This window comes from Amblyomma mixtum, chromosome 3 (assembly GCF_055824585.1).
Source record: "Amblyomma mixtum isolate Tamu chromosome 3, ASM5582458v1, whole genome shotgun sequence".
NCBI lineage: Eukaryota > Metazoa > Arthropoda > Arachnida > Ixodida > Ixodidae > Amblyomma > Amblyomma mixtum.
Genome location: NC_143014.1, coordinates 208,602,357 through 208,746,535, shown reverse-complemented (window position 1 = coordinate 208,746,535; position 144,179 = coordinate 208,602,357). Strand labels below are relative to the sequence as shown.

General features: G+C 45.9%; 4 protein-coding genes, 1 long non-coding RNA gene and 1 pseudogene across 6 annotated transcripts; 3 read left to right on the top strand and 3 right to left on the bottom strand.

Moving 5' to 3' along the window:
* The first annotated feature begins 35,417 nt into the window (after positions 1 to 35,417).
* Positions 35,418 to 37,921, top strand: LOC149353485 (uncharacterized). The gene is made up of 3 exons (XM_089575826.1): positions 35,418 to 35,585; positions 36,587 to 36,686; positions 37,017 to 37,921. Exons 1-3 carry the CDS (start codon positions 35,433 to 35,435, stop codon positions 37,919 to 37,921), a joined length of 1,158 nt encoding a protein of 385 aa, XP_089431952.1. The 5' UTR covers positions 35,418 to 35,432.
* Positions 37,922 to 38,376: 455 nt separating this feature from the next.
* Positions 38,377 to 39,241, bottom strand: LOC149353484 (uncharacterized). The gene has a single exon (XM_089577356.1). It carries the CDS (start codon positions 39,163 to 39,165, stop codon positions 38,377 to 38,379), a length of 789 nt encoding a protein of 262 aa, XP_089433482.1. The 5' UTR covers positions 39,166 to 39,241.
* Positions 39,242 to 51,799: 12,558 nt separating this feature from the next.
* On the top strand, positions 51,800 to 74,616 carry LOC149353483 (uncharacterized). Of its 2 annotated transcripts, XM_089582592.1 has the most exons (8): positions 51,800 to 51,897; positions 55,213 to 55,249; positions 62,437 to 62,517; positions 66,718 to 66,780; positions 67,568 to 67,651; positions 73,448 to 73,637; positions 73,705 to 73,890; positions 73,958 to 74,616. In XM_089582592.1, exons 6-8 carry the CDS (start codon positions 73,581 to 73,583, stop codon positions 74,123 to 74,125), a joined length of 411 nt encoding a protein of 136 aa, XP_089438718.1. In that variant the 5' UTR covers positions 51,800 to 51,897; positions 55,213 to 55,249; positions 62,437 to 62,517; positions 66,718 to 66,780; positions 67,568 to 67,651; positions 73,448 to 73,580; the 3' UTR covers positions 74,126 to 74,616. The 2 variants fall into 2 exon arrangements, with proteins under 2 accessions (XP_089438718.1, XP_089438719.1); XM_089582593.1 differs by lacking the exon at positions 62,437 to 62,517.
* A 1,035-nt stretch (positions 74,617 to 75,651) lies between these two features.
* LOC149353482 (uncharacterized) lies at positions 75,652 to 85,279 on the top strand (annotated as a pseudogene).
* Positions 85,280 to 91,203: 5,924 nt separating this feature from the next.
* LOC149353481 (uncharacterized) lies at positions 91,204 to 92,496 on the bottom strand. The gene is made up of 5 exons (XM_089577355.1): positions 92,442 to 92,496; positions 92,308 to 92,382; positions 92,185 to 92,247; positions 92,048 to 92,122; positions 91,204 to 91,752 (listed from the first exon to the last, which is right to left on the bottom strand). Exons 1-5 carry the CDS (start codon positions 92,442 to 92,444, stop codon positions 91,579 to 91,581), a joined length of 390 nt encoding a protein of 129 aa, XP_089433481.1. The 5' UTR covers positions 92,445 to 92,496; the 3' UTR covers positions 91,204 to 91,578.
* A 5,493-nt stretch (positions 92,497 to 97,989) lies between these two features.
* LOC149353480 (uncharacterized) lies at positions 97,990 to 98,317 on the bottom strand. Its single transcript, XR_016289586.1, has 3 exons — positions 98,251 to 98,317; positions 98,117 to 98,191; positions 97,990 to 98,056 (listed from the first exon to the last, which is right to left on the bottom strand). It is a non-coding gene; the product is annotated as an uncharacterized LOC149353480 (long non-coding RNA).
* Between the last annotated feature and the right edge of the window lie 45,862 nt (positions 98,318 to 144,179).

Below are 144,179 nucleotides of genomic sequence, written 5' to 3'. Positions count from 1 at the left end.
ATTTCTATTGACAACTCCTGCTTACAACGATGAGGCACTAAAGGCTTCCGCCTTAATAGTGCGAACGTGACGGGCTATATTACCTTGCGCTACTGTCTACCGGTGCATCAAAGGTTATCTCCATCAAGCAAGAAGATTCTCGAGGCTGCGCGGAACAACTTCCTGCGGATATGCGTTCGCATCCCAAAGGGTTCCTCTAGGAACAGTAGCGGAAGCAGGCTGTCTCCCGCTACATGTGATTGCCGCCCAGTAAGGTATGCACACCCACCTCCGCCATGTCATCCAAGGGAAGAAGCACTGCCTGCACCGTGTCCACCTAACTCACTGACACTCTAGCTTTGTCCAAGCTGTGGAGCTCCTGCCCCTCCCCAATATTAATCAGTCGCAGAAACTGCTGTCTCTCTCCTTTCCCCCCTGGACACTCTCGCCTCTAAAGGTGAAGCAGTTAATTCCAGGTGGGAATGCAAAGAGCCGCATGCCACAGGCAGCGCTTCTGCAAGCTACTCTAGCCTACTTAGCCGAGGAATATATACAACGCATACCCACATCTTAACCGACAGTTCAACTACTCAAGAAACCTCTTCCTGTGGCCTTTATGTGCCGTCAGCAAGCCATGTCCTTTCTTACCGGCTCCAGTGGAAGACATCTTCTACGACAGCTGAGCTTCACGGCATTAAAGAGGCTGTTTCCTATATCCTGCGCCGAATCCCCGGCCGATGGTTTATCTTTACGGACTCCAAAGAATCTATGCAGATCTTGTCCAACCTGCCTAAGAACAAAAATCATCAGACTATTTTCCTTGACATCGGGTATCTACATCATTTAACTGTTGTTGCAGGCCACTGCATAACATTTCAGTGGATACCAACATTGCGGCATTCTGGCCAATGAAAAAGCAGATGAAGCAGCCAGTGAAATCTGGATGGGTCCCAAATGGCTAAGAGATTTGCTTCCCAAGAAAGATATCGGCTCTGGAACTTGCCGACACATCACTACCAATTTCTGTACTCAGACAACACACATCTCAGATCAAGACTCCCACCCAAAATTCCTCGCCATCTGGAAACACTTTATCCCCGACTTCACCTTAACACTGCATTTGCGAACGGCTTGAGATATCGTTGCGGCCAAATGAACAGTCCGCTTTGCGACAACTGCGGCTCGATCGAAACCGTGGAACATAACCTGCTTGAGTGTCCTGCATATGCTGACGAGCCTGCGCACTATGAACATTGTATGGAGAAGCTCCCTACAATGCCTCTAACAAAGGACAGTGTTTTATGTCCCATAGCAAAATCGTGGTTTGAGCTAGTTGGTACATCTTCACAACTTCATCTTTCACACTTTCACCTTTCACAACTTCTGTCTTTGTTCCTCGTCGCAGCACTGGTGAAGTTGTGAAGATGTCCCATAGCCTGCCCTAGGCAACAGAGACATGAAATGAACTTTTGGTTTGCATATTTAAAAGACACTGAACATCTTTGCAAGCTTTAGTTTCACCTTGCATGTTATCCTCAACCATTCTTCACGCAGTGGACTTTGTTAGCTCATATGTCGGACTATGCATTTCTTCATTTCATATGTAACATCATTACTCGCCGATGGGCCTTAGCACGCATTTAATGGCCGCATTTTATCTTCTCCCCTTTTTGTTTTATTTAACCTTTTCCGCACCGCTCTCTTCCCGCCTTTATCTCCCAGATTCCCGCAGACTAGCATGCCAGCGATTTTTAGTTCAGTTCAGTTCAGTTTGTTAGAGCCGAGACTAGCTCGTCAGTTACGTTGAAACTCTGAAAGCAGCTGTACAGGCGATAACAAAAATTAAGCGGCGCCTAAGCAATTCTCACGATCTCTAAATGCGAGAGGAAGTTTAACTGGCTCCCTGTCGCAGAGGACACCTCAGTCACGCTGTGAGTAGGCGGTGGCGTCCAACTACAAATAAACGCAGTTGTGCATCTTTCGTTTTCGCAAAACCAGCGCAAGGCTCAGTTACACTGTTGAAGGAAAGGCGCATAACTGGCTCCCTGGCTCAGTGGACACCTCAGTCAGACTTTAAGGTACGTGACGGTGTGGACGCCGGCGGCCTATTGCTCCACGAGGGGTGATAACGTTATTTGTGTGCCACGTTTCAGCGACGGGTTTTTGCTGACGGCGGGGCTCTCGAACAATACGCCAAGTAATGTTCTCGAATTTAAAAAAAGATGACTGGACGGTTACCACTAGTAACGCGAGATTCAGCGGCCGCTGTTAAGGTGTTTATGCTGGGGTATAGAATATGAGAGCGACTGAATATCTGTATAGTTCTAGAGCGCTATTTTTAGTTTTCCACACATGCTACTCTTTGACTAGCTGTCCTCTCCAGTCCGATGCTCTACAGGCGTGCGGCGCACCCGATGACCCTCTCTTCGGGCAGCGCGTTTTGCAGCATCTGCAGTAGATGGCCCGGGCTAGATTCCTCCGCTGTCGCCCTACTCTCTGTCCTCCTTCCACGGTAACCACCCACCGGATGGTTTCCGTGCTAACCACCTTCCGGTAACGCATCTGTATGCCCTCGCCATACCCTCTTCTTTCAACGGTAGCCTTCCTCCTCCTCCATCCAGGGCAAGTACGATCTGGGTGGTTCCGTGGCAGACTACCCCTCCCACTTCCGCTTTCGCGTTACGCTTTTGCCGTACCCAACTCCTTCCAGGGTAACCATCTTACGGTTTGGGATTCCTCAGCACTCGTGATACCCTCCGCCTTCAACGGTAGTCACCTTCCGGGTGGTTTCGGTGCTATCCAACCCCCAGTTACGCAATCCTCCGCTCTCACCATACCCTCCTCCTCCTTCCACAATATCCACACTCCGCGTGGCTCCCACGGCTGCGCACTCACCGGCTACGCCGACGACTACTACGACGCGGAACAGAGGAACGGGCGCATGAAGGCTGAGCACCATGTACGCGAAGGCAACAGCGGCAAGCGACCAGCGGCGCCGCCGCGCGAACCTTGTCGCTTGCCTCGTCGCCCCGACCGGCACCCATAGAAAATTTCGCCCGTCGCTCAAAAGCACCTCCCCTCCTCCCCTTCCCCTCGTGAATAGCCAATCAGTCCCCACTGGCTGTTTCCCATTTCTGGATTCCCCCGAGATCTGTCTTCGCCTCAACAAGCGAGCGCGTCCTTTCGGTCATCGTCGCCTTAGAGAAAATATTTGCTTTCCTGTAGCGATGAGGCAGACCCGCAACATTAAAACAATGGAAGCCATCTGCTTGTTGGTTACGGAGGGCTAACAACATTAGGGGCGGGCTACGAGCGCGCGCACTGCAGGAAGAGAAGCGTGTCGAGCGGCGGGTACCGGCGCTCGATCCACTTTGTCGCTACGCACAAGCTGCATACATATACGCACAGAATCACCCGCGGTGCACATTCTCCACATGCGTATCATAGTTTGCTCACTTACAAGCAGAGTGTGGTCACAATTTACGGGAGCGTTTTCACTAAGCCAGAGCCCGCAGGCACCGAACGCAGGCACACCTCCCCCGTGAATCCGTTACGTCTTCGCCTCCGCAAGCCAGCCGGCTGACGCTACACCGCCGCCGCAGAGAAAATGTTTCTTTTTCTCCGGCTATGAGGCACACCCGAAAAATTGTAAGAGAGAACAGAGAAGAGGGAACGGGCGTGTTTAAGCTCGAGTGCGCAAGCACTGTGGCCGCTGAGCACGTCGCTGGCGCCCGCCGCCAGCGAACGACGGCGGTCGTCGCCGCGCCGCCTCGACGTGTGGCTCTCTTTTTCGCGCACATGGAGCTCAATCTCAAGAGGTGTAGCAAAAGGCAACGCAACACACACATGACCTCATTGCGGGTGCCACATTCCGTCCGCCCATGGGCGAGTTTATGTAGGTGTCTTCCTAACTTCAGACTAACCACCTCAGTTTCCAGCGCTTCTATTTTGTCCATTTTAACGGTAGATAGTGGTGAGAGAAAGATAACACTGAAATATTTTGTGCTGAACAATGAATACAGCAGTGTACAAAATTTTTAATGCATTTAACGTGGCCGCGATGCAAATTAAATGTATTCCAGGACAGGATGCATGTTTAAATTTACCGCTCGAATAGTCACGTGTACACGAGCCAGGCTCCGCACTTTTCTCGCATGAAATCAAGAATGCACACACCCAGACAGCAAGCATGGATTTGTTGTTATGCTTTACGAGCAGTTCTACGCGACTTGACTCACGCACACTGCCGACGGTACTTTCTGCACGTTTTTTTGACAGTCGGTAATGTGGACCCCCTGTAAAATGCACGCCAGCGCAGCCTTTGGCCGAGTCACATAAATGTAGCCTGGAGACTATGGAGGCGTATTGTCCTGTTCTGAATATTTTCGGCGCTGTTTAATGTGGCGAAGCGTAACAACGATGCACGCTGAAGCAAACGCCTAAGCGTCGCCAGCTGAGTCCACGTAAGGAGCTGCTGTCTGTTGGGGGCTGAATACGCCACTCTTAAAACGTGTGCTTGCTGCTAGGATGTGTCGATTCCTGTATACAAAGCACGAAATTGCGCTGGATGTGAGTTGTCTAGGCGGCGATATTCGAGTTATAATTAATATAATCGCGGCCACCACAGGTGATTGTGCGAGCCACCAGCGACAGCAGTTCGTAACCACTTGCACGCTATGAACATTAAGCGACAGGATCAGCTGATTTTACGTGCGCATGCACGCGGGTCGCTGGAACGAACATCACCTATTGCTACACCATGTTCACAAACAAAGGGTACAGTCACAGACGATGGAGGTATCGGCGGGGGCACCTTTGTCTGGTACAGTTTTCTATTCGCCTCAAAAGTAACGCGGAGCAGTGCCGCCAACATAGTTTTGCAAATTTGCATGATTACAGATTGCCTCGACGCTTCTTTACGGGGGAATTTCTTGTGGAGACATGGAATGAAGCAGGTATGCGACAGCTTCAAATTTTGCGCAGCCGGCACAAAGCGCAGTGCTAGAGAGATGTGAAGGAAGAACGACGCTTTGCGTTTTTGAATGCTATAGCGCCACGAGCGCACAGGCCTTAGAGTACTGCATGCGCTGCTTTCGTTAGAAACGCTCATTTCTTAACGGTCGTCTGCTGACTGCCCAGCCAATCCGCGCGGAGCCATCACTTTTTTCCCGCCACGGAGAGCGAGACAACGAAAGAAACAAGCAAAACATCTCCACCGAGATCACGCCACTTTCCTTCTCTCTGAAAGGAGAGCGAGAAGGGAAGCTGAGCAAGGGCACCGGGAGGAGGGGGTAAAGAAGGGAGGGTTGGAGTTACTACCGTATTTATGCGTTTGTTCTTTTTAAGGCGAAAGCCTTTAATGCCTCATACTGTCGTTAGCAGACGCGTCGGCAGCCGTGTCGACAGACGCGTCGGCATGCAGATTCGTCCGCCTTACGGCGTCACTGCTTAAAAGGCTCAAGGTTCCAGCATGAATAAAGGCGCATCTAGTGAATGCATAGGCTTCATAAATAAAATAAAAGGAGTAAAATCAAGAAAAGGGAAATAAAAATAAGAAAATAAACAAAAATAAAAACGGAATAAAAATAAGATGTGGAAATAAAAATAAAAAACAATTAATTAAGAAAAGGAGCAAAAATAAATAAAAAACAAAATATGAAAAATAAAAAGTAAATAAAAACAAACAGTGGCCAGGAAACGCTTTCGCCTTGCAGCACTTTAGAGAGCCAAAGTGCCCCCTAAATTTTTTTGGCTCACTTGCCACTGAGTCGCTTTCCTCTCCCACTAACCGCATACAATTTAAAATTTCAAAGCCAGTCAAATTTGAATTGTTTCCAACCGCCGTTTTCATTCCGCGCTTTGCACTCTCCGTTTGTTCTACGTTGTTGTGAGATGAACTCTCCACGACGCACTTACTAATTACGCGTACTGGCTCAATTCCGGTGGTTAACGTCGTAAGGAGCTCGAAGTTTTGTTGCGGGTAGATCGCGTTTTGCATGCACGCAGCTGGTATTCTTTCGAGAAGCACGTGTCCCCGGTGGCACCCTGCAGTAACTTGATCGTCACGGAGAAAGTATAAAACGAATTGCTGGCATTGGGAATCACGGTTGAAGCTGTGAGGCGCTCACTCTTCGGCCCATCTGGCTACAAATTTCACTGAGTGTAAGCTACTGTTTAGGCGCGGATGGTGTCGCAGCGATTCGCCCTACCAGCCACGTTTCATACCGCCACGTATCATTCTTATTCTCGAGTCTCGGCGAGTCGCAGGACGAAAATATGGCCAGGCGTAAACAAAGTGCAGGAAGGTGCCAGTCACGGTACTTGAGATTTGTCACTACGATATATATATATGCCTGTGTTCACTTTGGTTGTATGGCGAACAAAATTTTGGGCGCGCACTTGACTTGCGCAAACATGCACACTGCTTTGACAGCGTTGACTGCTGTGTACGAAACAGTCTAGAACTTGAATTTCATTATCGTAGCGTAGCAATTCTCAAAGACTGAACGTGTTCTCTTCCCCACTGCGAAACTGCTGTGGAAAGAAAGTTTTACCCTGGTGCATGAAAATTCATACAACCACCTCGTAGGCCCGCGGCGGTGGGTCACCCGGACGAGCCTATACTTTCACTGCAGGTGAGCGGCGGAGGGGAGTCGGGGTGCGCGGCTCGTGGCTTCTTCGAGATGTCGGTTTTCGCCATGGCTACAGTGCAAAACTTCTCTGTGTCCTAAATGTCCAGTTTCTGAGAAAGCGCTCCGTAATCTCTGCTCGACGTGCGGCACAATGTGTTAATACAAAAACGCTCCTGAAGAAACTGCGGCGGTGCGAGCTTTTCACGCGATATCCGATTTCTGGTTTAACAAGCAAGTTCGCAAAAAGACCTATGCACTCGTACTCCATGCAGTGTCGTCCAGATGAACGCTTTCACAGTATTAATAAAAAGACCCACGGTTGCTGCGCGCCGAGAGCGCTAACATCAATGGCAATTTGCCACTTCTTTTGTCGCGTCTTCGATATTTACTGCCGAAACGTTCTTTGCGCGTTGTACGGCTTTTGCCATCGCTCAGCGGCACAAAAGCTATCTCCACAGTACGCGATGATGGTTCAATTCGCTTAACTTTTAACAAAACAAGAGACAAAGCAACAACAGTTAAGCGCTTTGAACCATTATGAACAACCTTACTAGGCTCAATTCTCGACGACCGTCGAAGGTGGACACTTCACAGTGGGAATTCATGACGCGCAGCCGTAATTTCCACCAGCGGATGACTGTTTTCGAGAATTCCCATAGCGCAATATGTTCATGCATACAGCCCACGAGCCCCATGAGAAAACTGAGCATGCCCGTCATTCAACCCTAACACACAGCTTCATTAAAGACGTGAACGTACCTCTGTGCAAGGGGAGTGCAATCTTCACTGTTTCCGCCGTTGTTCTCCTTCGTCTCCATTACGCGACGCCGGAGTGTCTCCTCTCTATACTCCTCTCCTTCTGGAGAGCGCCTGCGCGCGGCATCAGAATTCAGGGTTGCCAGACGGCTCCGACCTCAGGTAGCCAAATTGGCCTCCGTAGTACAGTGAACTACAATATTTTCCAGTGGCGCGACCGCGCCTCTCAGCCTGACGCACGCCGTGTCCCCTGCAGCGGCGGCGCTGCGATCGACCACCCTCCCTTGAACGCTCGGCTCGCCTCCGCAGCGTGCGATGCCAGCACATGAGACTGGAAAGCCTGCTTCGTTATTTAGCTGCGCGTTTAACGTAGTTTTGTTTTGCGCTTGCTATATGTCTTTAATATTTGAAGATATTTGGCATATGCGGATGTTTACTGAATTGAGTGTACAATGTCGACTGTAAACGTTTTTTTTATGAGCTAAGTATTAAAAATGTCGCAGTTCCGACATATTTCGACACTAAATTTCGCAAAGTAACAGTTATTCGTGGGACCATTTCTCACGGGATATACGCGATTAAAATTATATATATATATATATATATATATATATATATATATATATATATATATATATATATATATATATATATATATATATATATATATATATACACCGTTTCCATTATGAACCAAGACACAAATTCACCTAATATTAGGTGTGTATAACTAATGATTCCATGCTGATACGAGAATACACTTCAGTCCACACACATGGTATACACCATAAAAGCGATTGACGCAAAAAACAGTCGAAAAACTGCTTAATACGATTTTAATGCAGGTGTTCGTAATTTTCACTGAGGTCAACTTGAAAGCTCCAATGCATGAAGCAAACAGTCTACAAATATAGCTAATTTAATCTGCTTAGCTTGAGGTGCTGCGCTGCCTTTCGCTTCGACAGCATGTTTGACTTGTTCAGTCCTTTGATAAAGAAATGAAGCCGCGTAGTAATATAAAAACTCACTATGCGAGGAGTGATACTCTCAGCATGTGCATTGCATACCACTTTTAAAGGAGCAGCACAATGAATCATGTGTAATATGTCCATGACACTTTATGAATGAACTTTGCGCGCACTAAAGCAATTCGTAAAAATGTCCTCCAGCCTTGTGATAAAACGGAACAGTTCAACCGAGGGGTAGAGTAAGCCTCCTTCGTCAATATGTTTAACAAATTCTGCAGCATGCATGCGGCGCCCTTGCTCTGCTGGCAATAAGAGGCAATCGATACATGCAGGACATTTTGTCGGTAGCATGCACTTTTTTGCCACGTACCCAGAGATGTGATAGATCAACCTTGAGTCACTTCTTTGGATGTTATAGTCATGTTGCACAGCTGCACTGCCACATGAAACCGACGGTCCCTCTTTTTCGGAGCAAACCTTCACTTTCTCCATCAGTTGCTGCTTTGCAGTTTCCTCTTTGTCCCCCGCGTCAAGAAGAGAGCTTAATATGTCGCTCTTTGCATTTCCACCTGCAACGCTGTGTGCCAAGTTGTAATAAGAGAGGCAGTGAACAGTGATAACAAACTGTTGTGGTTATAGTGACCTAGAATAGTATTCTAGTTCACTATAGTTGTGGTGTTGGATGGGAGTTGCAGCCAGATGAAAGCCTTACCAATCCAAAGAAGTTCTCCACTTTGTCCTGGCTCAGTCGTGATGTCAACAGGTAGCTGTAGCCAACTTGGTCGTGCAAGTACTGAAGGAGCTCAAGAGTACTTGTTAGCGTGACTCTTAGGCCTTCCGCGGTAGATTCGCTCAGAAATTTTTTTTTATCAGCGTGGCGCTCCCAGGTGTCCAAGAAACCTAGGGTTTCCTTTATTAACTTCAAACCATCAGAAGCAGGCCTGAGGGCTTCAGCTGTATACCTGCCAGTCATCACAGCAATCAAGGACTTCATTCTTATGAAAAACTTTTCTGTAGCTTCAAGTTTAACGCAGCTCTGCTCTAGCTGAGTGCGGTAAACAAAAAGGCTCGCAAAGGATCATGCCCTAAAAATTGGAATGCATAACTTGCCCGCATTTTTTCGAAATTGTTGGGGCTGATGTGCACGGTAGTTATGCCAGGCATTGCTTTCATTGTTACAGCATTTCTGTCCAGTTCGAAAGCTTTTCGAGCAAATTGCATTGAAACCGTTCCATCGGGGGTGTCAAAAGTTGTGACAATAAGCCTGTTTCGAATATTTTTGACAAGGTGTGGGAAATCAGAAAAAAAAAAATATAAGAAACGGCTGCTGTCAACAGGATGCGGTTTCTCGTGCAATGCAACCACACTGAACGAAAAGCCAGCGCACAACTGAAGCGCCGTCGGGCGTGCTCTGAACCGCCGCCGCCGGCCGCCTTCAAGGGTGGGCGACAACAGCGCCGCCGCTTCAGGAGACACACTCGGTGACGCGCGTAGCAAGGCGCTGCCCCCTCCGCTCGCTTCACTGGAAAATATTCTAGTTCACTGTATCCGTAGTAGCCCAAACGTAGCCAAAATCGAAATTTTTGCGTAGCCCAAAAGTAGCCAAAAATATTTGTTTTTTTGACGACATTTCTTAAGTATATTGAATTGATTTTCGGCAAGAATATTTACGTATTAGATTTCTTCCCGCAGATGATGTCTGAGGGGGTGCGCACGGCGTGTTCTTTCCGTTGTTACGTTTCGCATCCGTCATGCGTGCTAACCAGTGCGGCTAACAGATGCGCTAACTAGGTCCCAAAGGTGGGGCCGCAGTTCCACTTTGCAGGCGCGGCAGTAGGCCATGTCACCTGAGGCGGGTGACGCCAGCCAGTCTGCACGCGGAAAAGGGCGGCGCTAAAAAACGCAATTGCAGCTCTAGTTTAGGAATATTTCACCTTTTAAATGTTGGCGCGCAGATTAGACACATCGACAGTGAAAATATCTTACTGTATACTCACGCAGCCTCACATTTAAATTTTATGCTTTAAGAGAAAGGTTCTCACTGATAGCGTCACCTCAAAGCATCGAGCATGCGCCTTCTTGAAGCTACATTCTACGATATGCATGAGCTCAGAATAAATCAAGGATATATGCCATTAGATGATAATATATGCCGATTTTATCTTCAGTCTAACAGCACGTTCACAATAATGAGAAAAACAATTACCCTTGAATTGCGGCTCCTTTTTCCATTTCTTTTTGTAGTTCCGGATGTACATCGCCACTTGCCCAACCGCAGCCGAAGCGGACGCCCAAACCAATAGGCCACGTCTATGGTTAACGGTTAACACGTGAGGATCACGAAACCAGGCAACAGAAGCGAAATAGTAGCATTTAATGCTTACGCATTCGCACCACGTAGGGACTCTTAATGTTTTCTCTCTATTCTGGTACCATGGTTGTCATGGTCACCCGCGGTGCACCGTCAATGGGAGAACGCTCACATGTGCAGACGGCAACAGTCTACATTCGGTGGCGCGCGCGCGCGCGCGGGTGGCGTTAGTGCCGTGAAGTGTTTCTTTCCGGGGGGCAACTTTCACGTAGTGTCCACTCTTTATAAAAGAAAGCGAAAGGCCATGATCCTTTGTAGTGGACGCGCTCAATTTCTTTAACCTAGCTTCTATAGCCTGCATTTTGATTCTAGCATGCCTTTTATTTCTGTCCCTGTATAATTGTAACAGAGCGCATTATAACTACTTTAACTTTTTTTTTCACGCATGAAAAAGATGTAGCCCAAAAGTAGCCACATAGCCAAAACGAAATTTCTGACGCCAACTCGGGCAACAAGTAGCCCAATTTGGCTATTAATAGCCCAATCTGGCAACCCTGCATCATCACCGTGCCAAGGGTACAGTGAACTAGAATATTCTAGTTCACTGTACCAAGCATAGAGTTTCTTACTACTACCTAGAGGGAAAGCTGGCGGCGCTGCACTTCAGCCAACATGGACGCTCAAAGCATCATGGGGCGGTGAGCTACTTGTTGCGGCACAGTCGTAGTTTTTCGGGAACACAGAGTGGCAGTACTAACGCGTTTCATTCCGAAAACGTAGTTCGTGTGTGCGCAGACGACTTTCGCGCGAACGCAGTGTGCAAAAGCCATAGTAGTGAAGACGCGACGACACACGACGCCAATAAAAGGTTTTACTCTTCCGAAATGCCATTAAAAAACCTCTTAAAGTATCTAAACAACATTTTTTTTTAAAACATATTTACTTTTAAAAGTGCGCCTGTTAATTACGAAATATTAGTATTTTTAGTGTTCATCACTTGGCCAATAGGAAAGCTAGTCATGTCTTGTTTTAGGCAAACTTTGCACTTAAATGCTTTTCTGCTCGTTTGTTGCAATCATTAGACAAGATATTGAATGTTAGGACGTTTGTAGCTATCAAAAAGCTTTATTTTTTTATTATTTTTTGGCCAAAAGTTACAGTTCCGCAACAAGTAGCTCACCGCCCCATGATGCTTTGAGCGCCCATGGTGGCTGAGGTGGTCACGTGGGGTCTCCATGGAAACTCCCATAGACTGCTTGCCAGCTTTCCCTCTAGGTAATAGTAAGAAACTCTATGGTACCAAGGGAGCGACACTCTCTGATAGAGCTACAGTGTTCTAGAAGATAGAGCCAATGGGGACTTTTTTTTCGAAGGCGATGGTGGCGGCACCTGGGAGAGGCGGTAAACACAGTCAATCCGAAAATCCAATATGGCGGCGCGCGTTTAGGCGGCTGGTTGCGGCCAGTTGCTCGCGCGTTCCTGGTGCTGGCGGCGGCTAGCTCGATCCAAGCTTTGTAAATACTGGTGATTAACTGCTCCCGCGCTGCATTCACGCTTGATTTCCGAAGTACTTACGGAATCTGCTCCCTCGCTTTTGTATTTCGATGGGTCTGTTGATGTAGCATGGTGTATGGTAGTGAGCAGCGCGACTGCTTAGCAGTAGAGTTACTGTAAATGCTACCTTTGGTATCATATACAGTAACTCTACTTAGCAGCTGCTTGGGGCGCTCGCTCGAGAACGAAAAGCGTAAATGGTTTTGTACAAAGAACAATTTATTAAAAGAACATCAGCAGTGACAAACTATATTCAAAAAGTGATTTTAGGCATCAGTGGCATTGCAGCATCAGTAACAGGCATCCTAAAAATCAAAATTAAAAAAACGCCATTATGTAAACCTAGAAGACATGACCGCACAGAGAATATATAGAGGACAAAAAAAAATGTTTCAAGGTAGGTACAGTATACATAATCAAATGCTACATAATTGAATATAGGTGTGTACACGACTTTGTAAGAGATTCAGGTAATTAGCAGGGAAGCAAAACATCTGACATGTATTGAACTGCATCACTCTGTGGCTATGAATAAACACACGCAGATAAAGGCAGCGAAAATTTTCTACCTTTGACTCGTGCAGAAGAAATCACAGTGCATTGGGCTAGGGACAACATAATATGCTGCAGTGCTAGTGCTTAGTATAAAGACTCCAAGAAAAGCTCACTGTATGACTCGACATGACGCCAATGACGCTGCTGCAGCATAGAGAAGTATATTTATGTTTCTCTATGGCTGCACTGCGAATGTCGCCGACGTCGCCGTTTTCACTTGCGCGGCTGTCCGGGCGTCGTCTGCTTGTCGTCTGCTGCCGCGTTACCCGCGCATCTTCGCAACTAATTTCTTTGATATCTTATTTTTAATACCCTATGGCTGGTTATAATTTAGTTCATAAGCACGTTTTTGTTATTGATAGGGGTCGAAAAAATTCACTTTTATTAAGATTAACTACAGCCGCGTTTACCGCCGATACCAGGATCGCGGTATAGTGTACTAGAATATGGGGTCGCGGCAATCGTTTCGGCCCAGGCGGCACCCTTGGCGCGGACGCGCAACTTGCAACATGTCACAGCTAGCCACCATACCACAGCCTTGGCCGTGCTGTCTGCGCATGCTCCGAGGCTCGATGCTGGTGGGCGCTCTCGGCGGCCCGCGCCTCAGAGTAGCCGCAGACGATGCTCGCGTTTAGGAGCCTCCGGAAGCCATATCCTTGCGCCTGCCGCAAAAATCTCTTGCGCGGGACGACGAAGACAACGCAGTTCCTTAGTGCGCTTCTAGAGAGGTATACCGATGCCCGGAAATAGAAATTGGTTTTTGAGAAAAAGAGAGGGCGCAGTAAGAAAAAAAATCACGGTTTTTGAGGAAAAGAAATGACGCAAAAAATGGGCAACTGTCTCACTTTTGGTGCACACCTCATCTGCGCCGTGAGTGAGGGGAGGAAGTGGGAGTGGAAAAAGAAAGAGGAAAAGAAGTACCGTAGTGGAGGTCTCCGGGATAATTTCGACCACCTGCGGGGAGATATTTATCGCGCTCTGACATTGCACAGCACACGGGCGCTTTTTGCGCTTCGCCCCCATCGAAACGCTGCCGCCACGGTCTGGTTCGAACCCGGGTGCTCCGACTCGGGAACCGAGCGCTCTAATCACTGAGCCACAGCGACGCATGCAGCAAATGTCTTCTCGTTGGACACGAAGCCGCACCGTGAAAGAACGGATGAAGGTGGGAATGAAAGAAGGAGATAAAGAGGAACTTAGTGGAGGGATCCGAAATAGTTTAGACCACCTGGGGATGTTTAACTTGCACTGACATTGCACAGCACACGAGTGCATTTTGCGTTTCGCCTTCGTCGAAACGCGGTCATCTCGGTGGAGAGAGAGAGAGGGAAAAACTTTATTATGGCAAGTGTGTTAGACCCCCCTTGGGTCCCTGGACCACCGCACGGTCTCACTCTACGTTGGAACGTTCATGTGGTGTTTGTTCACGACGTCGGCACCCCGAAGCACCGCAGCAAGCTGCGATGGCGGGTCCAGAGACGAGAGCACGACCTCCCAGTCCTCCCAACTTGATAACGCGGGCTGTCCCTGCGGATCCTCTGGTGACGCCTCCAGACCCGCTCTCTCTCATCCCCTCAGCTGCTATCTCTCTACTGTGGCACCTCCCCTGCATGCACCCTGTGCGGCGACCCTCACGCCACACTCTCCCACATCCTTTTCGGCTACCCTGCTGATCCTCCCCCGCAGGGACAGCCCGCGTTATCTCGGTGGACACCTGAACCACCCCGTACACGAAGGGAGGAAGTCGGAGTGAAAGAAGAAAGACGAAGAGGGGCCGTAATGAAGAAAATGAAAAATGTATTTGAGGAAAGGAAATTGCGCAGTAATTCTCTCACATATCTCGGTGGACACCAGTCATCCGTTTGTAGAGGAAAGGAGGAAGTGGGAGTGAAAGAAGAAAGAGGAAGGGGGGCCGTAATGAAGAAAATGAAAATGTATTTGAGGAAAGGAAATTACGCAGTAACTGTCTCACATATCTGGGTGGACACCCTTCATCCGTTTGTAGAGGTAGGGAGGAAGTGGGAGTGAAAGAAGAAAGAGAAAGAGGAGCCGTAGTGAAGAAAATGAAAACTGTATTTGAGGAAAGGAAATTACGCAGTAACTGTCTCACATTCGCTCCTTGCGCATGCGCAGCTGGGGCTCTCCGGGGCTCCGCGAAATCGCTCACACCTAGCGTAGTATTGCTTCCGCAACAAAAACGCCCGTATGCAGTGCGATGTTAATCACCATAAACCAAACTATTATAGGCCGCGTGTAGGCTACGTTATAGACGGCTCCAGGCTTTCAGTCTCAGCTTGCGCAGAAAGCAGCGGGGGCGAAATCGGGCCTACTCAAGAGCAGTCTTGCATGGGTGCGGGTGGTTTCACTCTTCGAATTTAGAGCCGGCGCACAAACGGTCTCGGCGCCTCGTAGGAGCTGCGCTGTTATCTGTTTCAGGCTAAATCCCCTCAATAAACTTTGAGGGGCTTTATTTCAGCTTAAAGTTGCTGTTGCCAGTGCGGTCACGTGATTAGCGCCGCCATGGATGGTCCACTCGCTCTAGTAGCCGACGGGGCGCAGTGCATTCGAGGTGGTTGGCCGGTGTGTTTTACTAATTAGCGCGTTCAATATCGCGTCTATATGTCGGCGGGCGCGCGTGTGTCTGTGGGTGCGTGTGTGCGCACGTGCGCGTATGTGTGTCTGTGTGTGCGCGCACGCGTGCATGTGTGTGCGTGTCTGTATGAGTACGTGCCTGTGCGTTCGTGTCTGTGTGTGTGTGCGTGTGTGTGTGTCTGCGTGCGCGCGAGTGTGTGTTTGTGTGCGTGCGTGTTTGTGTGACTGCGTGCGCGCGAGTGTGTATGTGTCTGAGTGCGCTCGCGAGTGTACGCGTGTGCGCCTGTATGCGCATGCGCGCGTGTGTGCATATCTGGGTGCGTGTGACAGCTATAGATGTTTTCGAAGACGTTGCTTTACGAGATTCTTTTCCCTTCTGGTCATCGATATTGGTTACTGAGGTTTAAATAAAAAAATCTAGAGTTTAACGTCCCGAAGCGACACGTTAGCTATGAGGGGTGTGAGAGGTGTGAGCTATTTCGCGGGGCCCCGGAGAGTCCCAACTGCGCATGCGCAAGGAGCGAGTGTGAGACAGTTACTGCGCAATTTCCTTTCCTCAAACACAATTTTCATTTTCTTCATTACGGCCCCTCTTTCTCTTTCTTCTTTCACTCCGACTTCCTCCCTTCGTGTACCGGGCGGTTCAGGTGTCCACTGAGATGACAGAGAATTACTGCGCTATTTCCTTTCCTCAAAGAGCGCTGCGTCCAAAAGGCAAGGCATCACGCCGAACGGGTAGTGGCGTTCCGTGGACTCCCTGGCAGCGCTACTACACGCTGTCGTGTTCCACTCCTAAAGGCGAAGCTTAAGCGTCATTAATTAGCAGTTAATTAGTATTTAGGCATTCATCTATAATTAGCCATTGGTTAGTAATTTGTCATTACTTAGTAATTAGTACTCAAATATGTGTGACGTCATCCAGTGGTGACGTGAGCAGTGCCACAGAGGCGAAGTGGTGCCGAAAACGCTTTCGCCTCTACGCACTTTAGACAGTCAAAGTGCCCCCTGCGATTGCTGCGCCGTTGCTTCCGCAATTCTACTTGGGATGGCCATTGGTCAAACCAAAGCCATTTTTTTGTATTTCGCCTTCATCGAAATACGGCTACAACGCATCCGCACGCTGAGACGCACGCTAACAACCCAAACGCTCACCTCGACTTCGTTTCTTTTGCCGACAGGATGCGTCGCTCACCATCTCCTCCGCAGCCTGTAAGGAGTTGCGAAAGGAATTCATCGGGGGTGTTATGATTGTACTTCTGGCCACGTGGGCCCGAGCAAGCAGCAACCGAGAACGACTGACAAGGCCGACAACCTCGCGACGGCGGCAGACCAGTGTAGTGCTTGTGATGCCCCCTCCCCCTAGCCTAAGTGGATTAAGGTGACCACGGCGGCAGCGGCGAAGGCCGAAGATGCGAAGGGGGCTGGCGAGGGCATTGACAGCGGAAACAGCAGCGGAAGCAGTGGCTTCAGGTGGCCGAGTCTACCCATGGGTCGCCGAACGATGGAGTAGTGCAAGGTCAAGCTGTTGCTTTTAATTGAAAGACGGCTGTGTCCTCGACAGATGTCTCGTGTTTAGGACATCCGGCTGGGAAGCACGAGGACGTTCGTTCACCTGCTGGTAGACTGCGCGAGATTCATTTAAAGCAGTGTTTGATTACTCAGCATCTACCCCTTCCCATCGACCGAGCTGCGGAACAGCCCAGCACCGCCCCTGCCGTGGGTAGTAACGCCGGCGTCCACATCTGCCCGTGCGATTGGACATCGTTCTTCGAACTTTATTCCCCAGTCAGGGATCTGGGGAATCCGAACCCTATTTAACTCTGCTGTGAGTGTGGCCGAGACAGACGCCTGTTAACTCCCGTTGACTCCAGTTGGCGAAGATGTTTCGTTCCACTGAGAGTCACTCTCAGTCGCTCTTTTGTAAATAATGTAAATAATTGTATAAAGTTTTCTTTGCCTGCCTTCTAACCAAGTCTCCCATCCTCCTTGTCTCATCACCGGTCAGGCCATGCTGCCCGGGTCGCAACAGGGGCCACCTGGCCGTACAGCTAGAGCGTTGGCCCGCGCGTCGACCTTGGGGTCGCCCAACTACCTCCCACAAGCGTCTGCCCGCTAACTGACCACAAGGAGGGAAGAACAGGCGGCAGGAAACAGCAAGCGTAAAGGGAACATTTTCTACGCATCTCACTTCCAAGTGAATGAATTTAACAAACGTTTTGCTATATCCCACTCCTATGAACGCAGCCTGCCCCCTTTGAAGTTTCAGGGTCCCGAAAGCATGCATTTGCGATCCTCTCACGAAAGCGTTACAGTACAAGCCTGCTTCTTGCGTTGTCCGCGCACAGCTGGGGACTCGAGAAAATGAGAGGCTGCGCAGCTGTCGTACGAGGCAATCGTAAACCCGCATCTCATCTAAGCTCTCAATCATGAATACTTTCTTTGGTTATTTTTTGCGCAAAAACGATGAACAAGGCGGTCGTAAGGGAGACTGTCTTCGCCTAGCAGGCGACGTGATAGACGCACTGGACCATTTCTGCCAACCACCGCCCAACGCCGCCCGCGGACTGCGGTACTTCCAGAGTTCCAGTGACTTTATTTCGGGCAGTAGGCATCACAACTTCGTTCATTGCGAATTCGCAGGTCTTCTGGTATAGTGTGCGACATCTAGTAGTGATAGCTTTGTTTCAACTAAACAGTTCTCGACCTGCTCTTCAACCATTTGACGGTTCCCACGGGAGGAACTCTTTGTGCTTGATGATAGAGGAACATCGCCCCCGAGATCGACGCTGTGTTCAGCACGCGCGTCTGTGTTCGCAGGGGCCGGCGAGTTGTTCCGTAACGGGCGGAACCAATCTCGTTTATAGTATAGCGATGCATTTTTGAGCCATCGCTTACTCGAATTCTTCGACTGGGTGACCAGAATCTTCAGGACCGAGGCATTTCCAGCTCACTATTTGTCACCGAAATAGGCACGCATCAAATCAGCCAGCGCGGAGAACGACTAGGGCAACGGAGAAGATCCCTGATTACCAGAGTTGAGAGCGCAGCTCTGTGCGTGTTAAGGCCGTTGATGGCCGCTGAAGCGGAGTGAGAAACCAAGCCTAGCAGGTGGTAGCTATGAGCCGCACGCGGACGCGTCCTTGCGGCCGTGCGCACGGGCCGAACAAAGGAATGCATGAACGCATCCGCATGGGCGGACCCAGTTGGTCTACTTCAACTTTTGGGCGCACGACCGGATGGCCGCATCGCAGCTATTGGCTGCTGTCCCATGACGTGCCAGGCCCCACGTTCTCAATTTTACCTGTGCAAGATGGCTGCTCGTGAAGCGGAGTGAGAAGCCACGTAGGTGGAAACTATGCCGAGAAACTTAAAATATTGGCCGCGTGTATTACAAATGCTGATTGCGACATCGAACTACGCCGTGTGCAACAGCGGCGAGAAACAGCTTCCCTCAAGTTGTTTTGTCGCCGTCTACACTGAGTTGACTGAGCGGCCTTCAAACCTGCGCTAAAGTCTACGCAAGACGTACGTACACAGTGCCGGTGTCGCGAAGTGTTTATTTCGAGCCGTTTGTGATTGTTGCAAGAGCACTACATTCGCGCGAGAAGCTTTACGAACAGCAGCAAGAGGCAGCTCCCCATGGCGAATTTCCTGTGCATGCAGCAAGCTTCACAGCACAGCACAGTGACAAGTGCGAGTGTAGTGAAAATAATTACGGTTGCAACGAGTGTTTTTTCAACAGTTAGTAAAATCACCTGAAATTATATATTATGTTTGAAAAGCTCACCCCGCACGCCTTGCTTTCCGATTGTTGAGAAGAACTTCGAGCTGTACAGCTGATCGTGGTTCATGTGTGTACTGTGTTTGAGAACTGCCGTGAGTGCGTTGCGACGAAATGAACTTCGAGCTCTACAGCTAGTCGCATTCGTTGCAGCGGTCGCAGTGATCGCTAGCGCAAGTATTCGTTCCAGTTGCGACGTAGCCATCACCGGTATTGATCGTGGTTCCGTTTACTGTGTTTGAGAACCGCTGTGAGTGCGACGTGACCTTTCTGAAAGCTGCGTTTTGCTTATGTCAAACGATCTCAGCTGCACGGGCGTCGAACAGTTTTCTGCCGGGACTACAGAAGCTTCGCCATGGACCATTGTGTGGCACTGTACTCGATAAAGTGCGTTTTGCGACTATGGGTGGCCGGATTACTATGGTGTGCCGGCGGTACTGTGTAATCTTTGCGAAAATATCGGTGTGCGTGGAAACTGTCACTACTGGGTCGTCCTTTTTTTTTAATTTCCGGCTGGCTATGCCGGCCTATACCTGCGATAAATATTTGTGCGACATTGAATGAATCCAACTTCCCCTGCATGTAGGACTGAGTCAAAACAGCAGTGCTATGTTTGAGTTTTGACAGTTATCACCAGATCAGGAACTCTTAAGTACGACCAAAAACCATTGGCGCAACACAGCATGCATGCTTTGAACAAGTTTTTCCCCGGAAAAATGTCGAAGAAGGAAAACCCAACAGGGCGATTTCCCAGACCGAGCTGGGTCCACTCTGAGTGGGCTGAGGTCTCATGATGGCAAAGCACAAAGCCGGAAACGCCATGGTACCTATTGCACCGCTGGGTACCAGGAGACACCGAAGTGCCTCCCACGGCCTTGGCGAATGCACAGCCATGAGGCCAAACGTTGTTGGGAGGGGGTCCTGACACCCCTTCGTAGTAGGGAGCGTCAGAGCCCCTCCTCCCCCCTCCCTTTATCGGGATGGCCCCCTAAGCGGCCGAGCATCTGGCCGGAGAACATCTGTAGCCATCGGTGGGTTCCCGTCGGTGGCACTTCGGGCACTTAGACCAGGTCGGATGGTCCGAGACTTGCGGACCTCCTGGAATAGGCTTGAGAGTGTTCCGAGCGTTGAAATTCCACACGAAGGGCCAGGTGCCTGGACGGGGAGTTCGCTCGTTCCTATCTCATTGGTAGATACCCAACGACGCCCATGGCAGGCGCTTCCCGAGGCCTTGGCGGACGCTCCACGCTGATGCCGTCCATGGTAGTGATTATCGTACAGCTGCATGCAGCTGCCATTGAAGCGGACGGTGGCTTGCGCGACAATGGTTTCCGCGCGGTGTGATAACCAGCAAAGAGACTCAAGTTATTCCGCTCGTCGAGGAGAACGGTGCCTGACTGGAGCTCGACTGATATGGAGCGCCACTGGGGCCTTGTTATTAGGGCTCCACAGGCGACGAAGGAGGAAGCGCGCCCTCGCCGCCACCTCGTACCTCTCGACGGACCCGTCACCGGCGTCTCTTTAGACCAATAAAGTTATAACAACAGCAGTACTTGACACCAGGTATGTTATCTAGGAAGCAAACAGTTGCACGCAGCATGATGCACGTTGTTGTAAAAACCAAGTAACATATGATTAGGCGCGCGTACACTTCAATCGCGTTTTCGCGCAAGCTCCAGCGACATGCACTTGCATCGAGGCTGGTTCATAGTAACACTTCACTTTGACGTTGTTCTTGAAAATTATTCACGTGGTGCCGTTCAAGTGGGCGGCACAAAGCTGGCTGCAAATTGCTGGTGATGCCAAGGCTAGCGCACGACCAGGGCTGCACTCGACCAATCGTTTTGGAAGCAGCCAGCGCAGAGTTGCACTTGAACTGCCAGAACTGACGCTGCACGCTCGAGGCATTTATGCGGCACAGCCGCAGAACATTACAGAACTCGTACAGAGAGTGCAGGCGAATCGAACGGACCTCACATTCGTGTTTTCGGCAACTAAGATTGCATAATGAAGGGAGCGGAGCGATTTGGCGCTAGGGCTATATAGATACCAAGGGCAAGCCGACACGACGCGCTCCTTTGTACCGTTTCCTTCATCGTCAAGCGTTGCTCGCCGACAGTGCGGTCCTCACTCCTGTTTTCAGCGAGAGAGATCGCTCGGCAAGGCGGTGAAATAATTTCTTGTTGGACTTGTTTTCGCGTCCAGGCAAGGCAGTTCATCGTTCGCTCGCGTTAGCGAAGCTCTCTCGGGTGCTGCCTCGGAATTTGCAGCGTGACAGCGAGCGAATGAGCAACGGCGCGCTCACGACCCATGCGCCACAAGACACCCAACGCTCGAACCACGATCGATTCACGCGACAGTTGTGGTCATAATGTACAGGCTGCTTCACTTTGCCCGGACGGCGTCAAGGTTGCACGTGAGGTTGAAAGGAACGCGGACAAAGCAAAATTTGAGGGAGTTTAGAAAAGATCGTACATGATTGGACTAGGGCTACGGCGCGTCATGATTTTATTTATTTATTTATTTACTGCGATGAGCCCCACTAACCGCCGCGGTAGCTTTGTGGTTATGGTACTCGGCTGCTGACCCGAAAGACGCGGGTTCGCTCCTTGCCGCGGCGTTCGCATTTTGATGCATGCAGAATGCTGGGGGCCCGTGTACTGTACGATATCTGTGCACGTTAAACAACCTCAGGTGGTCGAACTTATCTGGAGCCTTCCAATACGGCAGTGGCGCACTCCTTTTAGCAGTGGCGAACTCAGAGTAGGGAAATAGAAAAGATCAATAAACGGAATAACAAAAAGTCAATTAAAAGGAGGTAGACATGGAAATAAATGATAGAAACATTTAACGGTGAAAATGTTACAGTATCAGTGGGCACAGGAGGTTTACCTTTAAAATTTTAAGTCCTGATGAAATAATCAGGACCGCATGGTGCTATAATCCCACAAGGTTCGTGCAATGGTACTCGTTTTGAACGGCGACACGTCAAACACTCCCCGTCCAGCTCGAAACAGAAGCTTCTGGACCACGTGGCTGCCCGTGGCGACCGGCGTGCAAAGCACCAAAAGCGCCGAGGGACGGCGACCAATACGCGAAAGCAGCCAGAGAGGCTACATGCGCTGTATGCGCGCTGCTGTGCCCGGAAAACACAAGCGGGCGAAGACGGCGGTACGCGCACCAACCAAGGGCAGGATACCGCGAGCCTAATCCCACCTATTGCTTACAACAGCTTTAGCTTCAACCTCCTAAACCTCACTGAATGCGGCTGTCATCATCGAGGAGCAATCCTAGAACTTCCATGCAATGCAATGCACTTCATTCTAACACCAACTGTCGACGACGAGAGTGGACGCAAATTTTTAAATTCCTCGCCCCAGATGCGCCCACAGCCTGACTGTTTTTACTCTCCTCAGAGCACTCAAAAGGTCACTCTCTTGAAGGAGCTGACGCAGGCACAGAAAACACAATTTCCAGATGCCGGACAACCTGGCTCATCATATTACGCATGTCTGCAGACTTCCCCTGCATAATTTGTAATATGCGTTCACTTGCGACCGGACCCTGTCGCGCATCAGCGTTGGGAGAAGAACGAGTTGCGCTGAAAGCCTGCTGATGTCAAAATCTGCAGCGTGTGCTCCTAAAAGCTCATTTAGGTTGTTTGTCGCGAAGTTTCGACCTTCAGCAGCGTCAGTCAAAATGCGCTCGAGGCTAATCAGCTAATCGGTTGCTTTTGAGTTCGTTCGTCCGCTGCCACAGGACATCAGATGAGGTGTCAGACCGCAGCCCTAGCGTGCGACAGCGGTGGGATGTCGCAGGCGAGCCCCATGTAACAACCGGTATAAGTCTACGTTTGGTATGTCTATGTGCTTAGACCGAAGCGGCGAGCACCGCCGATCGGGCGCACCGCATCAGCTATCGGGAAAAATCCAGGGGGGGGGGCAGCGCCCCCCCCTACCCCTGGAAAAAAGTTGGGGGGGGGGGGCGGCCGCCCCCCGTGCCCCTCCCCCCCCCTCAGGTTCCGGAGTCCCTGATGGAGATGCGCTCTCCATGCGGGATTTGATCCCCAGCGAGCGATATATACTCTGCGTGTCGAAGTGTGATAGCGGAAATTTCAATGAGAAATGACACAATTACCGCAGGACACTACGCTCTGAAGTTACCGCAAGTATATAGGGCCCAACGCTTGCTGAATCTTCCGATGCTTACAGTCTTGCCGGGCTTGCCGTTAGTATATATCTCAATCATGCAGTCACGTCAAGAAACTCTCGGCACTACCTCCACGCAAGGCACGATGCAAGCCGAATCGCCTAATTCAGAACTATATAACATTCAGAAATTCAGAGTCACTCAGTGTTTGTGGACCTTAAACATGTTTCTCGTCCACGTTATATTTCGTCTCCATTGGCCAGTTGCTTTCTTTTTCATGAAATTAAGGCTAAAATAAGAAATCAAATAAAATTTTGCATTTTGAAGGAAAATGCAGGAGCTGAAGGGAAACACCGCCCGCGACGGCTGGGTGCAGCGTCGTCTGCTTCAGAGAACAAGCAGACGCCAGCAGCCGCTACTACGCGGGCTCGTTCCCGCACGCTTCCGTCTGAGGAACAGTCCTTATTGATCGCTCAGAGATGAATGGCTCGGCACACGTACTCTTTACGTGCACTAGAATTCGAAAACAGTGAGAAAGATCGCACGCTGCCAAGATTTTTTTTTTCTTTTTTTTGAAGCTGTGACACTCTTCTACGATGACGTTGATGCTGGCGCGGCGGCGCGCCGAGTTCGAATTTTGATGGTGTATCGCGCTGCCCGTGGCGCCATAGAGAAACATACTTACGTTTCTCTATGGTGGCGCCGCTCAGTACACGACTGCAGCTACACTGTTCTAGAAGGGGGCGCAGTTACATCGGAGCTCAAGATGGCGTGCGAGCGTGGAGGTTTTTTCCGTCCTTCAAGCGTACGACGAAGATGCTGGTGGTCGACGATGGCCCTCGGAGAAAGCTGAAGGTGGCTGAGTGTATATAGTCTACGAGGTCTGAAAACCGCCATCACTGCCTGCATCTCCTTCAGGTAACTCTCACTTTCAGGTAACTCTCACTTTTCAATGTGTACTTATTAGGTGATAATTCATTAACGCGCCGCGTTTCTGTTAGGTTATGTATATTCACCGAGGCTATTCAAAAGCGCTTTTAAACACTTTCTGAAAGTTGTTAGTTGCCTTCTCATTGCTCAGACGTTAAACTGACTTAACGCGAGTCAGGTTGGAAGCTGATTATAAACACCTGACAAATCACAGGAAGGAGCCAAAGAAGGCGCGCTTGCTTGCTTCGTTTCCGGCGTATTGTACGCTGATTGTGAAACTAAATGATTATAACTGACGCAAGGTCACCACAGTATGCGCATAACCTCGCAGGGACTGTTGTTTCTTTCCACCAAAGTTTCATTACTGTCGCAAAGGCTTGAGCACGGCGTGCATGGTTTCGTTTTTTTCGGTGGCGTCTTAGGGCCTAACCCCATGCGGAAGGATTGAGACAAATCGGGCCACAAGTGTTGACATGTGGCCCAAGGAATGAGACGATGCCACCTTGAACAGCCAGATGTCAACAGTTGCGGCCCGATTTGTCTCAGTACGGCCGTAACTCAGGGCCGCATGGGGTTACAGTACAGCCGTAACTCAGGGCCACATGGGGTTAGTCCCAAAGACGCCACCAAAAAAAAACGAAACCATGCACGCCAGTGCGTTAAATCCTTGTGGCTCCGCGTACACCGCAAGTACATGATTATATACAAAGAATTCAATTTTTATCTGCGGGAATTTAAAAAAATTCCTGTGAGCAAACTACTGGCCTATTCGAGAGCAAACTTCGCTCACGGGGTAGCATATTATGGTCTACGTTATTTGAGATGCAATTAAACGTCGGTACTTGCCTGCATTTCCTGAAATTAAGAAGAAACTGCTGTCAACTGCGAGTAAAGCTGTCGCAGACGCGGGCCAAGCAGCTGGTTTGACAGGGCGCGCCATCTGCCGGAAGGCGAGGCAAACGACGTCCCGGCTCGTCTGCTCGTCGAATATCGCCTTCCGGCAGATGGCGCGCCCTTTCAAACCACCCAGGTAGCACAGAAGCATTGCGATAATGTTACATTTTTGTTACGCTGAAATGTTATTTCAATGTCCTTAATGTCCTTTTTTTCTAATGTTTCTGTAATCTTACATATAAATGTTCGAATAACTTTCCCAAACATTAATGAAACATGTAAACAACATAAATTGAACTTTCTCGAAAATGGTGAAGCAGCCCCGCACAAGCATGCATGCAGGCCTGCCAGTGGTGACGGCACACAACTTGCAACACTTTGCAAGAACCAATAACAAGAGCAACACTACACTACAACACAGCAACTCGTATTCACTCACCTCCAAACGGATATCATGCCGCCGAGCTTATATACTCGCTACTGCGGGATGTCCCAAGAGTGACAGTGGGGAATGGGTAATAACTAAAGTTTTGTGACAAAATAACGGGGCTCTTCATGTAATCTATGGCGAGTACTACCCAAGAGATGTGGTTACAAGGTACTGTTAGTTGAAAAACATCTTTACTCTTAGAACAGTGAGAAAATGTCTGGAAATCCGTGCTCGAAATATATTTGCAATGTTGTTTTATAGTTGCGACTCTAACATTATAATAAAATTTAGAAGATTATATTAAAACAACGTTTGTTTAGAATGTGAAAGTAACGTTTCCTACGTAAGTTAAAACGTTATATGTTAATTTTCAATGTTAATGTAAAGTTACTATGCAACATGTAACATTACTCCAACTTACATAACATTTTTATAACACTATTCTAATGTTCGGTGCTACCTGGGCAGCTGCTCGGCTCGCGTATAGCTCTCGTCTGCGAAAGCTTTGCTCGCAGTTGACAGCAGTTTCTTCTTAATTTCAGGAAATGCAGGCAAGTACCGACGTTTAATTACATCTCAAATAACGTAGACCATAATATGCTATCCCATGAGCGAAGTTTGCTCTCGATTAGGCCAGTAGTTTGCTCACAAGAATTTTTTTAATTCCCGCAGATAAAAACGGAATTCTCTGTATATGTAATCATGCTCTTAAAATGTACGCGGAGAATATTTGGAAAGTGAAATTTGCCCTTATAACACAAAAATGAAGCAGCAAATGCCCCTTTACAAGAGGCCCTGCAGCAATTATATTATTGTTATGACGTGGTTAGTACTGCCCTTGCTCAGCTAGCTGCAACGGTATTAATCGCAGCATCATGGTTTTGTCTTTGAGGGGCATTTACCGCTTCGTTCAATGTGGGTGAATGTGGGTGTTTGGGTACTTGTAGTAATGTGGTAGAACTTTATTTATTTACTTATTTATGCATGTTACCCTCGAAGGTTGACACGAGCGAGAATAGTTGGGTGGCGGGAGTGGGGCTGTATGCTCTGTAGGCACGATATTCTATGGAATTGTTCCTCACAATTACCAAAAACGAAAATTCAACAGCGAGAGCTTTGTGCCATTGCTTCATGCGTTGAGTTGTATTGGCAAGAGAGCCTGTTGCAAGGTGCATTATTGTCACCACACGTCATTGCAACGAAACTGCTAGGTAATATTTTTGGCTTGACCGTGCAGATTTCTGCGCACGCAGCCACCACTCTATGCCTCCCCATGGTGGGGCCTCGCTGCCTTCAAAAAATTAACAATCAGTGATTTTTAGGAGCGGATTTGTAGCTGGCTTTGGAGATGGCAGATGAAAATCAAGGGGAAGGGGAGGGACCATTTCATTTGCGCAAGGCATTTCTTAAACTTTCTTTGTAGAAAAATGGGGCTCCTCATGGTTTTCTCATAAAATATCTCACTAAGAGACATGAGGAAATACAAGAAAAAAAAAAGAAAGTGCCTGGGTGTTTCACATGCTTCTGCTGGGACTTCTCTTTTATTATGTTTGGCAATAATGCACACGAATACTGTTTTTTTTTTGCTTGTATTTTATTTTTTACATACTTTCCACTGATGTCTATTTCAAAAGTTTAAAAAAGTATCAATCCCTTCTTTGATTTTTGGGCTGTTCAACATGTGTTTAAGAGCCCAAAAAGCAAAGAGAATGGGATCGTTTTCAGTAGTGGACTGCTGCGGTAAAAAGAACCAATTTAGCTCATGGTAGTTGCACATGTGTCTTGCAAAAAGTAATGAGCAGAAAACATTTCTCTTATTTGGAACCATGACACACCATTTAAAAATATGAGGCATGATTGATTTGATATGCATGTGGCTATTAACAGAGTGTAATGGAATTTAGTGTGAAAGATTTGTTTTAGGTTTGAAATAAGTTGAATATGTTTTCATACATGATTTCATACATGCAATTCCCCACACACCAGCCCGACAGTATGGTGGTGCATGTCCGTGGTTGCATAGGGTAGAAGGATGCTTGTCACTCAGTGGTAGCCAAATTCTCCCCTTTTCCTCGACTCTGCAAACACGTAGTTGGCAGGTGCATTGATTCATTTTTCACTCCTCTTCAGGGCGCACTCGTGTTGCATATTTACTGTGTTGTTGAGGTCAGAGTGTGCACTTGACATTTGTTGCTCTGCTATGGAAAAAACAAATGTGGTGTATGCACCACTCAGTAGTGTGCTTTATAAGCAAAAAGTAGAGATTAATTCTGGTGATGAATTAGTACTTTCTGCACATTAGAAATTTAGCATAATCTCAGCACCACCGTAGAGACGTATGGAAATGTGGCGCTGCACAACTACCAAACTCATTGTTTTTTTTTCAATAAGCAGTTCACACCAATGAAACACCTCCCTAGGATCAAAGTTGATAACTCCACCTATACAATAAGATACGCATTTCTTTTATTGGTCTGCTTGTATACATAGTTTGGAGCCAAAACAGGAAATTTGGTCACTTTTGCATTTCTTGGTTATTTTATAAGCATTTATTGTTGGGCTAGTGAGCATGCATTTAATGTGGTGTGCAGTGCTAGGAAACCAGACAGACAATGATAAATGGAGCAAATTTTCTTTGTACCGCACACTCCTGTCCCATCCCTTGTGTTGTTTGTTTTCCTGGTGCCGCACACTGTCATAACTTTGCATTTTTGCCAGGAAGATATGCCTGAATATCAGGGACCAAATTTAGTTTTTCAGCATAATGATGTCTTGCAGAGGCTGCCGAATACTTAAAAAGAAAATAAACTTTGGAATGGTGATTTTTATTTCCCAATTCTAAACTGAGCAGCAATTTGATCTTTTAGAATAAGTAATAAAGAGAATTAGTGACAATGTTATATTTACACAGTATTGCTGAGCTTATGGCATGATCCTCCTCTAGTGACCGATATGTTGTACCCGGTTTGCAACTTTTCTCAAGTCATCCTTTTTTTTACATTGCGCAGAGCTCCTAGACAGAGATTGCGAAGAGTATGTTGACCTCATGGACTATGTCGACCTCATGGAACAACAGCCTTGTCAGGTACTTCATCATGCTTGAAGAGGCTTTTGCTCGGGTTGTGGAGCAGCTTACTGGCACAACGATCACAACAAAGGAGGTATGTTAATGCGTGCGGTCCTTGCTATTTTTTGCCGCACTGTGCAGTAGAAGGGACGTTTAGAACGGCCAGTAGTACCCTTACCAAGGCAATGCATAGTTGACTAATGTTGCACCAATGCATTAAAAGTAATGTGTGTTGTTTTATATTTGTACAATATCCTATTCTATCATGATGCTGTAGTGACTCATGGTGTCTTGATTAAATCATAGTTGAATATTCTAAAAAACAATGACAAGGTGAGCAAATCGGGGTCCCACATGTGTGAGTCTCAGCAAAGATGAAAAAAAAATGCTAAAATTAAACGCTGTAATAGCAAGCACTGGGCTATCAACTGCATTCTGTGTTCCAGGAAAAAGATTTTCTAAATTTATATTAATTGTGACCAAGAAGTAAATGTAACATAATTACTACAACGATAATCACAGTGAAGAGTGGTTTATCAATTTTTCATTATCATTATAGCTTTTGAGTTCTGCCATACATATTAAATGCCTCTTCTGGAATGATAACCACAATTGTTAGTCTCTGCCTGATATGTTGGATCCACTCTGTTTCACTTTGTGTGCCCTTTATGCTCTTGCAGCTTCAGGAAGTGGTGCACAGGGTGTCGAACCAGAATTTTTTGGGGTTTGGTTCGGGCTCACGCCTTTTGGGTACAGTTCCGGGTTTGGCTCTGGAGCAACATTCCGTTCCGGTTCGAACCGGTTCCAGCTGGTTCAAATGGGTTCAAACGATACAAAATTCTGAATGTTGGTCTTAAGTCAAAGTTATTATGCTGTTTACTTTTGTGTATGATAAAAGTATATAAAATAAAAACTGCAAAATTTGCTCAATGCGGAATGTTTTGTCTTTACCTAGATTAATTTACTGTATGCTGCAAAAAGGTATAAATTTATGGCAAGAGCTGCGAAATCAAATGAACTAAAAATTAGTGTACATCAACTATGTATACGCTATAAAATCTATCTGATAAGGTACATAAGGAGAAAAGCTGATGCATTTTGCATCTGCAATACCTTTTAGTTTCAGGAATGTAGGAGACCCCGCCGTGCGAGTAATAGGTCTCTCCTGAAGCTCGTGTCACTCGGGAATTCCTCCTGTGCCAATATAGTGCTCTACTATAGCGCAGAGTACTTAAGCGGACCCCGTCAGGACCACCGCATGCGCCCACTATGACAGGAAGATGTCCTGGATCGGCAGACATATACAGGCAAGACATCTTTCCGTCACACCAAAATAAACTTGCCAGTCCTTCCCAGCTTACCAAACATGTATTATTTACTTCACCTGTTCTACATCCCCTTTGTACCTCGCGTTATGTATCTCGACCACCTATGGCTCAGTTTCTTGAAAACACAGCTAATCGCAGCTTTTCACTAGTACAGTGCAAAATTAAGGTATTGACCTATGCTGTGTTGTCGCCATCTCTTGCTATGATAAAAAGAATATGATAAAAAAAGCAGGCTTGGATTGGTTAGGAGCACTTCATATCTGTGCGGACACAAATTTGTGACACCTTTGAGATGTTGCGTTGACTCTTTTGCAAGTGCTGCATTGCGCAAGGAAGAACACAAATGCGAAACATCATTTTTTTACTTTTCTGGTGCACTATCAAAGGCAGCCTATGCGTGGCAGAATTTTTTGTTACTTTGATAGAGTCTGGTGAATCTCATCATCATCATCAGCCTGACTACGCCCACTGCAGGGCAAAGGCCTCTTCCATGCCTCTCCAATTAACCCTGTCCTTTGCCAGTTGTGGCCACTGTATCCCCACAAACTTAATCATATTTGCCCACCTAACTTTCTGCCGCCCCATGCTACGCTTACCTTCTCTTGAAATCCTCTCCGTTATCCTTAAAGACCAGTGGTTATCTTGCCTTCACATTACATGCCCTGCCCAAGCCCACTTCTTCCTCTTGATTTCGACTCATTAACCTGCATTTGTTCCCTCACCCACTCTGCCTGTTTCCGATCTCTTAACATTACACCGATCATTTTTCTTTCCATAGCCCGTTGCGTTGTCCTTAACTTAGGCTGAGCCCTTTTCGTTAGGCGGCAGGTTTCTGCCAGTACCGGTAGGATACAAGTTTTGTATACTGTTCTTTTGAGGGATATTGGTAAACTCCCATTCATGATCTGAGAGAACCTGCCATATGCACTCCACCCCATTCTTATTCTTCGAGCTGTTTCCTCTCATGATCCGGATCAGCAGTCACTACCTCCCCTAAGTAGACGTATTCCCTTACTACTTCCAGCACCTCGCTACCAATTGCAAACTGCTCTTCCCTATGCCCTGCTGTTTAGACCCACTGTTCTGCTATGTCTGTCTAACTCATTGATCATGCTTTGCAGTTCATGTCCTGAGTGACTTAGTATGGCAATATCATCAGCGAATCGCAGATTACTCAGGTATTCTTCCTTAACTCTTATCCCCAACTGTTCCCAATTCAGGCCTTGGAATACCTCCTGTAAATAGGCGGTGAATAGCATTGGCGAGGTCATGTCTCTCTGCCTGACACCCTTCCTTTTCTGGAATTTTATTGCTGACTTTATGACGGACTATGGTAGCTGTGCAGCTGTTATAGATATCTTCCAATATTTGCACATATAGCACTTTTCTTCACCCTTATTCCGCAATGCCTGCATGATAGCTGAGGTTTCCTCTGAGTCAAATGTTTTCTCGTAATCATACATTACTATATACAGGGGTTGATTATATTCTGCGCATTTCTCTATCACCTGATTGATAGTTTGAATGTGGTCTATTGTCGAGTATCCTTTACGAATGCCTGCCTTATCATTTAGTTGACTGAAGTCTAAAGTTGTGCTGACTTCATTAGCAATTTGTAGGCAACGGACAGTAAGCTGATCGGTCTGTAATTTCTGAAGTCCTTGACATCTCCTTTCTTATGAATTAAGATAATGTTAGCGTTCTTCCAGCGTCTGGTAAGCTCGAGGTCACAAGGCATTGCGTATACAGGGTGGCTAGTTCTTCTAACACAATCTGCACTGCGTCCTTCAACAAATCAGCTGTTCCTCAGCAGCTGCTTCCCCCTTTCCATTGCTTTTAAGATTTTCTGCTGAACCTGTCGGGCACTTTTTGTCAGCGAACTTGCTTCAGGATTTTTATTTTTAAAACCCGCAAACACCGCTTCCTGGTAGCAGTGCTTATTTGATGACTAAATGCTAATCTGTCTTTTCTATACATAGTCGTGAGATAATTTTGTGTTGATAAATTCCATTTCCTCAGTCTTCACTTTTCCTTCGAATATCTATACAGCCTTTCCAGAGAGCTGCTGACAAAGGTTCTGATCGGTCATTACTTCATCTACCCATATAACTGCAGCCTTACGGAGCCTTTCTTGACGCCGGAGTATTAAAGTGAGTTCAGCGGATGTAGGAGGCCACAAATCGGACGTGGACCTTAAGCGTTAGGACGTGCCTTTGAGCCAAAAGGATGTTTTTGCCGTGATCAGTGCACTGCTATATAAGCAAGCAATGAGAAACCATTGAACAACGCAATTATTTGTGTTGTGTTGTGATACGCTATGTTTATTTGGGACATAGCTTACTTCAGCAGTCTTGGACATTGAGATCCCGCCTCACACTATAAATTTCTGCCTGTGATGGAAAACCCCAGAGTTGTGTGTGATATTTTCCTGTTAATAGACATTTTTAGTGTACTGGAGACATAGTAACATAGAGGTGTACCGGTTTACCGGAGAGAGAGAGGGAGAGAAAAACTTTATGGAGGCTTGTGGTTTTAGACCCCCCTTTGGTCCCTGGACCACCGCACAGTCCCACTCCATGTCGAAATGTTCGTTTGGCATTTGTTCATGATGTCGGCACCCCGAATCCCCACAGCAAGCTGCGATGTTGGGTCCACAGACGAGAGCACAACCTCCCAGTCCTCCCAACTTGATACCGGACGCCTCCTGTGCACGCTCAGTGGCATGGCTGGGGCCAGGCCGAGTCACAGAGCGTGCGCAGCCGGCATCTGGTAAACTGGTGTATGTCTCTGCTAACACGTCTCCGGTACACTAAAAACGTCTAATAAGGCTATTTTGCGTTTCAGGAAGCCGCACAATAGATCAACACGCACAATCGCCACGTTCAGCGAGGTCACTGTTCTGAGAGCAGTGCATTTTAGCTCGGAATGTATAGGCTGCGCACATTCAACCTCCTGACTGATTGCCCTTTCTTGACGTGTGTGCCTTGTGGAATTTTCATGTGTGGGCGGAGTAAGGGAGTGATGGTGGCGTGAGGCCCTATGCCAAGATCGCTGAACTCGACCCAGTCAAGTAAGGTATGAGGAGGTAAGGGAGGTTCCTGATATTCCATACGACAACAATAAAAAAAATTACCGACGATTACGTTACTTCCTAATGCGAAATTTGAGCGCAGCAAATAAGCTGTTTCACCTTTTCGATAGATTGAGGCAAAGAAATCGAGCAAAACATGTATGCGCTATCACAGAATTTTTTTTTTATTTTTCACACGTATTCGCAATTTCGGCTCGGGCGGTGCACATATACAGATCCGCCGCCACCGATCTGGCTCTCTGATTGCCACCGCACAGGGGTTGCATTGGAGGAGGAGCGAAGAAAGGAATTAAGTTCGAGCCGGCGCTTTGACAACCGGAGACTCGCAGGAAGAGGGGGGAGGGGGGCGGCGTGTACACCCAGCGGCAAACGATGGGGGCAGAAGCGCGCGCAGCAAGCGGACAACACGATAAAGGGAGGAGGGAAGAGATAGCAGCGACTGACTGATGCCGCTGACGCCGATAGCGCTGGGGGGATGAAAGGGGGGCGGAGCTGGTTACGAGGCCGACGCCGACGACGACGCGAAACCCAGGAACGGACGCCAAAGAGCTGCGCTCTAAAAGAATCTTCGAAAATGGCCAACTAGGCTAAGGCATCAATAAACGAAGCTTCTCTGTTGCGCCGCCAGTGGCTCGAATTCTACTCGGGGTTAGAGTGTGGCAGTTGTTAACTGCATCCGCCTGTGCGTGTGCACACGCGTGCACAATCTTGTGGGCACACATCCGGGCACTTACTGTTAAAAATTTACAGATGGTGGTGATTGTCGGCAATGCGAAGTTCAAGTGCAACTCTTCACATGTTCCCTGCGGTTACGTGTGTGGGATCTTCCCATAGGTTCTTCCCTTGGCAGCCTTCCAGGTGGAGTTTATTTTGCTATGCTACTTAGACCACTAGTCATGCCAACCACGCTGACTACGACAAGGAACGCAGGAACGGGCGCATAAGAGCTGCGCTCTAAAATGCATCTTCACCCCCCTTCACCCCTCCTTCCGCATCCACCTGCAGTCAATACAGCTGAGGTGGATTGCTGTGAACGCTTCACGTATACTGCCGCCGAAGTGTTCTACGAAAGAACGCCAACAAGCGTAAGCCTCTCGTCTCGGATGCAAACAACCCAAAGTAAGGGTTCTCGCTCAGCTTCCACCCTCGCAATTCGATCACGCTTCTACGTGGCACTCGCAATAAAGACTTACTACGTCAGCTGCTATTGGGCGCGAGGACATACCGTGGCGCCACCTCTCGGCTGCTCGCGCCTGACGCACTAAGTGGGATAACGCGCGTTGAACTGCTACTGTGTGACGCTTTCCCAGGTAGTTTGGCTGTGCGCTAATAGTTTATTTATTCATTTAATAAATGCACTTGGGTCTGGACCTGTTTAGGCTCAATTTGAGGCATCAGGCCCACTCACTCGGCAACAACAAAACACGTTACCGTGTGAGCGAGCTGCTGAAGTGGCAGCGATCGTGCAACGACCACCGTTGTTGATGCTATGGAGCGAACTGAAGGTGCCACACCAGTAAGAGGTAAGCGGTCACTGAATATCGGTAATAAGATTTCTCTGTGACAGGTGCCGAGCGCTTTCAGGCAGTGCCGGCGGAAGCGGCGTCGTTCGACTGCTCCCTAGAACTTTGTACAGCAGTCGGGTTGGGCAGTTGGAGACGACGCGGATAAATATTTAAATTTCAGTGTTCTGTCACGCCGCGCATTCTTGCGCACTGACCGCGACGGTATTGCCATTCGAGCTTCGGGCGAGTGTTTGTTTATCCCGCGCAGGGTAATTTTGCTGACTCTTTCCTCATGAGGTCACAGTCTGTAATGTTCTAGTTTGTGTTTATTGGCTTGCTCGGCCATTCGAAATTATCACTCCAGTTGAGGCGCGTGCGTGTTATTTTTTGTCACGCTGCAAAATCTTTTATTTCGTTTCAGTGAAACTTCCATTGTCAAGCATCAATGACTTCATTGAGAAGAAATTTGAGACCTCCCGGCTTTTGATAGAAGGAGAGGCTGTCTATGACGCAAAGCACGTAGTGGTGTGCAGCGTGAAGCTTTGCAAAGACGATGAAGTCACATTTGTTGGGCTTATCCTTCAGACCTCCGCTGTCAACAAAGACCCTCACGAGCTGGAGATAGAAATAAAAGGAAGGACAGTGACTGCTGCATCTTGCACTTGCAAAGCAGGGTATGATACTAACATTGGTTTCATGATTGGAATATAACTGTTGTAGTTTATCTTTTGCTCTGCAGGCACTTTTCTGTGAATTAAACTGTACATATTACTACACAAATATTATGAAACATTGTAACATGTAAGCTGCATCTACTGCTGAAACAAGTGAGAACATTATAATATCAGATGTGTTTGGTAAGGCATGATATGCGTTCTTTATTTTTTATAGCCAGCACAAGTGCAAGCACATGGTTGCTCTGCTGCTGCACATTCATCATGCAGAGACCTTCGACCTCATGTCATCTACTGATTTGCCTCAGCAATGGGGAAAAGATCAGAAAGCCGTTGTGAAAGGAAAATATGCACCAAGGAAGATAGTGGACCTACACTGTACCAAAAAGGTAAGTCATGATGCATGTGCATCAAATTGAAATAAGAGGAGGATAGAGTATCACAAAATATTATTATGTTAGCATATGTATTATGATTAGCAATGACTGCACTTAGACCTGTAGCAATGCTAGGTGTTTGTTGTGGTGCAAGTTTGGTTTTGGTCGAAACATACACGAAATTTGTAGCAGAAAAATAACGTGCATAGTTTGTCATCCTTATTTTGCTCATGAACTAGGATACAGCGAGGCAGAGTACTTTCAGGTTTATGTACCTTTCATAAGAGAAGACAGTAGTTTGCTGCTGTTTCATTTGATTATGAATACAGTGGCACAGGTGTTTGCACTCGTGTACTTCTATGTGTGAATGCCTCTCCTGCAGCATACTAACTTCGATGCATGCTTCAGTTTAGTCAAAGTTACAAACCTTTTGTGACAGTGACTCTTTTCATGATTTCAAATGCTTGCTCTGTTCATAATACTGGTGTGAGATAAGTGCTGTGAACAATCACTGAGGTCAATGTTCTTTACAGTTTTTGAGTGCACTTTGCACAGAGTGCATCGAGACTAACAAGCCATAGCTGTTATCGAAGTTGTTTGTCCACCACAGCTGGAATATTTAATTTAATACAGCCAAACAATATAATAGATAGTTTTTAATTATTGCTGAGAGGATGCATGTGTTAAGCAAAGAGAAACAGCATCAAAATAAAAAAATTACTTGGAAACATTGCTTGGCATACTCGCAAAAATATTATCTGCATTTTTATGTGAAAAGTTCTCATTTCGAGCATGACTAAGACCACTACAGCCTCTTCCAATGCACCTCGAGAACTTCTGGACTACTGATCAAGTTAAGGCGCACTAAGTTTGTTGAAAGTAGCCGTGCAACAGCATCAGAGCTGTACTAAGTTCAGTTTTCAACATCATAATGAGGATTAAAAAGTGCCATGAAATAAAAATGCTATTAGTGTGCTCAGGAAAGTAGGCTGATTGAACCTTTTGTGTTTCAGGCTAAACGAGACAATATCAAGGTGCCTGATGGCAACATCCTGAAGAGGCTGCTTCAAGAATTGCCATACAACTGCGTAGCACTCCGCCACAGTGAAGACAGTAAGTGGATATATTTTTATAGTTTTATTTGATGTAAACTGCTTTGTGACTTAGCACCTCATTATAGCATGTCAATTGAAAGGTACCAATACCAATAATTACCAAGCTTTTTTACTGCATGTAAACAGTTTCGTATAGTGCACTGCCACTGTTTGTATTTGTTATTTGAACCAGTTGTTTAGTTACGCATAAATAAATAGTTTCAGGAAAACTTAGATGCTACAGTATGCATCTCTGTTTAGAGAGCAACACAACCAAACGCAAAAAATGCACAGAAATTTATTTTTTGTTTCAGAGCACACCAATAAATTTGTATTTCTTTCATTTCAGGAAGTCACTGTGAACTGTCCAGTAAAGGTTTAGGCAGCAAGAATGTGGATCCATCATGCACTGACACAGCACCACTGGTACCCACACAGACAATCACATCCACTGTTGATAGTGTTACAAGTTCAAGAAGCCCAGGAAATCTCGGTGTGAAAAACCCACCAGCACTTGTTGAAGCTGTCAGGAAGGCCATTGAAGCCGGAGCACACTCAACAGAAGAAATTTACAGCCACCTCCAACAGCAATACACAAACACAGAAATTGACATGGTAAATAATTTAACAAAGACTCAAGCAAATTCTCCACACTGGCTGATGTACAGGAGAGGAATGGTGACAGCATCAGTTGCCTATTCTGTATACACACGAGTGCACACACTCCGGACAAGGATGGGCCCACACGATGTGCGACCTCTTTTGAAAGTTTTATTGCGAGAAACCTCAGTGCAGACACCTGCAATGGCAAGAGGCACTCTGCTAGAAGAAACGGCAAAGATGGCCTATTTAGCTGCAAGTCAGCATCAAAATGTAAATGTCCAACAGTGTGGACTTTTAATTTCAGACCAGCATCCATGCATTGGTGCCAGTCCAGATGGGCTAGTCACATGCGACTGCTGCACTCCAAGAGTGCTGGAAGTGAAGTGCCCCATAAGCTTAGAAAAATTTAAAGCAAAAGAATTAACAAGAGAAGGCGTAAGCTTCTGCCTGAAAAAGACCAGCAAGTACTTCTGTCAAGTGCAGGTACAGATGGGATTGGCAAGGGTGACTAGTGCTGATGTTTTTGTGTTCCAAGACAACGAAAACTTGTTGTTTCCTGTAGAGTTCAACAGTTCTTTTTTCAATGATGTTGTGGAGAGGGGTGTTGGCTTTTTCAAGTCCTATGTGTTGCCTTACCTTGCAACTCAATGACAACTGGTGTCTACCATTCATTCATTTTTACTGTGCCAATGGTTGGCAATAAAGAGTGTGTTCATGCATTTCAAACTTTGATGTTACTGAGACTGTGAAAACTCAACTTGCACACTTAGTTTCATGCTGTTTGCCGCATAATTATTTTTTGACATAAAGAAGAAAAAAGCATGAACAGAATGAAAACACTAAAAGATTACAGGAAAACAGTTCGGTCAAGAGAAGCAAGCCACCTAAAGCACATATGTAAAGGAAGTAACAAACTTGAAGTAGATGATGAAAACTGGTGATAAGAACATATAAACAGAAGGGCAAACACAATGTACAACTCACTCAAGAAAATGTAGAAAAATTCCCACCACTTCGTTCAAGCAAACAAAAAAAGGAACCGTAGGAAACACAATCCAAAGAAGAAACTGTGCTGAAATATATTGTCCATGCACTTTGGTAGTCTTCTACTGTACTAAATACTTGTCACTGCTGAAGATAGGCTTCGAGAGATTCACTATTCCTGCAATGACTTTGATAATGTCGTCAATATAAGCAAAAAGCTCGGTGCCCAAGTTCCCCGTCAAAATCTTAAACACTTTCATGCGCTGAATTGCACGTTCAACATGAACCCGAGCTGCTGCAATGCTTTGATTTTTTTCAGCTTCATGCTTTGTAAGTTGGTTTCTCTTGCGTAGGAAAGGTGGACGCACCATTGTGATGTTGTGCTCAAGGCAGAGTTTGTCTATTAAGAACCCTTTATCCACCATAACGCTATCAATTGAAGGTAGAAATCTTTCTAGAATCTTGCTCTCCTTTGTTATATGGGAGTCAGATGCTCGGCCACCATAAGCTTCACTTATGTAACTAATGTGACCTCCCGGTGTCTCACAAACTAAAACCTTAGCTGTGTACACACCCTTGTACCAGCTATACGTTAACAGCTGGGACTCCATATCCTTCGGCCTCTGAATCGGTATCTCCGTACAGTCTAGCACAGCTCTGACACTTGAATACTCCTTGAAGTACACCGTCAAGTTATCAACAACAGCTTCCTTGCTCGGCCAAAAGACTGCATTTTTCATTATTGCAGCCAAGACTACCACACTGGCCTTGAAGATCTCTGATGCCGTGGTGCGATGAATGCCAAAAAGCACACCAAGCAGTGCGAATGACATGTTGTAATGAAGCTTGATGAGGGTTAATAGCACCGCATCTTCGTTTGATAAGCAAAATCGTTTTGCTTGCATCAGCATCCGGCTGTCAGTATAAATATCGCATATGTTATAGAACAGCTGGAAGCAGGGAATCCCAGTTAAGATGTTCAGATCTTTTTCTCCCTGGATGTTTGCCGTGCTCAGTGGTGGTTGTTTTCGTGCAGCATCGAGCGTGTCGACTTGCACGCCAATCTCCTTCTTTATGGCATGAAGCTCGGCAGGGATATCTGAAGCAAATAATGTACATTTATTTTTGTAGTCAGCAAATGCAATATATATATAGATAATCCTGCTGACAATGATACCTTGATTGCCACCTGGACCGGGATTGATATCTGCGTTGAACCCTGAGTCAGGTGCACTGTCTTCAATTTCTCCTGAGCAAGATGTACTTGCTTCAATTTCTTGTTCGCATACAGGCAACGGTACCAGCTTCTCTTTAGGGAAAATGTTGCTGAACGGCCTATCTTCTGAAAATGAAATATGAGCTTCAGATATGCGTTTCTCCCACAGTGGTACTGCAAACTTCTATCTGCATAAAAGCAAATAATTAAAACAGTTAGCCACAGCCTTTGCTATGCAAGTAGGTATAAATTCTCCACCCTTGCTGCACGCACTGCAATATCAGCCTTAATTCCACTCTAATGAAATTCTTGACTAACAAATGAAGAAGCTTGCAGTTGATACTTAGGTGATCAGGTGAACGGCACCTGGTCTTTGTATTTTATTAACGTTGGCCGTTTAAAGCTCGGCCTCTGTTTGCATAGCACATTTGTGGAAACAAATTTTAGCTTAGCAATGATGTACACTGATTTTCAGAACAGATGCATGTTGAAATTTAGCCAAGCCGTTTTAAAATGCGTTCGTACATGTTCGTCACGCGCGTGCAAGTGGCACAAAATGTAAACAATGATACGAGCACCATTAGCAGATACTGGTTCTAGCACTTGTAAGAAAAGATAACATCAGCAAGCCTACGAGCGCCAAAATAACAAATGAGCTTAATCATGGAAGTTACACGCCACCGGCAAGCATTAGTTCGCTTTAATGAGTCTCGCGGCACAATGAATACATTCATTCATCAAATACACGCCAGTTCAACACCACGTTACCAAAAGCTCCCCGCACAAAGGCGCAGCAAGCAAAAAAAGTATTATTTGAGACACAAAGTAATACCTACTTGCAAACACGTAACTATGCTACGCATGCAGTGCTATGCGCGAAATTAAAACTGCGTAATCGCGCCCGACGCTGCCATGCACATTCAGCTTACCTCGGCCCTGTACCCTGTTTCGGCGACGCCGAGCAGACGGCTGGCGATCCAAAGGCCGAACAGGCAGGTTCTGGGATGGCACTGCTTCGCGTAGAAGCCAACGCCTTTTCCACCCTGTCAACAAACATCCTTCGTTGACTCCACAAGTGATACGTGCGCGGACGCAAATACGCGCCGCAACTTTGGCCGCTACTCACCGAACAGTTTAGCGCCAACTCCATAGACGAAATCTTGTTCGCTGAAATGCTTGCTGCACACACGAGAATGGGCACTCGCACCTTTTCCCATTCGCAGCTTGACTAACCAAGCTTCTCGCAGCTTTCTGTCCTTCGGGTAGAAGTGGAAGCTTACGCCTGGTTCCGCCGCGTAAGTCCGGCATTGAGGCACAGAGCAGTAAGCGACCATGGCAAAAGCTTAAATAAACTGTAGCAGTACCAGCGACGACACACGATTAAAGTGCGCAGTGCTGGCACTCACTAAAAACGAAAAATGCAGATGACAACAAGACTGTTAGCATTTAAAACGCACAAAATTCAGGCGAGCGTCCGCTTCAGCAACAGCAAGAGGAGACCCGTGATCCCACTTGCTACGCAAAAGCGACGCTAGCGCCATTCCCTCCAGTGGTGGCGCTCGCGCCCAATAGACGAGGGTGGCGCTGGTGAACTCTCTAGGTTCGGTTATACTACACATAAGTGCCACCGAAAGTAGATGATTGGACAGCTGTCACCTTAACTCAGTTGGTAGAGCACAGGACGCGAAATTCAGAGGTCTTTGGTTTGGATCCCACCGGCGGCTGTGCTAATGAATTATCTTTAAAAATAATTACATACCGCAAATTAATTTTTAAAAATACTTTGCCTAGGTTCCTTGGCTTCAGTGACTGCTGGCTTCCATCATGTGCAGCAGCGAGAGGCAGATATCAGCCGCTGGTCAGAAAATTCAAGATCCAGCAGTCAGAGAACAGCGTGATGAACCTGCCTGCTAGGGAGTGGCATTTTTGATGCGGACGCTTTACTTGGCTATGCTTCCTGTTTCATGTCAGATGAAAGTAGATGCAAAACATGTCCGCAGGACTTGCGTTGTTCGATAAAAAGTTGGGTCTAAAAGAATGATTTTATGAGATATAGGATGACAAAATGTTGCTGCACGCTGAATTTTGTTAATGTGAAGTTATCTATTCATTAATTAGAGGCAAAAAAAAGTCAATTATCCGTTCAAATATCCATGGACGTTGACATGGTGGTTGCCAAACAGCCTTGGACATTGAAATTGGGGGGAATATGCAACCAAGCCGGATGAAGGTTTGAAATGATTAAAGGGTGATTAATCAATGTTAATTAAGCAAGCAAAAAAGGTATGGTATATTTGGAGTAATTAGAGGTGAAAAGTCAATTAGCTGGTAAAATAGCCACGAATGTCGATATAGTGGGAGGACGTCAAGAACAACCTCAGAGGTCGAAATAGTATAAAATGAAAAAAAAAAGGTTAAAAGAGCAAACCAGGTTAAAAATGTTTTAATTGTTGTAAAAGTAAAAAAGGAAATCTTAAGTGTCCAGAGAGTGAAGCGAGAGAAGCAAAGAGCACTAAGTGAACCAGAGAGAGGCAAACAGTCCCAAGTGAAGCAAAGAGGCAACAAATGTGGAAGAGGCATCAATGCTTTTGCATTTCCCCAATGCGGGTCGCCGCAGTGATCTCAACGTTTTTTTTTTATGAGCTGAATAATTTCAGCACATCGGCATAGCACAAAATCATTTCTTCACAGATACATTTAATTGAAGTAAGATCTTTCTTGGCATAATCATTATTGCAAGCCAGCCAGCGCATGTATTTCTGCATTGCATTTCTGTGTAATCACTATTTATTTTTTTCTAAGTATCTCTACCGCTGCTATAAGCCAACATTTCCTTGCTTATTTCCGTCGCATGCAACAAAGAATGTTCAGATTCTTTAAAAAAAACAAACAAATGTATACGTCCTTTATTTTGTAATAGTATTAATATCTGAGGTTTACTGGTCAAAGCGACGTGGAGTCTATCAGGAACGCTGTAGTGTGGAGGACTCCAGATTAACCTAGACTAGCTGGGGTTCCTGAAAGTGCGCTGACATCACACAGCACACGCACGCTTTTACATTTCGGCCCCATCGAAATGCATTCTTGCCACCGGCATCGAACCCACGACGTTGGCATCAGCAGCCGAGCACCAAAGCCACTAAGCCATCATGAGGGATCTTATTCAATAAACGCGGTCTGAGGCAAGGAATGCCTCCCAAAGCGCATGTTGCACACCGTGGTTGGGTCGTTGCACCTATGTTTCGCATATTTATAGTACACAGCTCAAAAAAAGGGAAGCCATTCTCACTCGGTGCTTTATGAGTTAGAGCGGCGCTAACAATGCGCTTACAGCTTACGTAAGCATCAATCTGGCTCAGAGTGCTTTATAATTACCGAAAGCACAATGCAGAAGTGCCAGTTAGCTTTCTTCCCAGACACCAGACTTCCTTCAGTCAGTTTTGTCGCCTAGACTGGATCCCATTTTGGCACTGCCTAGTGCAGACAGCTTTCGGTGGGTAAATCTTCATGCTGGCACATGTCGGTTTCTCTGAAAAAAAAAAATGCCTTGTTGGCAAAAAGTGCTGCTGAACCGAGTCCCGAACCGGTTCAGAACGATTATTGTGAATCATTCCAGTCTGGGTTCATTTCCAAAACAACGAAAAAATTTGGGTTCGGTTCGGTTCCGGTTCTGGGCAAAAATCATCTTCGGTTTCGGCTTCAGGTTTGGTTCCGGTTTAACACCCTGGTGATGCATAAAAAGTGAAGAAAACACAATGCCTAAAAGGTGCATGAGTGTTTTCTTTGCAGCGTGGCAACCAAGAGCCCCACGCTTTCCATGTCAGACTGCCTTCATTTTGAACATATAAGTGTTTGCAGATATTAAACCAGCCAAACTTCTCTTCAATAGTGGGCTCTGTTAAAATTACATTTACATGATTTTAAAGCCGACATTTAAATTTTTGGCACTTACTCCATAGTATGTTTGGAGAGTGTTCACACTTCTTCAAAGGAGGTACAAACTAGACTTAGTCATATCTCATACCAAGCTATGCGCCCTGTGTTGAATGCCTGGCACATCAAGAAACTAACACAGGTGTTGAAATTCCTTGTTGCTTGTTTAGATAATTCATTGTCCTAGCAGATGAGTAGAGATTGGGAAACTGCTTGTGGCTACAGCAGATGCCAAAGCTACTGAGCAAATCTCAATAGTCTGATGTCTCACAAGTCATCAGAGCTTAAGACGTCAGAGCTAAAGCTACAGAACTTATGAACCAAGTCTGATGAAAGCCAAGGAAGTGTGAATAAAAGGAAGTTCGCTTCAAGCTCTAACCAATCATAACCCATCTCTGGTGATGTTATTTTGCAGGCAAGCAATGAAAAACTGTAACCACCGCATTAGCTGCCACATTTGCGATAGTCCCACAAAAAACTAACTCTGTGTTAAAAGTACTCTGAAGACAGCATGCGTGTTTGTCTTAAATTGAAGATCCTTTAGTGGTAGTATCAGTTTTTCAGCCTCACGAGGTTCATGCCAGGCAAATTTAACAGAGAAATGTGGTCCTGAATAGTACATTGCCATACATGGTCATTTTCTGCATGACAGTGTGGCATGCCCAAACACAATCTTCTCCTAATGTTTCTTAAATATTGCATCTTTCGATGTGATGTTCGGTAGAACTGGAAGCGAGCAGAAGGAACTCTAGACTTGTGTAGCATTGCAATTGGTGCTCATTTCCTTTTGCACATGTTTTACTCCCACATTAACTGCACCACTGTGGCATAAGCCAAAATAATCACTTGCTGCTGTTTGAATATCTTTTTCAGGCAGGTACATCAAGTTCACCTAGCCCTGTGACATCTAGTCCTATCCTTATGACACCTAGTGCACTTAGCCCTGTAGACTTGTCTTTGGAAGAGCCTGTCAACTTCATCTTCACAGTGAGGTAAATCAGGGGCATTATAATAGGGAGGAAATATCTGCTTTGGCATGAAATTAATTTGCAGTGGATGATTTTCATTTTTTTGTTTTTCAGAGTGGTTATTTGTAAGCTGCAATGTGAAGCAGACATTCAGATATGTTACTCTGCTTGGATTATGAAATTTATTGATTTTATTTCGGAAGGGCCCACATAATTAGGTTTCTAAGCAGTATTTCAGTAATTTATATGCAGTGCTGAGGCCTAGGGAAAAGTGAGGGGTGGCAGGAACAGTGAAAATTGTTAATAATTTTCTTCAGAAGCTGAAGAGAAGGCTGTTTTTTGATAATGCAACCCATGAAGGGCTTTATACTAAGTGGATGTATGAATTCCTCACGATCGTATCATCTGGAGGACAAAAAGCTAGGCATTTGGTTTGAATTTGTCATTTTCTAGCAGCGCTGAAGATGACAGACCAAGAAAGGGACAAGATAACGCAGCGCTGGCTAATAACTGAATCCTTTATTTAGAAAGATTGGTTTATTGTTTATAAGGGTTTAACGTCCCAAAGTGACTCAGGCTATGAGGGACGCTGTAGTGAAGGGCTCCAGAAATTTCGACCACCTGGGTTCTTAACATGCACTGGCATCACACAGTACACAGGCCTCTAGAATTTCGCCTCCATTGAAATTTGACCACCACGGCCAGGACCGATCTCGCGTCTTTCGGGTCAGCAGCCGAGTGCCTAACCACTGAGCCACCACTGTGGCCTATTTTAAAAGAACTGTTTTTATATAAAGGCTACAGGTGAAAAAAAGAGGATAAGCGATAAGCACTCACAGAAGTTAAAAAGATGACAATAAAAAGGTTGAAATGGATACCAGTGTGACATTAGTACTTGCCCTAGTCCTTCAAGCAAACACGAAGTGAAGATGGCAGACAAAATGCACAGTCGGAGTCAATCAGTTATGCCTTGCAAGCACAGATTTGAGGGCTGCTCTCTCATTTTTATGCAGGTTCACTGGAGCCTTTGCCATACACACTTCCCCATCTTCCAGGATAAAAAATGCTTCTACCACTTCTAGTGACACTTGGTTCCAACTTCTGTATAGTATACGCATGTCTTTCAAATCTTATTGTCAACCCTGCAGTCCCAGCATTGCAGAACGTGATTAGAGCAAGGCAGTTTGCCCAGGGAATGCAGGTGTTCTTTTACGTGTGTATTCACACATCTTCCAGTATGGCATAAGTATATCTTACCAAAGGAAAGAGGAATTTTATAGACTACTCCTTCCCTGCATGGCAAAACTCCATGACGAATACTGCTTTCACTGCTGGTATCATCCATATTCCTCAATTGCTTGAGTGATGGACATATTCTTTTCACCTTATCTTCTGCTTTGAAAATGACTTCAACCTCGTACCTATCGCCAATCTTCTTAAATGGTGTGAAACCCCATGAACATGTGCAATGGCAGAAGATAAGCTGAACAGGATAGTTTTCAGCTTATCAGCAATTGGCTAAGCAATATAGATGACAACACCAGGAGCAGGTGCAGTTCTGCAGTGACATTCTGCAGCACCGTAGTCAGCCAGATTTGAAAGTTACACGGATACTATACAGAAGTCTGAACAATGTGTCTTGTAAAATGGGGTAAGCATTTTATTTCCTGGAAGATTGGAAAGCGTGTATGGCAAAGGCTTCAGTGAACCTGGATAAAAATTAGAGTGCAGCCCTACAATCTGTGCTTGCAAGGCAAAACTGATTGACACCGACTGTGCATAATGCCTGCCATCTTCACTTTGTGTTTTGCTTGAAGGCTGGGGCAAGTACAAATTTCACACTGGTATCTGTTTAACCCTACTTATTATCATCTTTCTAACTTCTAGGAGTGTTCGTTGCTTATGCTGTTTTCTAACTGCAGCCTATAAAACATTTTTCTGAAGAAAGATTCAGTTATTAGTCAGTGCTATGTTGTCTTGCCCCCTTCTTGGTCTGTCATCTTTCGTGCTGTTACAGTATGGCAGATTGCATGATGCCTTCCAAGAAATTGATTCTCTCTCTTCTCCATTGTTTGTTTTTCACACCATCCCACCATGATTATCATACCAAGACACCTGTTTGTACAGAACAATTTCGACACTGGCATTTTAAAAGGGATGTCACTTCCTTTTGATGTGAAATCTGTTCGAGTCCACAGTGCTCCTATATTCAGTTAATGGGACATTGGGAACCCTAGGTCATTAGCAGAAAGGCGTCACTATTTTTTGAGCAATGGTGTAATTGTTCACGAAGTGTTTCATTCTTTATCCCTGTATGTTTGCATAGCTTTAGTTCTCAATTCAGATAACTTTTTCTCTGGGTAAGATGGGGAGGAGGGGAGTTTTTTATTTTTAAATTAGGATATACCAATTGCCTCTCTTTAGCCAAGAAGATGATGATGGGAAAAATTTTGCCCTCCCGGAGTTCAGCTTCTTGCATGAAGGACAAGACAGCCCCATTGGTCCCTATGAACCAAGAAGAATTATTCATGCAGTGTACCAAGAGATGTTAAAGCACACATAGTAAGCGTGATTGTGTTGTGCTTGTTATTATTCCGTTAACCATTCAGTATTTCAATATGTATGTTCTATTACTCATTTACTTTATTGTGAACCACATTTTGCAGGTACCCTTCACAACAGTTTTTTTCAGGAACTAAGATGTTCACTTGTGCAACACCACCCACACCTGACTGACACTTGTAGTAGTAGGTATGTGAGTATTTTGCTGCAGCTTTTAAGCGATTTTGTTCTCATGGGATACAAGCTATTGGCAGGGCAGCCTTCTGTTTCAAGTACTAGACATCTAATTGCGGGAAATGTTGTGAAGATAGTATGGTGGCAGTGTGCGACCATTGTACAAAATGAAGGCTACTATTAAGTAGAAAACAGTTGTGCACGAGGAGCAATAGGTAATTTCTTTAGACTTCCTTGAAGAAATGTTTGCCAGTTTCATTCAGTGTACTATTAGTAATGCATGTTTCATGCAGTACTGAGGCTTACTATGCAATAGTAAAGTTGCAGGGTGGATGAATCAGTAGCTTTTTTGGGATGCAGGAAAAAAAGGGGCACTGATGAGCACTTGCCTTTGTTTTTTCTTCAGTCATTGTATATTATAGTTTTTTCAACATCACAGTTTGTACAGCAATACATGTTAAACCCACTCATAACAAACCTTGTCATGTGGATTGAGTTCATTGTATCCGAGGTTCGTAGTGAGTGGACTTGGCTTTTCATAGTCAAAAATTGAATGTTGGACAGTGTATTTTATCTACACCTGGTTATTCAAACTGAACCCAATTACGGCGGTTTAGAAGCTATCCTGTGCAGTCACATGCTGCTCGCTGATACCCTTGCTAACAAGCTGGTTTAGGGATGCAATATAACTACCGTATAAATGCGTGTAAGGGCTGCACCCATGTATGGGCCGCACCCCGTTTTCCCAGAGGAAATGTTTAAAAAAAATAAATCCCTGTAAGGGCCGCACCCCAACTTTACATGACCCAGGCGGGAATAGCCTTCTAAATGCACGCGCGCGGCCTCCGCGATTAGCTCTGGCTCCGAGCAACAGTGTGCTTGATCGCGGAGGCCACGTACATGCACAGGAGCTTACAAGTGCCGTCAATGGATGACGCTTGAGGCAGCACTCATCATCGTCATTGTCAACTTTTTTTTTCTCCCACGACCATGGAGGAAAGAACACTAGGAGAGAGTGCGCTCAGTGGCGCTCAGCCTCTGCAAGCCACCCTCCTCTGACGCCCCTGCCGAGGGCCCTTTTGCGCACTGACTCTTGGGAAATAGGCCCTCGTCCACAGTTACCAGACTGCCAACCAGCGGTGCTTTTTAGTGAACGTGCGTGTTCCGATGTAGCGCAGAAGCGCAGCGCCTGTGTTGCAGCTTTGGCGGAATGCGTACCGAGCTCGAGGTTGTCTGAAGGCTCCGCGTCTCAACACTTCTGTTGATTACACTCTTGAGTTTTTGGGTGCACTGCAGAAAACGGCAGGTAAGCTTTTCATCAAAAAGTGCGGCCGCGCCCTCGTCACTGTTCAACTGTGGTTCATAAAGAGAATGGAGAGGAATTCCTTTCGTCGTTATACACACATACGGAGCGTTTATTTCAGCGCATGCTATAAGCGGAGAACTAGAGAGTAGGCGAGGAAAACGAGCCTCTAAAAAGGGCGCAGTGGCTTCCAGAGCGCTCACAGCGGACGGACGTGTTTAACGAGCACTCCGGAGCGCTGCGCAAGATTCTATTTCTCGGACAGGTGGACTTCGGCCCTCCCATGGGCCCGCCGTTCTCTGCTATTCTCGAGACACAAGTCGCACCGAATGCGCTCGCGCACATACGCGGTTCCGACGTGAAATGCAGCGGTGAAGTATTTCTCTTTCTCGCTGTCGAGAGAGAGTGCCTGCGGCTTTACGTCTGCCCTTGCGCGGGGTCTCCCGGCCACTGCGCACAGTCACTTACAAAAAGTAAACTGTTACATAGCCGCCCGCACGTAGCGCCCCGTCTCAGACTAATCGCGCGCGCGGGGCACACTGCACTAGCGGCCGGGTTTGGGCGCCCGGCCGCGTATACCGTCCGAGGTAGCACCCACGGAGCGTTCGTGTCACGCGTACACTACATGGCGAAGAGCAAGCGGGAAGTCAAGCCCGCCTGCTCGATGAACGCACGGAGGCTCACCATTGTTATGTCACGGGTGCGCGCAATTCCGCGCGGCCACAGGAGCGCTTCGAGACTGTCCAGAATGATTCCTAGGGCCCTGTAGGGAGAGACCATCTCGCGACGCGGCTCTGCAGAAGCGTCACAGCGAAGGAGCATGTGCTCCAATGTCTCCACTGCGCCGCAGTCAGCGCACGCGTCGCTCGGGGGTGGTGGCCGCTGCGGCGAGCGAGCAGTTTGCGCTCACCACGGAGCCGTCAGTGAACACAGGCAGATGGTCGAGCAGTTGCTCGTAGAGCGAGAGAGCGAAACCGAAACCGAAATCCGGCTAAGAGCTACCGCTGCCTTGTCACGTGAGGGCCTATTTCCCATGATGCTTCCCATTATATTTTTTATGACTAGGCTTCAAGATTGTGACGTCATGCTCCCTCCTAGTTTTTTTCATCCTCCATGCCCACGACCTCCCGCTATGCACATCGCCATCAGTATTGCCAGCTCCGACCTTTTGCGGTGTGTTAGCGCGTTCACCGTAGTCGTAGTAGTGGTGGTTGTGGCTTTCTCGGGCAGCTCCCATCGAGTGTTGCAGTTTTAGCACGATGGGCAAGCACCTTAATAGCTACACGGCTGGGAGTTAGCTCTTGAACATGGCAAGCGCGCTGTGGGCAGGAAATTTGACTTGGGCGAGGAGTGCATCCGATGATGGTGCAACCAAAAGGATGCACTAAGAAACGCAAGCTGCAAAAAGTGTGCTTTCCGAGGCAAGCCATGCGAGTTTCCCGAACTGGAAGAAGTGCTGCTCTGCTATGTGATGGAAGTGCGGAACAACAGCTACGTGTTGACTGTGGACATGCTGCGTGGCTTCTTTTGGGATTAGCGTGCACCAGAGCACAGCACCTGCTCGAGTTAAAATACTCCTCGAGTTATGATTGAACCTAGGGTAAATGTTGCTCATTCCCTGATTGGTGCGATTTTACTTTAAAAAAAACTTTTTCGCACATCACTTGTATGGACTGCATCCCGAATATTGGCCCTCGAATCTAGAAAAAAAAGAGTGCGGCCCTTACACGCATTTGTACGGTAATTGCAGTGGAAAGCGCTCATAGTAGGCGGTAGGCCAGCCTCCTCATCATCATCCTCAGCAGATTCCTGACATGCGCGAGTTCTCAAATTGGGATAAAATGTTTGAGTGCATGCCTTTCCGATGTCGGTGTTGTCACCCACATCAATGAAATCATCCCAGGCGACGTATGGCCAGGCTAGCAGCGCATTAGCGATGCGTTGCCACAGATCCACATGCAACCAATTACACAGTGTACGACAGCGTCCTTCATCATTCCTGGGTAAATAAGTGCAGCCTTACGGAAGCAAGTACGTCTTGATGCACTCACCAGTCAGTTTCATGGGATTTTTTTTCATTTCACGGCAGCAAGCAGAAAAGTTCGAACTAGGATGTTACGACGCTAGTTTGGTCTATCGCTATCAGTATGTATGCGGTGGTGACGCGCCGCCGACAGGACACCTTGAGCACACGAATTTTGCTTCTTTCAAGTGGAGAGTATGGTCACTGCAGTGAGAAAAAGCAGGACGTGGTGTACTGCATGGTTGTCGAGCACGAGAAGGCCCTTCCTATTTTTTTTCTTTGTCACGTCATTCTCAAACTCAACGAGCCACTTGACAAACAACCCAGTGGGCGCTGGAACTCACTTGGACATCCTGAACGTCCACAGGGCATCCATGAGAGTTCTAATGTCCATTGGGAAGTCACCTGTCATCCTCCTGCCCTCTCTAAATTTACGCCTAGTGGCACGATTGTTCAATAAAAATGTCTCGCGTCACTCAGCTGAATTAAGATACGCACACCTACTAGAAAAATACTTTGATTCTTTTTCTTCCGGGAAACTGCCGTTCTAGGAAAGTTACTTAAGCGATTGATATTCAGAACATGTGATTTCATGCAGCCAAGAACATTTGTGTTGTAACATGTACTGATTGCGTGGTTCGCGGCTGAAGTGCTGAAGTGCTGAACCAAACAATTAATCGTTAGTAACAGAAAGGGTATGGTTATTTTGTACGTAAAACACATTGTATCAATACAATCTCAGTCAGGAGAAATGGAAGGTTAACGCTTCGAGTGTGTCCCGTGCGTCGGTGCTGGCTTAGCAATGCAATAGGAATTCACTGACTGAGCACTGGAAAATATCATATAAACCTAAGTATGACAGAATAGAGAAAACAATTGTGACTACGACAAAGAAAAACAAACAAGGTTCTGCACATTCCTGGGAAAATAAGTATATAATGACACACTCAGCGTACGCGCATTGATATATGTGCCAATTTGTTTTAATGTCGGCTGAAAAATAAGATATACAAATCGTTTTTAATTTCTCTCGCCCTCAACATGTCTCTGTGTGTCCTATTAGCCCCTAACATGAAAAGCATAGAGTTTTAACCTGTTTAACAAAGAACGATGTAGCGAAACAGCTTTCTCTTAATTTGTGGTTTCGGTTTTTACGCCACCCGCGCCGCCGCCGCCGCCGCCGAGGTAATCCATAGAGTTAATACAATCAAAGTAATCTAGTAACGTTGATCAGGCACCTAAAGTACAGTGGCCACTGTACCTAAAGTAGCGCCCATGTGGTAGCGCCGATGGCGCCGCCGCCGCCGACTAAAAACGACCACCACGCCGCCGCCGGTCGAAACCGGCACGGCGCACACCTCCCTCTCCGCATCGTGTGTCGGTTCACCATGAGCGTTGTCAGCGTCCGTGCGGGTTTTCTCGGGCTGTCAAGGGCCGTCAATCGCAAGCATCTCCGGTTGCGCGGTAAGTGCGAATGAAAATATACTCTTTTCTGTGTGCCTAAACTAGGTATCGAACAACGTACGCTTATATAAAAGACTGTAAGCCGGTAATTACGGAAATGCGGGTTGCGGATCGCGTGCTGCTTTCGAAACCATGCGTGGTGCGAAAGTGAAACTATACAGCACTCACTCCAAGGGCTCCGAGCGCTTTCCCGAGCATCTCTGTGCATGGTTGTGAAAGTGAAGTGAGCATCGCCGTGGTTAGGATGTCCATGATTACGCGGGCTTCCCTACATGCGCATCGGCGTCGGTCGTGAGTCATGGTATGCTGTTGATGAGTGGTGGGGTTTTCCAGAGCAACACATCTGTTCAGGCACGTTGCAGCTTAAGGCTCCCGACTGAAAGCGTGTACGGGCGCCTTTCGTTTCGTTTTCATTTCGCCTAACGGAAAACGGAGATGCTCCCGCCGCGGCCTCGATCGAACCCAAGTACGACTCGATGCTCAGCAGCCGAACGGTATGGCCAGAGCCCCGCAGCGAGTGAAACTTCTTGCCTGCCTGGAGTGAACTGAAAATTGATTTTTACGTAAGGGAAGCCGTCGCTGTGGCTCAGTGGTTGTGGTGCTCGGCTGCTGACCCGAAAGATGCAGGTTCAATCCTGGCTGCGGCGGTCGCATGTCGATGGAGGCGAAGTGCTAGAGGCCCATGTGCTGTGCGATGTCAGTGCACATTAAAGAACCCCGGGTGGTCGAAATTATCCGGAGTCCTTCACTAAAGCGTCCCTCATAACCTGAGTCGCTTTGGGACGTTAAACACCATAAACCATTTTTAAGTAAGGGAAGGAGAGCTGCAGACATATTTGGCTATATTTAGTACTTTTCAGTTCTAATTTATTTATTTATATTTAGAGCACAGTGCAGGCCCAGGGAAGGGCCCTGGCCGGAGGTGCACTATGAGAGCAACGACAAAAAAAAAGTACAGAGCAAGGTGTGAACAAAAATAGCAATTCAATGAACAGCCTGTTTTACGGCATCAGTGTCAAAGCATGATCATAGTGGTTGCTGATTTTCATTTAGTTAAATTTTGGAGATGCTTGTTCTGGCAAAGTAAGATGTTATTGATTCAGTGTGCCTGTTCCATGTTGACCTGGACTTTACCGTTTTAAGGTACAAATTGGGAGCCGTTGAAAATTTCTTATCTTTTAGTAGAAAGAAAAATTTTAACCTTTGTGTTCTGCTCCAAGCTGCAACAGATTGTATATTGTGTGGAAGCATTAGGGTAGATGGTGAGTCAGTGGTTTGATATTTAGAAAATATAAACCAAACACCTTTGCACTGAATTCTTTCTAGCACAATAATGTTAGTCTTTGTGTGAGCTAGGATCCCAAACAGTGCATGTATACTCAAGTTTTGGTCTAATCATGGTTATTTGCAAAATGTTTAACATTAGGAGGAGCTTGTTTTAACTTATGTCTAAGAAAACAGATTATGAAAGGAAGAAAAGCATACGGTGTCAGTATGTTTATTCCAGCTAACTGACTTCTGAAAGGTGCCGGGTGGGAAGATAAAATGAAAAGGAATGAGTGATCCACATAAGTACTGTCTTGTCAGCATTTAGTCTCATCCCCCATTCAATGCACCATTCACTAATATTTGAACTGAATTGAAGAAAGTTTATTTTCCAGACATACAGGAAATGGGTCTCGGGCAAAAAGCTACAAGGGTAGCTTGAGAGATGATCAAGGCCCGGTAAAGGCAGAGCAGCAGAACATGTGCACGTTCAAGGCAAACATACGTATAGAGAATGAAATTATGTAGTATGAAAACCATCAAAAATAGGAGAAATACTTGTGCATATTAAACAAACAAATTAAAATGAAGACAGTAAATAACGGTCAACGATCGTCAAGCAGTATGCAGGCAACGTGGCTGAGCCTAAAACATAGTGAGTACTCATGACAAAGCTCGCCTAGGCAAAGAACAGAAAGACTGCGGCATTGATGAAATATAACTGAAAGTCCTTAATGGAGGTGGTAAATACGTTTGGGTTGTTTATGCTGTGATGACTTAGTGTGTATGGCAAAATCAAAGGAAGGCTCTGGTTTCTGTATAATGCCCTCGTTCGAGGAGCATCCCATATGTAGGATAGGCCCACCGATTTTTATTGTGTTCTCTATTTCTCGTAATTATTTTTCTGCTTTGTCTATGTGCTCATGGATCAATTATTTCAATCAACATGTGTATTGTGCATTGTAGGGCCTGGTCATACAAGCCAACTTAAAGGCTTTGGTTTGTGAAAATAAAATTATTATTATTATTATAAAATGAGTGCAGCTCCTATTGTTTTTAAAAAGTGCAGCGGGGTATTAATAATTTGGGGTGCTTCTGAGTTCATTGAGGGTGCGAATTTCCATGTCCCTGGCATGGCTGCCCTTGAAATCAGCCCATGAATGACTTCGGCAAAACCAAATATGATATGATAGCATTGTGGCGAAGGGTTGTTCTTTGACCTGCCTTTCCTAAATTCTTGTTATGCAGTTTAGATTTTTTTATTATTGTACTGATGGCCTTCTCCTGTGACATAATTTCCCAGATGATTTATGATCATTCTATTAAAGGGTTAAAGACACCTCAATATTTCTAGTGTATTTTTGCTTTCGAATGATGCGCAAGACATTAGTACACCTGGACCACCTCATGAAATTAGCCTACGCTCAGTAACTAACTGTAGTTTCAGCTTCAGCAGTCTAAACACTGTTGCGATATAAAAAGATATATAAAGCGATATATAAGCGCTCGTGGTGTCTTCTTATTCTATGTGTCCTGTCTATGTTTTTTGCGCTGTTACTTCGAGATGGATCACCAACAAGCCCAAGCTGCTGTTCTGGATAAAGAGAGAGCACCAGATTGCATGCGGCTCACAAGAACTGCAATATAATAGCTCTTTGTTCACTTGCTGCCATTTCAGCTTCTGGAGAAGTTTAGCATAGGAGTTTTATAGATCTTTTCATGACCCTTGGGTAAACCAGTTTTCTGCGATGTGGGGAAGCTTAATAGTACTCATTTCCTTCTTGCCCATGATTTGCTGATTCTTGACAAAGAACAGACTGTTTCCTCGTATCATTTTCTCAGTGCTTCAAGACATACAGCATTATGAAATGAACCTAAAGTAACCACTATGCATTGCTTTATTCAGTGTCTCACAGCACAGCTTACCATCTTCTAATTTTGTTTTCTTTGACTGCTAATCATGTGACCTTTCATGCGACTTATGAGTTTTCATTACTAGATGTAACTCACTGCTTCACAAGTAAGAAACATTTTACTATGGTCTTGCAGCAACGACGTCCCTTTTGCAGCCTGGTGAATGACTTAGGTAAGCTAAATGCTGTCCACCATTTCAATAGATGAGGGAATGTGGGCTGTTTCAATTTTTGCAAGCACATGCATATAACAAGTCAGCATTCCCTGTGGCAGTGCATTGCTAACTCTTCTGGAAAATATTTAGCATAGAGAAGTTCCTTCCTGCTTGACGTTGTTGAGAGCTCAGGCTGGTAAAACAAGCTAGTGCAGCCTGCTGTGAAGAATTGAGTGCAAATCTCAGACATCAAATAGCATTGCACTCTAGTAGCAGTGTTTCTGTGCCCACAGGTGGAAGTGAGCCAGGGCATGAAATTGAGAATTAAAGTGCGTCTTCTCTAGATGGGCCTGTCAGAAACTCTGAACATAGAGCTAACAGTGCTATGAGTGGCATGACTGCTGACTGTGATGTCTCACAAGATGCGCGTCTACAGAAGCAGACACCAGCAAGTCCAACAGACATTGAAGCACAGTTGCAAGTGTGTGCAGTGAGACATAGCATCACAAGACCTGCAGTTGACTCAGCTGCTTCAGATATTGTGCACCTATTTTCCAGAACTGCCAAAAACATGCCGTTCTCTCATTCATACCCCTTGTGGGGTGCCAACTGCGAAAAATGACAAATGGAGACTATGTGCATTTTGGTATTGTTGGTGGCATTGATCGTGTCTTGGAAGTGTGGTCACCTCTTGATGATTGTGTTGGTGCACTTTCTATTTCACTTATGGTTGATGGCCTGTCTTTGTTTAAAAGCAGTAGTTAGCAAGTTTGGGCACTTCTGGCTCAACTTCATCATCTGACCCACTCACAGCTTGATTCAATTTTTGCTGTAGGCATTTTCTGTGGAGCTTCTCTTGACGAGTACTTGGAACCTTTTGTCACAGATATGAAACCGTTGCTGGATAATGGGTGCTTCCACAAGGGGAAACATTATGAGATCACTGTAAAAGCATTTGTTTGTGATGCGCCTGCAAAAGCATTTGTGAAAGCTACGAAACAGTTTTCTGGTTGTTACGGGTGCGACAGATGCTGCTCAAAGGAAACATATCTTGGTGTATCACATATCAGAACATTGATAGCCCTCTGATAACAGATGATTCTTTCAGGCAACAAGCCCAAAGTGAGCATCACACGGGATTGTCACCACTAACCACACTTGGTTTGGAAATGGTTTCAGGCTTCCCATTGGACTACATGCATGTGCCTTGGGGTATTATGAAAGCTGGTTGCCTATTCGGTTGTTGGTCCTTGTAAGGCCCGTCTTTTTGCAACAAATTTCAAATTTGCTGTCTGCATTTCGGGCTTGCGTACCAAGAGACTTCTCACACAAGCGTCAGGAACTTCAGTGTTTTGAGCGATGGAAAGCCACAGAGTGCAGGCTGTTCCTGCTATATTTTGGGCCAGTTGTGCTGAAGAAGGTGTTAACACCCCCCGTATGCAAACATTTTTTTGTGTTTACATGCCCCCATTGCCATTTTGTGCTGTCCTTCTATGTTTGGTTGTATAGAGTATGCAAAGAAGTTGCTCCGAAGATTTGTTTTGCAATGCAAAGAAATTTATGGTGCAGAATCTCTCGTGTACAATGTTCATGCCCTAATCCATCTGGCTGATGACTGAAAAAAATTTGCGACACTTGATAGCTTTAGTTGCTTTGCCGTTGAAAATTATCTCAAAGAACGGAAGCAGTCAGTGAAGTCTAGCCGCAAACCATTAGAGCAGTTATATCTTAGTATCACAGAAAAGGATAGCGCTCTTTGCAATAAACATGTGATGCAAAATCAAGCACCAACTGCTGGTGTTCTTGAAGCTTCAAGACATGAGAAAGGCCCACTTTTGTCATATGCTAACTGGAAGCAGTTTGACAGGGCCATTTGTAACAACAACATTGGGACAAACAAACGTCCTGATAACTGTGTGTTGCTCACGAAAAACAGCATTGTAGTGGTGACCAACTTTTTGGAATTAGGATCAAAAACTTTGGTCATGGGGAAGCTGTGAAAAATCGAGGGTAATGTCTACATGCAACCTTGCAGGTCATCGCTTCTGTCTGTTTTTTGTGTCTCAGAGTCAGAAACTTGACGTGTTCTCATTTGAAGTCATCATATGCAAGGGAATGCTGTTACTCAGTAAAACTAAGTGTTTGTTCCCATGTTTCATCTGCTGTATGGGTACTGAATGCGTAAAGCTCTGTTTCCTAAAAATGAGGCTAACAATACAAACAGTTTGAAGCAAATAGAAAAGACAAGCTGAAAGCATGATGCTATGAAGCCTAGCCCTTTGTTGATTACTGAGTTGTCACAAGTTGTAACCTTCAACTCCCTTTGCAGTAAACCTTCCTTTGTTGAGGTTTGCTGCATTGTGATTCTTGGAGTAGTTTGATTCTTCACTGTAAGCTTGGGCTGTAGGATGCAGTTCACTATAGCAGAACTGATGTACGACCACACCTTTTAAAATAAATATGCATGTCCTGACAAGCCGCTGGAAAAAACAAGTTTCTGCATAATTGGGAGGAATTATTGTGCTTTGTTGAATCACTCATTTACTTCCAAACCAATGTGATCAAGATGGGTTGCACTGTATTGCTAAATATAAAAAATAATAAACTTGAGTACCATCATTTCAGCATGCATAAAGCATTCCGTAATGTTTTACATACAGATATACAAAACAAAGCTGCTTGGAACAGTTTAAGTGCTTGTAATCTATTATTGCATAATCACAGAGTATTGCATAACCTCCAAATTCACATAAGTGTCCTTCATAAATGGGCACTTTGTGTTCACTTTTTGTGGTGTTCAACAGGCCCTCAGAATTACTTGTATTGCTTGCCTGAGACCAAATTTTTCTTAAATTCTTTAAGGCTTCATTTGTGTGGGTGACGTTGATTGGTTCCTCAGAAATGTCTTAGTTGTAGACATGAATAAAAAATTAAGAACATACCTAATTCCTAAGTATCTACAGTAGAAAAGCAACATTTTTTCTGTAGCAAAATAACTTGGAATCACTGTACCTCCAAATTTAGTTTGAAGGTAAAGGATAACGGGGTCATGAAATTTGGGGAATCAAATGTTCGCAACCTTTTTGTCAACTAGTGGCCACATAGGAAGTTGTTTACTTTGGCTTGTAGCAAACCAAAGCACAATGACTGCATTATAGTGAGTGCAGTTATGCTGCATGTGTGAGGAAGCCAGCAGCAGCATTCAGGGATTGGCTTGAGGGGTGCTGCAACTAAACAGAGCACCAGCCCATGCTTGTTACTTGCGTGTTGAAATCTTATGAAAGTGCACCCTTGTAAGTTTGTTCTTCACTTCATACCTACCATCTTTCTGATCTGATATTGAAGGAAAACTGTGGCAGAGGGGTACCCTATGAAAGTTGTCTTAATATTATAGCAACTTTGGGATTCGATCATTTTGTGTTGATGGCCACATTTTATATCTTAGAGCTTAGATTTTTAAGTGAACAGTTCTAAATATACTGAGTCAAATAATGAATAAGCAACTTCCAAACCTCTCGCCCTTCTCATGAGTAAAGGAACAACAGCAGTAAACATACTACGTACAGTATTGTTCTTTATTGTGCTAAATGTACCACTGCAATACTGCTTTGGATGTAGTTCTATTTTATGCATATCTGCATTTGTGTATGAATTCACAAACTAGTGTGTTTTGTCGCAATGCTTAATGTGGTAAGTGGTTAATTTCTGATGAGCCATATTCGCATTACGGGTATCATATAATGGCATCTCTAAATGAAGGCAGTACTTGTGTCGTCCCCGACCATTGGGTTATAAGAAGGAGACAGTGGGCCTTTGGCCACTGCCAACTTCCAAAATAGATCCTGGTACAAAGACTAAGCCAACAACTGTATTTTGTTGAGTAAATTTAACAAGGAGCAACAAGCTTTCTTGAGTATCCTTGAAAATATTTCAAACTTTGTTTTACAGTGCTCTAGGAAATTCTCTGATTAGATGCTGTGGAAATTTTTATCACTATGGTCTTGGTCACTTGTAAAGAGATTAAACCTGAAAGGAAATAAAATATGCATGCCTTGAGATGTCACGCAAAACAGGGCTAATCAGCATTGCTCAGGAACAAGTGCTAAATGTTGCAGGTCACTTAAACTAGCAACACTTGCTAAACATGAATTGTCAACCAGACTTGATTGAGTGTTATAGCATGCATAAAAGCAAGTGAGTTTTAAAACTACTTGATAAGAGAACTTGCTGTTTAAATCTTCAGATGGTTTCCAAAGAGCACATAATGTTTTGAAGACATTTTGCATCACAAGAACGAAAAAAGGGTTGTGTATGCATATTAGCCTTTATTACCTCTGTTTACGCAAGAATCAGCAGTATTATGCCCCAATACAAGGTGTTCTCAGTGGCAGTGAACTGATGGCAAAGTCAGATATCACCGGACTCTTAACAGTAGTTCAGTTCATTTGATATTGGCAGTCATAGTTCAGCAGCGGGCCACGTGACATGTTGGCACTTTATTATGGGCCCATTTTTCTGCCTGAGTCAGTGATCTTCTCTACTTTTTATGTTCTCAATCCACACAAAAGATTGCTATCGAGGCTACTATAGACCCAATGCTACTACTTTTAATTGGCCAGTACATATAGACAAGTTAAGGCATGAGCTAGCATCAAAGAAACTGCTGCCATGCGCTGAAACCAAACACGTCTCTGCATGATTGTCTTGGCTGTGTGTAGTGCCCAGCTTTGGCACATACGCAGTGTAAAGCTTATGTACAAATTGAAGTTCCATAAGGTTGAGTGTTTAAATTTAACAATAAACATTACCGTATTAATATCATTAATGAGCAGCTGTACATGGTGTAGTCATATGATGAATGAACAAATTTATTTCAGGAAAAGGACAGGCTGAGGGCAGTGATAGAAAGGCTAAACTGACTTTCGTGGTGTGTGCCATGTAAGAATTGTCAATTGCTCACCAACAGTAGGAAGCTTAACTCCTTTTCAACCAAACGGCAGTTAATAATGCCTGTGTAAAAGGGTTAACATACTGTGATTTTTAAGTCACAGGAGCTTGCTTTTTTTTTTTGTGGAACAATGCCCTGTAGCGTGCTTGCTTGAGCGTAACCCTTCATGTTAGTCATGGCTTTTTTAGTCTTCTGGTATTACAATTTGTATGTTTATATCCTGTTTTTCTTCAGTTATTTGTGCGTACCACCATGCTGCTATGTTGCTAGGTTCCAACCTATTAAAGCACTGGCTAGTTGAGATCTTGACTAATGGTTTGATTTTGTGCCTATGCTTTTTTGTGGGGATTTAAAATTTAAATATGATGACGTCTTGTTAAAAAGTGTTCTTTGCTTGTCGTATTGAGGATGTGTGTGCAAACCACAATACTCATCCATGTTACACATAACATAGCATGGCGTTGTTTATTTGTCGTATACTTATTCATTGAATGTTAAACTTCCCAGCAAACCAAAAACCTCTCTGAGACGTCTAGCTAGACATCTCTGAGAGGTTTTTGGTTTGCTGGGATGCTCCGATGGTCAGTGTAAAATTAAGTTTCTGTGTGACAGCAGCACAAAATCTGATGCATAAAGGTAAATGCCATTGCTGTATGTCTTTTAGTGCTGCATGTAATAAACTGGCTGACTGCTCTTGTCTTCCTCTTACATTGTGTGCTTTGTCAAGTGTTGTGTGCTGTACAGCCGTGTATTCACTATGCACCTCAGTAATTTGTTACTTGCTACATGCTAATCAGTGCCATTTCTCTCTGCAGACTCCTATGAAAGGGCGCAGGAGCTGCTGCCATGTGCTATTGAAATGTCCCATCTTGAATCTGAGGACTCAGAAAATGAGAGGCACCGAAGACAGATGCGAAAGAGGGTGGTGCTTTCTTCAGATAGTGATAAGATGACATCATTCCATGCAAAGAAAAGACCGTTCAAAGGACTTCACTGCAAAGGAAGAATACTTGGTCACCATGTAAACACCATTACAAAAACTTTGAGCCATTGCAGAGCTGTAAGCTCATTGCTTTATGCATATCTGTTAGAATTTTTCAAGGTGTAAACATAATTTTTGTGCCACACAAGCTGGCAAGTTTGTGTTATTTCCTTTGTATTTCTACTGCACTGCTGTCAACATTGAGCTTATGCTGCTGACAACCATTGGATGAAAAGTTTTTCAGGTGTAGTTCATGCACACTATTTGTTTGTAGGAAATTAACACAAGGGGGCACGAAGATTCAACTTTTTATCTGTTTTTTAGCACTTATTCACGGCAACTAGGAGCACAAATGTTGCCTCCATGGACTAGATTGTGGCTTGTAGCACTAGCGTTGCTTTATGTCAGGTACTCTTTAGGTGGGGGTGCATGTATATTGAAGAGCTTTTAGAAATTATGCAAGCTAGAACAGTTATGTTTTCACATCAAATTTCTGATCGTCTGGTCATTTTTTTTGTTTTAGAAGTTGTGTGCAACCTGCATTTTTTTATGGAACAAATCGTTTGAACAGTTGTTATGATTGGACAACTACATATTCATTGTCCTTTTTGCCTTCCTTGTATGTCCCTCTCTCTATACACAATCTCATTAGAGTATCGTAAAGTTTTGTCCATTTCCTCCTTTTCCGTTGTGCCTTCTAAAAGGACACTGAGGAGAAATTGACGTTCGTCTGTATCAATGGACTTCCTCATTCTAATGACAAAGAAGCTACTTTCACTGCAAAAGATGCTCTCATTAGCTAGAAAAAGCCAGAAAATGAAATGCAGGTATCTCTGATGTTAGTGACTTTCACTAGCAAACTGCTGTGAAGTCAATGCAGTTCTTTTTGGTGCAGCTCTTGAGGTTAGGTCTCACTGCCATTCACTTCGAAGAGGTGATTATAGGATCCCTTTCATTACTGACATTGCAATTGAATAAAGTGGCAGGAAAAAGATGTTTTATTTTTTAATCCAATTCTCTGGACAGTAACTGCATCTTTTGCTGCTGAATGATCATCAAGGTATAGCTAAAGAGCAGAATTTATTGTGCGAAGAACAGAAATTGGATGGAGTTTTAATAGATATATTCTTTTACTTTCTTTGAATTATGCCTTGTAAGACTTAGTCTAAGGCAAGGTGCACAAGTGGGTTGCACTCGTAAAGATTCTTTACCTCATTCTCTTCCAGTGTGCCTAATGTGTCGCGTATGTCCACTCTGTTTTTTTTTAAATTTCAGAGACCACTTTACCGGAGGCAAACTATAGGGGTATCACAGCACCAACTTCTACCAGGTCTCGTGTTGTGCATGCAGTGCAAGGTATTTTAGAGGGACACTTACAAGGCTGTGCATTATTCATTTCAAAAATGGATTTATCATTTTGAAATTTAACCATACTGTGATTGATGAGTTTGCTTGCTAAAGGGGTACTTAGTGAAACCACATCATCAGTTTTCTCTTTTGAGGGGTGAACAACTGAACATATTGTAGCTGTCTTTATAGATCTAAGTTTTTTTTTCTGTACTAGATGCTTTTTGGTACTATTCCAGAAAGCACAGCAACTGGAAGACTGACAAATGCATTGAATCGTAGTTTGTGGGTCATTTCTCAAAAAGCACAAAAACCTGAAATTTGTCATAGTTCTATTGATGGCATCCCCACTATCCATTGAGCTTATACGTCCACAGTGTTGAAAAGGTGTGCAAATACCATAGTGTAGATGGACCATTCTGGTTGGATATAAATGATGCTGTCCGCTAAGGTTTGAACCATATCGCTTAATATAGAGGTGGAGGGCAAAAACTGGTGCTGCGGTGTTGCAAGCAAACAAAGTTGATCCCTGCCCACTGATGGAGATGAATGTCCTCAGATAGTGGATGCAGCAATTGCTGGCTCTGAAGGTCTGCCAGGCATTGTTTAATTTGTAGAGAGCATTGTGCTGCGTAATATGCTGCGACTGCTGTACTCTACATCTGCCTTTATATAACCCCTTCAGCGGCGGTGTGTACAATTGTACACATCAAATTTGGCGCCGCGTGGCGCTCCCGCCCTTGTTTCAAACGGGATGGTACATCACGTGGGCATGTAAACATGCCTCCTAAGTGGTCAACTATCGCCATCTAGTTTTTTCGCACCAAAGCTGAAGCCCAAGCAAACATTGAAAATGGACGCCACCGCCTTTTACAGAGCAGGGCGTCAGTGCGTTGCAATTCTTTTTCTTTTTTCGCTTGTAAATTGTATTTAGAAGAATGGTGTTTTTATTAGCGTAATATATAAGGTTTGGGCTTTTCACGTGCAAAATGTTTTTGCAGCATGTGTTAAAGATGGCTGTGTGCCGCAGAGTGAAAGATGCGTGTGTACTATTGTACACATGGCGCCTCAAGGCCGCCTCACCTGATAACGCTGTTTCTGCTTTTTATTTCGTTTCTAAGTGGTAATGGAGAGCTTATGCACATCTTTTATGTATTAAGGGTCTCAGAGAGCACTCAGTATTTATTTATTTATTTATTTATTTATACATACTGCAGCGCAATTATATGCGCTATGGCAGGAGTGGGAAAAAAAACAAAATACTAAAGGTAACAAAATACAACAATATGTACAAAGTGAGCACAATGAAGTTCAAAACACACAAAAAGTAACAAACAAAAAAGGAACTGTTAATGGCACGGTCGGAATATTCAGGTATTATGTGTCTTCCATGGCAGTTATAAAACTTTGAACTGGAGATGAACGAATGGATCCAGGTAAAGAATTCCAGGCTTCTATTGAACGGGGAAAAAAACTGAATTTGAACAAATTAGTACGTGCAAAATGCGGTATTAAATTTAGCAAAATACGGTATTAAATGCCGTCAAAAAGCATCTACTACGTCCACTCAAGCTCTTTTGGGCAGAATAGCCGATGGAAACATCTCGGATGGGGACTTCTCAGACGATGAATTCGAAGAATCTGCCGAAATTGTGGTAAGTTTTGCCACTACACAAAAGCAGTTTTAAAATTTACTTCATGATTATTTCTATCACTCTTTTATTTTATTATAGCCTGCTTCAAACGGAGATCCTGTGCTAGTCTACCACAACATCAGTAGCAGTGACGATGAAGAGAATGTGCCTCCATCGCCAACGAAAAGAAAGAAAATCGTGGTCAAGTGGATTAAGAAGAAATTCTCACCAGTGGATACTGAGGGCAAGCTCATTCCTAACAGAGGATCAGCTGTCCTTGAGCCGCTTGAGTACTTTATGAAGTACTTCCCAGAGAAAATTTTTGATGACCTGGCACATTCAGTTGTGATGCGGCTCGTGGAGGCGCTCCCACATGGTCTCAACATGAGATGCTACATGGACAATTATTTTTCTTCGGTGCCGCTTTTCCGAGAGCTGCAATTGCTTGGGATTTTGGCCTCTGGTACGATCAAGGCGAACAGACTTCTAGGTTGTGAGCTCAAGAGTGAAAAGGAGTTGAAAAACGAGGGGCGCGGAAGCTACGACTTCAGGATTGCTGAAGAAGAAGACGTAGTGATTGTTCGCAGGCACGACAATGGCCCAGTCAACATGGTCTCTACATTAGTTGGAATAGGCAACATCACCAAGGCGAAGAGGTGGAGTGAAGCAGCAAAAAAACATGTTGAGATCGACTGTCCGCAGGTAATCGCCCAGTACAATCAATTTATGGGTGGCGTGGACAAGCTCGACTTTTTGATGTCCTTGTACCCCCGCCATTCAAAGACAAAGAAATGGCCAGTGAGAGTAATCGTCCACTTCATCTCCTTCTCCATCTGCAACAGTTGGCTTGAGTACATTCGCGATGCTAATGCAGAGGGACTTCTCAAAAGGGAAGTGAAGGATGTAATGGGGTTTCAGTCAGACATTGCACCGAGCTTGATTGCAAGCAACAGAACAGCACCTAACAGGAGGGGAAGACCAAGCACGAGCACAGCAAAGCCTGCCCAAAAATCACATGTCGGCACACCTCTGCCGACAAACTCCACAAGATTTAAAGGGAACAACCACTGGCCCATTCACATCAACGCCAACTTTCCGAAAAGGTGCTGAAACACGGGCTGTCTGTCAAAGTCTCGAATCTGCTGTTGTAAATGCGGAGTTTTCCTCTGCCTGAGTGCCACCAAGGACTGCTACTATGAATTTCATCACAAAATGTAGGAACCATCCAAGTAGGCAAGCTGAGAGGTATTGGAAATGCACTCTTAAGTACTTGAAAAAAGTTAACAGTACCTTAAAATGATTGTTTCTTGAGTAAGTGGACATAGACATATTTCGCGGCATAGAGGCGCCATGTGTACAATCGTACACAGCAAAAAAATTTTTGATCGCTCAATAAACATGTTGTTTTTTCATATTACTCAGTTCGGATCGTTATTTAGAGGCAATATGTGAAGGAATCGCAATTTTCTTTCGTGTTTATCTTAATTCGCGCCCGAAGGGGATAAGCAACATTCCTCGTCCCTTAACCCCAGCGCAGCGTGGAAAACCGGTACATTTTCCTCGTTAACCTCTCCCCTTTTTCATCTCCCTGTGACTCTCTCCATCCTCTTGGTGAGGAAGATGGCCTAAATATATGCGCAGTATGCCTGCGTAACTTCCATCTTAGATGGGACTAGGCTGCAGCTCGACAAGCAATATTTCTCTATCCCTCCAAGAAGTAAATAATATTTTATGTGCCCTGTTTTCTTGAGTATTTGTTTAGTGCTTTTCTTTAGGATGTGCAGTATTCTAAAAAAACATGACCATTTTGATACCTAAAACTTTGGAAACTTGCAATGCTGTTTTTTTTTTTGCTAATTCTAGATATTGATTTTATGTCCAGTTGCTCTCAATGGCATGCTCTTTTTCTTTCTTGCAGCTGGTGTACTACAGCTCAGAATGTTTGCAAAAATGCCCTCAGTAATCTTGTTCTCAAACTAGGATACACTACCTGAAGTAACTCCCTTGACTGACTCAGTCAAGGCTACAAGACTGAAGCCATCAGTCACTGAAACCAAGGAGCATAGGGGATGTTCTTTCCATCCCTTCCTTTGTCTACTCCACCAAGGCTACTAATTCCTCTCCATAACAGCAGAAAGAAACAGAGCATTATATTGCAAAAATGGGAGATATGGTTCCACAGTACAACTGAGGCCATATGAGGACCACCCCACAATGGTATGGCCCCCTGAAGTTCCAGAGCTTTGAAGGCCCGAGGGTGAAAGATCTGATCACCATCCAGAGATTTGATACTGCAAGTGGGCTGTAAGTAGCCTGCTGTGCCTCTCAAGACCAAACATAATTGACACCTTTGACAAAGACTGTAGATTGAGTTTTACCATGAGCCAGTTTCCTAGGATGACCAGTTCGGTACAGAAAGGGACCTTTTGTATCTGCCATTTTTGAAGGCTTGTGCTTTGCATCTAAGTAGTTAATGTGGGTGTCCTTAATTCGAGAATTTGAGTAGCCTGACATGATATTATAAAGGCCTGATGTATATTGGAATAGTGATAATTTTTCTTTTATTTTTACTTAGGTGATCACCTTCATGCTGGTCGCTGATTTGACAACACATTCAGGGATAACAGTTCTTCAAAGAGTAAGTTCTACGTATGCATATTTATTTGTTGAAACAACTGTGAAACCGTAAAGGAACAGGCACAGGGTCATCCACAACTAAGGTGAACACGTGAGAGAGGTTGGCCGTGCTCTTCACAGTGCCAGCGTGCCCTACCATATAGAGCATCAAAGCAAAGTGGTACCGGGGCAAAGGGATTTGGATGTGTTGCATCACGTTGTCTGTTTTTTCACTTCATTGGGCATCCGCAATGGACTCACTGCCATTGTGAAGAGCAGCACAGCCTTGGACTTGCATGTTCACCCTAAATATGGACAAGTTATAGTAGTGTATTTGACAGTTCATGGTTCTGCTGCAAATTTAGTAATGCCACATTTCAGTAAAGTCATAGTTGCTGAGAGTATTACTTAATTTAGCTTGCTAACAGTGGAAAGAGCATTGCAGTGTCCTGAACCTTTATGCTCCTTGCAAAGTTGGGTGTTTGTCTAGAGTTTTAAGCTTGGCATGAGACCACATAATTGTAGCAATCGGCAGTCAAGGACTTATCACAGCGTACAGAGCAAACATGTGCTGAACAAATTACTGCCATTTGCTCCTCCTGTGTAGCCTCTTACTTTGCAGCATGATGCATCAATTGAGGTTGTGTGCTGCAGAGAGTTCTGCATCACCTCAGCACAAAGTACAGTAGAACCCCTCTATAGTAACATGACTCAGACCAGCGAAACTCTTTACTATATGAGGGTCTTTACTACATCAGTCCGGCAGAGTGCATTGGGCTGAGCTGACGCATTTTACTCTACCTGTCTAGATTGATGAGATTTGAAGCTGCCTGCTGCAGACGCACGTGACCTGAGTGGAACCTTCAAGCAAAGGCAGACGCTACGACATCCAGGTATGGAATTGACTTGAAGCAAATGAATCTTGATAAGCTGCAAAAGTGGTCTTGTTGAACTTGTGATTCTAGAAAATCAAAGCTGGCCAGTGCAAAAACTGATACTGGCAATGCGGGTAGTCTGGACGATCACTTGTTGACTGATATCATGGCTAAGCTTGACGTCATCCTAAGCCGCATTGATATCATTGAAAAAAAGCAGGAAGAACAACTGGCGAAGCCCAAGGCAGCTAACAGTAAGCTTGAAGCGCAAGCATTAACAATCCAAGGAATAGAGACATCCCTTGAAATGCTCTCATCCAAATACAATGACATTTTAGAAACTCTTGAATCTGAGGGAACTGAAATAAAAGAACTGAAGAAAATGACCACTGATCTAGAAGAACAATTGATAGCAAAGTGTGCTCGCCTCTCGATGGTGGAACAAGATGTGAACAGGCTGGAATTACTCCAGGCAAAATAACCTGGAAATATACGGTGTCAAGGATAATGGTCATGAAGACCTAAGAGCAGTTTTGCAGTCTATAGCTGAGAAACTTACACTTTCTATACCAATTGATAAGGACACTGAGGCAGTACACAAAATTGAAATCAAATCCAGGATTGCAGATCCATTCCTAGTGCGATTTGCCAAGAGAGAACAGATAAATGGATTGAGAAAAGAACCAACTAAGGGAAGAAGATATTTTCATTAATGAAAATCTTACCACATGCATAAAGAAGCTGCTCTGGATGGCCAAACAAAAGGCGAGAGAGAAAAATACCGCTTCGTTTGGGTTTGCAATGGGTGGATATTTGTGAGAAAGCAAGAAGGTGATTCCGTGATCCAAATCGACAATGAAGAAGCCTTAACCAAATTGTTATGAAATGGCTGACAGCTTTAACTTTGTAAGTGAATGGGAGAAGAGGAAGGGTGAATGGGTGAATGGAATGTCAAGTGATGTCCTTGAACTAACATACGTCAATGTAAGGAGTTTAAAGAAAAATTGGGACACACTACAGGTACACTTGCAAAGAGCTCTGCCATCCCTGCAGGCTTATCCTGATGGAGGTTAATATTAGCGAACCTGAAAGCTTGCAGTTCTCATTTATGGGCTTTCAGTCATTTTCATTATGTAGAAAAAACAAAGAGGTGGCGGTATACTCATGTTTGTAAATAATGATTGGATATGCGAACAGGTGCACGCTGATTTTGTTGAAGCAGAAGTGATTGCTCTAAATGTTACAAAAGGTGCAGATGAATTCTTAGTAAATGTTAGAATATAATAGACCGCCCAAATAAAAACATAGTAACTTTTTTAGAAGACCTTTGAGCTTCGTTTGTGTCCAAGGATCAAAACAAGTTATTCTAGCTGAGCTTGTAACTTTAATTTAGATATCTGTAACGTAAACAAATGGGAGTATCAGAATACCTGACCTTACTAGCAAGATTTGGACTGGAAAATAAAATTCAAAGTTATACATGTGAAGAAATTTTAGAATCATTTAACACAAAGTTGTACTGAACACATCAGTACAAAATTGTGTATAGGCAGTTCTTTTGGGTGTGTAATTAAGAAAAAAGTAGCAGACCATTTATTGTGGCCTTGGCCATTTTGAGAGATCTTGATCAATCCGGCCAACAATTCCAGGAGAAGTTAATTTTCAACAAAGCTTATGTCGATAAACAAATCAGGTCTTTTTACTGGGACAGGCTCACATGTGCTGATCATTTACACTGCTATGAGTTATTGGTGCAGAGTTTTGCTGGTATATGCCGCAACTCCCAAAGGAAAATTAAGCTAAAAAGAAGAAACCCCCCCAGTCCCTGGATTGACAAAGGAATTCTTGAACTCTGCTACATTAAAAGCAAACTTCAGAAAAAGCTCCAGGAGAAGCCAGCTGATAAGAGTACTGTTGTGTATGTATAAGGGGTGCTACCAATCATTCATCTCATCTGTATATAACGGACAGTGAGTGGAATAAAAGGGTGTTCCCGATACCCTGTCTATGTAGCCTCGTCTGGAGGTTTCGGCACATCGAGCCACAAGTACAAAAAAAGAATTTCGAAAAATTAGAAATAAAATAACAGTGAAAATAAAAGTAGCTAAAAAACGTTACCACCTACAGAAATTCTCTGCACCTCGCTACGGTTCTAGGAAGATCATCTAGATGTACAATTGATGATGCAATAAAACAAGGTTTCCCGAATGTTGAAAGCAAGAAACTGGCTGAAGACATACATTTCATTGACTCTGTGACGAAATTACTTGCACCTAATACTTTGTGTGGTGCTCACAGCACAACAAATAACTCAAATGTTCATTCTGCTTACCTGCCTCCTATCTCAGAAACTTAACTGTCGAATATAGTTAAGACGTTAAAAGTCACGAAATTGCCTTGCTACGATGGCATTAGAATGAGAGATGTTGTTGTTCATTTTGATAAACTAAAAGTAGTGTTGCTTCACGTCATCAACGAAATCTTAAAAACAGGCCACCATCATCATCGTCACCACCAGCCCGGCTACGCCCACTGCAGGGCAAAGGCCTCTCCCATATCTCTCCAATTAACCCGGTCCTTCGCCAGTTGTGGCCACCGTATCCCTGCGAATTTCTTAAGCTCATCCGCCCGCCTAACTTTCTGCCGCCCCCTGCTGCGCTTGCCTTCTCTTGGAATTCACTCCGTTACCTTTAAGGACCAGCAGTTATCTTGCCTTCGCATTACATGCCTTGCCCAAGCCCACTTTTTGCTCTTGATTTCGAATAGGATGTCATTAACCTGTGTTTGTTCCCTCAACCACTCTGCCCACTTCCGATCCCTTAGTGTTACACCTATCATTTTTCTTTCCATAGCTCGCTGCGTTGTCCTTAACTTAAGCTGAACCCGCTTTGTTAGCCTCCACTTTTCTGCCCCATAGGTGAGTACCGGTAAGATACAGCTGTTGTATACTTTTCTCTTGAGGGATATTGGTAAACTGCCATTCATGATCTGAGAGAACCTGCCATATGTGCTCCACCCCATTCTTATTCTTCTAGTTATTTCCCTCTCATGATCCGGATCAGCGGTCACTACCTGCCCTAAGTAGACGTACTCCCTTACCGTTTCCAGCACCTCTCTATGAATTGTGAACTGCTGTTCCCTCAGTGCGAGACTGTTGAACATTACTTTGGTTTTCTGCATATTAATTTTTGGCCCCACCGTTCTTCTCTGCCTCTCTAACTCGGTGATCATGCTTTGCAGTTCATGTCCTGAGTGACTTAGCAAGGCAATGTCATCAGCGAATCACAGATTACTTAGGTATTCTTCATTAATTCTTATCCTCAACTGTTCCTGATTTGGGCCCTGGAATACCTCCTGTAAATACGCAATGAATAGCATTGGTGAGATCGTGTCTCCCTGCCTGACACCTTCTGGAATTTTATTGCTGACTTTGTGGAGGACTATGGTAGCTGTGCGATCGTGGGATCTAAGATATGGTCTTACTATTTACGGTTCCACATCCACATAGAAATTAAATGTAGTAAATAGTGTTTTAAGAAAAATTACATGCAGCCTGTCATATGGTACACAGTTTCATAGTGAACATCTATTATTTAGCATGAATTGATTTAATATGCTATTCATGGAAAACATTATGCAACATTTATGCAAACATTATTTCTCATGTTCCTTCAAAGTGGAAAACATAAAATCACGACCCTTACGCCGCATAGAGAAATTTATTATTCCACATGTGTACACTAACTATGGAAAGAGAACCCGTGCATTTTATGTACCTTCATGTTTCAACAAATTTGAAATCGATAACACACTCACCTCTGTTCGAAAAATTAAGGCATTTATACGGTCATTTGTGCAATCAAATGAATGACACCATGTTCTTTTTAAACACTGCCCTTGTTAGACAATTCATTGGGTAAAGTGCTCTTGCTTTATATGTAGTGCTGAAAAGATAATTCAGTTGCAAAACTGCCCTGTCTGTTTTTTTTATGTGTTATGATGAAAATACTATCTTCTTCATGCACTATGCTATGTCCTAATACGTTGTTTCGAGCCTCGCTGCTTTGCGACATGCATGTGTTCCATATCTTAATCTGTGTTATTTCTGTTTCAACATTTATGTGCTTTTTATATTATGTTTTTTTTGTGGATGTCTTTGTCCTGATGCAGTCGGGCTGTACTGCCCAGCCAAGCTCACAAGCATCAATGCTTAACCGGGCTGGTTATTATTATGTACACTTGCCCGGAAATAAACTACTGATATTTTTATTGTTATTATGAGTTTTTGGTGATGGCATGTGTCTCTGAGGATGCTGTGCGGTAATTGGCTACTTACTAAACACAATGTTGCTTTATAAAATAAACACCCACAAATACCTTCCATCCTACGCTTATTGTCCCTTTATGTGATAATTATTTGTTTTAATTTATCACATTTCATGTTACCACATTTTGATTTTGTTTACATCTTGAGGAAGGACTGCATTTGCACAAATGCAATGTGGCTACGTATACAACACGAGTTTGATTTCATTTGAAAACAGAAGTTTTGCATAAGCATGACATCATTTTCCGCAGCCTCAGCATCATTTAAGTGGCAATAGTTAAACATGCGACACAGTTGAGGCGGTACCGCTCGCGCAGTGCCGCCGCGCCTCCGCTTCTTGCTGCCGCTTTCCTGTGCTGCGAATGTTTGCCCTTTCCTTCCCTTCCCTACTCTTCACTACATTTTTACTGTCTTTCCTTTCTCAGCGACCCGTGCCTCCTCCTTTCTGCGTTTTTAGCCAGCTTTACTTTTTTTTTTTCCTGCATGCTGTGCACTTTGCCTCCCGGCCCTGAGGCATAAAGTTAATATCCCCAAGGACTTCCACAAGTTTGCTTCTCCTTGTAGCTTTTGAGCTTTGTGGTGAAGCTATCTCAAAAAAAAAACATCGTTTTATCGTTTTTGGTACGCATTTATCACCGAATGTCGGCCTCACACGCAACGCATTGTCATTCCATGGTAGGTACATCACCACGTCCAGACGCTCTTTACTATAGCCATCTGTTTGAAAAAAAAATCTTTTCTTTAATTGAAAAAAATGTACAGTCTTCCATGATAGGTGAAATGGGACTGCAGTTCCACTTTACTATATGAGTTTGCTATAATGGGTTCTACTGTGTTTATGCATATTGCAGCAGTTAACTTTTTGTGAAGTATTACAAGTGCTAATGCAAAATATTCCCTTATTCTCTTCTTTTTCATTGGTAGCGATTTCAACACTCTTGGAACAGAAACTCCATTGCATCACCCAGCAATTTCTCGGGGAGAAATTCAAATACGCTAAAATTTTATAGCTTAGAACTACTGACGATTTGGGTTCAATAGGTTCTAGTGTAATTTGCTCAAGTCTTGAAATACATGCATTATATTCTTAATATAGTACACCTCCGTACCATAGCCTTTTGTGTATATGTGATTTAAGATTTATGACATGTGCTTTCGAGGAAGTATGCATTCTGTGGCATTTATTGAATATACACTACTTTCACTGTTCTAAATTCAAGCAATAATATGTTCTTATTTTCTCTCTATTTTATTCAGCTAACTCTCGTATGGCTATGTAAACAAGCTGCCTAAGCAAGTGTAATAACTGGGAACTCCACCACGTTTTGAGCTGTTCAATGAAAACTGGATGTAGGCAAAAGGAACACAATTTTGTATCTGTACTTGCGCAGTCTTCATCAAACAAGAATGTGAATGGTCTACAGAATTACTTGTGAACACCTGTTTGTGTGTTTAGAATTACTCATGAACGCCTGTTTGCCTTTCAGCTTCTGAGAAGTACTTTGATAACCAGATGTGCACCTTACAGGAATTGAAAACTGTGAGGACATTCATGTCATCCTCGCAAAGTGAGCACTACTATCTGCCCGATGCTGCCCTACGTTGCCAGCAGCTACAGCAATGGAGCTTCTGTGGCTTGACGAGTACCTGTCGGAAGGCAGCAACCTCAAAAAGCTGGTAAGCCACATAGGATGAAAATTGATTGCTTGGGTCTAAGCATTTGTATGCACTGTGCTTTCTTTAGGTGCAGTGGTTCACAAGATTCAGGGGGACGGACATGCAAGATTGTGTGGGGACTCTCCTGCAGCTCCTGCTGACCAAGGAAGCAGCACTTGGGTGCAGTTGGAAAGGTTCACAGGGCCAGAAGCTCGCATTTGAGCAGCTGCGACTTGACGAGTACCTGTCGGAAGGCAGCAACCTCGAAAAGCTGGTAAGCCACATAGGATGAAAATTGATTGCTTGGGTCTAAGCATTTGTATGCACTGTGCTTTCTTTAGGTGCAGTACTTCACAAGGTTTAGGAGGACGGACCATGATAGATTGTGTGAGGACTCTCCTGCAGCTCCTGCTGACCAAGGAAGCAGCACTTGGGTGCAGTTGGAAAGGTTCATAGGGCCAGAAGCTCGCATTTTAGCAGCTCCAGAACATCATCACGATGATGATTAGTATTGTACATTGCTTTCTATCATCTTGTCAATGAAGTAATAATGAAGCTGTAGAGTTGATGGCATATGCAGTTCGTCACAAATAGAATGATTATTATATCCTGCCTGCTCTCCGATACCTGCAGTGCTAAATATTTTACCCATGTGACGAATTGTGTGTGGATTGGAAAAGGAAGCAGCGCCAATCACTGATGCTTCTGTTCAATGCCATCATTTCAATGGCAGAATTGCCATCATTAAGGCAGGAGCAGAGCTAGGCCATCCTTGATGTAATTTATGTGAGCTCACCTATCCGAGAGTGCTGTAACCTATGGCTTCTGAGTAGAAAAACTGTGGTACAAGGCGAAAGAAAAGGTTGCGATAGTTGAGATTCTTCCTTTTAATTTTGAGGAGCAGTTAATGAGAAGCTTAATAGTCTTGAAATTGGGCCTTCAGGTTGATGTTTATCTGAAATGAGAGAACAGCAATAAAGTACTGCTCTTTTTTGGGGCACCTTAAGACTGTTGGTGTTGCATGTAATGAAATTACAGCTATTCATCGGAAAGGAAGCATTAGGTCTATGAAAATGTATCACTGCCACAAAAACAATGGGATATCAGAGTGGCAGCACTGTTAAGCTGATTACTGTTTTCATAACCATGGCATGCAACATGCAAGATTGGATCGGGATCGGGTACTCTGGGATCGGGGACAGCAAGATTGAATACAGGGTTGAATACAGACAAGGTGCCGTACTTATCAAACTGTAGTTGCTGGGCATTTTTTGTAGTGTCCAGACTTGGGAGAAACATATGCTTCTGGAGCCTCGGCTGCCATCAAGTGCAGTGTTCGCCTAAGCATTGGCCTACCATTGCTGCACTTCCAGATATTTTGTGAATACCTTTCAGGTAAAGGTGCTTCATTTAAGATAAATTTTTTCATACCAAAGGGTGTTTTTTTTTCTATGGGCGGTCGGCGCTCCGGCTCCGCTTTGGCAGCTGCATGGCGTCATAGAATTCTGTCCAGTCTCTACATTACAGACTAGTTGTCATGGTGCTAGAAGTGCCAGCGAGACACGTCTGTAATGTTCTTCAACTTCAGCAACAGGGGCACCAACAGAGGCGGAAAAGAGCAAAGTGCCCCCCAAAATTTTTGTTTTCAGAACAAAACATAGATCTAGGCGTACCCTTAGCTACTTTGTTCACAAAGTTTTTAATTTGCTGATAATGCAACATCGAGCACTGGCGATACCAGTTGTGTCACAGGCACGTTTGCATGAATGTGACTTGTCTCCACTTTCTGGCATATTGGATGAGAGAAATGTGCAAGGACAGCGTAGGTATGGTGTTAATCTGTCAGACAGAGGTAGATCGAGAAGGGCAAGTCAAGTTCAGCAGTGAATGCAAACATGTGATGCTTAGGCAGCTAAATTGTGGGAGGCACCCCCCCTGCCATCTGCACTTGATAAAACACCCCCAAGCTGCATCTAACAAAAGCAGCCTAAGCCGAAGGTGGGTGCGGTGTGCCTCTCCACAGCCTGCATTGGGCATGGCACCACCAGACTTCATGTGGTGCATGTACACGATGGCGCAGCAGCTGAACGAGATACATGAGGAAATACAGTGTGCCATAGTCGCATTTTTGTAAATTTGGCTTATGTGGTTGTGTATGAACTAATACAGAAACCACTGTTTTGTAAGGGTTGTTGCTTTTTCCAATGTTTCAAGAAATTTTGCACGTTCTTTGATGGAATGCTTTCTTGCCACGTTGAATTTTTGTGGTTGTGAATTTGTGGTCCTTTGACAGGAAAATCTTCTCATCACTGCATGATAAACTTCATCTATGAATACTCATTTCTGTCTGAGTATATTCATCACTTCGAACAGAACAAAAAATGACATGGCTTTGCATGGTGGACAATTATTCGTCCTGTGATTGCACCCTAAGAGTAATTTTTATGGGATCTAGGTTGCTCTATAAGGCTGACAAAAAGACGTCCCTTTGTTTTCTTTCATATTTTTTTCAGCTGAAGCTGGCCCAGTGGCCTCAGTGGTGCCAGACAGGCCAGTGTTGGACAGGCAACGGTGACACCTGCACCGGAAGCACCAAAAAGAAGAGGGCGGAGATGCACATCTGCATTCAACCCTCAAATACTAAAGCGGATTGAGAAACTGCATTCTCAAAGTGGCAAATACAGAAAAGCACTGGGCTGGATTAAAAAAAGGCACGAGACAAGGCAAGTGACACATCAGGAAGCTCTATACAAGCTTAAACTGCATTTGCTACAAAACCTTTTTTCAGATGAGGCTCTGCTCTTTTCCAAAATCCAAAAAGCACTGGTCAAAACAATTGAAATAATTCACTCTCAATTTGCTCTTTCACTTCCCAAAATCTTATTGGTTCTTCAGAGAAATGCTTCATTTGCTGCATGTGAGGACACAGGTGCTGGCTGGCAGACATCCCAATGACACCTGGTATCAATACAGGTGTTATGAATGCAATATAATTAATAACAAAAGATTGGCCACTGCAAGACAAAGCATTTTGTCTTTTATTCAATGAAATAGCTTTGAAATGAAATTACATGTGTAATCAATTAGAAGATATTCTAATTGACTTCATAGATGATGGAAATGCAAGGACTTCTCGTATGGCAAACGCAGCTCTTGTTATGGCGGTGTCAGGCATATCAAGAACTTGGATTCAGCCAGTAGCCTCTGTGGCGGCCCACAAAGCATCATCAGGTCTTGCATTATTTATTTATTTATTCATTTTTAGGCAATACAAGTATTGCCCACGAGGCAAGACAAAAGGAGACTATTGGTCTCCTGACTAGGTCTTGGCCTCGCCGGGCGCAGCAGAGGCAGTAGTACATATCGCCATAATCATACATCCTAATCACGATCAGATCAGATGATTATATAATTCTACATGCAATATACATAAGCACAAGCTGCGAGAAATAAATGGCACTTTGCTTAATAGCGACATGAAGAAACAGGAATATTTAATAAAAACAAAACAAAAAGACAAACCAGAACATCAATGACACAATAAGGCACGTGCTCTTTGCCTAAACTGATGTACAGATGTAACATTTTTTGCAGTAGCTATTATATCTGGATAGGAATTGCAGAACTTTGAAATTTGATGTTCGATAGTTTGAGTACCATAATTTGTTCTTGGCCTTTCTGTCAGTAAGGTAGTATGGCGCAATGAATAACCGGTATCTCTATCAAGGTACTGACTACAAAACGCCGCAGAATTTGTTGTCATCTCTTTATATATATACAGACTCAGTTTCAGGTGATATGGATACATGAAAGACGGTAGATTGTGGCGGATCATAAGCTCAGAAGCACTAGCTTGTCCATTTGCTGGCTGAAATAAACGTGCAGCTTTCCGAATGAGCACACATAGTCTTTCGCGATCAGTTTTTGTGGTAGTTCCCCATGCCAACAGACAATAATTTACATGAGATTGAACAAGAGAAAAATACAGTCGCTTCTTGAGCCAAACGGGCAACAGATTACGAAGCCTGTATAGAATGCCAACTGATTTTGCAACCTTGATGCGGACATTATTAACATGATATGACCAACTAAGCTTCCTGTCAAAAGTAACTCCTAAAAACGAAAGATTTTCAGCCTGTTCAATCTCAGAAGTTCGAAACGACAGTCGCATATCATGGGATATGGGCTTATTTTTTGCACAAAACAACATAAACTTCGTTTTGTTTGTATTTAACTCAAGTTCATTTAGGAAAAGCCATGTGCTAAGTTCCAGTAGCCAAGTATTAGAAATAATTTCAAGTTGTTTAAGATTTTCACCATGAAAGAAAACGTTAGTATCATCGGCATATAAAATTATATCATTGGTTAAAGGAATGTTTACTATATCATTAATGTAAATAATGAAAAGTAAAGGCCCTAGTATAGATCCCTGTGGAACTCCATATTTTATAACACTCATTGCGGATGAAACACCGTGCACTGATGTATACTGCAGTCTCGACTGAAGATAACTACGCATTAGTTGATGTGCAATACCTCTTATTCCATATAACTCAAGTTTTCGTAATAAAATGTTGTGTTTAATAGAATCAAATGCTTTTCTAAAGTCTAAAAAAATTCCTACAGTAAAAAGCTTGCTCTCTATATTGCTAAGAATTCTATTTTTAACTCGTACTAATGCGGATTCAGTCGACTTTGCTTTTTGGAACCCATATTGACAGTTCGTAATTACATGCAGTGACGAAAGAAAGCTAGTCAAACGGACATATATAACACGTTCTGCGACTTTCGAAAAAAGCGGAAGAACCGAAATAGGCCTATAATTACTTAGATCATTATATGGTCCTTTTTTGTGAATTACAGCAACCCGAGCGATTTTCATTTTTTCTGGAAAACAACCGGTCTCGAACATATGATTGCAGATGTGTGTTAAAGGTCCTGCTATAAATTCAGCAACTGCTTTGATTGGTATCACTCTTATTTCATCTTCGCCAGCTGCCGAACTGTTGTTTAAAGAATTAATAATAGAAATAATCTCATTCTCTGACGTGGGTTGGAAGAATAAAGAGTCGCTGATTGTTTGCTTAATATACCGTTCACAGCTGAATTGTGAAGAAACATGAAAAGTGGTAGAACTTTTTGTCGGGTTAGTTGGTACATTGTCTTGAAAGAATGTCGTACGCCAAAAAAGGACGAAACAGGAAGGAAAAAACACAGAACAGGAAAGAGGCGCAACTTCCAACTTTAATAACAGGAAAGGAAACCAGGCGCTCTTTTATAGCCGCTGAGCTGCATGAGGGTGCGTGAACTGAAAAACAAATGCGGTGGTGGACGAGTGATAACAACACTACAACACAGCACAACAAGTCATAGGGAGGTCGCTATTACAAAAGGCATGTTGATAACTCATGCGAGCGTGAATGATAGCACAGGTTGAACGATTATGAATAAGAATAAGAACTACCTCTAAGATATTAACAATCATGAAACCGATTGAAGGAAGCAGGCGGACTTTGCAAAGGGCATCTAAACGAAACCGTCCAAAAAAGCTAGTTCACTTCTGGTGAGGAGAACAGAAGGCGTGCTAACGCAGTTGTCTTTTCTTTGATCAATATAAAAAGCCTCAATGACTTCTCTTTCGATTTTTTCTTTTGCCCTCGCTAGAAACCTGGTCTCTTGAAATTTCGGAAAACAATCTTTACACCTGCTACAATGTAAAGCTAGATTGCTTCCCGTCTTGCTTTTTAGGGTCACATTGTGCTGTCGAGCACGCTCATTGAAGCACTGTCCCGTTTGCCCCACATATACTTTGCCACACGTCAAAGGGATCTCGTATACCACATTAGTGGTACATTTTGTGAACACTGTTTGATGTGGTATACGAGATCCCTTTGACGTGTGGCAAAGTATATGTGGGGCAAACGGGACAGTGCTTCAATGAGCGTGCTCGACAGCACAATGTGACCCTAAAAAGCAAGACGGGAAGCAATCTAGCTTTACATTGTAGCAGATGTAAAGATTGTTTTCCGAAATTTCAAGAGACCAGGTTTCTAGCGAGGGCAAAAGAAAAAATCGAAAGAGAAGTCATTGAGGCTTTTTATATTGATCAAAGAAAAGACAACTGCGTTAGCACGCCTTCTGTTCTCCTCACCAGAAGTGAACTAGCTTTTTTGGACGGTTTCGTTTAGATGCCCTTTGCAAAGTCCGCCTGCTTCCTTCAATCGGTTTCATGATTGTTAATATCTTAGAGGTAGTTCTTATTCTTATTCATAATCGTTCAACCTGTGCTATCATTCACGCTCGCATGAGTTATCAACATGCCTTTTGTAATAGCGACCTCCCTATGACTTGTTGTGCTGTGTTGTAGTGTTGTTATCACTCGTCCACCACCGCATTTGTTTTTCAGTTCACGCACCCTCATGCAGCTCAGCGGCTATAAAAGAGCGCCTGGTTTCCTTTCCTGTTATTAAAGTTGGAAGTTGCGCCTCTTTCCTGTTCTGTGTTTTTTCCTTCCTGTTTCGTCCTTTTTTGGCGTACGACATTCTTTCAAGAAAATGAAAAGTGGAAGTCGATGCCCCCGCGTCTAAGAAGTGGTTATTAAATACATCTGCAAGCGCTGCACCTTTATAAGCCTTTCCATTAAGAATCAATTCAGCTGGTATGCCAGTCGCGTTGCTGGCGGTTAGTTCGCGATATGTTTTCCATATTTTACTGCAGTCATTTTTGCAAGCTTCAAATTTACGAGCATAGAATTTTGATCTTGCCTTCTTAAGGTCACTGCTCAGTTTGTTTCTGATTTGTTTAAATTCCTGTAGTAGTACTGTATCACGTGTACGCAAAAACAAGTTAAATAATCTATCCTTGTGTTTAATACGCTTGTAAAGTTCGCCAGTCACCCATTCTTTTCGAGCCTTTTTGTGCTTAATCACAGGTTTATAAGGAAATGCATCATTATAGCATTTTTTCAGTCTAGTAGTAAATACATCGTAGCCTTTAGAAGGATCCATAATATCGTATATATCTTTCCACTTCTCCTTCTCAACCACAGACATAAAGGCTTCAACCTTCTGCGTGTTTATGAACCGTATATGAACAGTTTCATGTACAACACTCTGTCGTATTAGAAAAGCCGCAAATATTGGTAAGTGGTCACTAATGCTAGAGCTTAAAACACCAGATCTAGTAGCATTCGTTGAAAATGTACTAAAACATAGATCAATTAGTGTACTAGAACTTGGGTTACTCTTGTGGGCGCATCAATTATATTCTCACAACCATTTGCTAGCATACATTCTAATAACTGGGTCTTCGCTGGTAAATTTGAAAGCAAGTCAATATTAAAGTCCCCCACAATTACCGCGTGCTTTTTTGAATTATTTAGAAATTCAAAAAGAGAGTCTAAAAAATTAAACAACGCCTGAGGAGCGCCTTGGGGTGGTCGGTAAATGGCAATGACAACAACATTGTACATCGTGATTGCTACCGATTCAAAGTCTTCACAGATATACGTGTAGTTTGAGAGTACATCAAAACGGTGTTGGTTTCGCACATATATGGAAACGCCCCCACCTCTTTTGTTTTCACGATATACAGAGATGTGCCTATAACTCTGAAAGCAGATGGCATCAGAATCATCAACAAACCACGTTTCGGAAAAGGCCATAAGATCAAATGGGTACTGCAGCACAGATAGATATGCCTCGACATCATTTTGTTTGTTTCTTAAGCTCCTGGCATTTAAATGAAATAACGAAAGACATTGCGCTTTGAAGTGGTTGTCTGTGCGCATTAAATTATTGAATGAAGTGGCAGTATGATAAGCCATCTTATCATTAAAAAAATAAACAACAAAAAAGTCCTATCAAAAGATTATGCTATCTTGTCAAGGTCATCTTTGGCTGAGATCCTTAAGGCGCGTGTGCCGGTTTGCTTCAGCGCGAATATCTTGCCCTCGGTCACCCAAACAAACTGATAGCTCTGTTCTTTCGCCTTGTTTTTCGTCAGTCAGTGCAGTCGCCGATTTGTCGCGGTAAGGTTCTCCAGAAACCAAATTCCCGATACTGCGTCTTTCACGTCTTTCCGTTTTCCGAACCATTTGGATCTCATGTTTTTTGTTGCAAACCTGACCAGGACTGCCGGAATTTTCCCTTCTTTATGCGGCAAGCGATGCAGTGCCTCAATGTCATCGTCGGATAGCTGTGGCAGGTCGAGTTTGGTAGCAATCTTATTAAGCTCATCCATCAGGTTTTCGTTGTCGGAAGGTTTCAGTCCATGGATTTCAATGTTGTGTTGACGCATACGCTGCTCTAAATCATTCATTTCTTGTTTCATTGCGCGAATGTCTGCTGTATCCGATGACTGCTCAAGTGTTTCCACCCGTTGGCGCAAGTCGTTGATGTCTTTATCCTGCTTTTCGAGCTTGGCATTCAGATTATCGTATGTATCAGACAGATGCTGAACCGATGTCTCAATACTCTTTACAGTGTCCTGTAAGCTGAGCAGTTTGTTGAGCTTAGACTCCAGCACCTGTATTTGGGACAGCTTTCTGTTTATCTGGGTTAACTGGTCTGTCAGATCACTGGGCTGATTGGATAAATCACTATTTGTCGCAGTGTCTTTGCAGCTTGCACATTTTAGGGCTTTCTGTGTCACTTTCTTCATCTGCTTAAAAGATTTTGCACTTACGCCACAGCATTTTCCCAAGTGAAATTTTTCACAACACTCTGCGCATGTCATAAATTTATCAACAATCTGGAGGCTGCATGATGCGCAGGCAATCTCGTCATCTGAAGACATCACAAAACAGTACTAATACAATGCACTAGCAGAACGGAATTACAGCATTTAAGCTACAAGTGGGAGCATAGCAGTGGCGGTGACAATAAGGGACAGAAGCGTGCGTAACGCAAAGGTGCTGTAACCAACCTGAAACGATCGAAGAAATTTTCAGGATACGCCCTGTTGTCTTGCCGCCGCCACTGCTGCAACCCGAATGTAACAGCGATGATCGGTGGTGGTCCTTTTGTAGCTGCCTTGATGATAACCGGGCCACGTGACAAGCAGGATAGCCAGGTCAGCAGCAGGCTTTACGTTGGTCGTCCTGGTGTCGGCTTTAGCGGGTAAGAATTTTCCACGGTGAAGCGGCTCTGAAACGATCGAAGAAATTTTCAGGATACGCCCTGTTGTCTTGCCGCCGCCACTGCTGCAACCCGAAATATGCAAGCTGCTATTAAATTTAATTTAGCGGCCTGAAACAAAAGATCATTTGGTGACATCAGTCATCTGTGATTAGGAGTTGAACAATGTCAGCCTGCCAAGAATTCTCATCCATCCCAGCTATAAGCCATACTTGAACACATCAACTGAACGTCTCAAAAGCAGACTGGCAAAGAAACTAAAGAACAACACATTTGCAGGATGCCCTTCACTGACATGAGAGGTAAGTATACTACACAACTGTTCAGCAAATCCATGTCTGTGGAACTCCTCACTCTTATCACCAATCAGGGGCTTCCTGTTGATGCCAAATTTACAGCTGAGTTTACGGAAAGGGCAGATAAGCTTTTTGACAGCCTGAACAGTTCAACCCTGAAAAAGCGATGCAATGCACTGTTTGAGGGCTCAGAACACCATGGCAAATAGGATTGCCAAATGGCATTTTGGTTGCCCTTGGGACAAGCAACCACACTCCATCAAAGGTTGGCAGATTGCAATCAGAGCCTTGCTCCTGTTGTGGACTGTCTGGAAGAAGATTTTGAATTCACTCATCTTTTCACCCGTCAATTGCTGCAAGACCCTTTGCAAACCTTTTTTTACAATTATTCATCAAAAAAAACAAAAGACGCTGTAATGAGACACATAATCTGCACTAATTTGTTGCCACTCTAAAACATATCTGGATTGGCAAAGTTTTCAAACTTTCTCAAGGATACTGTGAAGTGACAAGAAATGCATTCCTCATCAACTTCGAGAGTGTTTCTGCATTGTTGTCGCGAAGCAGCACATCAACCACAAGCCACAACAGGCCGCAAGGTTCTGATTCATTTGGTGTGCAAGGGTCTTCACAACATGCCCCTCACGTAGTACTATATGGAAATGTTGTGTAACATGTCGATGTCACTCTTGTGAAGTGCTTTCTTGATCTGAGAACTAGAGTGCACATGTGAGAGAGCCTATAAAGCATTTATTTTGCCAAAACTCGAGTATACTTCAGTGGTGTGGGATCCCTTCTACATAAAAGACAAGCAAAAGCTGGAAATGGTTCAAATATGCGCAGTTCGTTTTATATTTAATAAATATGATGCTGCGCATTCTATTTCAAAGGTCCTCGCAAAAAAATAACATCCAAACACTAGAAATCAGAAAGAAAATTGCGCAACTTAAGTTCTTATATGCTATTTACACAAAGTGCAAATCTTAACTCAAACACTTATATTATGCCGTTTCCATCGCGTTCATCCAGGCATCGTCACATCCACAGTTTGCTCCCATATGCCGTGGGCACAAAATTGTTCAAGTCTTCATTCTTTCCACGAACTATAACAGAGTGGAATGATCTGCCTCCAGCGGTTTTTTCTTTTGAAAATTTTGAGTGTGCTTTAACCACTGTGCTTCAATCTTGATGCATGCTTCAGGTTTATTTGTGATATAATTGCGATTCTTTTTGCATAAATGCAGTTCCGTATTCAACTTTTTTACTTTATCATTTTTGCAAGTAAGCATGTGTTACTAATGTATAATCTTATCGTAATCTTATGCTGTTGATGTGTGTGTGTTCTTTTTTTGTGCTGTTTATAAGACGATATGCATGCCATTTTTTTTAACCAAACTCACGTTTGAAGTATGCTTCTGAAAGCACTGCTATGTAAACTTTGTATCTGTATGCTCCCACCTGCTTGCTCTTCGGAGACTGCAGTATCTCCCAAATAAATAAAGTAAATAAACACTGCTTGCTGCAGACAGTGGCTCTCTCCATGAGCAACAATTTTTCACACTACTCGAGGGGAATGGTGATCCTGAGCGACTTTTCAAGTCAGCTGCCGCAACTTTTGAAGAATTTTTTATATTATATAAAGGAATTAGATTCAACCTTCAGACGAGAAATCATGTAGTGCGCCCACATATGAAATGTGCGTAAGAATCTAGTTGAAAGGATGCCAAACTGGCAAGGCATTTTCTGTTCAGTAGTCTGCAGTCTGAAATTTCTTAATCTGCCACACAAGACTACATGGGTACATCTCATTCACCAACAGAAGCACAGATACAAAGCCAAATCATGATGCATCGTGTTAGTATATGATTAAAATATTTGGTTTATTGCTGCCTACTGCTTATGTGCCCTCCCTAAAACTTTTGCTGCACTATTTATTTTTATGTTCATAAGTGTTTACGTATTTGTTTTTTATTATTCTGCTCTGATTCACGTATACTGTACTGATTGCTTTTGCTCTTGCTGCGTTTTCCTTTATAAAATGAAAGGTTGCTTGTGGGAAGCCTTGTGTGCCTTGTTAGTCTGAGCATTGTTATTACCTGGGCTTTTGAATTTACTTACTATGAGCAAATGCTAACAGCTTACAAAAGGTGCCAGGGAACCCCGTGTTATGGCTTCTTTCTCTTCCTGTTCAACAAGCACATAGAAATACAGCCCCTCAATAAATGCCAGAATTCAATGAATAATGACTGGCTTTCTGCTGAAATCAGTCTCTATGAGCAGTTATAGCATGATTAGTGCAAAAATAAAGTTGTGAAACTTAATGTTGAGATATGCATGGCTTCAGGTGTTAAAAATATGCAAAAGTACTCTGCAGAAGCCAAAGGTTTTGTGGTATATATTAGAGCACTGCACGGGCCTCAATCTGAGGCCCAAGCCCAGCCCGGACCTGAGACCTGAAGCCCGAGCCCAGCCCAGGCCCGCGGCTTCAAACCAGGGCCCGGCCCAAGCCCGCTAAATTATCGCTCTAGCGAGCCCAGCCCGGCCCGTGAATCCCGTAGTGAAGCCCAGCCCAGGCCCGGCCCGGCTCGTTTCACAGTAACGCTTGAGGTATACTGCTCACTCTGAGCAAGTAGACTGCTACTAGACCGATAAGAAACTGGCCGAGAAAGGTTCTGAAACCACAGTTTGGGTTGCAGAAAGTTGGTACTTTTTAACCCAGAAGGAAGTGATTAGTGTAGTGCTCGCCAAGCCCGTCTTTTGGACAGTGATCTCTTGTAGGTGCGCAAAGATAAACTCGGAAGTTCCTAGAGCCAAACAAAAAAGGCTGCATACGGGCGTAATAGACTACTTTGCATTCCCCCATGATTTTAATCAGTTATATTTTGCTGCCCGCGAACTATAAACGTTAAAGCTGCCTAGCAAGCAGTGGGATGACATTTTTTTTAGTGAACACAATCTCACAGGTTGATCTCATAGCCGAACTGGTCGCCTTTCAGCAGAAACGAAAAGCTAGAAGGCTTGAGTATTTCACGATGTTTGAAGACTATAAGCGTCCTAAACATCTCTGTATAGGTATGTTTTGAGATGACGAACGATCAATGGCCATTTAAGACCGGCTGAATTTTTACTCTTACTGGTGGAGCAGAAGATAACGTGCGAACCACGTGATAACTTACAGGGCAAAACACTTGTCATGACAACCAGGCTGAAGAAACGAGGAGGGTAGATGTGGTTATAAGATGATATTTACAAACTCTCGCGAGCTTTCGTGGCTATTTCATTTACGAGACGTTCCGGTCAGCTGATCAAAAAGAAAACCAAACGCGCTTTAGTTTGTGAATTTTCTCACATGAGAAATAAAATATGGCTATAGAATAAGAGCTATATTTTGGGCGCTTAAGGGCCCAAAGGGAGTCAAGCTATGAGAGACACTGAAGTAGAGGGCTCCGGATCATTTCGACCACCTGGGTTTCTTCAACGAGCAATGATGCCACAAAGTACATGCCTGTCATGCTTGCCGCCTAAATAGAAATGTGGCCGCCGAGGCTAGGAGAAAACCCTGGTTCCCCGGCTCATTAATCACACTAAGCCACCACGGCATGGAAATAGGGAAATAAATAAGTCAATGAATAAAGCTTAGTTTTTTTCTCAGCACGTACTATAACCCATAGCTCATCTGTGTCGCTGCTCCAATGCCTCAGTTGTGCACGTAACAGTGAATGAATAGTCGGACACCAGACGTTTCTGTACAGACCCAAGCCCGGCTCGGGTCCGCTGCTTTAAGCCCGAGCCCGGCCCGGGCCCGCAACTTCAGGCCCGGGCCCGGCCCAGGCCTGGCAAAACAGATCGTGTCCCGGCCCGGCTCGGCCCGAGCCCGTGCAGTGCACTAGTATATATTTTACCAACCCCTGGTCATGACTGTTGCACTCTATTGTGCTCTTGGGAAAATTGGTAATGTCTGGAATCCACAGTCAGCAAAAACAGACAGGCTCAGTTGTTCGGCTCTGTAACAATTAAAAAGGGTGTATGCATAAGATGTGACTAGGTTGACGTGTAGGCTAGTGCAGAAAACAAGCATGCTCGAACTATGATAAAGTGCTGTTGATAGTGGCTTTGTTTGCAATTTCTTCTGGATGTTATAACAGTTTGGGTTTCACGTCCCGAAGCAACTCATGGGCTACAAGGGACGTAGGGACGTAGAGGCCCATGTACTGTGCGATGTCAGTGCACGTTAAAGAACCCCAGATGGTCGCAATATCTTGAGCCCTTCACTACGGCATCCCTCATAGCCTGATGCGCTTTGGGACATTAAACCCCAGTAAACCAATACACATATATACACGTAGACCTCCACATGCAAATGCACTAATTCAAGAAAAAACAAGGTGCATGTGTGCCCAACCACACAAGACAAATGGAATACAAGTGCCCACAGTACAGTGCTCTCAGACTAGAATACCTTTACAAGTGCATAATCCTCAACTGCCCTTGATTGTTTCGGTTATTGATTTCCATATCTGCAGCGCTAAAGACGAGACAGAAGGAACACACACAAGTCACAGTGTTCCTTCTGTCTTGTCTTTAGCACTGTAGATATGAAAGCTAAAAACCAATTCGTCAAGCATATTGTATTGTGGTTATTGATGTTGAAATAGAATGTGTTTGGTGAGCTGTGCACGTACATATGCACCTCGTCTGTTCTGTGATCCTTCTTGAATGTTCTCTTAGGCGAAGTGTGATGTAGGTCTTGAGTATGAATTTGATTAAGGCAATCACATGCTCTGGACTTTCTCTGTTATGTTTGAGGCTCTCAAAACTCTTCTTGTGCCTATCACAGAATTGTCGAAATCACAACAAGGTTATCCGATCTGCTGTCATTTTTTCAGCTTTCTCCAATGAGTGCCTAAGCACATACTCGGCCGTATGAAGGGTGTGGTGAACAATTTCAGAAGGCATAATCAACCCTCCATTGTTCCTTATAAAAATACCGTATAAACGCGTGTAAGGGCCGCAGCCGTGTATGGGCCGCACCCCGTTTTCCCGAAGGAAATATTAAAAAAAAAAATAAATCCGTGTAAGGGCCGCACCCGAACTTTCCATGACCCAGGCGGGAATAGCCTTCTAAATGCACGCGCCGTGGCCTCCGCGATCGGCTCCGGCTGCGAACAACGGTGCGCTCGATCGCGGAGCGCTTGATCGCGGAGGCCAAGCACGCGCACAAGAGCTTCCAAAAACCGTCCATGAATGGCGCCCGAGGCCGCAGCCATCATCATCATCGTCAATTTTTTTTTCTCCCTCTCGACTTCCCGCTATCTAATCAGCATCGCCAGCTCCAGCCTTTTATGGCGGATTAGCGCGTTCGCCGTAGTCGTGGCTTTCGCGTGCTGCCGCCGAGTAATGCAGTTTTAGCACGATGGGCAAGCACCTTATCAGCTACACGGCTGGGAGTTAGCTCTCGAACGCGGCAAGCGTGCAGCGGACAGGGAACTCGACGTGGCCGAGAAGTGCGTCCGATGACCGTGCAATCAAAAGGGTGCATTGAGATACACAAGCTGCAAAAAACGCGCTTTCCGAGGCGAGCGGTGTGAGTTTCCCGAACTGCTCTGCTAGTGATGGAAATGCGGAACAACGGCTACGCGTTGACAGCGGACATGCTGCGCGGCTTCTTTGGGATGAGCGTGCACCAGAGCACAACACCAGCTCAGAGTCGAAATACTCCGCGCGTGTCGACTGAACGTAGAATAAATGCCGTTCATTCCCTGATTGCTGTCTAAATCGCGTGTAAGAGCCGCACCCCGATAATTGCCTCCCGAATCTGGAAAAAAAAGTGCGGCCCTTACACGTGTTTATACGGTAAGTATGCTGGTGATGCTGTCATTCACCAGCATATGAGTACATGTAGTGCATGTTATTTTTTTTATACAACCCTCACGATGAAGCCCCCAATGTATTGGATGACTTCACTGCTGAAATTGCTTAGGCCGTAGCCAAGGTTTGCAAGTCGTGGCCTGCTACTGTAATAACTGCTGCTTCTTCAGGTGAATCAACACCTTCTTCATTGTCTTGACTCCGCTGTACCCTCATGTGTGGCAGTGTCAGGGCCCCTTCCAGGTCAGGGGCCACATTCCCGGTGTTTGGCGGCCGCACATCAGCATGCATGAGAAGGCTGTGGTGCGCATACCGGAACTGCAGAGCAGATGGATTGTTGTTCCAGCCCCTGCGATGGTGCACACAACTGAAAAACAGTTCCAAGTGGTCCTGACTAAGCCAATAGGTGCAGATATAGCTGTAACAGAAAGAATTACACAATTGTTATGTTCTCACTACAGGCACAGCATCTCAGCGAATGCATATGAGCCTTCCTGGCATACAGTTTGTGCTGACATGTTAACATCATTTAAAGGCAGTACTAGGTTCGAGGAAGTCATTGCCATACCCCATTTTTCGGCCAAATATGTCAAAGAAATACGTGGCTCAGGTGGGACCGCCCCTTCCTAGAGTGACCCATAAAGCTGGCCTTGCTACAGTGTAAGGTAATTTGTGATGAGGAGCTGATATAAACATTATTACTGCACTCTTATACTTCATCATGGTTATAGAATTACCTTAGTTGCCTACATTCTGCATTGTTTTCTGCATTGCGATGTAGCTCACACTAACATATAGGATAATGCAAATTCATGCAAGATTGTTCTAGCAGTGGTAACAGTTGCAACTAATGCTTGCTAGTAACCTTGACTATGAACGAAACATTTTTCATATAAAATATATGCAGCTAGGTGGCTAATCAGTTCTGTTATATGTAACCCATGTAACTACATGCAGTTAGGTATGCTTACTAATTCGACCTGGTTCAAGGAACAAGGCAAGCTAGGGTCACAAGACAACTAGGGACAGAGTAGCGGTTTGTTTTAGTCGGACACACTAGTTTGAAGATATTTCTGCTGCCATTATATAGAATTATTCTGTCTGGCATTATGTATAGACCCAACACTAACTTTGGTTATGGGTTCAGTACCATTGTACAGTTTCGTTCTACTATTTTAGTTTTCAAATAAATAAAATTTAAAAAGTATTCATGCGTATGGGAATCTTCTTGATGTTGGAGTAGTTTCCATGCTTACCTGCTCACAGCAGACTTGAATATCCTTTCTGTCAGTTCAGCAGCACTTTTCAAAGAAAAGACAAGACTGATGATCGACATCCATCGTCTGGACGTACAGACGAGGTCGCCAGATGGGAGTTGCAAAGACATCAATTTGGCTGAGAGGGCCAACATCGTTTTTTTCTGATTTTAGAAGGTTGACACTCGCAGTGGGGCTTTGAAATTCAGTGCAGTCGGGTTTTGGGAGTTCAGCATGTCAAATAAGCTGAAAAGAAGAGTTGTAAATTCAGCAAGAATAAGGTTGGTACCACAACTTACCGGTCAATGTCGGCAATAAGCCTTGCTGTTCCTTCACATCCCCTGAACTGTGGCAGCTTCAGTTGTAGAGCAAGGTTCAGGCTTTTGCTCACAGAGGAGCTCAGTGTTTGGGCGGCCAGCTTCACTTTCATTATTTGCTGATAATATTCAATGTGGCTTCTCCTTAGCTTGTTAGCGGCTCGGAGGCCTTTGGCGTCTTGGAGATCTTGCAGTTTTTCAATATAGTCCCATTCAATTGTCTGTAAAACAAAAATATTGCATTAGAACATGCATGGTAGCCAGTCACATAAACTGCTTCTTACACCATATTCACTGCTCCGTAGAACTTTCTTGTCTTCCAGGAGATTTTGAAGGAGTTTCAAGCCATGTGCAGCATCAAATATTATTGATACCCTTTGTGATGGTTCTTTGGGATGGGGGAATGATGTCTGGAAAAGGCTGCTGCTGGTTTCATGGTTTTCTGCAAGTGCATCACATGTTACTGCTACCACATTTAGGGAGCATTTGCTAAGCAGGACTATAGCTTCACTAACAATGTTCATAAGTGTTTCCCCGCTGATGCCGTTGTTCAGAAAATATCGAAATGAAATCGTCCATGGGCCAGCTACACCCAAAGCCATTATCACAAGGGCATCACCAGCCAGACGTGTCACCAGTTTCCCTAGGGTTCTGGCAATTTCCCAAGTCCACATAACCGATGAGTCGACCACTTGGACTGTCCAAGTCGCACTTTTTTCTGATAGCCATGCCATCCACCATTATACAGCAAAGCTTTTCTCTGTATCTTCTTTCATGTGCTCCAAGGCCTCATGAGTGAACCCTGGCCAAGCATCCACCACTTAAAGGCATGTCCGAATTGTTTGCCAGCTTGGCATTGGGAATTTGCTGGACAGGTAGTTGTAGGCGCTGGAGGAATGGTAGTAAAGTGTTGTTACAAACTTCTGCAGCTTTTCACTGTAGCGCCTTCACCCTGGTGCTTTTTGGGTGTTGGCACTCCAGTTCCTTACAAGTTCTTTAGGAAGTTCTCCAAATGATTCTAGTAGCTGCTGTCCTTTTGAAGAAAGCAAGTTTTCTCTTTAATTTCCTTTATCAAGCTGTTTAGAGTATCAGTTTTGCTTTTTTTTCTTCAGCCGTTTCTTTGTGGCCTGGAGCTTCTGCTTCATTTCAGAAAGCTTCTTGCTAGTACTCAGAAGCCTGGATTTCGGAGATTGTGGTGTAGAATATCTGTGGTCATCACTGTAGGTTTTCTTCTCTCCACGAAGCCAAGGAGATGATGCTGCCTGTAATGGAAGAAAAGCTACTGGTACGTGTATGGCAAACAAAAAGGAACAACGGAATGGCACCTTTGCTATTTTAAGCAACATTTCTTCGACCATCCAAATTAACGAAGAAGCTGTTGGTCACAGCATACTAGGATGTAGCCTCCAATGGCAACAGCAGTGCCATTTTAAGTTTGCGATCTAACATCTCATGTGAGCCCCATACACAAATGGACTTTCATGCTGAAGTGGTACCATCTAAGGCAGAGCAAGTTCCACATGCAGACATATGGACTTCTCGTTATGTGTTTGTTACCTGCAGTCGCCTCTTTGGAGTCTTTGTTTCTGTACTGGCTGCAGCTTCACCTTCACGGGAGGGAGTAAAGGGCACCTGAAATAAAAACAAAAGTCCCTTACTTGTGAGCCCTGGCGAATCAGCTCATTGTGACTTACCAATGGGTGCTTGATTGGTGATCTTCGCGTTGGAGTAATGCCCTCAGAAGGCGCTTCGGTTACCTGCGTGAGAAAAGACGAGAATAACCGGAGGAATAACCACTATTGCTGCATGCCTCTTACCTGCAGTCGCCTCTTTGGGGTCACCGATTGTGAAGTGCCCGCAGCTTCAGCTCCATGGTGGGGAGTGAAAGTCCCCTGAAAGAAAAACAACCCATCACTTGTTGGCACTGACCAATCTGCCCGTTGTGCCTTACCATTGGGCGCTTGATTGGTGACCTTCAGGTTGGAGTTACGCTCTGAGAAGGCGCTTTGGTTACCTGCATGAGAAAAGAGGAGAATAACCGGAAGAATAAGCACTATCGCTTCATGCTTCTTACCTGCAGTCACCTCCATGGGGTCACCAATTGTGAAGTGCCTGCAGCTTCAGCACCACAGTGGGGAGTGAAAGTCCCCTGAAAAAAAGACAGCCCCTCACTTGTTGGCACTGACCAATCTGCCCATTGTGCCTTACCATTGGGCACTTGATTGCTGACCTTCGTGTTGGAGTTACACCCTGAGAAGGTGCTTTGGTTACCTGCATGAGAAAAGATTTTGAATATCTGGAAGAATAAGCACTATCGCTGCATGATTCTTACCTGCAGTCACCTCCTTGGGGTCACCGATTGTGAAGTGCCTGCAGCTTGAGCTCCACAGTGGGGAGTGAAAGTCCCCTGAAAGAAAGACAGCCCCTCACTTGTTGGCACTGACCAATCTGCCCTGTTGTGCCTTACCATTGGGCGCTTGATTGGTGACCTTCATGTTGGAGTTACGCCCTGAGAAGGCGCTTTGGTTGGCTGTGTGAGAAAAGAGGAGAATAACTGGAAGATTAAGTGTTATGTGCCAACAGCAGTGGCGTACTGTGCATGTGTTGGCAACTGAGGGCACAAGCTCTGTGTGTGTATCGACGCTGCACGAGTGTGTGATGTGCAGCCGGCATGGCTCCCATGTTGTGTATCAGTCTTGTAACGTGTTCTTAGTTGTCTAATAAAAGAAGTGCAGACACAACAAATGGCGACGAGGACCGGATCAAGAACGCTCCAAGTACGCCCTGAAGATCGCCACATCGAGCGACAGTAAGCGGCAACCATAAGAAGAGCAACGACAAACACGAAGCGTCGGGCCTAACTCCGCGAACCCTACGCTGGGTGGGAGAAAACAATGGCAGCTCAAGCAGCGCTAATCGGTAAGCTTGACAGTTTCGATGACTCTATTGAAGACTGGTCGTCGTACATTGAAAGGGCGGACGAATACTTCGCGCTGAATTGCTTACCTGAAGAGAAGAAAGTCGCGGCTATAATTACGAGCATGGGAGCAAAAACTTACGCTATCCTTCGCAAGCTGACCACGCCGAACAAACCTTCAGAGAAAACGTACGCAGACATAAAGTGCTTGGGAGATTACTTTTCACCTGTGCCACTTGAGATGTCTGGGCGACTTCGGTTCTACAAGCGTCTGCAGAGAGAAGGTGAATCTGCTAACGAGTACATGGCAGAATTGCGGCGGCTTTCACAGAACTGCAACTTCGGCTCATTTTTGGACCAGGCACTGCGGGATAAATTTGTGTGCGGTCTTCGCTATGTGCAAGTCCAGCAGAGGTTACTAACCGCAAAAAAAGTTACGTTAAAGCTCGCCCTTGACGAAGCAGTAGCACATGAACTTGCCGTAAAGGACATCGCCGAATTCAAAAGCAGGGAAGAAGTGCCAGCCTCCGTTGCACACGTCGAGAAGGAGGTGCGAAGATGTTACAGGTGTGACCGCAAGGGGCATCAACCGTCGAAATGCAAGTTTCTCACAAGTGTTTGTCACAAGTGCAATAAAGTTGGCCACATAAGTATCGCATGTAGAGGCAAGTCAAGTGACGCCAATAGAGTACCACGCCGGTCAAGCCTTACTTACAAGAAGAATAGACAGCCTTCAAAAAGTCAAGTGCATGCCATTGAACAAGACAGTGATGCATTCGAACTTCTGGCACATGTCGACGATGGAAACAAAAGCAGTCTGATCTGGCTGAAGCCACAGATTGAAGGGCACACTCTGGAAATGGAGATGGACACTGGATCCAAGTATTCTCTTGTGCTAAGGACCATGTACGAAGCGTACCTCTCTCATCTGCCTCTGGAGGGAACTTCAGTACAGTTCAAGACGCTGACGGGTCAAGCCTTCAGGCCTAATGGAGTGGCAACAGCCATCGTTACGTTCGGAAAGTCAATGCAACGCGTGCAGTTCTTTGTAGTGGACACTCCAGGACCTCCACTGTTTGGAAGAGACTGGATGAATCGTTTCAACCTTCTCGAGCTGAGCAGTGTATTGAGGATTGACAACCAACTGGGGCCACGTGCAGATCAACTGAACAAGATCCTCGCAGAGCATAGGGACGCCTTTGATGACAGCAGTGGAAAACTCAAGCATTTCAAACTGAAACTGCATCTTAAAGGGACACTGAGGAGAAATTAAAGTTGGCTTGTATCGACAGAATACCAGCTCCTGATTACAAAAACACCACTCATACTGACAACAAAGCTCTTGTAACGTAGAAAAGAGCAAGAACCAAAATGCAGGTATCGCCGCCACAGGCCAAACTCGCAAGTACAAGCGTGCTGAGGTCATAGGACAAAACAGTGTTGCTAGAACTAGGACCCGAGAAGTCACAAATCACTGAGGCGCAGCCAATGCATGTGCAAATCTCCTTGACGTCGCCAGATGGTGCCACGTGCCCGGCAGCTATGCGCGTGCCTGCAGCATCGGGCCGAATCAGCGCCTGCTCACCGGCGGTAGGCGGGCTTCCGGTATTCCGCTAACGGTAACAACATGCACGGTATGCTAAACGTGTCGATTTGCGAGAACTTCGTTGGCGACTTCGAGAATGGGATCCATCATAACGCTGGCAAAACGCCGGTGCAAACGTAAGCGAAGCAACTGTAGCGACGGCCGCAATAGCCGATAGATGCCTTCAACGTGCGGCCGGCGGTAGCTTTCTTTTCGGCTGCTCCTAGGCCGCTCTGCTGGCCGCCAGAAATCACGGAGTCTGCATTACGTCATGCTCACATCATGTTTCATGTCACTTAGTCCTGTGTCGTCATAAGAGAATCCCAAGTTTGAATCAGAGCGGTGGGAAAAACTTTTTCAACTTCGAATCCAAATTTCTTAGAAATAAATGCATCTTTCGCTGCCGGCCAAGTGGCAACAAAGCCATGAAATGCCGAACTATCGGATTTTGCTATAAAAAAAAAATATTAATAGTACTCTCCTCACTGTCCCTTTAAAAGCGGCGCTCAACCAAAGTTCTGCAGGCCACGACAAGTGCCCTATGCCTTGAAGGAGAAAGTGAACACTGAGCTTGAATGGTTGGAAGCAGTCGGTATCCTTACAAAAGTGAATCACAGTGATTGGGCCACACCCATAGTACCTGTAGTGAAAGCAAATGGAACTGTCCGCATATGTGGAGACTTCAAAACCACGATCAACCCTCACTTGGTGGTGGATCAGTATCCCTTACCCCGGCATTGAGGACATCTTTGCAAAGTTAGCAGGAGGACAGAAGTTTTCAAAGATAGATCTGAGACAAGCCTACCTACAAATGGAAGTAGACGATGAGTCCAAGCCGCTCTTGACCATCAACACAGAAAAAGGGCTGTATCAGTAGAACAGAATTATTTTTGGTATCTCTCCTGCACCAGCTGTGTGGTAGAGAACAATAGATCAAATCCTGCAAGGAATTCCAATGTGCCATGCTATCTAAGATGACATTCTTGTCACTGGTGAGTCAGAAGATTCTCATCTCAAGAACTTAGCACTGGTACTCAGAAGACTGCAAGAGTATGGGCTCAGAGCTAACCTCCAGAAATGTTTGTTCTTTGAAGACTCTGTAACATACTGTGGTTACAAATTTGATGGAACCGGGTTACACAAGACAGGACAAAATCCAGGCAGCGATGGGCGCTCCTACACCCAAGTCCACGTCTGAGCTGAGGTCGTTCCTTGGCCTTGTGAATTATTATGGGAAGTTCATTCCAGACAGTGCCAATCTTCTCAGACCACTCCATACACTTCTGGAGAAATCATCACCATGGAAGTGGACAAAAGAGTGTGATGCGGCATTTCAGCGAGCAAAGAAGATTATAGCCTCAGAAACCGTCCTTGTGTACTACAACCCAAGCCTGTAAGTACGTCTAGCATGTGATGCTGGCCCTCATGGACTCGGAGCAGTCCTTTCGCGCAAAATGCCTAATGGGAGCGAAAGACCCATTGCATTAATTTGCATCCCGAACCTTGAAGGCTTCAGAAAGGCAGTACTCTCAGATAGATAAGGAAGCACTAGCCATTGTCTGGGGTATACAAAAGTTCTATGCATACTTGTATGGAAGACACTTCAAGATGATCACAGACCATCAGCCTCTGACACGTATCTTTGGCCCAACCAGCGGTATTCCTGCGATGCAAGCAGCACGCATTCAATGTTATGCCTTGTTTCTAGCTGGGCTCGACTACGAGATACAGTACCGCAAGTCATCGGATAATGCCAATGCAGGTACATTGTCACGCCTTCCTCTTCCAGACAGTCCTGAAGACAAACCAGATGGAGCTGAACTTTTCTACCTGAACCAAATGGAGCAACTACCTGTAACAGCTCATCAAGTCAGACAAGCCACAGAGCATGACTGCCTGTTATCGAGAGTCTGCTACCATGTTGTGAATGGGTGGGACTCATGCAAACAAGACAATGACATTCTTCCATTCTATAGGTATAGGGATGAACTCTCTTTACACCATGGCATCATTGTTTTGGGCATAAGAACTGTCATTCCAGCTGTATTGCGAGAAGCAGTCCTCAACGACCTGCACTCTGGACATCAAGGTACTGTGAAAATGAAGGCGCTTGCACGTTCATTTGTGTGGTGGCCATCTGTTGACGAATAAGTGTGCTGGGTGCTCCAGCGAGAGCAACATGCCACCAAAGGTCTCTTTGCACCCGTGGGAAGTGCCAAGTGGACCATGGCGACGATTTCATTTGGACTTTGCAGGGCCATTCCTGGGCAAAATGTTTCGTATTGCTGTTGACTCCTTCTCAAAATGGCCTGAAGTTCATGTGATGAGTTCAACTACGGCAGAGCACACTGTGCATGCACTGCGCGTTATGTTTGCACGTCACGGCATTCCTGAACGCATCGTCATGGACAATGGTCCTCAATTAACATCAAAAGAACTTCGGACCTTTCCCGGTATACAAACCTCCCCGGACACTGAGATATCACCTGCTCGTGTTCCAGATGAAGACAAATCAGCATCACCTAAACGTGATCTGTGTGTGAGTGCACCAGAGGACAGACTTAATACTCCTCGAGCAGTCGACCCCGTGAACCTCCCTGAACCTACAACAAGTAGTCCAGTTAGGGTACGTCGACCGCCATCAAGAATGGACTTCTAAGAAGAAATTTACGAGGCAGGGAGTGTTGAGTGCCAACAGCAGTGGCGTACTGTGCATGTGTTGGCAACTGAGGGCACAAGCTGTGTGTGTGTATCGACGGCGCGCGAGTGTGTGGTGTGCAGCCGGCATGGCTCCATGTTGTGTATCAGTCGTGTAACGTGTTCTTAGTTGTGTAATAAAAGAAGTGCAGACACAACAATAAGCACTATCGCTGCATGCTTCTTACCCGCAGTCGCCTCCTTGGGGTTACCGATTGCAAAGTGCCTGCCGCTCCAGCTCCACGGTGGGGAGTGAAAATCCCCTGAAAGAAAGACAGCCCCTCACTTTTTGGCACTGACCAATCTGCCCGTTGTGCCTTACCATTGGGTGCTTGATTGGTGACCTTTGTGTTGGAGTTACGCTTACCTGCGTGAAAAAAGATTAGAATAACCAGAAGAATAACCACTATCACTGCATGCTTCTTACCCGCAGTCGCCTCCTTCGGGCTACCGATTGCGAAGTGCCTGCCGCTCCAGCTCCACGGTGGGGAGTGAAAGTCCCCTGAAAGAAAGACAGCCCCTCACTTGTTGGCACTGACCAATCTGCCCGTTGTGCCTTACCATTGGGCGCTTGATTGGTGACCTTTGTGTTGGAGTTACGCCCTGAGAAGGTGCTTTGGTTACCTGCGTGAGAAAAGAGGAGAATAACCGGAAGAATAAGCACTATCACTGCATGCTTCTTACCTGCAGTTGCCTCCTTGGGGTTACCGATTGCAAAGTGCCTGCAGCTCCAGCTCCACGGGGGGGAGTGAAAGTCCCCTGAAAGAAAGACAGCCCCTCACTTGCTCGCACTGGCCAATCTGCCGTTGTGCCTTACCATTGGGCACTTGATTGGTGACCTTTGTGTTGGAGTTACGCCCTGAGAAGGTGCTTTGGTTACCTGCGTGAGAAAAGATTAGAATAACCAGAAGAATAAGCACTATCGCTGCATGCTTCTTACCTGCAGTCACCTCCTTGGGGTTACCTGTTGCGAAGTGCCTGTAGCTTGAGCTCCACGGTGGGGAGTGAAAGTCCCCTGAAAGAAAGACAGCCCCTCACTTGTTGGCACTGACCAATCTGCCCGTTGTGCCTTACCATTGGGCGCTTGATTGGTGACCTTTGTGTTGGAGTTACGCCCTGAGAAGGCCCTTTGGTTGCCTGTGTGAGAAAAGAGGAGAATAACCAGAAGAATAAGCACTCTCGCTACATGCTTCTTACCCGCAGTCGCCTCCTTGGGGTTACCGATTGCAATGTGCCTGCAGCTCCAGCTCCACGGGGGGGAGTGAAAGTCCCCTGAAAGAAAGACAGCCCCTCACTTGCTCGCACTGGCCAATCTGCCCGTTGTGCCTTACCATTGGGCACTTGATTGGTGACCTTTGTGTTGGAGTTACGCCGTGAGAAGGTGCTTTGGTTACCTGCGTGAGAAAAGATTAGAATAACCAGAAGAATAAGCACTATCGCTGCATGCTTCTTACCTGCAGTCACCTCCTTGGGGTTACCTGTTGCGAAGTGCCTGTAGCTTGAGCTCCACGGTGGGGAGTGAAAGTCCCCTGAAAGAAAGACAGCCCCTCACTTGTTGGCACTGACCAATCTGCCCGTTGTGCCTTACCATTGGGCGCTTGATTGGTGACCTTTGTGTTGGAGTTACGCCCTGAGAAGGCCCTTTGGTTGCCTGTGTGAGAAAAGAGGAGAATAACCAGAAGAATAAGCACTCTCGCTACATGCTTCTTACCTGCAGTCACCTCCTTGGGGTTATCGATTCCGAAGTGCCTACAGCTCCAGCTCCACGGTGGGGAGTGAAAGTCGCTTGAAAGAAAGACAGCCCCTCAGTTGTTGGCACTGGCCAATCTGTCTTTTGTGTCTCACTGTTGGGTGCTTGAATGGCGACTTTCGTGTGGGAGAGTGTACTTCAGATGTTGTGTCGCTGCCTGAGAGAAGGAAAAATAATGACTAAGGCACCAGGTTATTACTAGTTTACAATATTGTTCCAGAATACAGGCAGGTGTGTGACAAACTGTGATTCTGAGCTGTGAATGTTATCTCGTAGAAAGAATAATTTTATCTGAACTTGTCAGTGTATTCACTGTTTGCACCCTCTATCAGTTGCTTATGCTAGCACTTTTTGGAATGCGGACTGCGTTATTTTAAAATACTACGAGCGTTCAGTCATCATAACCATATTATGGTTATTAAGATTCTAACTTCTGAATAAGGTTGCTGTTTTTCATACATTTTTTTGTTTTTCTTATTCTCAGGGCAACCTCTTTTTTGTGAATTTTTAAAACTCCCTCTCAAGTTAGGTGTAAAGACAGTAGGTAGTAGATAAGAGAATGCTCTGGCTAGAAATTAATTCACTGTGGGCCGAAATTTCTATTCGTTGTTGTGGACTTATGTCTGCAAAAAGATAGGTGATTGAATACAAGCTGGGAGGTATTACAACTTGTTTTTTTTTTTTTCAAATATATCAATCACCATCGTGGTATCAAATTGAGGTAGGGCTGCATTCGGGGACGTTTCAGCGCTGCCATAGAGAAATATTTGAGTATTTGTAAGTATAATGCACATAGTTTCGCTTTCGTTGTTATTAACCTGTTGGTGTTCTTGCAATGCAAAAATGCTCGGCACTGCATCAGGTTCACGGTGTAAGAGTAGGCTAGGTGAGCGAACGGCAACGAAGAGGCGCCGCTCCGAGCGGAGAGGATAGTGCAGTAGTTGGCCGGCAGTTCAAGAGAGGGCGCACCAAACTGAGGCCCGTTAGGGAGCTTCCAAGCGTGCGCGCGCGCTTCTTTTACGCGCCTTTTCCCGTCCAGATATCGCTTTTGTGTCAGTCGTGTTTATTGGTGTGGTGTCACTGTTTTGAAGCTTGCTCTTCGATTTCACCCCACACTGATGCACTGGTGACATGGGGAAGTGCTTCGTGCCTTTTTGTAAGACTGGCTACAAGTCTTGTGCAGAAAAGTTATCACTTTTCAAGCCACCAAATGACGACGAGAGGTTGGAGGCATGGAGAAGAGCAATCCCGCGCAAAGATCGCGTGCTGCAACGGACGGACCGTGTGTGTGAGAAGCATTTCGCTCCTCATTTTATTCTAAAAACGTGGTCCTCCGAAATAGATGGTCACGTTCTGATGTCAGGGAATAGAAGAGCCGGCCTAACAAAGGACGCTGTGCCTTCAATTTTCGAAGGGGCACCGAGTTACCTTTCCAAGAAGATCAAGAGTCCCCGAAAAAGAGTGAAGCGGATAGAAAAACCTGTGGCAACTTCTGCGCGTCCTCCGAATTACATCAGCATACCTGAGGGTTCATCACATGGTGCGGAAGTGTCGAAGACCGCAGCCACGAGCCACAAAGACGAAAACAGCGATGACATGGAAGCTCTCAACCAGCCTTCATTCGAGGACTTATTTGACTTGGTAGCAAACATGTGCCTACCGAGGTCATCGTGGGCAGTACATCGGATCGACGAAGAGGGTATCAAAGACATTCTGGTCAGTGATTCTCGCGTAGTGTACAGTGACGGAAGCTGCTGTATATTTAATAAGAAGTACTGGCTCGTAAACTCTGACATGGCGGTCCAAGCCTACATTTTCGACAGGCCAGTTGACTGCACAGCAATTGGAATCAGCCCGTCTGTCTCAACAACATGTGAACTTGAGAAAATGGTAACAACTTTTGACAATGTGAACGTTTGCTGCGGCGGACCAAGTTTAAAAAGCTTTCCGTCTGTGCTGCCCGAATATGCTTATGTGGACAACCAAAAAAAGTGGAGACATAACAAATACCCGTTATTATCGCCTGCAGGCGGAATATGTCGGCCATGCAGTGGCCTCCACAACACTCTGCAGTTGCATGCTGACCGCCAAACGGCAAGGGCAAAGAAAAAGGTACCGCTTCAACGGATCAGGCTTTCTGCTTTGAGGAAAGGTGTACCGTCTGCCCAACTTGAAAGAATCAACGCGTTGCGCCATGCAAAAGCCCCTGTACTGCGGTCTCGAGCACTACTTTTAGCGCGAAACAAATTGCTGATGAAACAGTTGAAAAACTGTCAGGAAGAATTCGCAAAAGTGAAAGAGGAAGGGCTCGCAGAGAAGCTAGAAAGTATGGATTTACCTGCAGCGCAGTTGCTTCTTGTAAAGGAGTGCATTGCTGCAGCTAAATGCACTACGAAGAAGAACAGACGATACACTGACGACTGGCTGCTGCTGTGCCTTTTGCTAAACATCCGAAGCCCTGCGGCATACTCTTTCCTGCGCAGCAATGCAATATTACCTCTTCCATGCGTTTTGACAATCAGGAAGTACATCAGCTTAGTCGGGCTGAAGTGTGGCTTTGACGAAGCGTTTTTTAAGGCCCTTAAAATGAAAGTTGCCTCGAAAACAGCATTTCAACGAAGAGGGATCCTTATTCTTGACGAGATTCAAGTTAGAAAGGAGATCACGGTGAACTCACGAACAATGACATATGCCGGTCTTGTTGACTTTGGTGAGAAGCTGAGCTAGTGAATTGCAAAACAAGGGGCAGGCTCACGCACCCTAACATGCACCTCTATCAGCTTTTTATGGAAGCTGAAGAGCATTTCTCGAAAAACGCAAATCTGAGAGATGCCTACGATAAAACAGTTGACGCTGTACTAGAGAAGTTCACTTTCCCTTGTACTATCCACAGAGAGGACATGCTTGCCAAGCTACTCCATTATTATATAAGCCTTCGTATGCGTCAGTACTGCCGTCAAATGAAACGCAAGCACGTTGAAAAAGGCCAGGACTTGCGTAAAATGTCCAAACTTGTTTGACCACAAGGAGCCGAGCTGAGTGAACTGTTTGTTATTTTGGTTGTATGCACAACAGTAGAATTTAAGTATTTTGTGTGTAATCCAGTTTGCAGTGACTACTTTTTGCTTCATGTATGAAATAAACACACAACGTTCTACCTGGGTTAAAACTTTTTTCTGGGCTGCGGAAAACACCCACTCATCATCCTCACAGAAATTCCATGCAGTTCTCGCATAACCCCACTAAGGCATGCGTTCAGTCGCTTTCACACACAAACATTCATTTCCCCATCGCTGCACCGTGGCCGCTTGATTTTCAAATGCGACTGTTAACCGAGAAAAGTTGAAACCATTGTAATACTGGCATGCTTGGTTCCCGCTCCACCAAAGCTTCTCCGTAGCGTCGTCTGTCGTCTTGCGCGAGCGTCGATAAAGGGGCTTTACGCTTGGCCTGATCTGTGGACAATTTTTTCAAACAGTTAACGGTGATTCACAGTATAACAAACGCGTAAAAAACCAGCTGGGGGCCGCAAGTTTTCCTCGAGCTGCATGCGGAGAAGCTGTGCTAAAGGCACGAACGGCGCCGCTACGGGCGCTTAACGGGTGCAAGTTGGAAGCGCCATCTGTCGAGCGAGAAGGAAGCACAATAGTATCGTGCGACGGCAGGCGGCGGCGTTCGCTCACCTAAGCTATGTCTTACACCGTGATCAGGTTTGAAAACCCTCCTGGCGTGGCTGGTATAAAAGGTTGACGGGTCAAAATTCTGAGAGCAGATCAGCGGCCTCGGGACAAGTTGAGACAGTGATAACCCCGTTGCGACCAGCCACCTGCTCAGCAGTTCCATGTTCTTGTAAGGAAACCTTAAAAAAAAGAGGTTAATTCGCTTGGTGTCATCCGCACCAAGCGAATACCCTTAACTAGTACACTATACCTTAACGAAACCGAAACCTCGCTCCCTAAAGTTTGAAACCGGAACTGAGCGTCTGCTCGTGAACTTCGTTCACAATCGCCCAAAGATAAATCAAAAGAGCGCAATAAATATTTTGAACATCTCAAAATTTGTTTAAAATTGTATAAATTACTTGTAATAGTGTATATGATTATTTTTTCTACCAGAGCTTTCTGAACTTGTTCAAAGTTTACCCATCCTTGACTTAGGAAGAAAAAAATTTGCTGGCCACTATGATCTAATGTAAGATGGCGTTTAAGATGGCGACTTACATGCGTGGACCACTTTGCTAGCAAAGTGGGATAACTGGATAACCAAGTGGGATAACTGTACGGACCGATAAACTGCTGAGTTGAGTTATGGCCGGCAGTGATTCCAGCGCATCCGCATGGTGGACTGCAGTGATATTCCGTATATTCACTCGAACGTCTTTAATTTCGTTAGTCACGAATGCCTCGAGCTCCACAGACGTGACTTGCCTGTTAAGCCACCTCATGTTGTCGGTTGGGTGCACACGAAGGACGAGGATAGTGTATGCAGGTGTGTGGCCACTTATTTTTGCAATGGACTCAGTAGATGGCGATCCGGCTCTCAATAGATTTCTCTTGGTCTTCCGGCTGAGGTAGGTCTCAAAGCCATCTTCACTGCTGGCCTCGCTGACGTACTGGATGATATCATAGATGTCGGGGTCACTCAAAAGGCTGCACCGCTTCTTCGACGAGCTCGAAACGGAAGCCGCCTTATTTGTCGGATGCCCAGGAGAATCCAATTCCATCGCCATATGACGGGGGACGGCGTCCCCGCAATATACACACGCAGAAACACTGAAAGAAGCTTGAGACTGAGAGAAAGCATTCCACAATAATCGCGTATATGCTATGGAGCCTACAACCGTAAGAAAATGGCGGGACGAGGCGAGGCGTATTATAGTAGCGAAGCTTCCAAATACTTCCAACTGCCCAGATTTGAAACAAGTAAAGAAAAATGCGCGTGCCGTCATAACGTGTGTCGTGTGGCACGAAAAAAGAAATGCTGGACAGCCTTGAAATTTTGCCATTCACACGGTATAATTTGTACAGAGTAAGAAGACGCGACGAGCACAATAAACACCATTTTTTTTGTTAGTCGGCACTCGCACTCTCTTTTCCCGGGCCTTTGGTCTCTTTCGTGTATTGCGATGAATTTCTAGACTGGCGCAGTTCTAGAAGATTACCACCAGGTTCGGAGCATCTTTCGAGCGCCCATGTTAGCGAGCAACGGACGGTGAAAAAATATGGTTATCGAGTTTTATTTACACAAAACACAGATACAAATGCGAAAGTTTTTAAAAATCATAATTTATTAACCAGCCGCCGCGCTGGCTAAGCGGTTACGGCGCTCGGCTGCTGACCCGGAAAACGCGGGTCCGATCCCGGCCGAGGAGGTCGCCGGTCGCATTTCGATGGAGGCGAAATGCTAGAGGCCTGAGTGCTTTGCGATGTCAGTGCATGTTAAAGGACGCCAGGTGGTCTAAATTTCAGGAGCCCTCAGCTACGGCGTCCCTCACAGCCTGAGTCGTTCTGGGACGTCAAAACCCCCATAAACCGAAACCATTAACAAAAATAACTCATTCGCCTGAGAAACGCGTACTCCCGTCCTAATTCGCCGAGATGAATAGCGTGAAACTTCATTGGAAACAACCTTATTCCCGGCTTTCGGTCAAACGAGGCACTTTGGCTGCGAATGGGGCCATTTTTACTGCCACTTCTGGCTGACACTCTTGACTTGTGCGCTGAAAAGCAAGTTTATGGAAACTTTTTAGACTTGTTATCTAAGAAGTGCGGCACTTTCTGCAAGATAATTTTAATATTCCACTTCGACTACACTGACACGATTTTGTGCTCATGACCACTGGCTATAATCAGGTAAAATATTTGACCGGCTTGTAGGTGTTATCATCATCGTGGCACACATTAAACCTGCGCCTTTTGTACCAACTTAAGGCATTAAGAATTTACTTTAATTTCTAGTGCGCATAGGTATAAGGTGAGCTGCCTGTTGTGTATCAATCATAAAAATTCGCAGCGTACTCGATCGCAATACGACGCGCCCACCACGCACATTAAATATTAGACAGCTTTTAATACGTATGCAGATATGCTAAACTACAGTATTTTGTGCGTAATTACGCTGTTTTTCATATCCGCACTTTCAGTTCAGCGTATGCAAATGGAGCCGCTATGATGGATGGACGGACGGACGGACGGATGGATGGATGGATAGGATCGCCCCCTTTGAAACGGGGTGGTGGCAATTGCCACCATGCTCAGCTTTTCTTTCTTTATTATTTTTTTTGTTTACTGTGTTGGCAATTCTCATTAAGAATCGCCGTCATCTTTACATACGGTTTCCTACAATTCTAACCTTATGCCACATCTCTGCTTTTCAGCCACCAATCCTCCAATCTATTTTTGCTAACTTCCACTGCAGATTTACTTACATGACCATTGTTATCTTTAAACCCTAGGGCCCCAGGAAGAGTGACTGCGCCTGCATCGACATCCGGATGGATACCATCACATTTGATTATGAGGTGTTCAACTGTTTCCACAGATCTACCACACACTTGAATTGAAGAAAATAGCGCCAGAGCATGCAAACCACGAAAAGACAAGGACGAGACACAAAGCGCTAACTCACAACTAATTTTATTGAAACCAGGCAGCGCCTTTATATGGCGAAGTTTCACTGAAAAAGAGGGAGGAGGGCAGGAAAGGTAAAGATATCAAAGCGACCATCACAGCGAGCACACATGAGGAAGCGGTAACTAAAACAAAAACAAAAAAGTTAACAAAGATTATTTAAGGGCGGCATCTAAGAATTCGAACTCGGATGAAAAAAGTGAAACAGATGGGGTGCTGACACACCTATTGCCAAGTTTTCTTATGTGAAAAGCCTCCAGACATTCACGTGCCTTCTTATCTGCGCTTTTGCCAAGAATCTTAGTCTGACTGAATCGTGCCTCGCATCCGTCGCACCCCATAATATGCGCTACCAAATGTGCATATTTATCCTTTAAATCTGATAAATTTCGGGCATGTTCCCCCAAGCGCTCGTTGATGCAACGCCCAGTCTGGCCGACATAGGTCTTCCCACACGTTAAGGGGATAGCATAGACAACTCCTGCGGAACACAAGATGAATGGAGAGTCGTGCCTTATCTGGCAACCCCGCTTTCTTGAGCTGCAAATACGGGGGCACAGCTTTTTCAGCTTGTTGGGGGCGGAAAAAACGACACTCACCCCATGCCTGTTGGCCACTTTCTTCAAGTTGTGAGCAGTTTTGTGCAAGTAAGGCACCACCAACGGCTTCTGTGACCTGCAAAGATCCTCTCCGGAGTTTCTTCGTGTTCCTTGCTTAAGTTTCTTTAGAAGGGTCTCGCAGACAGCAGTCAACACTGAGCAGGGGAACCCAGCCGCCGAAAGCCGGCTCACCTGATTGTGGAAGCTAGCTTGCAACCGATGCGGGCACGACTTTTTCAAAGAAGACTCCAAGCAATGCGACGCTATTGCTCTTTTCACCGTCTTTGAGTGCATAGAATCATAAGGCAAAAGATCTTTCTTCGCGCGCGGGTAATAGCTGGGGCTATTACCCGCGCGCGAAGAAAGATCTTTTGCCTTATGATTCTACGCACTCAAAGACGGTGAAAAGAGCAATAGCGTCGCATTGCTTGGAGTCTTCTTTGAAAAAGTCGTGCCCGCATCGGTTGCAAGCTAGCTTCCACAATCAGGTGAGCCGGCTTTCGGCGGCTGGGTTCCCCTGCTCAGTGTTGACTGCTGTCTGCGAGACCCTTCTAAAGAAACTTAAGCAAGGAACACGAAGAAACTCCGGAGAGGATCTTTGCAGGTCACAGAAGCCGTTGGTGGTGCCTTACTTGCACAAAACTGCTCACAACTTGAAGAAAGTGGCCAACAGGCATGGGGTGAGTGTCGTTTTTTCCGCCCCCAACAAGCTGAAAAAGCTGTGCCCCCGTATTTGCAGCTCAAGAAAGCGGGGTTGCCAGATAAGGCACGACTCTCCATTCATCTTGTGTTCCGCAGGAGTTGTCTATGCTATCCCCTTAACGTGTGGGAAGACCTATGTCGGCCAGACTGGGCGTTGCATCAACGAGCGCTTGGGGGAACATGCCCGAAATTTATCAGATTTAAAGGATAAATATGCACATTTGGTAGCGCATATTATGGGGTGCGACGGATGCGAGGCACGATTCAGTCAGACTAAGATTCTTGGCAAAAGCGCAGATAAGAAGGCACGTGAATGTCTGGAGGCTTTTCACATAAGAAAACTTGGCAATAGGTGTGTCAGCACCCCATCTGTTTCACTTTTTTCATCCGAGTTCGAATTCTTAGATGCCGCCCTTAAATAATCTTTGTTAACTTTTTTGTTTTTGTTTTAGTTACCGCTTCCTCATGTGTGCTCGCTGTGATGGTCGCTTTGATATCTTTACCTTTCCTGCCCTCCTCCCTCTTTTTCAGTGAAACTTCGCCATATAAAGGCGCTGCCTGGTTTCAATAAAATTAGTTGTGAGTTAGCGCTTTGTGTCTCGTCCTTGTCTTTTCGTGGTTTGCATGCTCTGGCGCTATTTTCTTCAATTCAAGTATGCACCAACTCGCCCAAGAAGAAGTGTTAATGCTACCACACACTGCACATGTGTCATCTTCTTCGTTAAATTTCTTTTTGTAGCTGCGCGTTCTAAGACACACTGACCTAGCTTCAAAAAGTAGGGCACTGCCTCTTGAGTTCTCACAGAAAAATTCTTTCCTGATCTGCCTTTTCCAGTATCGATATAGTTCTACACTATGTTTTCCATTGAATTCATCCAATTTTTATCTTCCGCGTTTTTAACCTGTCGTTTAATGCTCTTTCTTTCTCCGTCCTCATGACCGGCATACTTACTGGATAACTTTAGCATAGTGGCGCCATCTGGTTTTTAGAACGGGAACAATTTTTATCAACGCACGGTTGGTCTCGACGCGCGCGCTTCCTCGCTTCTCCTTTAGGCCTGAGCAGGCGCCGAAAGAGCAAAGCATTTTTTCTGCGCTGCACCACCGCTGATCTCCGCGAGAGGCCGGAAATGCTGTAATCGTCCTGCAGTTGACTACGGCAAGGAGAGGCGAGGATTAAAACTTGGCAGGCCACATCCAAAATTGCCGGGCGATTCCTACAGAACCTCACGACAAAGACGTTTCCCAGTGCACCCATATTATTTAGGCGCGCTCTCGCTGGTAAGGCAGTGTGCGAGCTCTCGTCAAGCATTTTGTTCAATTTATCTTTATGTCATGAAGGCACTATAATTCCCCCTCCCCCCCCCTCTCACATCCCTATACTTCTTTGCGCCAGCTCACTACGAATATCCTGGCGGCGCACCTACATTCTATGCGTCCGCAAGCAAGGAAGTCGCGACTGCGTGACGCCAACGGAAGGAACCTTTTTTTTCCTCCCCTACAAATAAGAAAGGCTCCTTTCGTCAGCGTCACGCAGCCACATCAGTAAAATTTGTCGCACGTGTTTCTGGGCAGTCATTTCCTAGAGTTTACGTTTTTTTTTACCTCTCTTGATGACAGTTGCGGGGATGAGAGCTTCTCTGTCCTGTTGACTCGTCCCTGTCTTTCGGCGCGCTTTACGTAAAACGCGGTTTTCCAACTAGCCCAGACCCATACCCTAATGAGAGATCTATTGCCTTGCCCGACTACTACTGAGTGAGGCGACACGCCAGCGCCTTTTGGAAACTGGAACAGGCGGTTCCGTATTCAGGGATAATGCGATTCAAACGAAGTGGTTATCAGAGGCTGATTTTGTGAATCTGCTTTATGAATCGGTCACTTTTCATGATTTCTTTCTTGGAGTTTTGAAAAGAAAAAAATATATGTGTCGTTTAACTTTGTCCCCGAATCAGCAAAACGTCGTCTCATCGTATCAAAAACCTGCATGTAGTCCACACCGTTCAGAGAAAATCACAACCTTCTGCATGATTCTTTTGCGCAGCAAGCAGTTGAGAAAGTATGGCCAGTGTAGTTTCAGACATGTTACAGGTGCACACCTCAGAGAAGTGTGGCGACGCACCGTTTGGAAGAGACATTTGCCATTACTGCGTGGAATTCTCCACATACGGTGCAGTAATAAGACGAAGGGATACCAAAGAATGTCGAAGAAGGGAGTGACGCAGAAATAGTTATATTTGGCAGGTCATCCTCCGCGCTGCTTTCATACCCGATAAAATTGGGGCCCTGTGAACAGTCCTAACGCTCTAACAACAAATGCAGCATAATTATACTCAATTCGGCGACCATGACACTCTAATTTACAACTACGAAGGAACACCAAATAACCGCTGTCCTTTTTCAGTGGAGCCAGTGACTAGGGAACATAGCAGTCAGTCATTACTTTTCGGTTGCCGTGTGGTTAGAGCGACTGCACCATGAATAATGCACACTCAAAAGTGCCAGAATATTTTTGCTACGAGCGAAACAACTATGTTCTGCATATTTCCAGTTCAGTCGCATAATACCAGTCTCCACGCAACCGCATACAAACCACGCCACACGCGTAGCGCACTGTACGCGCGGCTTCCCGCCGCGCGCGCGCTCGATCCAGGTGGCCGTGCGCCACCCACGCGCCGCCTAAACCTGTTTTCGCGCTCCCTCAGCCATTGTGTTGTCCGCGTCGACCTCGCCGCTTTGCTGTCGTGCGGGCGTCACTGCTGCGTGCCTGCGAGATACCTCCCAACCTTGATGTTTGTTGCCATGTTGCTTATCGCCTCATCGTCTACATTTGAAAACGTTGCGTGATGAAGTGGTTGGTGCGCATACATATTAAATTTTTCGGCGCGTCTTCTACGGACCGTTTTCAAAATGTTGGAGGTCAGCTTCTTGGCACTTCCCCCTGTCCTTTCTACTGTCCCCTCACCCCTTTTCTTTCACTTCTGCTCTCTGCCTGCTATCCTTTATTTCGCTGCCCCAGCTCCGGTGCTTCCAGTCGCGATAGCAGATGCCGGGGCTGCAAACATTCTTTTACCTTCCATATCAAATGTTCAATAAATAACCACTACTACTACTTCTTGGCACACCAAAATTTCTTCACCTTGGCCGCCAAACCAGCTTTGTGGTCAGAAAAAGGTGCAGATATATATAGCATGAACAATGCCGCGTTCCTTTCCTTTATACGACACGCTGTCGGGATAAAGGGATTAGCACCAGCTTTGCCTAGCCTTTCCTTTTGTTGAAGGAGGGTCAAAAACAGCTGCACCTGACTTTTAGGATCGGCCGCCATGGTGAAGAGTCCTTTGCAATGCGGAAAAGCTTACTTTCGGAGTTCTGCAAAAGGACCACTATTTTTAATATGTAATGTGCTCGTTTTCCTTATTTATCTGCTTCCAGAATTTCCTAAAGAGCGAAGGCCACCAAGGGACCGAAGTGTGCACGTGCCTGCATTATTCAGTGGTGACGCTGCCGCACAAGGTTCTTCACCGAAAGTGAGAAGCGTCCTCCCTTAAACACGCAAGAATATCCTCCAGAAAGAATATCCTCCCTCCGTTTCCGTTAACCTGAGTTCATCGACCACCTCACCTGCCAAATTACATTGTGGTAATGATAACGAATGGCTGTTTTTGTATACCAACATTAGAAGTGTTGTAGCTAACGGTATTTTACTATCATCTTTCATCGATTCATGTCAAGCTTCTTTGGTGGTACTAACTGAGACGTGGCTGAACGACACTATTCATGATGTCAACATCTTTAGCAGTGCATGCAATTTCAATTTTTTTCGCTGCGATAGACAATTGCGAAGGGGGGGCGGTGTTCTCATCGCGATAAAGGAAGATTTCATTGCCACACCTATCGTTATCGATTCTTTCCTTGAATGTGTTTGGGTTTCTTTGAATGATGGTGCATTTCGTGTCATCATCGGCGTTTTCTACCGTCCTCCCGACATGTCTGGTGAGTTTTCAGATGAATATCATCGGGTGCTCAGTGAAATGTATGCGCGTTTTCCCAATTCCGCTGTTATTATATTTGGAGATTTTAATTTTCCAAGAATTAATTGGTCAACACTTTCCGTAGTGGACACAGATGCACAAGCACATTCTTTTCTCAGCACTTGCCTTGATTTTTCATTAACACAACTCATTAACCAACCAACACGATCAACTAAAGCCTCTTCCAATGTACTTGACTTAGTTCTCACAAACAAACCTGATATATTTTCAGGCATAACTCATGAGGAACGCATCTCTGACCACGATGTTATCACTGGGTACATTAAATTTCGCGCTAGTAAAAAGATAACTACTAAAAAGAAAATAAGATGTTACGGCAAAGCAAATTTTGATGCAATTAATGCAGAATTATTAATGTTTTCTGATAAATTTTTGCATGATTTCTGCTCTCGCTCTATAGAGCAGAACTGGATCCTTTTTAAAACTGCCCTCAATGATCTCATCGACCAGTTCAGTCCCATGTTAACCATTACCTGTGATAGCAGTTCTCCTTGGTTTACCAACCGTCTTCGGCGGCTGAACAACAAAAAGAAAAAACTATACAGACAGGCAAAACTGAATGGTCTTGTGAGTTCACATGACAAATACAGAGCATGTGAAAAGGATTATAAGGCACTATTAAAATCTACTCGGCGCAACTTTTTTTCTCATGACTTGTCTTCCATGCTGAAAAATAATATTCGCCGTTTTTGGCGTGTGGTAAACCCAGTAATTCGACCTGACATCACTCTTACAGATTCTGTTGGTGTTCCCATCCCTGATTCAGAGTGCGCTCAACTTCTTAACGATGCGTTTGTAACTGTGTTCACAGATGAAGACATTACTTCCTTGCCTACATTAAGCGCACTAGTAGAACTAACTATGGACGAGATAGTCATCAGTGAGCCTGGTGTTTTATCTCTACTAAACAATCTCAAAACATCTTCTAGCGCTGATCATATGGGCTTCAATAATAAAATTTTAAGGAATACATCACATAGCATTTGTTCCATGTTAACCGCATTATTTTCACAGTCGCTATCAACTGGCACCATTCCTAACGACTGGCGCATAGCTAAGATAATACCCATTTTCAAATCAGGTGATCGTGCTTCTCCGCTTAACTATCGTCCCATCTCCTTAACAAGTACAGTTTGTAAATTACTCGAGCATATTATACATACTCAGGTCATCAACTACCTTGAAGATCATAACATTATCTTCGATCATCAGCACGGTTTTCGCAAGGGCTACTCATGCGACACCCAACTTGCCGGTTTTATTAACGATATTCATGCACTGATTGACGCTGGTTTTCAAGTTGACGCAATATTTTTAGATTTTTCTAAAGCATTTGATCGCGTTCCACACCAAAGGTTGTTGCTTAAACTTTCCCAACTGAACATTCACCCTAATATTATTGCATGGATAGCAGATTTTCTCTCATCTAGAATTCAGTTCACATCAGTTAACAACTCTAACTCATGTTACGCTAATGTTACGTCTGGAGTTCCACAAGGCAGTGTACTAGGACCTTTACTTTTCCTCATCTATATTAATGACTTACCCAATTGCGTGACGTCCAGAATCAGACTATTTGCTGACGATTGTGTGCTTTATCGACGTATAACCTGTAACACTGACAGCCAGCCACTGCAGTCTGATCTTGAAGCGATAAGCACATGGTGTTCTAATTGGTTAATGCCTTTAAATCTTTCCAAAACTAAGCTCATGTCTTTCACCAACAAGCCACGTATTCCTACCGCCTACTTTCTTGATAACAATAGTGTAGAATTCACCACAAGTTACAAGTATCTTGGCATTAACCTTCAATCCGACTTATCATGGAATCATCATATTAATCTCACTCTTGCCTCCGCTAACCGTACTTTCGGACTTCTCAAACATAATTTAAAAGAGGCCGCGACACATGTAAAAAAACTAGCGTACACCACATTAATCCGTCCGAAACTCGAATACGCGTCTGCCATTTGGGATCCTCATCAAAATTATATCATCAGTAACATCGAAGCCCTGCAAAACCGTGCTGCGCGATTCATCTTTTCTGATTATTCATGTTACACCAGCGTCACCTCATTGAAGACTAAAGCCGAGTTAGATAACTTAGCACTGCGCCGAAAAATTTCCCGTCTATCACTCTTCCACAAGCTTTATCACCATCCTTCCCTTCATGATGAATTCTTTCAGCCACCCCCAGTTATCTTTCCACGTCGCGATCATCCTTACAAAGTTAAACGCATTAACTGCCAGTCATTCCATTATGCCTATTCTTTTTTACCACGCACAATAACCGAATGGAACGCTTTGCCATCAGAAATTGCCACAGAATCTGATCTAATTAAATTCCAACATCTTATGCACTCATGTTTCAACAACTAAAAAGGTATTTTTTTAGCGTTCTTTTCTTCCGCCTTGTCTTCTTCTTTTTATTTTATATTTTTTGTTTTGTACTTCAGCACACCTTTTCCAGTGTCGTCTTTTTCTTTTTCTAGCGGTGCTGTTATTTATGCTCAAATTTTGCTGTTATGTGCATTGTTGCGACCCTTTCTGTGAATGCCGATTTATGATTAATATTTTGTGATTTCTATTTTATTTTAGTGCAATGTCTTTATCCTTATAACAATGCTTTGTACTTAGTCCCCCCCCCATGTAATACCCTCAAATGAGGGCCTTTGGGGGTATTTTGAATAAACAAATAAATAAATAGATTCATCGTCAGACGGGGTGATAAATTAGACATAGGTAGGTACAGAAAAAAAAACAATGCTAGTGAGCAACTTCATTCCACTACCACGGATGTACGGCCTCAAGGAATTGCAGTGGTTCGTGCGACCCCCTTTGATTCTGAGGCAGCAGAGCTTAGGAAGAAGATAGTATATCTCACAGCAGCCAATAATAAGCTGAAACAACGCCCTAAAGAATCTAAGAATACTGTCAAAAAAACTACAGATGCGGAATCGAAAGCTGCAGAAAGAGACAGCTAATTAATACGAAGTTTTTAAATAAAGACCAAATTCGGGCCCTTTCTCGGAACAAAAATCATGGCTATTCATGGTCAGCGCAAACAGTGAAACAAAGCCTAAAAATTAAATTTGCTTGTGGAACCACTGGGTATGAAACGCTCAGAAAGATTGGCTACCCTCTCCCATCAAGCAGAATGTTAGCAAGAATTCAGAGCCTGAAGTTTCTGCCATGTATCCTGCATGAAGTGATCGACGTAATGAGGTCGAAAGCAGAGGGAATGGAGGACGCGGAAAAAGACTGCGTTCTCTTTCTAAATAAAATGGAGATAGCACCCGGATTTGAACTCGACCGTGGAGAAGGGGCTTTACTAAGGGTTGGCTCGCAGCACCCCCGGAGAGTTGCGGCGATAGGTAGTGAGCGAGCGCGCGCGTCGAGACCGGCCGTGGTCAACAAACCGGCTTTTTTTTTAGGGCTAGGGGTGGCACAATCGTCATTCGAAATAAAAAAATAACGCAAACTTATCGCTCATACGTTTTGTTTTAGACGATATGAAGGGAAATCCAAGTAAATGTACTGAAAGCGCACTAACAGCGACGAATTCGATCCGAAGCGTGGGGTCCTGTAGGGTGCCTCGATGGCTCGCGCTGACATCAGGCACCCTAGGGCCCTGCTTCGAAGAGCGCCGCCATGTTGAAAACAGTATTTCAGCTTATGCAAAAGTCACGCACGCTTAACTTGGGGAAATCGCGTACGTAACGAAACAGGCTCGGGGAGAGCGAGCAAATACGAATAGTGAGCTTATACACCATTTTACGAGGAATGGGCAGGGGAGGGAGAAATACTCTGAAACACGTGCGCTGCGCGACACCCCACTGTTGCCGTCCTCCGCTGGGCTGATAACCCGGCGCGCGTAGCAACGTCCGGCCGCTTAGCCACCGGTCAAGCGCGTGTTTGCGCCTGTACAAGAAAAGCATCAATGTACGGAACGACAACGCCCTCTAGGCATCAATGTTTTATGGCCGGTTGCGACATTTGTCAACGAAAGTAGAAAAAAAAAAACGCCGCCATTATGTACGCTAAAATCTCAGCGCGTCTGCGATGTCTATTTCTTCACCTCTTTCCCGCCGGCCCCAAGTTGCGTTGGCAGTGGACGTAGTTGTTGAACGAAAATACTTGCGCCCTTTGCAAAGCTGTTTTATATGCGAGGACTTCACAAATTTAGCCGCAACTTTTCGCCACCCCACATGTTCGCCAACATCGGGAGCGTGTGGGCATCGCCAACAGAAAAACAAAAAACATGACACTAATTTCATTTTCACAGCATGACATGAATGGACGCGGCGACATGGACTTCTACCCAACTGCAAAGTGAGCAAAAATGCAGCCACGGCAACGTAACAAACGCATGGTATGCACGGGACGGTAAACTCTGCCATGCATTGCAATAAATAATTCGACTGAAATCACATCAAATGCACTGCAAACAAGTCCACTATGCATAATCGTGCCAGAAATACAACGAACGCAACAACTTGAGCAGTGCCCCTACCCGATTGAGATTGGAATTCTCAACACAGGTGCGGCGATTCGGCCTGTCAGTAAGTCAGTATAATAGCGTTCCATTAGCGTGCCAACCTATCAGACCGTGTAATCACACGGGTTCTGCTATTTGTAAACCAGTGAGTACGGGCAGGAGCGGAGTAGGCGAGAATGCGAATTGCTTTCAGTGAACTGACTTGTATCGCTCGTAGTACGAACAGCCTTACGCAAGCGGAAGGAAGGGCCGAATTTCAATTTCATCGCGCGTATCTCCGCAAACACTGCAATGGTCAGACATGGATTCGTTTCGGTCATGTACTCGCTGTTGTTTCCAAAGTGTTCAGTTTGTGAACGGGGTACTCTGTCGCAAGCTCTGCATCTAAATTGTCACACTCGCCATTGCCAAGCAGGCAGCGAGAGCGTTCGTGAGAAACTGTGCTTCACGGAAAACTAGATATTCGATTGCTCTCCGCGATGATTGAACACACGTTGCTTGCGTTTCTCCAACGTGCAGCACCATACCATGTTCGTCCTAAAGGCAACAGGCGACAGAAAATACACGCGTCAGCTGCGAGCATGGCACTCACCGATGCTGACCGTTCGCTCCGCCGAAAAATGGTCGCCTGCTCCCGGTTAGTCGTTGCAGGCGCTAATAGCATAGCACACACGTGGATGAACACGAGGCGAACCTCGTGTCGGGCGCCAACCTTCGCGTGCCGCACCCGCGCAAGGACGTGCGTCAGTGCTGGAGTCTTCAACAAATTCCGCCGCACGGCTCTTGTCTTGTGTGTGTGTGTGTGCGCGCGCGCGTGTGTGTGTGCGTGTGTGTGGTTTTTGGCGCCATTAAATTGCAATGAACACGGCGCAAAACGACTTTTGTATTTTGTACATAGTGTACAAAGCTTTCCCCTTTCATTTCCGCCGGTTGCAGGCAACACTCTTTTTCCTCACCTTTTTTTATTTTTATTTTTTTACAAAAACCACTACCACCACCACCAACCGCCAAGCCAGCGGCCTTCACGCAGTTGGCTTGTTCCGCGCCCCCTCCCTACATACAGGGGTTATCGAACTGCACGACACCAGCGCTAATCCCTTTAGACTCCGGCGACGGCTGGCCTCTGTGCACTTGCTGCCACCTCGTGCAGATAGCTGTGTCAGCACGAGCGCGTCTCGCCACCTCGTCCACTGCTGACCGGAAATTCTTGTACCAAGGCTGGTTCGAGGGAGACGCTCATTTCCGGTCCTCAGGCGACCTGGCGGCAGGCATCGAGCGTACTCCCCACATACGCTGGGGGGGGGGGGGGGGGAGAACACACAAGAACAGCTACACAAGCCAAGCCCGAGCCCCTGCAGCCTGGGGCACCCGATGATCCCCGGCGACGCACGTCAAGTCAAAGCCTTTTATTTTTCACGATACAGACGACCCACAGCCCATTCGAACGCTTCAACTGAGCAGTACCTTTCAGCCGCGCCCGGCGCGGCCGCGTCTACCGTCTGGTCGTCACGACAATCGACGGAGCTAATCCGCCCTTCTCTGTCGCTGGCTTTTGCGTGTCACTGTGTCCTGCTTACAAAGGCTAGGCAAAACAGAGAAGCTCTCGTGAGTTCGGCGCAGAACGAATTGCCAGCCCAATCGGCGCCGGCTATCCTGCGCCTCCCTCTTGGTCGCCTTCGACAACGCGGGAGCCCCACTGAGCGTCTTTTCTTCCCATTGATTGATTGATTGATTGACTTATGGGATATCCTGGGGGGGGGGGGGGTACTGGTCCCGACGTATGTTGGCCAGGTGGTGCCCGCAACGGCATGGACTCGATTTGTTCCCGACATGCCTTACGCGCTTCAAGCTGCGCACACGCCTTTTCCTCGACCTAGCACAGCGAGATATGTCAGTAATTTTCATTTTCTCGCTACGCGCACTCTTCGCAGCAGTCAGGTGCCGCGCGTCTCGCATTTCTGAGCTTCGTTTTGAGCCACAAGTTCTGCACACTTTCCACTTGCGGTTTCAAGCCGGAATCTGGTGGTGGTGGTGGTGGTAGTAGTTTATTTAATAATAATATTAAAAAAAAACTAAAGGAAAAGAATATTGCCGGCCGCGGCAATTGCCACCTAATATCTTAAACACCCGAGCTGTAGCCGGCGGAAGGGAAAGGGAGAGGATAGGAGTAGTAGAGAGGGGAGGGATAGCAAGAAAGGACAGGGGAGAGCTTTGTACACTATTTACAAAATACAAAAGTGATCAAGTTCGCGCCGCTCGCGCGCTAATGCCCAAGCTTTGTCCGAAAATAAATGCGCGCGAGCGGCCACTGAGCACCATCACTTACAGAAGGAAAAGTAAACCATGTACAGCCGGCCAAATATTTAGCTGGCGTGCGTGACGGCCACGTTTTCTGCGCTCCTGCAGCTTGCGACGCAGCAAAGTTGCGAAAATATCGAATCTGAGCACAGGCTCAGTAAGCCCGTGCTTATTATTGAGCTTTCCGCAAGTTTGCTTCGTCGCAAAGGTGAGGAGAGGAGAAAACGTGGCCGTCACGCACGCCAGCTAAAGATCTGGCCGGCTGTACATAGCCGCCCGCGCATAGCGTCCTGTCTCTGACTAATCGTGCGCGCACCCACGGAGCGTTCATGCCACGCGTGCACTACCTGGCGAAGAGCAGGCGGGAAGCCAAGCCCGCCTGCTCGATGAACGCACAGAGACTCACCATTGTTCTGTCACGGGTGCGCGCACTGCCGCGCGGCCACAGGAACGCCTCGAGACTGTCCGGGATGATTCCCCGCCCAGGCCGGAATCTCCCTCCTTTCTGTTCCGGTATGAAGTCCGGTGACGGTTATTTTTTGTTTCGCAGTACTCCTGACCACATTGTTGGATGTGGCCATTTCTGCCACTGCAGCGATCTTACCTCGGATACTTCCCGTCCCCCTTTTTTTTTTATTCGAGATGTTTGCCATTTGGACCAGCTGTGCGATGGTGTCACCTGAGTGGCGAGGATGTGTGTCCAATGTTTATTTGCGGCAATCTCCGATGGAAAGAAGGAACATATTGCCGGAGGGCGCGTGTCGCCGCCCCGGGGCTGAACCTCGGACCCTATTGGTGGGCATTGTTTGTGTGTGTGTTTAGGGGGGGGGGTATTGAACCACTTAGCATGTAAGAGCGAAACAAAACTGCGCGAAGAAGACGGGACAAAAGAAAGGCACGAATACACACACACAAAGCGCAGTGTGTGTGTATTCGTGCCTTTCTTTTGTCCCGTCTTCTTCGCGCAGTTTTGTTTCGCTCTAACCATGAACCGACTAGCCCAATATCATGTCTTACTTCGATAGCATGTAAGGATGGCGAGGGGCTTTTGATTCGGATGATGGTGTCCACGAATAAATTTCAACGTGTAACCCGATGCTTGTCTGGGTAGCTTCTTCACGTGCCGACAGATAGAAAGAACGTATGGAGAGAATTATAACTGCCTGACTTTAAACCGGAGTGGCACTCTGTCTTGGATATGGGCACAGCCTTACCTCCTGTGTAGTGCTTTACTGCTCTGCCTTTTTGAGATGTCTTTCGGGGCGTTTACGGAGAGCTTCGTAAATAGTTCATGTAAATAGAAGATAATTTAATGTAATAAATATCATACTTAAAAAATGCAACGATTGCATAGTGCTCTGGAGCAGTGACCAGCGAAGCTTATCTGTTCGCGCCCCTGCGGGTTCGAAACCCAGTCACGGCAATATTTGTTTTATTTATTCAAGGTCAAGGTGAAGGCTTCAGCGGTGGATCGGCTTCCGCAGCTTTGGTCATGAAGTACAGCTTTCGCTCTAAAACTGTTTGCGCGCGACTGCCCCCCTCCCAGCACCAGCCTCCCTGCACGGTAGTGTCCTCATTCGGCAGGAGAGCACGTGATGGCGCTGCCAGCATCACTGCTGATAAAGTTTGCTGTTTCGGTTCGTGGCAACCGCAGACGATGGAGATTTGCTATTAATTTTGACTGAATCTGGCAAGTACTCCACCGAAGCACAATAAAGCAAAGCAAAAATTACTTCCAAATTCCACCTCTGTGCGAAATTTTAGCCTGGAGAAGCTGGCAGTCAGGCCGAGAGATTTTTTTTTTCGATTTTCTCTCATCGACGCAACAGTCGGTATATTCGATCAGCACACTCGTGCATGCATCGATTTCTGGCGTGCTCCCGTGTGTCGGAAACGACGCAGCCGCGCTAAAAGAACTCATCCGTTCGGTAGCGCCGTCATTTGCTGTCTTATGCCTCACCGCACGGTAAGAATAAATGCCCAAACTGCAAACCACGGGCATATATATGCATATATCACTTAGGCTTACACAGGCAGTGCCTTGCGCAACGGGGCAAATGCGAACAACAAACGAAAATGTCGTGCGGTAGGTGTGGCGAAACAAAAATATCAGTCTCGCGAGCACTAGTGCAAACCAAACGCATGCAAAACAGCTAAATAGAAGGAAAAACAGGGGTTTGTGTGGCTGCGTGACAGTCCAGTGTTTCCTGGCCGATTGCCTTTCTTTTACGCAGCACTTGAGAATTCTTCGAGCTTCCGCTCAAAACTGGCACGTCGTGAAGTGATGCGTTAATCATTTACTGCAGCGAGCGCAATTTCTTCAGCAGTAATTCCCTCCCAAAATTCTCCGCGCTCATTTCAATGAGCGCATCGAGCTGCCAGCTCACATTATATCAGAACGACGGTGACGCCGCCTTTAGGTCCATCTCTCACGCGAATTTATTTACTCGAGCTCGATTTTTCGTAGAATACAATTCTCGATAGTATGCGGACACTGACTTTGCCAGGCAGTCGGAGCAAATATCTCGAGATGATGGAAACGTGCGCACAAGCTGCCCACCAATGCCTTATTATCTCTCGCCGACGCCAGCAGCAAGCACGTGTAGCCAAGATTTTTTCTCGGGAGGGGCCCAAGGCAAATTCCTGTATCGAGAGGTAGGAGAGCATCGCCCTTCACCCTCTCCCACCACTGGGTACGTGCCTGCTAGACAGCCGTTGCTGCACTCCTGCAAATGATTTCTATATCCACTGCATGGTATGGCTACATGTCTGCGCAGCGAGGTACCCTAAAAGAACGCAGAAGGTGCCAAGGAGGACTTATGGGCCATTGTGAAGAAAGCTGTGCTCGCAGCCTGGGCTACTCACGTTTCGCGCAAGGGACGGACCGATCATTGGCAAGCATTGCGTGAAAGCGTCAATAAACACATTCTAAAAATATAAATTCTCCCCTTTTCCATTATTGACACTTTAATGACAGACCACGCCGTCGCAATGCGAAACCCATCAAATGCGTCGATATTAGACTAACGCTGAAAGAATAGCGACTGGATATGCAGATTTCGCTCTGTAGACAACTGAAAAATTTCACGAGAAATATTTTTTGCACATTGTTTCTCGTTCGGGAAAATTGACATAATAAAGTCTTCAGTGAGTGTTTTGTACCATCGTCATATTTACTTTCTTTTTCTGAGTTCTGCACTTCTTCAAATCTTGACCGGAGCATGCTCTCAGAAGAGTGGAGAGTTGGACTTCTTGGTTTTAGACAATGGTAGAAACAGCGCTGACACAGGACGAAGCAAGAACACAGCACAGGCGCAGCGTCTATATGTTGTGTCCTTGCACTTCGTCCTATGTCAGCACAGTTTCTCAAGGAGCATGTTCGGCCGCAACAAACGTCTTGACGAGCTACTCATTAAGTGTATGTGTCGTTCCTTTGTCCCGTCTTAGCGCTGTTACAGCTCTGTTCTAAGGAAATACTGGTGGCCTTGAAATAACACCGAGTGGGGAAATGGAGCAGAATATGCGGACAACCGCTCGAAACGAACCTTCGATGATTAGGACTCGTCGCTTTGCGCATAAAAAAACTATCACCTTCCGAGTACAACAGGAATTTTGTCAACGCTGTAACTGAGGCCGACGCTTTGCAGCAGTATACGATTCGCACTGTGCGACGCATTATCGCGTTCCTGATAATGCTTTGTCAGAGACATACGCGAATGCGTCGCCGGTGCAGCGGATCTGTGGGCAGTATCATAGTGCCTGCGCAGGAATGCCTAGCAAATTTTTGCCGGCGGCGAAAAATTAATAAAAAAAATTCAGGGGGCACTTTGACTGTCTAAAGTGCGTAGAGGCGAAAGCGCTTTCCGCACCACTTTGACTGCCTTTGTGGCACTGTTGACGTCACCACTGGATGACGTCACACGTAATTAAGTACTAGCTACTAAGCAATGACTAATTACTAAGTAGTGGCAAATTACCAATTAATGACTAAATACTAATTAACTGCTAATTAATGAAGCTTAAGCTTCGCCTTTAGGAGTGGAACGCGACAGCGTGTTGTAGCGCTGCCAGGGAGTCCACGGAACGCCACCACCCAGTCGGCGCGATGCCTTGCCCTGTGAACACAACGCTTTTTGAGGAAAGGAAATGGCGCAGTAATTCTCTGTCACCTCGGCGGACACCCGAACCGCACCGTACAGGAAGGGAGGAAGTGGGAGGGAAGGAAGAAAGAGAAAGAGGGGCCGTAATGAAGAAAATTGAAATTGTATTTGAGGAAAAGAAATTACGCAGTAACTGTCACATATCTCGGTGGACACCCGTCATCCGTTTGTAGAGGGAAGTGGGAGTGAAAGAAGAAAGAGAAAGAGGGGCCGTAATGAAGAAACTGAAAATTGTATTTGAGGAAAAGAAATTACGCAGTAACTGTCTCACATATATCGGTGGACACCCGTCATCCGTTTGTAGAGGAAGGGAGGAAGTGGGAGTGAAAGAAGAAAGAGAAAGAGGGGCCGTAATGAAGAAAATGAAAATTGTATTTGAGAAAAGGAAATTACCCAGTAACTGTCTCACATATCACGATGGATGTCACCCGTCAAAAGCGTGACACCTCTGCTGAAAAGCTTCTGCTGACAACCTTCTGTTGGCAACGATGAGGCAGGCTTTCGCCTTAAAAGGAGGATTTGAAGTTGCCGGTCTACCAGGCGTCTGCCAAAGCACGCTGCTTCCGCGAAGCACATTGCCCTGCGTTTTGCGTTGATTTTGTGCATGAATGGAGGCAGCAAATGTAATCGAAGAGCGGTAATCGCGCGTATTACAGTTTTAAAGCCCACGTAGTGCTACGTGTCGAATCATGCGCACGTGCAACGAATACCTTGAGAACGCACAATTTTAGCCTGAATGGAACTTAATGTCCACGCACTTAATCGCAGTTTATCATCAACCCGTGAATTTTGTATGGAAAGAGCTTAACAATAAAAAATAAAACAGCATTCACCTGCCTGTCGCAACGCGTATCGTTGCACGCGCCAAGAATTAAGGAGTGCAGCCCCGTTAAGTTATCAAAGAGATAAAAGCGCCACAAACTTCCATTACATCCGCAACCGCACAGGATTGTGATGCAGTATTTGACCTCGCATCTAGAGCAGAGGAAGACTGCATCCTCTTGCATCGTTTCGGCAGGCACCGACATAGACGTGTTCGCCCTCTACTCGAACAGCATTTGAAAGGTATGTTATTGATGCTACTTGTTCATCTACGCAACCATTAGCCAGGCTGCGGAAGCTCTTTTCTCGTGAATGCACTTGCCGTTGGTATCATGCTCTTGAAACCGCGCAGCAGCGCCTGCGACTGCCAGAAGTCGCATGCCTCGTTAATCACTGTTCCCCGCTGGCTTTTCCTCCGCACAGCGAAGGCGGTTTTCTGGTGCCACATGCGCAACCCAAGTGAGGAAGACAGCGACTCCGACGGCTGCTACGCTGGCCAGAAGCGGGAGGCGAGAAGCGACAAGTGCAGACACCTGCGTCGTCATCGACGCGTAACGTCTTCGCTGCGGCCCCCGAAACACTCCGGAGAATCGCCGCCGCTAGCGGTGGGCACGCCTGAGATATCATCGAATATAGCGCCGCTCTCTTTAAGTACGAATGGCACCCCGTACGAGGCTGTAGGGAACGGAAGCGCGCAGAGCCCACCGGACAAAGGCAAAAGCCGAGATGGGAACAATAGGCTGTCGCTGCTGTACCAGGGGAACCGCTGCCTCTGTTTACGTTGTGCTCCATCATGCGACCGGGAATGCCGCACTAGCTCTGATCAACTGGACGTCTGGGGCTTTCTGCTCCTACTACACGTTGGCTTCATTTGGCTCTTGATGGTAGTGCTGAGAGAACTGATGCCAGAGACTTTTAATCTTTTGCTTGGGAGTATCGATGCACCTTCTTCCGAACCGACCACCCGTTCTCCGGATGACCGCGCTGACCACAAAGACTATCCTCCAGGAAAACCTTCGCCTAGAGGACAGGCTCAGCACAAATGACCGGGAACCGGAGAAGCCCTGCTTCCATTTTCTGCGTGCGTTCGATATGCTCTTAACCGTGATCACTTCGGGACGGAAAACTATTCGTGCCCTCCCCCGCTTCATATCCTGCAATGTACGCTGAGTCAGGTTTCCAATAAACTACCAGTTCAATTTTATCTATCATTTCGTTCCTTTTTGAGCACTTTTTTTCCGCAGTTCTTTTATTGCACGCTTGAAGTCACTGCAGGTTCCTGATCGCCGCAAAATTTTCAAGATCGCATCTGTCCATTTCGAGTCGTGTATAAATCGATAGCTGCAGGCGTTATCGTATGCGTTAGGACTGCCTAAAAGATAGAAATGCAGCAGGCCTCTAGTTTCGCGACGTATTGTGCTCTTCAGTTGGAAGTAGGGGGAGGAGGGTATGGCGAGAGCACAGGAATGCAGAACACGGACTGTGGTTACTGTGCAAGGAGCTGTGCAAGGAGAGAAGCTGAGCAGCGGTGGCGTCGGGCGCCTGGAGCGACGGACTGGAGAGAAGTGCTCGTCGAGGGGTGGCCTCCGCGATCAGCTCCGGCAGCACGCCTGTACCGATCGCGGAGGCGACGCCGGAGCTGATCGCGGAGGCCACGGTCGAGGAAGGAAAATTAAGAGTATTTATACGTGTATGCATGTCGTTCTCAAATTCTCTACCTCAATAGACCGCGAAATGAATAAGTTCGAGCCGCAACAGGCGGTAATAAAAATGCATTGATGGAGTTTTGCGTACACAAAAACAGACGGAATGCAAATATTTTTTGAAAATTGCCGTTTATAAATCTAAAGCCAAATAACACAAAACTTAGTCGAAGGATAGGTTTGAAAGAAGAGGAACATCAAATCATCTTAGAAGAACGCTGCGATATTTTTTTTTATTGCCAGCTATTCTAGTCATATGAATTCCTCGTGCGCCCCTGAACAAGTGCAAAAAGAATTATCGAAATTTTAAAATGCTTAGGAAATTCATTCTACTTAGGAAGATCACACGAAGACGCATTTCATTCTCCCATTGCACTTGCCCAGTGCCGAGATTGGGCGCTGCCAATCAGAACCGCACCTTACGCACGCGGAGTGGAACTTGCCAGGGCAGCCCACAGCCGGGAGTTTTTGACGGCTTCGTTCCTGTGCGTACGCGCCGCAGGCAGAAGCGACTAAATCAACAAAGGAAGCTCCCCGATGTTTCTTTGTTGGTAGGATTAGAGGGCTACCACAGGTGCCATCTCCAGACTTTTTTTTAATTGCGCAAAGTGCCCTGCGGCATAGACAGTGTACAAACCGGTGGCGGCTACAAATTCCAGCAAGGCCCGGTATTGCCCATGGGTCTAGATTCGAGTGTCTGGTGGTCGGATGGGGTGGAAACCCTGAATGACAAAGTGTCGCTTGCGTGCGCCTCCCGAAGTCCGGGCCAAGTTAGCAGAAAGTGGTCTAATGTCGCCTCTGTAGCAGAAGAGGGGCAGAAGGGGCAGTTCAGAAGCGGGGTCTGCGACGTCCAGCAGGCCCTGATGGCAGGCGTAAGCGCCACCCGGATTCTCCTCAGCGCTACCTCCTCGCGGCGAGTTAAATCGCTGGGAAGGTTGGCATGCAGGATCCCCCCCCCCCCCCGCATTCTTTCAAGGCGAAAACCTTATATGGCTCATCAGCAACGAAACCCGGCGTCCAAGAAAAGTGGTCCGCAAAACACCCAATGATGTCTTTCGCAAAGGAAAATAAAACATCTTCCGAAGTGGGGGGAATTGAATCAAGGTCCTCATGTGCTGTGAAGGCGAAAGCATCCTTTCACCTAAAGACCTTTACCATAAAGGCATGTGGCCAAGGGCGTCCGCAGAATTTTTTGCAGGGGGGGGGGGGGGGGCCCGTTGGTGCCCCGGGGGGGGGGGGTATGTTCGTAGCAGAAAGGCGCTATTTGCGGAGTAAATTTATTTATTTGTATATAAATAAAAATTAAACAAAATGCACACATGAAAGAAAAATTACAAACAGCAAATTAAAGCGCGGCTAGGAGAGGTACATTGGAGTTTATCAACGAAGAAACAACTAAAATTAATAAAAATGCAAAAAGATGCTATATCACTTCGTGGAGAAGAGTGCTCAGTCTTGCTGCATACGGGTTCTCGACTCACCCGGATTGATGACCAGCACACAGCACAATATGTTCACAAACACGCAACTACAGTCACTCAGTCAGTCTTCCTTGAACAGCAACTGTAGGCGCCTCGGATTTTTCTGGGCGAATTGCGTATACACGTGTGACAAATTCACTTCTGTGCTTCATTACACGCTCTCGGTGCACACTCATCATACACATTGATTGGAAAAACTGTTGAACGCGTACGTTGAAAACAAAAGATGACTATATATACAACGAAAACTTATTTACAAGATAAATGCACGCTCGCAGCTTCATACACCTCGCTCCATCTTGCTTGCGCATCCGCACAGTCGAGCAACCGCACACACACTGCTCTCCGCTCGTCGTTTTCTCGTCCGCTGTCTTGGTTGTTCTCAGCTTCGCTGACAACCGGCCACTAAAAACACCCAAGCACAAACACAGAGGCGCGCACACGTGCAAGGGCTTACTTGCCGCAGTATCCCCGAATGCGCACTTTGGGGGTGAAAGGAACGCCGCGCAACTTCCGAGGGGAAGGGACACTCGCCACTCCAGTCGGAAAATTTGTTTTTGTGTTTTTATGGGGTTCAGAGCCCCAAAACGACTCAGGCTATGAGGGATGGAGTAGTACAGAGTTCCGGGTAATGTCGACCACCTGGGTCTCTTTACCATGCACTGACACGCACAGTACATGGGCGCTGTTGTGATTTGAGGCCCAGCCAGAGGTGACAGGCGAGCCAGGCAGGCGCCATCGGGCTGCGTTGACCAAAGGCGCTGGTTTTCGCAGAAGACGCAAAGAACGCTGGTGTGGGGGCGCCTCGGGAGACTGCGTCGCCGTGAACAAAAGCAGCTAATCCCCTTTGCCGGAGATTCTGAAAGCGGCGCTTCTACCGAACTGCGCTACCCGTGGATCGGAGGAGACAGCGAGCGGCGGCGGCGCCAACTCATCGCCCGCTTGCCCCTGAGCAGCCCGACAAAGCGGGGGTGGACACGGCTGATTTTACCTTCCCTCCTTAAGAATTCATCGGTGACCGGCGTAACGATAGGCGAAAACAAGATGCCCCGTGCACTGTCTGCCTCCGTGTCGCTATCTCTCTAGAGATCAAAGAAACAGACACCCATCTCAAGGCGGCTCGAAACACATGCTCGCCGGTGCCGCTGTATGTCTGGAACAGGTCGCCCTTCAGTAGAGCTAACGATGGCGTGGTTTGAAAACGGCGGAACGACGCACGCCCGGACGCGGCATTTCGCAGATGTGACCATGCGGGGCTGCTTTTACCCTTTTGACTGAGCGCACCACCGCCCCTGGCGTGCGGCCATCACTCACGGTTCGAGTGAGTGATTTTCCAGGGGGGTGCAGCCGCCCCCCCTTGCCCCCCCCCTCCGGACGCCCATGCATGTGGCCTAAAGGCCTTTACCATGAAGGCCTTTGAGCTAAAGACATTTACATAAAGACGAAAGTGGGAGACACCGACCAAAAGAATGAAGATGGAAAGACGTTTCGGCTCCCGCACGGCAGCCTTGTTCACAATGAGGCAAAACGTAGGAACGTTGCTTTTTAAACACGGTGCATGAGTGAACCCAGGCGTCTTGCATAGAGTGGGGGCAAATTTCCGTCATTCCGATTAAGCGTATGTGCTGTCGTCTGTATGATCACTGACTCAAGATAGAGCGGCGACTTCTTGCCCCTTTCTTTTGCGATCACACGTGCGTCTGCCCAGATTATGCTGCATGTGGCCGATATCGAGTGCTCGGCAAGTGCATTCTGATCTCACGTCACTCTGGTGATTACGCAATCTTCGTTCCCAGTTACTGCAGTCGGCTCATGGAATTGCGTACACCACGCCGGGAAATTTTTCTTTCTTTAGTTTATCCTTCACTTGCACCAGCTGACTCCTCAGTTTTTTAGCTGCCACATGTGAGGTCTGTACGTCATAATAACGTAAGATACGCGCCAGCGTTTCACTGATGCCAGGAACATATGGAATTGCAGCTCGCTTCTGAGTACCTTAGGTTGGTTTCAGCACTGGGCGTTCAAGTCGGCGTTGTACCGAATCAATGACATCTCCAGGATAGTCATAAGAGGACACATCACGGCGTACATGCTCTGTTTCAGCGACCTGGTCTTCCCGTCTGGAACAGACGTTTTTTCGATGGAGGAGAGAAAAAGACACAGAACGTTTTTGGGAATCAATGAAGGTAACGGCCGGTGTGCGCGGGCTTCCGTAGACGTTACAATTTAGGCGTGAGGACCGTCGGGAAACAAGCACATCCAAAAAGGGAAGTTGGCCATTGATTTCCTCTTCGACGGCGAACTATACGGCAGGTTCCAAGCTGTCCAGGTGGGCAGCAAAATCGTGCAATGCTTCTTTTTTCAGGATACAAAGTCGTCCATGTATCTCAGGAACACTTTAGGGGCAGGCATGAACGATACAAGTGCGCGGACTTCGATTGTTACGTTATCGACCGTTACGGAAATGGATGCACCCATAGCTGCTCGGTGAATCTGCATGTATGGGACATCCTCGAAAGTGAAATACGTGTTCAACAAACAGAAGCGAAGAGGGGTCAGGCCGTCCACACCGATCGCAGTTCTCTCTGGCAGTGTCGGGTCGGCCTCAAGGGCTGCGGTATAGGCTTCTACGGAAAGATCTATTGGGACGCTTGTGAAGAGGGATTTCACGTCGAATGAAACGATGACTTCTCCGGCGTCGATTTCTAGGTGCCGAACCTTTTAGATGAAGTCCTGGTGTTTTGTGTGTTTGTAGGGCTCCTGCCGATGAGTGGATAAATTGGATAAATTGCTCGGTGTTGAAACTTTTACAAATTCTGAAGTGGCGAACGCGTGAAGCCCTCAAAAGGCCGCAGCGGGACATCAGGCTTATGAATTTTTGGCAGTCCGTAGATCGCCAGTAAGACTTTACCCTAAAGTACTTTGATTTAAAAGCCTTTACTTAACCATAAAGGCGTTTGACAGCGAAGGCGACAACCTAAAGGCCTTCACGCTTAAGCCATTAGAAAGGAAGGAATAAAATTAGGAGGACGCTTAAAGAGAAATTGCATAGGTTTTATAAACTTACATGTAAGCATGCAAGTTTTTTTGGGCTAGCACTTGAAATAGTGAAGTAATCGCCGATTAAAATCTGGACGCCCTTCAAGCTTCTCCGCAGCGCACAACGCCAAGTGAGGGGCGCATGATGACGTCATCGAAGGTATCGGTACATTTGCAACGCACAAACGCCTGCTTTGAAGGAAAAAACCAACTCCACCGAAGGCAAACCATGCCGAGAGTTGTTTGGCAGCGTCTAACGAGTCAGGGCAGGGTGTGACTGACGACAGCGGTAATTTGAAATCGTACCTTCCGTGATGTCACGCTGAATTTCCCTGCACTCCTCCATTGCATTGAGGAGAAGCGCAAAATTCAATAGTTGATTACGTCACTATTTTAAATGCTAGTGGAAGAACACTTGGCATGCTTTACCTACAGCCTATATAGATTTAAAGCCTTGAATATCGCGAAATTCTCAAAAAAGTGCTGCAGTTGCCCTTTAAGCTTCGCCGTAAGATTACACGTGATAGCGTCTTCCCCTACGTTTATTTTTCGCTTTTTATTCTTTTTCTTCCCCAATTTGTTGACATCGACGTCCTGCTCGCACTGACGGCGCACACTAGCGGTACTCACGCGCGATGAAAACTTTCCGCGCATGTTGCCACGGCCTTATGGTGTGGGCATGCCAATTTAATCCCTTACTTGACCCCATTCCCAACCCCTCGGAGGAGCAGTGGGAGGCTATTCTGCTCAGCGATGATCCTGACCGTCAGCACTGGCTGGTGGGGAGGGCCACCGCAGCAGCAGCAGCCAATGGACTACCGGACTAGGCGGCCCACCCACATGTTCTGAAAATACTGAATAAATAAAGATGTTTTCAATCAATCAATGCCACGGCCTGTTCCCCCCCGGCGGCCGCCGCGAGAAGTCGACACTTTTCGAATTCACAATTTCTGGATAGAGATCACCAATTGCGGACTTTCCGAAATCACAAGCAATTACTGATCATAAAGCACGTTTAATTGCCAAGTACCAACTCCAATTATCGATTACAATCATCGATTATCAATCAGCCACCGCTAATCACCGATTACCATCACCATTACCGATTACCAGTCCACAATCACTTTACTGATTACGGCTATCGACTGCAATCGCAATTACTGCTTACCAGTCAGTTACCGATTACCATTACCGATCACTATCTAGGTAATACTTCACAAAATATTGCGCCACTACACTCATACACACTTCTCAAGTACACGTTACCAAGTTATGCACACGACAACGCGTTCACTGTGTGCCTCTCTAACATGCTTGAACCGACGAATACCACGTTTGAAAAAAAAAAAACCCTTCAAGGCCTTGGTTTGCTACTTTAGCTTTGGTTGCCAAGGCGCGATGAGGGAAGCTGTTTTGAGTCGGTCGGCCCCGAATTCCGGCTAATTTCTTTAAATGAATTACTTCTTTATTCTGAAATACCCCCATTAGAGGAACCTCCTCGCCAATTTTGGCTTCATTTTGGACCCCCCTTTCCCAATTCGTTAGCTTCATTTGAAACTTGTAGGATTTTATCCGACTGACTCACGACGACGGGCTAAGCAGAATAAGCTCCTTACGCTGTCGCGTAAAATATAAATTACGAATGAACGATTTTGTCTTCGAAGCACATGAGCAGTTTCAAGTGCCGTCCGCAATTTTTGTGGCATTTTTTTTCTTGCAACGCGTCCTCTACCGGACGACCGGACGCGCCTCGACCCATCGGCTCAAAGAAGCTTCCATCAGCCAGTAACCAGCACCTGAGGGTGGTAGGGGTCAATGACCGCATGTCAAAGGCGAGGGTAGCCGGTAAGTGGGAAACCCCTTGCCTGGAGAGGGGTTTCGAATATTTATCAGCAGGGCTCTGGGTCCGAGGTTGTGCCCGACCCACAAGCATTGCGGCCACGTCGTAGGAGTATTTAGTTGGCCACTAGAAGCCTGGGCGGGAGGCAGGAAAAGATCACCCCCGCTGCTTTATTTGCGAAGACTTCAGAAACGCAAGGAAAAGCGGGATGCAGCAGTCCCGACCAGACCCCTTCAGTTTAGGTAAGTGGTCGATGCTTTGCACGTACCTTTGCAGAACTCAGGCTTGACCTAAAACCTTTCGCGATTCGCCGTTGTCACACAGCTGTCCACTGTACTCTGTTACGGCAGCCAATGGCTCCTTGTGAGCAGCAAACGAAGTGGCAGAGCGCAGCTACATTTGCAGATAGCTTAATTGCAGTGCAGTATCTTGAGTGCCGTTCGAATGGCGCTGATGCACTGCGGTCAACGCCGTCCGGTGGCAGCACTGGGTCCGCCGCCGCGCCGGCCGCACTGCGTCAGCTCCAAGCCAACGCCTCTGCGACGGATCCTGCGCGCCACCGTCAGAAAAGCGTGCCAAAATTTGTTCTTCGCCCAGTCGTCAGCCTTGTTTAAATAATAAGCCCCGGGATAACGAAATGTAAAAAATATAAATCCTCCTTGAGTTGCTGGTTGGAGCGTTAATTGAGATGCAAGCAACGTTCTGTTCACAACCGCATAGCATGCATTGGTAGTATCGAAGATACAGGTAGCTTCGATACTACCTTTCAATACATTTTAAGTAATTGTAATCTGTAACGCGTAACGCTTCGTAGAAATGAAAGTATCGGTATCAAATTAGATTTATTGGGTATCCTGTACTTTAACGATTCTCGATACTCAAAAATACCGAGAGCCGAAAGAGAACATCTCTACTGCAGGAATCTAAACAACTTTTACTAAGAGTTAAAAAAAAAACGAAAGGCTGAAAACGCCGCTTTCCTCTTACTTCGAATCCCCAGTACCCCGGCGACTTTTTTTTTCCCCCAGCTGCGCAGCAGGGGTCTATCCTCACCCCTAATAGGGTAGGGCGCCCGGGGGCACTGTCCTTTTTTTTTTGCTCTTTGTTTGGCCTGCTTCAAGAAGGCATCGTCTTTTGGAAAGGAAAAAAGTTCAGCCTAGCTTCTTTTGCTGGAAAGTGCCTTTGCGCCGGAAGAACGCTGCCTTTTGCACATCATGGCACACTATCATGCGACACTATTTTTTGTTGCGTGTATGGTTGTCAAAACAGTTGCAGGGATGCCGTCGGAAAGCGGTCACTAGTAAAATTTTGCCGCTGTGAGGACAGTTAGGAGGCGACTTGGAGAAAAAAATTGCAGAATCATTATATTTAATGGTGCTGTTTCACTATCTTGTCAAATTAAGTCTTGGCCTCCACTGAACTTCGTTTTAAACACTGCTTTCGGGGAATTTTTCGTGCTCAGCGTTGAATGTAATGACGGCCTCCTCCATGCAAAGGCAGATCCGTGCACAATTCATGCTTGTGGTGGTTCACAAACACTGCTAGTGCAGCCGCGGGTTCTCACCAGCGTCGGCATTCGGCGTTGTAGTTTGCCGTTGCGCGTCCGTAATAATTAGCGGGTTTGTGCACAGCTAAATGAAATGAAACTAAATTATGCATGCGACAAAGAAGCGATCCGCAAAAGAAAGACCTGGCTCCAACATGACGTCATACGTAAGGCTTTTCATATCTGCTGCACACTTCCCGAAAATGTCCGAAAGCCCCGCTCCACTGGCATACCCAACAATTATGGACAAAAACATTTTTGAACGGGAAACCGTTTATGAACGAAACTTTTTCGCATAATGTAAGATTTCTCTGTAACAATCAATGTACCCGCAGATCACCGGACGGTAGTATTGCATTTTTTTTTTCTATTAACGTTTCTGCTATCGTGAAAAGCGTTCCCTATTGGTTTTTTTATGCCAGTCTTAAACGTTCGATGCGATCGAAGGAAACGCTTTAAAAGAAAGATTTTGCTAGATATCAGAAGAACGGATCATTACCTGCAATATTTTCGTAAGAGTATCTTACAATTTTCTAATTTTCAAAATTTTTTCCCGAGACTTGAGACATATATTCCCGCACTTCACACTCACGTTTCACCTTAAACAATTTGCGTTCGCGCGCGTAACTATTGTTTGTTTAATATACGCGCCAACATTTCCAATAAGCTCAAACCCAGAGCAGCACGCGCTGAACTGCTTGCCCAGTCATGCCTGTTGTTCTTTAGGTGTCTGCGCATTCAAATGTCTCCCTCATTTTCAGCAGAGTCGCTCGTATTGACTATGCGCGTAGGAAAAAAGTGTCAGAGCTTGTGAACTCAGCTGGTGAACACCTGCCCCGGTGCCTCTGGGCCCATACGACACGTGTTGCTGATGGGGCGAGTGTCGGCTCGTCTGGAGCAAGTTTTTTTTTTTTCGTGCGCTTTCACAGCGGCGGCTTCCAGCTCTCTGCGATCGAGCTCATGAAGACCCGCCACCGCGGAGTGTAGACCCCCTCTCGAGCGGCGCGCCGCTCGATCGCCCAGTCGCTTGGATGTGAACCAGCCTTTAGTGCATATGCGACAGTGTTGCAGGTGGGGCGGAAGTCGGACCATTCGTGTTCCGCACACGTTTTGTGTTTGACTGCTTGGTTGTCTGGAGCTTGCTTTGAAGCAGGCTGCCCACCGAGTTGTGAGCAGACAAGGGAAGGGAAATGAGGGGCTCGTTATGACAAACATACGAAGAAAGCCAGCAGCCACCGCAACCGAGGAGCACAAGGGAATGTTTCTACTTCTTAATTTAAATTGTGGTGTTGATAAATTAATAACGCATTCATACTATTGCTGACGATAACTGATTCGCTTCCTGTGCACTACCAACTGATCTGCAGCGATGGCTCCCCAATATTCTGCTTTCGGGGGTATTTATGTTTGCGTGTAGACTAGCCAGTGGCGGCCCCAGAGATTGATTCCAGGGGGGCGAACGGAGTTTCATATACGAAAATAGAAAAAAAAGATAGAAAGAACGATTCTTTATCTACATTTTTTGTACAACAATTTTTGTGCGCTTTGCTAATAAATGGCGAATGATATAGATGTTATACTGTAACTCTTGCTTTGAATGCTAACGGTTAAGTGAGCAGTATTCATTTCGATACCAGGGGAAAACAGGTCATCGGCTGAGATACCCCGCCACTGCGTGTCCAGGAAGGTCAAAGCACCTTCCCGGGCATTTCACGAGCGGGGTTAGTGGCCTTCATTACTCAGTTCGGAGAAGAAGCTTTGCCACCCCCCCCCCCCCCCTCGGCCCCCTCCGACAAGGCGGCTGGTCGGCGCTCCTTGTCAAGCCAACAAAAGGGATGATCCCCTGGCAGGCATCGCTGTGTACCATGGGGGGGACAAAGATATGAATGGGTGACTCTCTGCCGCCCCGACGAGGTTGCTGGCCACCGGAACCGTGCTCTCCCCTATCCTTTCTTGCTGTCGCTCCCGTCTATACTTCTCCTCACTATCCTCTCCCTTTCCCTTTCATTTCCGCCGGCTGCAGCTCGGGTGCTTAAGATATTAGATAGCAATTGCCGCGGCCGGCAACACTCTTTTGCTTCACTTTTTATTTATTTATTTATTTATCTTTTTTTTAAATAAACCACTACCACCACCACCACCGGAACCGCAGGTGAATGGCACCGCCGTCGTCGCCGCGCCGGCCCGAAGGCAAGACAACGGTGGGGGCAGCGCAGGACCACAAAACCTGGACGTATAACTACCAACCTGTAGAAAGTAGAACTGTGTGAAATAAGACAGCCGCTAACACGGTGAACGTACAAAGTAGGGGACTAAATGACTCATCACGAACGAAAAAGCTTTGCAGTTCTAGGTCAAAAATCACATCTCGCCCTATGAGAGCCCGAAAACGGAAGCAGAACGGCAGATTGGGCGAGTTGGTTTCCCATGGTGACAAGTACATACAAACAGCGCTAAACAATAGGACCAGGAAGAGGGGGAGACAAACACGGCGCCGAAAACGGATGTTCGGGAAGATGTGCAAAGGCTTTAGAGAGAACGGGGGGGGGGGGGGGGGGGGCGACCGCCCCCTTTGCCCTTCCCCGTCCCCCCTTAGGACCGGCACTGAGCGTAATACCCCTGTCACACGGGCATTTTGAAGGCCCTCGAACCGATAGTCTATCGACTCGAAGGCGATCGAGCGCTGCTACACGGCCAGTTTGAATGGCCATCGAGTCAATAGTCTATCGAGTCGACGGAGCAGCCCGGAACTCTATCGAGATTTCGAGGGCCTTCGAGCGTTGCCCAAGGTTGCTGGCATTGCTTCGAACGACAACAAACATGGCGGCGCCCTTCAAAGCCAGACCCCTCGCTTCGGACTGAATTCTCGTTGTTGCTGCCTTTTTCTGTCCGTTCACTGGTCATAAATGGGGCACCGGTCTTTCGCTTTGTCTCATCTTGCCTATAAGAAAATGTATAAGTGATAAATTTGCTTTATTTTTTATTTAGAGTGACAATTCTGCCGCTGCTAGGCCTAAGAGGAGAGTCGGTTTGTTGACAGTGATGGTTCCCGTTTTGACAACCAGATGGGGCCACTAGAGGCTGAGTTTATTTTTGCGTCTCTGCTATCATACGCTGAACTAAGAGTGGGAATGCTCCTTCGTTTAGCGTACGTAAGCGTGCATACGCTCGTGGTACGTAGACAGCATAAATTTATGCTCTTTTCTCACTGTATTTGTGTACGCCGCGAGCGGCGACGTGGTGCGCACAGCGAGAAGCAGCAGCGGCGCGGCCGTTCCAACTCGCCCGGGCGTCAACAGATGAAAACAAGTCCTAGTTTTTGCGGCGAGCGAATCCGCTTCGCTTGCCGGATTGTTTAACAAGTGGGAACGCGCCTTATGACTGCAAAAAAGTGTATTTCAACGTTTAGTTAAGTTTCGTCAATATATTTTTGTTATTTGCGCGAAACCGAACGTAGCGAATGTGGCGCCACACGAGCTTGGCGTAAGACGCGAGAACGATTTCAATGGCCATTGAGATTTGCCGTGTAGCAGCGTCACAACTCCCTCGAGTTCGATGGCGATCGAAAATCTCGATGGCCCTCGACTCGATGGCCATTGAAACTGGCCGTGTGACAGGGGTATAACCTTGAGAGACTTCACCAGCGCCACCCTCGGAGGTCGTTGGTTCGGATCCCACTGGCGGCATGTGTGTGTGTGTGTGTGTGTGTGTGTGTGTGTGTGTGTGTGTGTGTGTGTGTGTGTGTGTGTGTGTGTGTGTGTGTGTTTGTGTTTGTGTGGACACCACAATTTAAAAAAAAAGAAATATTCCCTCGTGCTCCTTGGTTTCGATGACTGTTGGCTTTCTTCGTATGTACGAGTATGCCACAACAAGCACCTCATTTCCCTTCCCTTTTCCGCTCCAAGGCGTCCGCTGTGGCAGTCTCGATGCCGTAGGTAGCGTAAGAAGGTTCTCGCAGTTTCCGCCCTCCCCGTTCGATCACGCTCCACTGGTACTCGTGGTAATAGAGGACGCATCCGCTATGTACGAGGGACATAGATACCCCTGAAAACTGAAGATTCGACAGCCGTCGCCGTAGCTCAGTTTACCAGGCAGAGCACCGGACGCGAAACTCGGAAGTCATGGATTCAGATCCCACCGGCGGCATGTGGTTGTTTTTTCTTTATGCTTTCTCGCGGGGCAGTATATATTGCGGCCCAATAAATGATTGGTCGCGAGAGGTCCCCCGGGAAGAGCCCCACCAACGGCAGCACATGCCATCCCAGAACAGTGGCGCATCGCCTAACCGCTGCACCACTGCGCCAGGGTTGGTACGAGGACTCCCAGGTTTCTATGAATGTAAAGTAGAGAATGACTAATCCCGCATGTATGGACATTAATCCATTATCGCTATCCGAAAAAATCATCCATGAACAATGAATCCGAACTCATGAACAGAAGTGAAAATCGAAGTGCTAGCGGACCTAATTCTCATCTGACCTATTTACACAAATCAGCCGTCACTGTTTTTTTTTGGCAAGCGCATTCCCATTGACAGCCTCCAGCTCCTCTGCGGTCACATCTGGAGAGCCTACAAACTCGATAGATCACCTTCAGAGAAGGCACGAGTAGGCATTAGCTTTTTTATTTTATTTATCAGTCCAATGCTTTAGTTTTAACGAAATCAGCGGCGCCGACGGTGCACCTTGAAGGAATTGCAGCCTAATTAAATTCGTGCGGCCAGGCTAATTTAAGCCCTTTAAATATTAGTTTTCTATATTGTACGCACTATAGTTTCAGAAACCCTGTTATCAATTTTAATAATGTATCGAGTATCTGTATCGAAAATCAGTGCCCTAAATGTTTCTGGTGCCGGTATTGAAAATAGAATTTTTAAGGTATCCGGTATCGGTATCGAAGATACTTTTTTCGAAGTATTGTTCCCAGCCCTGCCGCATAGCACCGGCGCGGCTCACATAGTCTGCTTCTGCGCTAGCTCCGCTGCTAAGGCGTCGTTGGAATCGATCTTCTTTTTATGATTGTGAGATAGTGGGTTTGACAGTAAGGCAGGACCAGCGGCGTAGCCAGAAATACTTTTCAGAGGGTGTTATACGACGCTGGTTAAAAATAAAAATAAAGAGGGCTTAGTAGCGCCATCTGTTTTTTAGTACAAGAACCATTTTTGTCAACAGACTTTTCTTACTTTTGTTTTTACATTTTAATATATCGATGCGGTGTGTAAATAGTGTGGGCGAAAAAAGATCTCACGGGCTCCGACCGGAGTATTACGTGAGGGGGTTACATAACTGCGGTCAACTAGAAGACGGTTATTTTAACATCGTTATACAATAGCAAGCAAACCAACCAGAAAATAGAACTAAATTGGAAAACATATTACAGAACACACTTCAGAAAAGACACTTCAGAACAAAATACTGCTTATTTTTTCTTTGAAAATAACAATCTGAGATGTGAACAATGTTGTCAGGAAGACTATTCCAAAAAATGATTGCACGGGGCAGGGCTGATTAGTTGAATGCAGTGGTCCTTCCCGAAAGTCGTTTAAAACTGAGGTGATTATGCAATCGGTGAGATGTGCGGGCCGGTTTTTGTAAGCGGTAGTGTGAAGGAACGATGACTGTAAAAATAGGAAGATAAGTGCTATTTTTCTGCGAGATTCTAAGGATGTAAGGGATAACGACGCCTTAATGTTAGGAATGTCGGCAATAGTTGCGAGCAATGAAGCGAGCGGCACGATTTTGTACGCGCTCTAGGGAATGAATTAAGTAGTGTTGGTGGGGTGACCAAATGGAAGATGCATACTGAAGTTAGTTATGCTGGAATGTCGGAAATAATTGCGAGCAATGAAGCGAGCGGCACGATTTTGTACGCGCTCTAGGGAATGAATTAAGTGGTGTTGGCGGCGTGACCAAATGGAAGATGCGTATTCAAGCTGCCGCGTGGAAGAAGGTGCACCTCTGAGGTTACGTTTTAAATAACCTAATGTACGGTTGTAATATAATAACCTAATTTTAAATAACCTAATGTACTTTTCCAATTTTCCACTCGCATGGTATATTTCCTGTTGAAAGTGCCGAAATATATGAGTTAGTATAACGCTGGAATGAGCCACGGTATATTTCAAAATTTTTGAATTAATCCCATCGACACCACATGAAATACTTAATTTTAAATTGTTAATCTATGTCGCAACGAAATCAACATTAACGTCTATTGGCCTCATGTAGTCATAGTCATATTCTGGTGCCGATGGAATATTGGAATAGTCTTCCTTCGTGAACATATTGGCGAAAAAGTTATTGAAAGCCTGAGGGCGTTCGTCTTTGAGCATAGGGATCTCTGGCCTCATCAATCAACGTAAAATCTGAAGTTTCGGAAGGTGATAATGTTTTCCAATTGTTTTTTTATTGTGCATGAGGAGGGATTGCACATCGTGAGTCATGAACTTACAGCAAGACTAAGATTATGTAGGTGACAGAACTCAATAATTAGGTGAATTAACTAAAATTAACTAAACAACTCATTCATTTTAGATTTTTGGGGCCAAGGTTATATTGTGAGGGCGTTGCTGGAGCTTGACGATCACGGTGCCAGGCTTGCGTACTACAGAAGTCAGCCTTTATTGCGGCCAATTCTTATTTACAATAATTACACGGGGCATGTGGCTTGAGAGGGGCTAGGAGAGCGCACCGCTTGGCGGGCGGGCAACTACACAACACACACTCGTCGTCCCCCCAGCTCCGAGCGGCAGCGGGGAAGGCGTCGTCGCTGGGAAGGTGGCGCCATCTGTGAGGTAGTGGCGAACTGTGTTTCAGAGGAGCTACTACCTCACATCCGGCCCCACTTTTTCATCAAAGTCCCTTTTGATGAGCGCAAAAAGGAAAGTAAACCCTGGGCAATGTGGGAAATGGCAATGTGGCAAATGGCAACAATAGGCCTGGCAGGTTCACAAAAGCACTACAAATTAAAGGCAAAGTCAAAGACGGGCATGAATAACACAAAAGAAAGCCAAAAAGTACAAGCACAGCACTTTCAAAGGTCCACTTCATAGTCCTGGAGATAGGTGGGCCTGTGAAGGACGATGCGAACACGAGGATGTGGTCCAAATACACTCTGACACCCGACCTTGCCGGAGGTGGAAGGTCTTGAAAGATGAGTTGCATGGCACGTTGAAACGTTGAAGGGGCGTTCTTTAGTCCAAAGGGCATGCGTGTCCACATGTATGTCCCACTATGTGTGATAAACGCTGTCTTGGAGTAGTCTGCCGGTCGTAGGCTGACTTGCCAGTAGGAAGATTTCAGATCCAAACATGCAAAATAAGATGCTCCAGCGGCGTCTTGCATGATATCATCAGCATGGGGCAACGGGTGTGCAACACTTATGGTGAGTTTGTTCAGTGGAACATAATTGACGCAGAGGCGCTTCTTCGCTCCTCTTGACACAACGATGACTGGAAAGGCCCACGGCCCAGTGGCAGGCAGGATGACGCCTTTACGCAAGAGCTTGGTTGTTTGTTCATCTAAGAACTTGCGGTCCTCTGCACAGTATCGGTATGGGCTTCTGCTGTAAGGCACAGCATTGGGCACTAGGTCGATGCAATGTTCCACACCTTGGAAATGGCCAATGTCATCCTCATCACGAGCAAATGTGAGATGATGATCAGAAAGAGCAGTAGCCAGAGTTATTTTCTGTGTCTCTGAGAGATCCTTTGCAACTAAGGCAGGAGGCAGGTCAGGATGAACTGTTACAGCTACTGTACCATCCGGTGCAGTAGTACCTTGTTCTGGCAGGTTCTTACACAAGGGTTTCCAAACTGGCTCCATTCCTGGGAGGGGCACGTCCTGGAGAGCCAGTGAAGATGGCACTTCAGTGCATTGAGCCAGGAAGGACTGCTGAAGGATCACTGCACATGAGGCACGTGGATAGAGCTTCAGCTGCGCCTTTATGACAGTACCCGAGGCAGGATGGTGAAGTTCGGCTGGATTTGGAGGCTCGAACACGAGTCGTGTGTTGCTGGCACGAAACCAATCTTCACCCAGTATCACAGGCAAGACATTGTTGCTGATGACGGCGGCTTCCACTAGAGCTGTGATGGGGCCCACTGTAATCTTCAGGCAGACTGTACCTTCAGGATACACACTTGATCCACCAACGACTGCTAAGGGCTTGTGTGTCCAAGGCATCAGAGGAAGATCTTTGACTGCTGACTTGGTAATTATAGTTATCTTGGACCCTGTATCCGGAAATGCATCGTAGGATCCCAAGAGTCCGATGCTAGCTGTGAAGAATGAGCATTCCAGCTGAGAGCCATAGATGTCTTCGGAAGGGCTAGCGTGCAATGCAGGGGCTGCTGCTTGAAGTAATGTGGCGGCTGTGGCCGGCTGTTGTGTGACAGTCTTTTGTTTTGTGGGGCACTTTGATGCTAGGTGGCCTTTTTCATGACACTTGAAGCAAACAGCTTCACTCAATGACTGTCCTGGACGAAAGGCTGGAACACCATAACGTTCTGACAGGGCTGAGTACCGAGCTTCCTTTTCAGAAGGCGACAGATCCGCTATACGAGGACGATTTGGAGGGCTGGCAGCACGGGATGTAGGCGCACGGCTGGGCTTGGGATTGGAGACAGCTGGAGGTGTCACTTCAGATATAAATGGCATCGAAGAGACTTGTCTGGAAGGCGGGCTGCCGTTATTGTGACTGTGAACGGTCTGCCCGGGACGATGAGCAGGGCTCCTTGCGATCTCCATATGTTGTATTGCCCGGTCAAGCTGTGTGCATATGTCAATGAAGGTCGCCACTGACGACGGACGTTGCGCTGCTATGCTTGTCGCTGTGCCTGGGCTCAAAATACCTTGCAAGAGATATTCAATTTTTTGAGACTCGGTCAGCGGCGCTGGACATTTTTCGATGACGCGAAGTTTTGCGTAGGCATAGTCGCGGAGAGACTGAGGGCTGGTCTGCACCAGGGACATAACTTGTTGCTGCCATTGCAGTAGCGTCAGTTCGTCGGCAAATGCGTCGAGAAAAGCTTTACGCCACGCATCCCAAGTCGGGAAATGCGCGCCAAGAGTCAGGTGCCAATTTTTTGCTGTCCCTCTCAACTTACTTGCGGCGATGAGGCGGGTTGTTTCTGGCGTCCATGAAGCAAGCTGCTGCGTTCGCTGAATTTCTTCGATCCACATACGCGCACTTTGCTTGTGGCAGTTCTCGAACAATGGCAAGGTAGACGATACGTCAGGCATGGTTGTCACGTGTATCTGCGGCATGTAAGGAACTTGGTATTGCGGTGACGACGTTGGAGAAAATGGCATTCCAAATGGCGTTTGGGAGTACTGTGGCTCCGTTGCAAGTCCAGGTGTTGTTACGAAAGGCTGCGGTTGTCGCGGCGGCGAGAAAAGTTCTTGCGCTGGCATGGCTGCGGCATTGTCAACGAGCGGCTGCGCGGGAAGATACAATGGCGGAGGCATGACGCACGAGGCTGCATTTGGGGCTGCTTGAACCTTCGTAGTAGGAGGAGAGGCACTGAACTGCACTCCAGGCGAAGCGCACATATAATGTTCATAAGACAAACTGTTCGAAGCAACTGGCGCAGAGGCAGGTCTGGGCGCTTGCATGGGCAAGGCTGCACGGGCGTCTTCCAGGCACGCTGTGAAGCGCTGAACTAATTCTTCTCTTGACCCAGTAGCGTCGATTCCGCGGCGCATGAGCTCTCTCTGAATAAAGTCAGAGCTGAAGCACGCGACTGTAGCGGCGTCGACTTCGGCCCAATTGATGCCCGGCATGGCGCTTACTTCGTACGAGTAGACAAAGGCGTCGTCTAGACCAGCATGGCGAACATGGCGGGGGCTGAGAAACAAAGGCTGCGTCTAGTCAGGCATGGCAGGAGCGGCGTGCTCGAACGGCGAGGCTGCAGGTTCTGTCGTCGACTGCGCCAAATGTGAGGGCGTTGCTGGGGCTTGACGATCACGTGCCAGGCTTGCGTACTACAGAAGTCAGCCTTTATTGCGGCCAATTCTTATTTACAATAATTACACGGGGCATGTGGCTTGAGAGGGGCTAGGAGAGCGCACCGCTTGGCGGGCGGGCGACTACACAACAACACACTCGTCGTCTCCCCAGCTCCGAGCGGCAGCGGGGAAGGCGTCGTCGCTGGGAAGGTGGCGCCATCTGTGAGGTAGTGGCGAACTGTGTGTTTCAGAGGAGCCACTACCTCACAATGAAGCCTTACCACGACCGGCTACCTGACTGAACTGCGGTCCACTGCAGCTGTGTTCTACCCTTTCGCTGACTTTTCACTCCCAGCCGCATCGTGTCGATGCTGCAGAAGAGGGGGGCAGTGATACATGCATTCGAAGAAGAGACAGAAGTAGCGCATGCGCTAGAAGAGGAAGAAGTTAGTTGGCTCTCTCGCGCGCGCTCGAACCATAGGGGACCGCCGCAGGTTTTTCGTCTCTGCGCGGGTGTTCTTTTTGGCGTTGCACGCTACAATATTATGTACATGATTAATTAAGCTCAAAAATTGTACGATGAATGACTAAAATTACCTATAAACTTTTTTTGTTACTTTAGGAGGCAAGGTTATATTGCGAAATGGAAGACCGTCATCACGTAAGCTGACTCCATTTTCAAATTTTCTTAATCGGCAATGTATTTCAAAATATCGAATGTCAAAAAAGCTCGTTAAATGCGCTTTCCCACATTGCATATTTACAAAATGGCGTCGCTACGCGCCGTAGCCAAAATCGTTAACTTCTTCTACATCACCAAATTCACACACGGTGTTCATATTTTATGCATAAGAAATGCGAGTGACTCCATTTTATAAATATGCAATGCGGGAATGCCAACTGAACGCGCTTTCAAAATGCGCATTTTCGACTTTCGATATCTCCTGCCTTATTGCCGATTACGAAATTGTAAAAACAAGGCTAACCTTCAATGTTGACCGTCTTCAATTTAGGCATATTGTGAGGTAGTAGCAACGTTTTTAGATCCCTTTCAGTTTGCAAGCTCCCCCGCGCCGCGCCCGAGAAAGCGGCCCCCGTCCGCTTCCACTCACCACGCGGCGCTGCTGTCGCTGTCGGCCCGGAGGCGCCGGAGCGCTCGCGCTTGGCAGTTGCTGTGACAGCCTGTTCTCATCCGCGATAACATTGGGAGCGAACACGTCGAACTCAAATTTGCTGTACTTTTGGAGCTGTCACGTTGAAACTTCGGTCTCATGGTTGAAGAACTGTTTCGCCTGACTAGTAAGGGTGAGATAAAGAGCAGGCTGATGCCAGTTCGCAAAAAACCAATCGTTTGCATTGCGCTTTATCGCATCACGTTTGCGACGTTTAGCGCTGATGATATGCGTATGTTGGAGTAGAGCTAT

What these genes read in the sequence shown, in the direction of transcription:
- LOC149353485 (XM_089575826.1), top strand. Translation starts at nt 35,433, where the DNA reads ATGGTTGCTCTGCTGCTGCACATTCATCATGCAGAGACCTTCGACCTC. An exon ending in ACCTACACTGTACCAAAAAG is followed by an intron (nt 35,586 to 36,586) that starts GTAAGTCATGAT and finishes TTTGTGTTTCAG; the next exon opens with GCTAAACGAGACAATATCAA. An exon ending in ACTCCGCCACAGTGAAGACA is followed by an intron (nt 36,687 to 37,016) that starts GTAAGTGGATAT and finishes CTTTCATTTCAG; the next exon opens with GAAGTCACTGTGAACTGTCC.
- LOC149353484 (XM_089577356.1), bottom strand. Translation starts at nt 39,165, where the DNA reads ATGCTGATGCAAGCAAAACGATTTTGCTTATCAAACGAAGATGCGGTG.
- LOC149353483 (XM_089582593.1), top strand. Translation starts at nt 73,581, where the DNA reads ATGGAGCTTCTGTGGCTTGACGAGTACCTGTCGGAAGGCAGCAACCTC. An exon ending in GCAGCAACCTCAAAAAGCTG is followed by an intron (nt 73,638 to 73,704) that starts GTAAGCCACATA and finishes TGCTTTCTTTAG; the next exon opens with GTGCAGTGGTTCACAAGATT. An exon ending in GCAGCAACCTCGAAAAGCTG is followed by an intron (nt 73,891 to 73,957) that starts GTAAGCCACATA and finishes TGCTTTCTTTAG; the next exon opens with GTGCAGTACTTCACAAGGTT.
- LOC149353481 (XM_089577355.1), bottom strand. An exon ending in CACCAATCAAGCACCCATTG is followed by an intron (nt 92,123 to 92,184) that starts GTAAGTCACAAT and finishes TTTTTATTTCAG; the next exon opens with GTGCCCTTTACTCCCTCCCG. An exon ending in CTCCAAAGAGGCGACTGCAG is followed by an intron (nt 91,753 to 92,047) that starts GTAACAAACACA and finishes CTTCCATTACAG; the next exon opens with GCAGCATCATCTCCTTGGCT.